The 144179-nt window shown below is 36.1% G+C and overlaps 1 protein-coding gene across 1 annotated transcript; it reads left to right on the top strand.

Annotated features, from left to right (window-relative positions):
• Positions 1-60886: 60886 nt before the first annotated feature.
• VEGFC (vascular endothelial growth factor C) lies at positions 60887-123664 on the top strand (the record flags this gene model as incomplete). Its single annotated transcript, XM_079534510.1, is given in 9 exon segments — positions 60887-60976; positions 60978-61188; positions 61191-61540; positions 106142-106355; positions 107403-107593; positions 117541-117692; positions 121292-121401; positions 121678-122008; positions 123550-123664. Coding segments are annotated over 9 exon segments (1764 nt in total).
• Between the last annotated feature and the right edge of the window lie 20515 nt (positions 123665-144179).

Here is a 144179-nt window from a genome sequence, read left to right as displayed (position 1 = left end):
ACTTTCTGGATGTAGTAACTAAGACAAATATTTCTCATCTCATGGCTGTTTAGTAGGTGATGGAAAAATGTAGTTGCCTTTTTCTTCTCTAAATGTGGGCTCTCTAGCAAGATAATTTCCATTTTGATTCATTGTGGCTTTCTCTAGTAAAGAGATTTTTCCCTAAAGTATCTTGGTACATAAAGGAAAATGAAAAAGAAGAAATTAAATTACATCTTTTACCACAGAGTACAATAGTATATTGTACATAAAATACTTTGTAATTTGGTTTGTGTGCATTTATTTTTAACAAAGTAAAGGCTATGTTTTTCAACAATGCTAGGTCACCATGGAGAAAAGAAACTTTAGGAAATAATTTCAATATTGTGTTTTCCATCAAAACACAATGATGATAAAAATATATTTTTTCTAAAAATAATTCTAGATTAAATGTCAGTTTTTCCAATTTATTGCTATCTCTTTTCTATAAAGATCATAGTTTCAAAACATGAAAAGTTTCTGTCCTGGGTCAAAATTTCTGCTTAGACAAGGGGCATCTCCAGGCCTGATGTCTACATCAGATACCAAAGAGGACTTGCCAAAGTGATGTAACTAGTATCGCCTTCGGAATAAAAATCGAGACTTGTATTACAGACTCTTAGGTCTCTTAGTGTATCAATTACTTGTGGGGTTACCACTCTCCCTTCTTCTAATAGCATCTCCCATGGTCCAAATAGACTACAGCAATTTGGTCCCACTTGCACTTCCCAAGGCCACTTTACCTTGTGGATTACTGGCTCTAGGTTCTCATGGGAAGGGAGCAAAAGATTATTTACTGTCCCAACTTGGGGTTCCCTCACTTAGGATTCAAATTAAAGGAAATAATAATTTATTTATTACAAACCCAAGTGGTTTGTAATAGACAGGACACTGGGTTGGTCATTTCTGGGTCTTTCATTTAAGTCTCTCATGATCTCATGCAGTCTCTATAACACCTGTTCCTGTTAGATTATAGGGCAGATGAAACTGCCTTCAAAGTTGTTTTCTTCATAAAATGCACTCACAAAAGGTGTTCCTTGATTGCTTTCAATGATCTGAGGAGTACCATATGTCACCATCAGTTTGGTGAGTGCTTTGATGATATAGAATTGATTTCCCTGTGGTACTGGATAGGCCTGCATTAGTTTGCTTGCTGTATTGATCATATTGATATTGATCAAGGCATACATGGCCCCTTCAGACTAAGGGAGGGGACCTATGCAATTGACCTGCCATCTCTGTAGGGGGTTGTGTCCTCATTTGAGGTGGACCTAACAAAGCCCACAGTGGATTGTTGTAAAGTATGAACATTTTGGCTCTGTTGTCAACCATAGCCATGACTCACAGTATATTTTTCATGGACTAGTATATTTTAAGTTCCTCATATGGCCTCTTGTCCCCCAAGGAGATTCTGGGTCTCAGAGGACTTTTGTCCTCCTTTCATGCCATTAATGTAGCTAGGCCTAGATCCTGTTCCACAGAATATCTATTAGTAGCCAACTGTGCTGCCTGAGATAGTGGCTTTGGAATGTTGGGCTCAAGAACATTATCCTAATTCCATGGTTGAGCATTTCCATTATTCTTATACCCTCCTTTCTCATTGGTAAGGGCTTAGAATGTTGATTGTTAATAAATTGTTGCCATAAATTTAGTAAAATGTGATTTGGTTATTTATCAGTTTTGTTATATTGGACCCTTGTTTTTATTAGGTCATTCCATAGATATCCTCACTGGCCCTGACTGTGAAGCCCTTTGGATTGGTTTGCAAGGGTGAATTTCTCTAGATTCTACAAAGCATGGATTTTGGCCAGATCTTAAGCATTCTGTTTCTCCTAAGTCAGCTACTATTTGTGCTGACTGTTGGATTATTGCATCTGCAGCCACCAAAGGGATGAAAATAGCTACTAGAACAAAACTGCTTCTGACAAGTTCTTCATGATTGCAGGGGTGGGAATGGGGTTAGGGTGTCTTTGGACACATGGGAAGCACAGTTAAATTGTTTGCACCTGTGCTCCCTGGACCAGCCATACCCCTTTACTATGAGCTCAATCATCAGTTCAGATTGAGACTTAGCAGATCTCCTATGTGGTTTAACAGAGATACCCTTAATTTCCCCTAGATCTGTCTAGAAGTTCTATCTGTAGAGCATCACCTATTTCTTGATTGTTCTTTAGCATTTCAAACTTTTTAGTCATTTCCTTGGATGATTGTCCAGGAAGTTTCTATTCTTAATATGTGCTCTAACAATCAGTTAGCACAGTATGAGCACCTACGTTCTACCATAATTTTCAATTCACTTAATTATCTTATTACAGACTTTCAATACTAAATAGAAATGTTCAGTTTGGCCTTGAACCTGCTTGCTTACTATCTGCAATTTTTTTTTCATATGATGTAAAAAATCATAAAGGACAAAAATTGATCAGGATTTTTAGTGATTAGGCAGTTAGGTCTTACTGTGTAAGCACAATTCAGTCTGTGAATTCAATGAATTCCAAGCACAATATGACTGTAAATAATAATCAGAAAGGATATATCTTTTTCTGGCATTCTTGTCAAGGACACCATTTAATTTCTTCCTTATTGTATCTTTAATTCCAACAACCAAATAATAATCTAGGAATAATTATAGATAGTATTTAGCACTGTTAAAGAACAGATCACTCATGTTTGCCAATGGGAAGTTAGAAAAGTAATATATATGTGAACAGTTCCATATAAAATATATCAAAAAATAAACTGTTGTCATGACAATCTTTTTTCCATTGTGACAGGAAGGAAATATGGGGATGAGAAACATATGCAATAAGAAATGCAAAACTTAAAGAAGGCACAAGAGAAATTTAAGAATACTATGAGCAGTATACCCTGCTCAGCTAATCAAATGAATTGCCAGATTAGTCTTTCTTTCTGTCTTGGTCCTTTAATGAAATCTCATGGGTTTTGAGAGAAAACTTTTTTGTAAAATTGTTTCCTATACAGCTTGAAACAAAAAAAAGGGTGAATAAAAGCTTCAGACATGAAGAACAAATGAAGCGAGGTTCCATTTTACAAATTTCAGCCAATATCAATCTTGCCAACTCCTTCCCTTCAGTCTTGAAAAACAACATTTTGTATTTATTCATGATGTTCATACTAAGTCATAGTGTTAGCACACATCTGTTGTAGAAGTGAGACACATTGAGACATTTCTATCTTCTTGATAGAGTTTTGGATGATATTTGTGTACACAAAAATTGAGAAATCTATGTTTTTATGCTTTTCCAGTTTCAGCGTTTCACTTCAATTAACTTCCACATATACCTCAGAAGTTCAAAATCACTTATATTGTTCCAGTGCACTTGCTAGTAAATCAGACCACACAAGCCAAATTTATTCTATAAATTCTATAAATATTATATAAATTTATTACATAAATAAGTACAATCACCTCCCCTACAAAGACAGGCTGAGGGAGCTGGGCTTGTTCAGCCTGGATAAAAGAAGGCTGCAGGGTGACCTCATTGCAGCCTTTCAGTACCTAAATAGAGCCTACAATCAGGACCGGAGTCAACTGTTAGAAAGGGTAGATAACAGAAGGACAAGGAGAAATGGTTTTAAGTTGAGGGAGGGAAGATTCAGGTTGGATGTCAGGGGGAAGTTCTTTACAGAGAGAATGGTGAGTTGCTGGAACAGGCTGCCCAGAGAGGTTGTGGATGCTCCGTCCCTACAGGTGTTCAAGGCCAGATTGGATGGGGCCCTGGGCAACCTGGTGTAGTATTAAATAGGGAGGTTGGTGGCCCTGCATGTGGCGGGGGGGTTGGAAATTCATGATCCTTGAGGTCCCTTCCAACCCGGGCCATTCTGTGATTCTGCGAAGCAGTTTGGGATAAACAGCTTGGTAGCTGTTATGAGTAGGCACAAGTTCATCTTGTTATTTTTCAGGTGGTTTTCCAAAGGTTAAAGTACACATATGTACATATATATCTCTTTTACATTTCCTGACTTGTTTGGTGAGGGATGCCTAGAAGGAACTGCAGTGCTATTATTATTAAAATGATAAAAAAAAATTGCAAACTGTTGACCTCCTCTGCTTGATTTTTTCTCACTGTCAAAAAGCTCAAGAGAAATGCCAGAAACCAAGAATTCCTAATCCTGTGCTCAATTATTGCAAAGTGTAATGGCAGTGCTGGAACATGAATAAGACAGAAATAGAAGTTATATAAACAACACAGCTGACCTCTTTTTTTATCAGAGTTTACTAGTACAAATACTGTGCCTGAGAAGAGAACAGATAAAGTCAAAATGTGACCAAAATAAAACTGCCATGAATTAATGGTTCAGTTAGAAGATACCTGGAGATAGATGTATAGCTGGGTTTTCACCGAGCTGATTTTCTCAAAAGTACTTTAGTGATAATGTGCACCACTTTAGGCACTTAACTGCCCGTTTAGGCAACACTGATATCTTTAGCTGCCACCTCTCTCCAGAGGCAGGTTTATTCTATAGGTATTTTAGTTTCTGCCTATGACTTTGTGTTCATCGGCATAAGTTTAGATTCCAGACCACCATTAGTTGATGTCTTACCTGAAGCTCAGTCCCAAAGGAAGACTCTCAGCCTAAGCACCTTCTTTCTCAGTTGAATCAATTTCATAGGTATGCTGGGACCACAAATATGAAGATAGATTAAAATAAAATTGCTCCAGTTATTGGTCATTTATAATTTTAACCACATTCTAAGACCAGTGCATTAGTATGTCTGACAGTAAGAATTTCTGCAGAATAAGTGACTTCAGATAATATTCCTATGGTCATGACAGGTAAAATATGGATTTGGAACTACATCCTAAGGCGTTTTAAACTGACCTTTAAGCCACTGAGCTATTTGTTCTACAAGAGCTGTATGTTTCTGCTTATTCCTTCTGTCTTGGATTCTGCCTGTGCCCTTACAGATACAAATGAGGAAAGCTGGAATTTATTATCTTGCTCCAAGAAAAAAAAGTGTATATGTTTGGGATTGCATCCCATCTCCAGGCCAGTTTAAGAGACTACCTATTCAGATAGTTTTGGTGATCCTTCTTAATGCATTTACTACTGTGAAATGCTACAGCTATTGATTTCACTAGGTGACAATATCTGCATCAAAATCAGTGAACAAGTATAAAATAATTTAACATGGAAATATTGTTTGGTTTGTTATTCTGAAAATCAGATATCTTCCATCAAAGGTGGGAATAGGAATGGGGGATTGTGGAATATGGTCAATCACCTTGAACACAATCAGGAATTGAAATTATAATTACCTGCAGTGTATTTTGATGGACGCCTCTCCTGATAGAAAAGATTGAGAAGATAATGTCTGTGTTTTCAAAAACAATTTAATGCTTTCAAATTATATTGTTTAAAATAGAATGGAAGTTATCTGAGTCTTTACTATTGTTGTCTTACCCTTGTCTATAAGGACAGTCACAACTTGGCTAGAATCTCAATACCAAAATAACTAATCTTTTTTAGACTCCAGTTTCCCAAAGTGAATAATGTCAACTTTAATAAATTATATGTCCATTTTTCCTTTAATTATCTCAGTGCTTTTAACATCTCACTACAATGCCACTCCCTGCCACTCACCCATTCTACATTTCAACTTACCTGTTTTTGAGTGGGAACCTTTTTTTCTTTTTTTTCTTTTTTCTTTTTAGTAAAATCTTATTACCTCTCTGTCCAGTGTATTCTACACTGGAGCCTTCATCCACAAATAAATATTTTGGTCTTAGTCTTGTAATAAATAGCCATGGAATCCATCCATAGTGCTGCCAGGCTTAGCCTCCAATGTAATAGTATTGCCTTAAATACTGAAGAATAATTTCATTAAACACATTCTGGAACTGTTCTAAACAAGAATTTCAGATGTTATCATGAACTGAAAGGAAAAAAAAAAAACACTCATACAAGTGGGTAGCATCTGATACCAGCATTTGCCAAGTGTATAACATAGTTAGAATCCACCAAAAGTCCAGCTACATGGTTCACTCTATATATGAGTTTCCTTTCATCTAATTATTTTCTTGTTTAATCCACCCTCCTTTCTTCAGGAAAAAAAAGCAAAATAAAATAAAATACTTCTAAAATAGCTTCTTAAAACAGGTTTCACAGAGAATTGCTGTTTGTAGTCCTAGTTTTGGAGTTTACCAGTAATCACTGGAGATAAAGTGGTGTGAAATGTTTTTCTGTTCAGAAAAGAATTAGAAAAGCTCCTAAATCTGTAGGGGAAGATCCTGCAACATTGGCTGAACTATTGAAAAAGTCTGGCTTTGTATGTATGACCCAGAGAGAAAGCAAAAAATTAAAAAAGAATATAATTCTGAGTAAATAATTTATGTGCTTCATATTTCTACCACTGACATTCATGCCATTTCTGCTATTGTTCCATCCTAATAACGTGCTTAATATCTCCTAGCACTGACTGAGGTTTAGTATGTCTGCATTTCCCAGCTGATAACTGAATTCCATACTGGTGTACTGGTAAGAGTCAGATATGGATGTGACAGGAAATTATTTAGTTGTCTTTGAAAATATCTTATTTTAGAAACAACTGATGCTTTGGAAGTAGTATGGAAACAATGTAGACTATAGCAAAGGATTTGTCTTGTCTAAAATCACTAAATATTTAGATACTTAGACATGCTAAGTAGAGGAATGTTTAAGACAGCACTAACTAGTTAAAATCATTTGCTCCTGCATGTGTTCCAAGAAGTGAAATGGAAATGCCATCCTCTAAAGGTGAATACAAAAACACTCATTTGTGTTGTATGAAGAAGCAGGGAAACTGTGAAAACTGCGAAGTGCCACGTGTTGCTATTTATATTTTAAAGAAATGGTTGAATTGTAAAAAATATTTTCCTTTTTTTTGGGGGGGGCTTTGCTTATATTTTCCTTTTTAAAGATATAAAAAAAATCTTGTTTTGTACATTAATATTGATACGATTTCAGCACAACTCGTAATTTCTTAGTGTGTAGGATACAAGTATTCTTCCAACACATTTCAAATATTACATTATTTCAGAGAACCCTGACATAATATTTTAGTATTATAGTAATGATTCAGTGATACCTGCTGGAGATAATGGTAATCTCATATTCTGGCCATTTTTTATTGCCTATGCACAAACAGTGAGGAGATTGGCTAATCTGGCTTGCTCTATTCCAGATTCAGGTACCTTTGGTAAAGGAATTATTTTCCATTTTTACCTCTATTTTGTATAAATTGATTATTTTCCATTTACCATACAAATTGATTATCACAATAATGGGAACACTCACACACTGTTGTTGTCTGATGTTTCCTAAGTTTTAGATCTGCCTTCTACACAAGAGAAAAACAGTAAATTAAACAAAATACCTAAAAATAAATATGTAGATATCAAATTCTCCAGGCAGAGAATTTTAGATCAAAACTTTACATTAGATTAACAGCTCTTTACAGTGTTTTTTATGCACAAATTCTCTCAGTTAGTATTTGTAGAAGCAAAGTGGCTACTGTAAAATGCTGCTGAAGGCTACATATTGCAGAAGTTTGTTTGAAATTCAAAGCAGGAAATTAAATAAAAAACAAATCTTTGAAACATGCCAAGTACTTGCACAACAAGTTTTATTTGTTAAATTTAAACTGCAAGCCCTAAAGAATCAGGTCTTTTAAAGTAAAGAAATTGAAAATGATAAAAAGAAACCAAAATTTAATAAGATACAAGTTCCAAATCTAATCATAATTTGTTCATTTCCTCCACTGGTAGTATAGATTGTTCTGTGAGAAATGTTCCAAGATCAAATGCTTTGTTTAGATTATTCCTGGTCTTTTCTATTAAAGATTTTGTTAGAAAACAGCACAACAAAATATTAGACCAAACATCTGATAAATGTAAAATTAAAGTATCTTCTGAATTGTAAATACGTTTTTCTAATCCAGCTTCTCCACCACAAAATGAAATGTATGAAATACAAAAAAGATTATTTTATGTTTAAAGAAATTATCCAGTGTTTTAATAAAAACTTTGAAGGATTGCTTTTTTAAAATCTGGAAACCAAATCTATTCCATTAATGGCATAAGTTTTGTGACTTTGCTAAAACTTGATATCATGATTATGATAAAGTAGATTTTGAGCAAAGTGACAGAAATTCCATCCTTAAGATATTTAAGCCAGGTCAGTAGAAGTCTTGGTTAATTTATTCTGTCTATCACATAATTTTTGTGACACCCTGCTCAGAGGTGAGGTTGGGTTTTTTTTTCTCTCTATGAAAAGCGAGGGCTTCTATCTGGGAGCTAGCTATTTTTCTAAATGAGATGCTGTTATGAAATATATAGTCTGTTAACACTGTATTTCACACTTAGATTTGGATTTCTGTGCAGTTAGTTGGGAGTACGTCTGCCTCGTTTCTCTCTCTTCCCCCTACCATCTCACTGTCTTGTAAAGCATTTCAGTGTTGGATAAGCCTAACTCTGCCTAACAGTTAACATACAGATAATCCCTCTGCATTGGATCATTTAATCAATTGTCTAAAAATCACATCTAGCTATATTCTTTTGCTATAGAATGGTTTCACTTCACTTTAGAAAACTACTATCCAAAAGCTCGACTTTTGTACACTCCTCTGAAAACTGGAGAACTTGCAGCAATGTGCATCCAGGAAAACCTCCATACTTACAGAACAAATAAGGGTAGTTGAAAACAAAACATATGTATATGTATGCATATAAATATGTGTGTGCATCCGAGTATGTGCGCATATAAGGCATGCAAGTTAATTTACTATCTGGAGAGTCAGGTTGCCTTTTCCTTTTCTTTACTGGTTTTCTGCAAGCAAAACACAAAAAATGCTTTAAGTAGGTGAATATTAGCTGTATATGGGCCATTAAATTCTATTATGTGCACACATGTGCTATGTATTTTAAACTCAAAGTATATATAGGTTACTGTAATGACATATAGGTATATATTTCTAGGTAATTGGTCTATATTCTGGAGTTTGTGTATGATCAAACAGAACAGATGCTCATCATATCTTGCCCACAGAGGAGAACAAAATCTGGTATAATAATTTTAATTAGCACAAAATATGTTGTGATACCTCATTATTGTAGCTTCTATTAATACCAATTAGGGCACATGTGCAGAAGGATACTCTAACCCATTTCCTGAGAAAACAACAATGTAAACAACCAGAAATTCATACAGCTTTGGGAGAAAAAGCAAATGCCAACTTCCCATTGAATGCTTGGTGTGAACTTCCAGAAGCAATGTCACTAGGGCTTCTAAAATTAGCTTTCAAAACATCTCAGAAACATCTCTGATATACTCTAAACTTTAGAATTTCCAATGATGGATTCCAAATCTAGAATTAGACTCTTATTCTATATCTGGTACAAACATAAATTAAAAAATGACTTGACCGGGCTGCCAGATGAAGAAAATCTTAGGCTTCAGTACAGAGAGATATATGTTTACTCACATCCATTATTTCATGTTCAAGACTGTCAAGTCTCATTGGACAACTCTTGAAACTCCTTTAAAACTCTTAAAATTCTTCCCAAAAATAGGTTTTCATTTTTATTTTGTACAGAAGTATTTAAATAGGAAACTTCTGATAAATGAATTAAAACAATTGTGACTATAATTGAAGAGATAATAAATATTCCTGTTCACTCATTGAAATAAAAGAAAAGTTGTCTTAGAAACAATGACACCATTATAAATTAATTGCTGTATAATCAATGAATGCACAGATGTTATAATTATGAAATAAACAAGAGAGTTTGGCTAAGCAGGTTGTTACACCAAAAAAAGGGTAGATAGAGGGCTTACCTGTGTCCTGAGCTCACTGTAAAACTCCAAAAGAGCTCTGCCTAAACAGCAGATCGCATATTGTGCAAAAAAAAACTAAAATGGATTGTGTATGCACTCCTTTTTTAACAGACACCTTGAGCTAACAGAATTACTCTAATTTTCACTTAAAGAAAATCCTACTTCCTAGACAGTTTTCTTAGGTGGAAAGCGTCTAGTTATTTGTTTAGGGAAAGCTGGTTCCTCAGATCATTTTGCCATATCCATTTTCTTTATCGCTCATAAGGAAACAAGCTGCCAAATTTTATAAATAAACTTGTTGATTATTTCTAGATTCTGAGTGAATGCTGTATGGGAACTGCTGAATCACAGCCTGAACCTCTGATTGATCACCTGAGGCAAGCAATGAGTCAGCCAGGGGAGCACAGGTGATGGCAATTCAGCTGTGCTGATGGAAGGGGTGGAGCCTGGCTCCACCTCTCCTAGACCTATTTAAGAGCTGATGACTAGTAGGGAAGCCTCTTTTTCTGGAGATCCCTCCTTTGGAGTTTTACAGTATGCCCAGGGCAAGGGTAAGCACTCTGTGTTCTCTTTTTTGGTGTAATAACCTGCTTAGCCATGCTCTCTGGTATGTTTCTTAATTATTGCATCAGCATATTCATTGATTACAGATATGTCAAATCTAATGCATTCAGTCATTAAAATGTTTCATGGGGAAAAAAAAAACACGTAAGAAATACTAGAAGTAATTAAAGAATGCGCTAGTTTTCAGTATATGTGAAAAATACCCTGCCTATGGAGGTTGATGTTTTCAGGAACAAATGATTAAAAAATGTTAGTCTTCAATAATGACAACACTTGGCCAAGGCATTTTTCTGCATATGAAATCTATTTTGCAAATTTGTTTTGGAAGCCTTACTTTCAGACGTGTTTTATTTTATATGTATTTACATGTCACGTCAAGGATGAATTGAATAACCATTTGTAAATACCTTAAGGGAGTGATTAATTTTTTTTTTTTTTTTTTTTTAATACAGATTAAGATTTCCAAACAGGCCTGTGGCTAGTCATATGGGACGTTTATCATATAACTATCTTAAGCTCATGGATTTGGCACACCAATAGTCATGGTCTCAAGTATGCCCATTTCTCTTTCAGGAACATAATAATTTTGATAAATTTTGTCTAGATCCAAAGTCTCATAGTTTATCCACCGTTATCAACAAAATAACTCAGTTGGCTTAACTGTCTGTATATCATGTTGTTAAGTTAAAACTTGCATTACAGGATTAAAAACAAATTTACCCTATGAAACATTTTATTTGATCTGTTCATCAACATATATGCCCTGAAATAATAGGAGATGCTTGACTTTCTTCAAGAAATTTTTATTTGTTGGAGAGTGCAGAAAGAGAGATACCTTGAGAAAGAATGAAATACTGTGAATTCCTTCTGACTTGACACATCTGGATTTGAGGCAGAAACAAACATCATTTGGGACTCCTCCCACAGAATATTTGTGTTGAGATGCAGAAGAAAAGACATAACTATCATGACTGATGTTATACCAAGCCAGTTAATGTTTACAAGAAATAATGATTCCTTTTTATAATAGGAAAAGGTCATATTTATAACTGTGAAATTTAAGGGAATTATTTTCAGGGACTTCCTTATCAGCAAGTAATAATTTAGATTTTGCTCTCCCCCTTTTTACTTGTGACTTCATCTAGTAAAATTCGGATTGAGTGTCAAGTTTGACCTACATAGCTGTTTTATTTTTTTAAGTTGTTGAAATTTTGGCCACCCACTCATAAACAACAAGAAAAATGAAGAGAGTACTTATGTAGATAAAAAAAAAAAAAACCTGAAAGTTTTGTAAATCACCCAATATTAGTCTGTATCTTAAATCTTGGTAGTCCAGAAGCCTTTCTCAGTCAGACAAGTTGTTTTCTTGCTATCAAGATAAATTTAAAAATTCTTCTAAGAATGTTCTCCAGTCATTATCTAAAAAGCACAGACTGTAATGAAATTCAGAGGACCAAGAAATTGCATGTCATCAAATTGCTGAAGATACTAAACATCTGTGTTAGTTATGCAACATTTATCACAGAGCAGTCTCCCAGTACAAAAAAGAAACTGGTCAGATTCAGGAGAATGTTCTTACTTCATAGCAATATCTTCAGTAAAAAAATAATGGTCCCTTGAACTGTGAGATAGTGGTGCATCTGATACAAAATCACATTAGATTATATCAGGACATTCTTTAAATCAGCTTTACATAGACACAGAATCAATTATCAGGTATGTTCTGAGAAGTATGAATTGATGGATTCTTTTTGAGTTATTGTCTACAAGAAAAAGTGCCTGTAATGACTTACAGCCCCCTATAACAATTTCCAGGTTTCACTTGGTGCCAAACAAAGCATATGAGGGTAGTTATCTTTCCATGATCTCCCCCTCAAATGATGAAAAAAAAAAAATCCATAAACTAATATGGTTATTGTATGCATTTAAGTTTTATCGCTTGAAATGAGCCAGCAGTGTGCTCTTGCAGCCTGGGAGGCCAAGAGATACAGCCAGCAGAAAGAGGGAGGTGATTGTCCCCCTCTACCCTGCCCTTGTGAGGCCCTATCTGGAGTAGTGCATTCAAGTCTGGGGTCCCCAGTACAGAAAGATTGCAGAGCTGCTGGAGTGGATTCAGAGTAGGGCTATGAGGATGAGCTATGAAGATGACTGTGGTTGGCTGGAGCATCACTTCTGTGAAGAAAGTTTGAGAGAGTTGAGCCGGTTTAGAGTGCAGTACAGAAGACTCTGAGGAGATCTCATTACTGCCTTCTAGTACTTGAAATAAAAAAGTGCTTATGAGCAGGAGAGAGGCTGACTCTTTACACAGTGATAAGGCAAGGTGAAATGGCTTTAACCTGAAAGATGAGAGATTTGGTTTAGATGTTACGAGGAGATTCTTTTCCCAGAGGGGAGTGATGCACTGGCACAGGCTGCTCACAGATGCTGTGAATGATCCATCCTTGGAGGTGCTCAAGGCCTGACCACCAGGTTGGATGGGACCCTGGGCAGCCTGAGGTAGTGTGGAGCAGTTCCGCCCACTGAAGGGGGTTGGAGCCAGATGATCTCTATGGTACATCCCAATGTAAATGATTCAGTGATTCCATGATGATTCTATGATTATAAGTGATCATCTTTTTGAAATGGTCATTATGGAATGCTTTCTGAATGCTCTTAAGAAAAAGGTAGTTGTTAAGTGCTAAAAGAATGAAACCTTCCTTTAACTTTGCATATCAGAAGAATATTTCATGTAGGATTTATTTTTTAACAATGGAAAAATGACACAAAATTTTTAAAGCTTATCTCTTTCAGTAAGATGCAGAGATATAGCTAAGTACATTGTCAAGGAAGGAATTATGTGCTTGGATAAGATTTGGGTACCTAAGCAATTCTGAAGATTTGGATATTCTTCTGTGCAAATTATGGAAAGTTTTTACATTAAAAGATTAAAATTCCATGCCATTTTAAGTTAAATGGTTCTACGTGCTGCTTTTGGGGCCTTGGTAAAATATTATAATAATTTTGGGCACTATCAGTCTGGCAACTATGGCAAGGCTTAAATAAAATTAGTACATATCTTTTGGAAATAAATTTAGATTTTTTTCCTTCATTCCTCCATCTCTTTTTACAGCTTATTAGTACACTGCATTCCTGATGTTCATTGAGCTGAAGCAAACTTTAGTGCTAGATCTTATGCATCTTTCCACAACTACAGAATGTTTTCTTTTCACATGATGAAGAAATCTGTACTTACATATTTGTCAAAGGCCGCTCTGTTTTCCATCACTACATTGGTCTAGCTGACTGTTCCGTTTTTACGTGTGGAGCGCTCACTGCTCTTAGTGCCTGTTTTTGTTTTATCAGAAATCACAGTCCCCACAGAATAGGAAGATATTTATTCACATTACTTCTGTTTTTAAGTAGGAACATGAAGTTCAGATATGTTTGAAAAAAAGTCAGGGCTGCTGTTATTAGAATGAGTTCAAACATCTTGAAGCACTGTCATGAAACATTGTACTCATGGTTATAGGATAAGGGCAGCAGCTCAGATAGAATCTATATTACAAGTAATCTCAAAAACAAAACTGAAGAAATACTGAAAAGCATTTTAAAGCCCATTTCTCCATGCTCAGTTGTTATTCATGAAAGTGTAGTGGCCTTGTAGCAAAGACACAGCAAAAGCACAACTGATTTGTATGACAGCCTTATCACTACATGTATTAAAGAGTTGAAGGAAAATGTATCTCTGAGATTTTACAGTCATTTCTATTCGTTTTGGCCTGTTTTTACAGAGCTGTGTATAACAGTGTTGCTAATGGAGTTGTATTTCCTTTAAAGGCTAAGATCCTACCAGTAGACAATGTTTCTCTTACAGAAAAACATTCAAGAACTGCAGACTAAATTGTCTCACGTTCCTAGGAACAAGAGAGCATGCAGTATCAGTGCAAGGCTTGAATTACAAACAAATTGATCATGTTTCAAATACTAAAATACATTAATGATGTCTCAATTGGCCATTCCTAGGGAAACCAAACAACTGTAGAAGATTGCCCTAATCCTTCAACCAACACAGACTATTTTGGCTTCTCATTCTAAAATGTTGTCTGAGTTCTTGAATAATTGTATTAAATGTTTCTCTTCGTATTTGGTAGGGAATTGTTCTGAACGTGTACAACTCTCACATTTCATTAATTTATATTGCAGTGTGCTGAAGACAGGCAACTGCTCTAATGGTTTGCTGATTTAGGGTGCTCATCCTATATCACAATCATAATGTTTGATTAAAAAAAAAAAAATAATAGTGTTGAGACAGGTTTTCTAAGCAGCTGAGCCAACCAGCTGGTGTTTGCTTATCTAATGTTGTGACATGACAACACACCACATGGACTGCTCTCCTGTGGGTGTGGAATGCTATGGTACAATGCTATGGCATTGCGTTGCCAGTTCTTCAAGTATCATCAGGTCACCTCCTCTTGGCAGAAAATGGTTGCTTTTTCTTAGGTCGAAGAGTAAAAGTATGTACGTATTTGGAAAAAAAATTACAAAATTGTATTTACTTTTATAAGTACTACTATTTATATCAGCAAGCAAATTCATGCAGGCATTTCTTTGAGATAATTAGTTGAAAACCATGACTAAGATAATTTTAGCAGCAACTAGAAAGTCTTACTAATGACTCAAAAGGTCTGAGATATTGATACCATGAGCATGAGATTAATTTCACCATGTTCCAAGATTATTGTACAAGAAAGACTATCGCTTGCATTCTTCACAGCTCTACCACAAAAATTTAACCCTGCTAGCAGCTGCACAATTGCTGGTCACCAGTACACTCAAATATTCCCTTCTGTATAGTAACTGTTGAATATTCTTACTGATTAAATACATTATTTGTAATTTGTCAGCATTTCTCATTATTTTTATTAATTGACTTCTGTCAAGTGAACAAAACAATGAGCTACAACAAAAATATTCAAAATATTATTTAAAACTGTGGTAGTGATTAGTCACCACTGTGGCTGGTCAGTGATTGGTTTTGTCTTGAAGTTGCTGGAATCCAAGTTATACTCTGCTGCCAAACACAAATTGTTTGAGCTTCCATGCAGCTTGAAGTATTGCACTCAGTCCATCAGTAACACACAGAGCTAGGATGAGATCCACAAAAGTACAAGTATTGCATCTCTTTCTGTCAAAATACTCCATTATTCTTAAATGAAGGAAAGCATCAAAGGATTGAAAATCCCTAAGATTTCATGCATCTGGGTTTTTGGGTTAGAGACTCTAGTTGTTGAAGCAATTTTCAGTGTTACACATAGTAACATTGTTATATGTATTCTAGCTTTTGTCAGGACATTACCATCTGAATATTAGATACTGAGGGCAAAAAAGGAGTCACATTAACAATTGTTGTGCCTGGAAATTTGCTAATAATAAAATATTAACAATTTCTTTCATCTCTAAAGTGCTTTGAGAGATGGTTATTACAGCTCCAGAATTGTTTATTTTCCACAACAAAGCTACACTAAAAGCAGAGGATGTAAACTTATTATGACAGGCTGTATTAAATAAGTGGAAGTGATATTTTTATTAACTACTTACTTTTTATTAACTTACTACTGAAAATGTAGTAGATCTACATGAGACTTTGAGAGTGATCATAATGTGTTACAGTCCCTACAGGGATGAAGAGCTGATTCTTAGTGTATTGCAAATATATGTTGCTACATTTACTTGTTGAATCTTTTCTGTATCAAATGCAAAGACTTTTTCACAGTACGATTTGCTTTCCGTTACACTTAAATTTTCTCAGAACCCAGTGTCAGACATCTGTGGATGAGATCTGAAATTGGTTACAAATATGTAGGATATTAATTGACTGTTTTTGAAAGATACTGCATGATCTGTCTAATAAGTCTTTGGAAGGTTACATTTGAGCTGCAAATTTGTTTTCTGTTGACACAGAACTCTGGCCAGTAGAGGTCATACTGAGTCAATGGGATTTCATCCTCTCATATTTCTCATGGTTTCTTCAAATGCAGCTTCAACTGAAATACAAAATAATGCCTCCAATAAATAAGTCCTACAGTTATAACAATCATAGAATCATTACGGTTGGAAAAGATCTCTAAGATTATCTAGTCCAATTGTCCACCAGCCTCCAGTATTGCCCAGTAATCCGTGTTTCTTAGTGCCGCATCTATGTTTATTGAACACCTCCAGCAATGATGATTCTTCCACCTCCCAGAGCAGCCCATTACCGTGTCTGATCACCCTTACAGAGAAGTTTTTCCTAGAAGTTTCCACCTTCTCTAGTGCAAGTTGAGTTCATTGCCTCAAGTCATAGCACTATTAGCTGGGAGAAGAGGCTAACACCCACCTCACCACAGCCTCCCTTCAAGAAATTGCATTGAGAGATAAGGTCTATCCTGGGCCTCCTTTTCTTCAGACTGAGTTCTCCCAGTTCCCTCAGCCACTCCTCATAAGAATGTAGCTGGTTCTCACTGTGCTTGCTAGAACACAGATAAGGAGATAAACTACCCCTCAAATTTCTGAAAAATTATGTGTATATATACACACTTATATTTTTAAGTAATGTTTACTGAATGTAAGGATACCTGTTTGATTTCATGCATTTGCTGTTGGCTAGTAGTTCATAAATTTTTTTGCTCTCTATGCTTGGTCATCACAGCAGAGCTACAGCCTGTCCAAAATATTTCTCAGATTTTGATCAATATAAGATACATGCAGATCAAAAATTGTTGTCTTTGGTTGTGGTTTATTCTTATACTGATTGGTTGGAGCCCATGCCAGTATCAAGGTGTATTTCTGATAAAGGAATATTCATTTTCTTTCATTTATTTACCCCATGAAACCCTATGCACCATTCATGATTTATTTAAATAAACCTAGAATAAAGCTTATTCAAGGAAACTTAATTTAGGAACTATTCATTTTGATAGGTTTGGACGAATCTTTATCACATCCATCCATACTACTAATATATTCTGTATACTGTATAATTTATATATTATATGTCATATTTATCATATATGATAAGTATATACCACATACGATCTATGATTCATTGGATATGCAGTATCAATGATTAACATAAAATTTCTTAATCACTGATTTTTCTATATTCCTACTACATAGATACATGCAGATTTGCTTGAATGCAAATGGCTTTCATTGAGTGCTATGATTTTTACAGAAGCTTTATGGGGATAAACTTGTACAGCAAACAATTTCCTATTCTTTATGGAAAGCAATCAGAAATAGTCTAGAATGTTATATAATACTTAGTGGTATTAACTCATAATCTGATATTTTTCATTCTATATGACTTACCGCATAATTGCATGAAAATATATTATATATAAAATACTAACTTAGATTTAAAGGAAATAAGTCTGTAGTTAGATAAGAAACAATTAATTCAACAAACAATAGCCCAGTAAAGGTTTTGTTTTTTTTCTCATGCTTGGTGTAGAGGCAAAAATATTCTGAAACATGTAAATTATTTTTGGCAAAGCCTGAATTCATCTTGGATCATGCGGCTGGTTACTTTCTTGTTTCACTGTTCAGCATTAGCTGCAGAATATATTGAATATAAAGGATAACATAGTGGACTACAAACTCTATTGCTTATTTTTATCCCTGCTAGAGACGAGAGCATTTGAGAGCTCTTGGAATGTATGGGGTTTAAACTTGTTAGTCATTTTTGAGCTGTGTTGGTTTTTGTGGTATTCTGGAACGTTTTAGGATGGAATAAACAGGAGTCTTCTTGTTTTTCACTTCTAGTATAGTGTAGAAGCACAGCACTACCTAAATAAAACTTAAGAGCTTAGTATAAAAATTAGCAATTTCACAGTCAAATGACACAAACATTGGGGAATAGTAAGAAAAGGAAAGGATACTGAATGTAGAGAACAACTTCAAGAAGCCTGTTTATGTATTATGGAAATGTTTTGGGTTTTACTCTACGCAGTTGTCATTAACAGTCTTCTAGCTTAAGCAGCAATTGAAGTGTTTATTACTCAGGATAGTAACATTCTAATTATAGAAACTATATATAATTCTACAGATTGCATTATCTGCATGCATTGCAGACTTACTCAATGTGGACCTGCAAAATATTTCTAAAATGAAAATAAGTAACAGAGGTGAGTTCTAACTTTTGAGAAAATATTTCTCTTTAAACAGTCTTTAGGATTTCCTCCTTGAAAAATAGGCTTGTACTCATAGCCTGAAACAAATGCTTGGATGGATTTCTATAATTCTGCTAACCACACTTGACAGGACTTTTTCTTTTTGCTAGAAGAAATGATGAGTGATTTGAGAGCAATCTGTAAATTGATTTTTAAAATGTCCCAGAATATCCTTTGACCTATCACAGCTTTTAGTATCATTAGTTGGTAATGGTTCTAAAGCAATCAGGTACAAAGAGGGCAAAAAGACAGTCTTCTCCAGCACTTCTTGTAGACTACGCAGCTGTGAAGACATTCTATTGAAAATTACTGGTAATATGGGAGAGAAATATAAAAATTCTTGCTTTGGTTAGCAAGAGTTAGTGGTGTTTGCTTACTGGACAAGGCAATTAACTCAGAATATATTTTCACTGTGGTCTAAAACCAGCGATGCTTTTATTCTGTTAAAAGTGCCTAGTGGTCAGCTGTCTTTTAAAGTAAAAAAAAAAAAAAAAATTCCCAACAGTTATCACAGTGGGTTTTAAGATAATGCCTCTTAGACTTCTATTATTTCAACTACCACTGTGTATTGACTTAGAAAACGGAGACTTTTAGCGGTCATCTGAGCTGTCCAAACATTTAACTGATCAAAAATTCAGTTGCTTTCTTACTTTCATGGGTTGTTTTAGTTGTATTTATGTAGCACTAACAGATGAGCATCTATGAAAATTCTGTATGCTCTGTATTTGGAAAACTGGCCATCTTTGAAATAGGAAGAAAAATGACAAATTATAGAGCATACACAACAGTAAATGAGCGACAAAATGTTTATTAATTTCTGGTCATAGCTTCTTGCCTAAATAGCAAGATGCAACCTTTAGAAGTCACTGGATGTTGACAAATTTTATGCATATGCTCAATGTTTGGTTTATAAAGATTTAAAAATGTTATTTCAGTTAAAAGCTACTTGCTGGTAAGTAATAGTGTAATAGTTGCTTTATGTAATAGTGGTAATATTTGAGGTAGCATAATGATGAAGTTTAAGCGTTAACATAATGTGAGAAACTGTGTTGTTTATTTCCAGATGTACTGTATACAATTTATAGGAAATATTTTTCCTTTGAAACAGAACTTCTCCAGCAGCTGCTCTGAAATAAACAATATGAGGGAAAAAATTCATAAGCCGAGTAGAAACCAGTGTTCATAAGTACAAATTAACATAAGTTAATGTGACAATTATTAAATTAGAAGGTAAAACATTACTTTGCAGAACCACAACCACAGTGACTCATGTCTGTTGTAGCTCCTCATTAGGAATGTTGGCCTTGTGGTTATGGCAGAGAGCTGTGACTTGGCAGATACACATTCAGCCTCTGGTTCCACTAGTTTTCCTGTGCAATATTTAGAAAGAAACTTAAGGCCAGATTAAAAATAACAAACAAGCTTGGTGATACAGTTCTGAGCAGCTCTGTGCTTGAGTCTCACTTCATTCCCTCACCACAATTCCTATGTTGTGCAGAGGAAATAACAACACTTGGAGCAGAGTGCTACTTTCTCGTGGCCTAACATAAACCTGAAAAGGGGAATGTGGTTTAAATCAAACTGTTGTCCTTTTCTTAGGCACTTTTCTCAGCATTGCAGGGATGTGCCTTCTCCCATTCAAGTTTCACCGCCTAAATCCTTCTCTTCAGATAGCTGTCTGTATCCTTTCTTTCCAAACCTGTCTGCAATAGGTGATAATGATGTCCTCTCATTTCTGCTTTTATACAGAATCTTACTGGTTAAAGCACAGTCCTAAGATAAGACTCATCCAGATTCAATGCATTATTTACACTGGGAAAACTGAAACTGTTTTTTGTTTTTTGACTCTTAATTCCTGTCCAGATGACCAGCCTATAAGTCATGAAGAGAAAACTACAGTTTCAATCCTACCTATTTAAACTGTTCTGTTTCTGAAAAACAATGGATTTATTAAACCAGAGAAATGTCACAAAAATAAGCAGGCCTTGCAGCCTTGTGGTAAAGATCTTCCGCTAAGGGCAACAAGGTAATAACATTTAGCTGTAACTTAGTACTGTTGTTTTTAGAATTGTTTCTTTCCCCATTTCCACTAAGCTGACCATTCTTGGTTGGTTTGATCATGGAAAAAGTTAGCACAGAGGCTACAGCAGTGCACAATGCAAGATAACAATGGTTTCGTCATGGACTTACATTTCTCAATCACAAGTACCCATACAGAATACAGTGGGAAGAACAGGTGGAAACCAGATTTGGAGTAGAAAATAAACCAATTCATCAATCTTGCTGTGTACAAACTCTTTACGCTCTAGTGGCAATGCTTTGTAATTTAGTTTAGGGTTTCTTACGTTTATGCTACAAAAAGTATGGTATGTTCATCAGTGAGGAGCTTAAGGAAAAAGAGAATGAATGTTTTTCTAGTAGCTGTCTTAGGATAAAATGAAAAGAGCTTCATCAGTTGGTGACTCTTTAAGTAGAACTTTTTTCTGCAAAATTGTGAGTTTTTAAATATTTCTTAAAAGGCTTGCAAAATATCTAGTCACAGTTCATGCTGTCTTTAGAATTACGCAGTGTTTAGACTGCTGTATTTTTTTCCTCTCTCAGCAACAAGTATTGTCAAATGAATGGTCATTTGCTTTATGCTGACAACTAATAATCTCCAGGTGAGCACAGCTTTACTTCTGGGAGCAGCAGACTAATCTGACAGATAAAACATTGTGATCGATAATAGCACTGAATTTGTCTTAAATGCATGTGCTGAAAAGATGTTGGCAACTATTGATAGGAATTCTACACATTACTAGTTTTCTTGCTGTACAGATAATTCAGGCTGCTCCTACCACATTCAGGATGTTGCAAGCATAAAGCTTATTATGTGAAGGAGGGGGAAAGGTCATTTTTATTCCTGTGTTCCTTCCATCTGGCTATGAAAGTGGGAGTGCCACAAAGATGTGTTTTCTCCTACTACAAGAAAACAATGCCAGGCTTAGATATTCAAGAGATTTTCTCCAGGCGAATGCTGATTCCAACTATTCCATGGTTTATAAGACTGTGGTAAATGATAAAGACCTTATTTCTCCTTAAAAATCGACTAGTTTTTATATGCTTACTTTTTATATTTTGTACCTCTAGAATTATATGTACTACAAAAATCTAAAAAACCCTCTTCATCTAAAGTCCCTGAAAAATAACATTGTTTTTCGGTGACTCTTCATGGCATTTATCATCTTTACAAGCAGTTGTTATATATTGCATTTGAAAATTGAACACCAAATTTTTCTTGTAAAGCTTGAAGGTTAATGACGTTAGTCTGCCCCTTGACTATAGGAAGCTGTCGATCTAATTTAAACTGACAGATGTGCTTTTACAGCTGGGGCAGTAAGGAGATCTTCAAGTTTTTGTCTTCTGGGAGAAACTTGTGGGTAAAATAGCAAAAAATGTCATTAAGTCTTCTAGAAGAGATTGATCAAAGTTTGGAATGTGTCCTACCCTGAGAAGCCCCAGTAATTCACAGAAGTCTCTCCAAAATGACTCTATTTATTGGCTCAATACTCAAAAGTGTGTCCTCTTTGGTATAGTTATTGCAGAGCTTTATGAAGAATCTCATATATAATTTTATTCAAACATTTGCTAAGGTCTCTAGTATGTTAGACAAATTCATTGAATAATTCCCTTTTTACAGACAGCTTTTCTAAACTTTTTTTTTGTTTATAAAGCAATTAAATAGAAAACAAAACTTTCATTTATGTAATTTTATTTAATAAGCAATTTAATAATTTATTTAATAAGAAATATGTAGGTTTTGAGGGATGGAATTTGAAATGTCCCAAATTATCAGAATGTATTTTTCCATAGAAGCCTATTTACATAAAAGAACAAAACTAGTGATTTCTGAAATGAGTTCCTAATTGGCATTTCATCTAAGAATGCTGAGGCAAATCCTACTACATAATGGTTTACATATTGTCAGGTGTGGAATCTTTTTAATCTGCTTTTAAGAAGCAATTTTGTGTATGGAAGAAATTGTGAAGTATCTTCTGTATTACACCGTGTAATGTTCTTGGTAACCCAGGAAACCTCTTTTAGCTCTGTAATATCCTAATTAAGTACAAAAACTGGCTTTAGAATCATTCACATCACAAAGGCTGAAGTGTTGCGGATTTTTATCTTCAAAGAAATCTTCAGAAATACCGAAATTTTGCGTAATTAAGATTGTTCTAAGAGAATCAATAATTACTCTCTCTATATATACATATATATGGATTTGAGAGTCATTTCCTCATTCTTTGTATAAGGAGAGGAAAGTGGTGCAAAAAAGTGCTACTGTTGATCTCTAAGGGCTAGCACTGAATTCCCCTGAGATAATACACAGATAGCATCTAAAAGTTTGTTTGGAATAGGACTGCACTGAGGTCAGTGTTCAAGACAACAAACTGTCTGCTGCATTCTCTGACCCTGAAAGGTTAGAATTTAGGAATTTCCTGGAGAGATTCTGTTTGGTCTAACATTTTTATGAAAGTATCAAGGGGATAGTTAAGAGCAATAGTAAGGTTATTTTCCCCAGAGTCGTAAAACTCTTTTATCTAGCCAAAAATACTTTCAGGGAGGTGCCTGTTAGGGCTGTGTGAATGCAGAGGAGAAATCAGAAAAAGGAAACTCATTCTTCTGCAGGAGTCTAATAACACAACAAAGAGTTGTTTTGCTTTAAATGGTTTTATGTGTAGCGCTTTTTTATGACTGTTCCTTATAAAACAAGTTTCTTTTAGAGTATACTAATTTTGTACCTAATTTCATATACAAATCTCTTTTAAAAATGATAGAAAACAGACATTTTTACGTTGATGGAATGAATTTGCTACTGATGTGTCCTGACAAAACAGCTGGACACAGCTGACTGGAATCTTAAAGATACAACTGTATTCATGATAACTAAGAGGAAGTCACAGAGAACTTAGCTGTATTATAATTGTATTTGTTCATTTTTTTCCCCATGATTTGTGTCATATTTAGATTCCAAACATGAACTGCTCATTATGTATTATGAGATAAAACCTTCCTAATGAAGTAGGGAAATTAATATAACTTTGTAATTCAGTCCTTAAGGCTGATAATACTGCACCAGAAAAACCGTGCCTTTCTCAAGCATCAAAAATGATAAACTTCAGCCAAACTTACCATGTGTTTTTCATCTGTGTTTAGTTTGGGGTGTTAGCAATCATTGTTTGGTACATCTTCACACACAGTATCAGTGCAAAAGCTGACAAGCCAAGGAAGGCAAGATCTCTGAAATAGGACCATGCTGGTGTCAAATATCAACATGGTGCACAAAAATCAATACTATGACTGCTGGTATAGACCTGTATAGTCAGTGTACTTGAAGTCAGAGTTCTGTATGGTTACATTGTGAATGATATGGTGGTAAATGTACCACCAGCACAGATTTTCAAAGAGCTTAAGATACTTCAGTGGGCATGTTTGTCAGGATCATTCTAAAATAATGATGTAGGTATTCAAGCTGTATCTGTACGTTTACTATGTGCAACTGCTAGTCAGTAGTCATCTAGTATCTTCCATTTCCACTTTGTAATCCATTCACTGAGGCAGTAACAGTTTGAATTAATATCCACATACAGCACTCATGTCTTGATTTACTTCTTTTTTTGAGTACATAGTCCACAAGGTCTGTTAAAGTTTCATCCAAGTATCTCTATTCTAACTGACTATAATATTTCCTTGTTATCCTCATTTAGTCAATCCATTTCCACCCCTTTTTGACATGTTCCACATTTTCCTTAGGGCCCCACTGAAGGCTGTTCCTATGATAAATTTCTTCATTTCTTCCCCATCCTTATCTTTCATATTAGTTCTCTTTTTTTTTTTTTTTTTTTTTTTTTTTTCCCGTCCCTTCTGAGTCCTACAGATACAACTCTTAAAAGTAAGAGGGAGCATCCTCCATATACCCATTTAGAGCAACAGTGTTACATTTCATATAAGTTTACTGTTATTAGCATTTGCTTCTATGGTTGTTGCAGCTGGTTTTTGTTTGTTTAGCCTGTTTTGGTGGGTTTTTGTTGTTGTGTTTTGTTTCTGTTGTTTGGTTTGTGGGTAGTTTTGTTGTTTTGTCTGGTTTTTGTAAGTGTTTATTTTCAATAAAAACTTTCCCTGGTAAAGAAGGATCTATATTTTTGAGCTATCTATAACAAGATCTTTAATAATGAGACTGTCTGATTTTTGTTTTGTCAAGCAAAACATTATATCCTGCATCTCACAGTCATGCGAAGGATACATGAAATTGCATTTTAAATATCAGAAATAATGTTCTTGCAGACAGATCTGATTTTGATTATCATAACTAAACCAAGAACAAATACTGTGTCCACCATGATTCTTTTCATTCCCTATCACCGGAGGATGACCATATCAAGCATATCAGAATGATACAATCCAAAAGAGTCAGTTCTGTTTGAATCAAAGTTCTAAGTAATTTGTTATATAAAAAGAACCACTGAGCTTGAGCAGTAAGCTTTGTTTTGTTTTTAGTATTCTTATCCATTCCCAAGGAAAATCACACACTCATATCCAATCTCATTACAAAATAGAAACATTTTTTTAATGTTAGTATAATAAGCACTGGTGAGGCCTCACCTTGAGTACTGTATTCAATTTTGGGCGCTTCAATACAGAAAGGACATTGAGGTGCTGGAGCGGGTCCAAAGAAGGGCAACAAGGCTTGTGCAGGGCTTGGAGAATATGCCCTACAATGAGAGACTGAAGGAATGGTGGCTGTTTAGTATGGGGAAGAGGAGACTGAGGAGAGACCTTATTGCTCTTTTCCAATGTCTGAAAGGTGCTTGCAATGAGAGTGGGGTTGGTCTTTTCTCACTGGTGACAGGACAAGGAGAAATGGTTTTAAATAGTTTTAAGTTGAGGGAGGGAAGATTTAGGATGGATGTCAGGGGGAAGTTACTTACAGAGAGAGTGGTGAGGTGCTGGAACAGACTGCCTAGAGAGGTTGTGGATGCCCTGTCCCTATAGGTGTTCAAGACCAGATTGGATGGGGCCTGGGCAGCCTGGTCTAGTATTAAATGGGGAAGTTGGTGACCCTGCCTGTGGCAGGGGGGTTGGAAATTCATGATCCTTGAGGTCCCTTCCAACCCAGGCCATTCTGTGATTCTATCAGTATGGACTATGTCACAGAAAGAGTTGTTAAGCGCTGGAATAGGCTCCTCAGGAAGGTGGTTGAGTCACCATCCCTGGATGTGTTTAGAAACTTTGAATGTGGTGCTCAGGGACGTGATTTAGCAGGGGGTTGTTAGCATTAGGGTATAGTTAGGCTGTGGTTGGACTCAATGATCTTTAAGGTCTTTTTCAACCTTTGCAGCTTTCTACTGATCAGTCATGATGTCCCTATGTAGATGTTAACAATGTTTATTTACTATCACAAGCTAATAATAAAATTAGGCACTTTGTGCAGTTCAGATCTTAATATAAAATACATTAAGGTTTGGGTACATTGGAGTATGTATTTTCACTCAACTGTTAGATTACTTGGTAAGATAAACTTATCCTCATGCAAAAGCAGCAGCGAAAGTAGAATCAGCAGTTATTCTGGCAAGGAGTTCCCTTGGTTTGACAGGGATCCAAGGACATGTGAAAGTAAGATTTGACTCTAGATTTCGAGAGTAAAAGAATAATCACTTTGTTTCATAAAATCTTCAAAAAATTACAAGTACTTTGAAATATCATCCTCCAGCAGATTTTTTATGTTATTTTTTTTTTATCTGTTAGTACTTTTATACTTATATCTGTTAGTACAGCCACTTTTATTTTTTTTATTGCTGTTCTTTAGAGAAGTTTTAGGTAAAGATCTTTGTCTAGTTTGCAAGGGAAAAAAAAAAGTTTCTTTAAATGTTCACTTGTATGTTTTGAGAAGAGGAAGATGAGGGCAAAGGCAGATAAGGGCAACCCTTAGACTAGTAACTGTCTGTGAGGCTTATAAGAGCTTGATAACTAAGGAAGTTTCATGAATGTTGTTCTCCTAATCTCTTTTGAGAAATATATTTCTACAGTTCCTTCTGAGAAATAGATGAGGTGTTACCATCTGGTAGCAACTACTAGGCCAATTAAATGACACATTTTATGTCCCTGTCAGTAAGAATGAAGATAATTGCTACTTGTGTACTAAGCCAGTTTTTTAAAGAAAAAAATCATGACCTATTAGAGTTCCCAGATGAATTAATTTATAAATATACAAGTGCAAATTGAGAAAAAAAAATCAAAATTCCTTGTTTCTTATCATGTTGCTCTTATGTCTGGAATGAAGATTATATTGTATTGCAAACTCAATAGTAACTGAACAGTAACACCCGTCTGCTGCACTTCAGATGTCGTAGTTCTTGAAACAGGTTTTTAAAGATACCTTTCATAACAGAAGACATAACAGCCAACTTGAAAATTCCAAGTTTTCCTAATGACCTTGCCCTTGAATAGCTACTTTTATCCTCAGAGGGCCCCAGTGGCTCTTGAGCTTAATTGCAGCAAAGTGGTTTAGAACAGGATGTAAAAAATCCTTTGCCAATTGAAACTTTGTGGTAGAAAGAGCAGCTAAGTGTTATGATTTCGTAACTACACCGGTTTCAACAGTTCTGTGAGGAGTTATGTAGGGAATATGTGGAATGGAAAGGGAGACCTTTTTCCTAAAATAAGCTGGAACATGTATGTGTGCTAGTCATACTTGATAATACATGTCTTTTACTGAGGTCCTGTCATTGAAATTGCCTAGCTAACTTTTTTTCTTTTTAGTACAGAATAATAATAACCTGATAAATTAATCAGCCTCAAAGATGTAAACAAAAAAAAAAAAAGGTGGTTGTAAAAAAAAAAAAAAAAAAGGTCTTGCTAAAATTGTGCTGTAACAATGAATCTGGAGTGAAAATGGGAGTCTTTCTTGACACCGTATGTCCAATTGGAATGAGGTATAGGTTTTTCAATTACAATGTAACATGCACATCTACATTTGATCTGAAATAAAAGTTCCATTTTGAACTGAAATTTAACCTCAAGCAAAGCACACGCGCATGAAAGATCTCTGCTCTTTTGAGTCTGCTTAACAGCCATTTAAAGGGCCACAAAGCTTAGTTTCTAAATGCATTATACTCTATCTTCAGATTCTCAACTAGTGCATTGGCACCAGGTACTTGGGGCAAACCACTCTAATTTTAGAGAGAGGTATCATTAGAGCTACTAAATATGAGAGGAGTATTCAAGTACTATGATCAGGAATACAAATAAACTTCATATCCTCTTTTCAACCCCCCTTCTCTCAATCTCCATGGCAGTGTTTACATATTCCTGCTGGGATGCACGATGGGATACACTGCAGTCCAAATCAGATGCATGTTCAGGAACTCTACTGGCTCTCATTCGAATCACGAGTCTGTGGAAAGTAAGAACTAGGTCATCAAAAAAAAAAAAAAAAAAAAAAAGCTCAATTTTCCTGGATTTCCTTTCTTACTCTGTGACTGTAATAATTCAGTTTCCCAGTTCCTAGGATCTTTACTGAGTCCTCCAATGGAGAGAGAGAGAAAAAAAAAAAAAAAAAAGTTAAGAGTCACTTTAACATAGATGTGGATATGCTGCAGAATTGCTGTTTTTTATACATTGTTACTCTTTTACCTAATACAGTATTTATATACAGTGAGTATCACTTCTCTTACAAGAGATTAAAAAGCAACAACGCCATCCCTGCAATTCAGCTCCTATCCTGAAAGATATTTTTCTGTATCCTACTTGTTTCCTGAACCTCCCAGAGGCTGACTTATTACCACTTACAATTTGCACTGCATGGGTCAGAAAGAGCTTTTAAAACACATCTATAGAGAAAGCTGTGGGCTTTGTTAAATAGTTATTTATGAGAAATTTGAGGTAGTTTTTGTCAAGTTTATTTGTGTTCAGTGGATATATAAGCAGAAGACAATAAATTAGAACCTTTGTTGGAGGAGAAGCTTACATTTCCTATTTTATATTTTATATATTTTATCTCATCAGAGAATCACAGAATTATAGGGCTTGGAAGGGATCTCTGGAGATCATCTAGTATGTACCTTGTATGTATAACAAGACAAAAATCAACTAGATAGTTAACAGATAAAGTAATAGTTGTTTTTGTGTTAATTATTCTACTAAGTAGTGCTCTTATACTTTACAATATACAACAAGAGGGGAGAAGGGCTTTGTTTCCCAACACTCTTGCTCCCAAGAAACACAACCGTGCAGTCTGCATCTTCATCTCCTTCGAGTACTGGTTGTTAAGTGAAAGTTATGATGTGCTGCCTGGTTTCACTGTTCCCACCAATATGGCATGACTTTGAAAACTCTGGAATGAAAGGCGACATGAATAAAACGTCTGACATTCCAGAGCAGGGGGTATACTCAAGAAGAGGAGGGAGGGATGGGGAGAGTAGAACTAAGGCTTTGTCTTCCAAAGCATAACAGCATGGTTATAATAGTGGAAACACATACCCTTTTAAAACTGACTTGATTGGAAGAAAATTGCTTTTAGCTGGCTACTGAAATCCCTAAGCACATGCTGGTTTGTTTAATGGGAACCAATTGTGAAAGAATTTATGGAATGTACAGGGGGATCCTGTCTGAAAATGTATACAAGGAAGGCATACCAGCTGCAGATATTCCCTTCATCCTCACTGACGTTAGCAGTTTAAGATTTAGCCAAGCACAAAACACCCATGACCTTCTAAACTACACAGTCCCAAAAGAAAGCAGAGTCAAGCTCCTCAGTTAGCCAAGTCTTATTAATAACTGTACCACGGAGGACCAAAACTAAATCTGCAACACTACTGAGACCTGTGAAACAGTTGAAGAATAAAAATTAAAAACAAACAACAAATATGCTTTTCTTCATCCTCGCTTGTAAGGATCTGCATGCTGAGAACTCAGCATACTTGGCTGCTACTGGTTTTCCTGCTACTGATTTTTTGGCTTCATGAGTCATACAACAGTGCTTCTACCTGATTTCTGCTTGTCTGTGTGGGAAAAAAAATTAAAAATCTGTATTTTATAGAAATACCTATTTGTAATATGAATCTGAATACTTCCTGGCATAAATACTGGATAATCCCTCTTATACTCTCCATCAGAAACTTGGAGGAGAAAAATGTTGCACCGTTACAATTCCAGTTCTAAAGGCTGGGTCTAAAGATATATTCATTACAGGAAATTTGCCTGCTTACAATATTTATTTTATTTTTATTTTTTCTTCAAAGTGAGAGTAGAATCATTTAAAATATGCATACATATGCATACATTAAATTACCATCTCCCCCCCCCCCCCCCCCCTCCTTTTTAAAGCCTTTTTGTTGTCATTATAGTTTTCTGTGATCTTTTTCTGTGATCCAGATTACATGACTAACGACTAACTCTCCAAATAAGTGCATCAATGTGGTTTTGGGGAAAGGTGAAAATAGCAAGAATGAGATGCTGGAGGCAAACTGGCTGTGGAATTTCCTAAGACAAACCGCTAATTTGCAGCTCTAAAACCTACTCTAGAGACATCAGCATGGGACCTATTGTTTCAACTTCCTTTGTTATTTTCTCAAATTCATTGAATGTCAACAAAAGAGATTCAGAAAAATCCCCATAGCACCTTTTGGTCTTTTACCTTTGACAGCCAAAGCACTGTCTAGGAGAAGAGGATTCTTACAGGGGCTGATGTCCTTGATGAAATAGCCCGTGGAGCATCTCCCATGTCAAAATGATTTTTTAATATTCAAGTTATTCTGCTACTTCAGTTACAAATTCATAAAGTAGTCTAGGATAAATGGAATTGTAATTGGCAATGGAATGAAGAAAAATGTCCACCTCAACCCTGAATTAGGATTTCTAGGCAAAGACAGGCTTATCACAACAAAAAACTTATGTCCTTTTAATCATATGATTAAAATTGATTTTATGATACATAAGGGTCTACAGGGCTTATACTAAATATCCATCTTCACAATAAGATAAGATTTTCTCTTGAGAACAAGACAAGTACTTGTCCAGATGGCTCTTGTGAGTCCTCAGCAGGCTTTTTCTTCTTCTTTTTTTTTTTTTTTTTTTTTTTTTTTTTCTACTTCCATAGGGAAAATAAAAGAAAGGATGATGATTAATGTTGCCTGCATTTTTTGGCAATATTAAAAAATATGTTTAGCCCCTGAGTCCATAATTCTTAATAATATTCTTATAAATATGCTTAGTTAATGATGTGCATAATATTATAAAACTTATGAATGCATTTGGAAAGTTCAAGCAGTGCCCAAGGCACATTAAAATAAGCACAGGGGATCACTTTAACAAGAGCAAGTACTCCTAATAAAAATGCAGTGTTAATATGCAATAACAAAACTCTTTTCTCATCAGCTTTTCCAAATGTGTTTTTCATTGATTGAAACCCGAAGTCATAAATTACTTATATTTCTGTTTATTATTTCTCTATCTTTTAAAGCCATTACTCCCTTTTATTAGCTTGAGTGTTTAAGTGCTTTACAGCTCCATAGCATGTTAAAATTGTGTTTCATATAGAGACTGTGAAGAAAAAAAATCTGTCATGCCATGAGTTTTTCTATCATCTCTTCTGCAGTCTGTCATGTTCTATTTCGGTCATTTCCAGTACAAACGATTCTTCGTGATCCTAGTCATTATCATCAGTCTCCTGCTTATGGCTGATTATGTGTTGTTCAATTTTATTGACTCTAATGCCAGACAGTCATTCTGTGTCAATCTAGCAACATCTTCTTTTACACATTTACTGTAAGAAAAAGTATGAATACTCTTCAATATGTTGCAAATAACAGCTATTTGTTGTGCTTGGCTTATTGGAAAGGAATGAAACACAGTCTTTCTATAGACACTGCATGAGAAATGGTTACAGATGATCCTCCAGTCACGTGGTTAGTTCAATCCAAAGTTTTTTGTCATGTGTGGGTGCATGACATTTGTCTATCTCAGAGAACATAAAATAATGTATGCTAAGAATATACCATGTTAATAGTTTGGTTTTATGGCTGGTGTTCACTGAGTAGCAGTTTTCACTGGGTCTTTCACAGCGATCTTTTTGCCCATCTTTCTTTTTTCTCTTGAAAGATTAAGTATCTTATATCACCTATAATGCAGGTAGAACTGCACTGTGTTATTCTAATTACCTTGCACTTATAAGTGATCCATATCTGCTGTTCTCACTTGTTTCGAAATGTAGCATTCTTTTATTATTTATTGCTATTATTTGTGCAAGTTCTAGTATGAACTTCTTGTAAGTCATTACGTAGGACTTCATGTCACATTATATCAATTTGTAAGTACCTAGACATAAGACTTTTTTGGAGTGATTCACTATGTATGGTGCAATATGGAACCAATCTTGAAGAAAATTCTCTACATGAAACAATGGAAGAATAAAAAGCTGAAACTTTTAGGGAATATGTAGAATATACAGAAATATTTACTTAGTGAGAACTGTCTTTGAGTATTGCTTTTCTCTTTTTCATCCTAAACAATCACAGTTTTTGCAGTTTGTCTTTTCTAGTCATGTTTCCAAGATATCTGATAGACTCCTGCTGCATACAGAATGCTGTGTTATGTAAATCACTGAAAGGTCTATGCTATTGCTATAATGCTAACGAACAAAAGATAGAGAAAAAAGATATTTTAACAGTAAATTTCTATAGAGAAATTGATTTATTTGGTACCCAAAGTGACAGCTTGAGATTTTTGCCATACAAAGATACCTGAAAACTGTGGTTGAAAGAAATCACAGAGCCTTTAAGACTGGAAATAATTTGGAGTACATTGCTGAGTTTTTATAGTTAAATACTTCCCATATTTCCACAGATCTCTAAGAATATTGGTACAGTTATCTTCATATAATGATTTGGCTGATTACTTTCCAGATTAACACATTTGAGGTCATCAGACAACGTAATCTCCTGTGCCCATTATAGCACCAAATAGGCAATGATAATTAAACTGAAAAAGAATTTGGCCCCTAGAATTGTTGCTTCTTGATATAAATCTTGGTCAGCTTGCTCAGGTTTCTCACATGTGTAAACAGCTGGCTCCAGTTGCTTGGATGTTTGATGCATCTGTCTCTCTTTCCTTGACTTAGTCACACTTCGAGACATATGGCGATGTAATTAAAAAGCATTGCCATCCGTGATTTGTATATGAGGGGTGAAGGTAGAGCAGACCTCGTTTATGGGTGTCATTCTGATTTATTTTGGACAGTTGACTGATGCCTATAATTGGATATTTAAATACATAAATCTTCATAAAACTTCAAGACAGTGAAGAATGCAGCATCTTTATAAGTGCACATGTACACTTACCACATCTGCATACCTTCAGGTACAAGCGTCTCTAAAGGAAACTCACCATAAATAATATGTCAGAGATCACTGGCAAATTGAATTTTCTTCATTCTCTTTTTCTCTTTGGGTAAAAGCTATAATGTATGATTTGAACTGAATTTGACAATCCCTTTGTGAAAGCTCCACAGGTGCATAAGATAAATGTAAGAAGTCATTTCGTCTTTTTGCCACTAGAATCTTTTTCTGTGAATTTCTGAGAGGGTTGTTTGTTGTTTTTGTTTCCAGCAGGAAACACCTTTTGGAGCTCCTTTACTATCAAAAGAAAGAAGGTGAATATGGCAAATATGGAAGGTAAGATTTACCAAGTATATCAGGAAGTGATTTCAACTTGTAACTGTTTTTAAGGAGAAAAAAAAAAAGCTGAAAAGGCTAAAAAATTAAGGAAAGTATAAAAACAACGACTGCAAGTTAGTTAGTCAGTTATATCCATGCTTTTTATTTTGAGCGTATCATGCTGACCAGTTAATAATTGGAATGAGAAAAAACATGAGAAAATGCATCCTTTATCTTCTGACATTTTCAAATTAAATTTCACAGAATCACAGAATCAATGGCATTGGCAAATTTCAATGCCTTCTGAATATACGCTTAATTTAAACAGGAGCTACAAGGCTTACTGCAAGACTGATGAAATACAGAGCTGCAGTACTCCCTTAAGTGATTTAACTAAATGATCAGATGACTTTTTTTTTCTGCTTTTAAGTTGCACATTTGTTTGGATTATTTTGCTAATCAGACAAATATCAGTCTAAACATGCTTACTAAACCTCTTGTGGTGTATGAGATGAAGATAAGTTGAAATCATAGTAACTACATATTCTTGGAAGAAAGAAATACCTGCTATTAGAAAATACTGCTACAATTTCTCCTTTTGGGATCGTCTTCTTCCTCCCCAATAAGGTAGAATAATTTATTTCTGGTTAATGGGCATGGAAGTTGCAATTTTTCCTTAAAAAAAAAAAAAAAAAAAAAAAAGATTGATCAGAACAAGTTTAAAAGTTGAAAATCTGGTCATAAACTTTTGTCATGTTGTATCTAGTCTATCTGAATGTCTACACTTAAGTCAGTCTGACAAACTGGCATTATGACTCTCTGACCGACTTACGTAAGTCTGTACTACCAGTCTGATATAATATTTAAACGTGTACAATAATGCAAGTGTGAGAGGCCATGGGTGATCAGTAACCTTGAGCAATTACTTCCTACATATGAATTCAAGACTTGCACAAATTGAGCTCTTTACTCCTTGTCTGCAAACAAGTTCTCTTTGTCCTTGTGTCTACGTTGTATATTAGGTTTACTTTTTTTCACTTTCAAGGCATTTCTAATGTGAAAAAATCTCAAAACAGTGGAAAAAAAAAACAACAAAACTAAGTTCTTGTCACTGTGGCTTCCCTCTTCCTTGTAAGATGCTTTAATTAGTGAAAGGAAATGCAGAAATGCTCTGATTTACCACATACATGGCGAATGTCATCATATGCAGTGAGCTAACTGTCCATTATTCAACAGTGTGTAACTGGAAGTGGGAGAATAATGCATAATGCCGTATAGAAACATTGCAAAATACTTTGGTTTTATTTCATCTTTATAAGCTGACAGTCAAACCTGTCAAAGCATGCCTGAAAGTGAACACTGAAGTGTCATTGTAGGACAGCTGTGTTCAGCAATAGCTGAATCCAGGCCAGCAAAGCTCCTAGGTATGAGTGCAATTCTAAGCTTGAGAACATACCCAGTAAAGCAAATAAAGCCAGAAACTAGATAAACTTATGTACATGCTTAAATAACTTCTGGAGTAAAACTCAGCACAGCAATTCTGGCTGAGAGGTATAGTTGCCATTATTATGTATGAAACGCATTCAGGAGAGGCTCTCACACATAGCTTGAGAAGCACACAATATACAGACTGTGATTTTACTAAGTGCAGCAAATCCAGTGCTGCTAAAGAAATTGCTACTAAGAATGAAATTGGCAACTGAAAATTAGTTCAGCTCAGCAAAGTAAATGCTTTATTCAGGTGCAGAGGATATGAAGACTGTAAGTAAGATAATACATATTCAGGGTTGTTTTTTTGGCCTTACAAAACTGCCTGTGCAATATGAAAAATAAATCCCCCAGGGAAACCACAGAAACATTCATGTGAGGTGTTTAATCTTAGCAGAAACGTGATGCCACGTGGTCTCAATAAACAAATGGTCTGGCCTCTGACTCTTACCAGTTTTTGAGGCACCTCTGGTGAAAATGACTGTCCCTATACATATGTAAATATTCTACACGATTTTCTTTCCTTGTTTGTCTAATGGGCCCATATCAGAGCTGTAACATCCTTCAGGTGCTTGAAATAAGCAACATAAGCACTTCAGGATTTATTGTGAAACAAGCAAACAAACAAAACATACAAAAGGTGTAAACCTTGTCAAATGTAGAGGGTAATATCTTTATCCTCCTTTCCCTCGCTGTTTTTACAGTTATTTCCACTAGAAAATTCTCTGCTTTCACTTAGCAACATAGAAAGTTTTTCCACTCCTCAATATCTGTAAGGACAGCACCTTTATTCTCCTGAAGAAGGTATCTATAGTGATCCCTACTAGTCAGTTTTCAATGGTCATTAGACTTATTTTACCCCAGTAGGATTCAAAGAACCAGCCACCCCAATCTGAACTCCTGTACCAGTCAATCATAGTTGATCCTGAGCAGCTGGGAGAGAAAGATTCAGGTGTTGGCATTTCTAATTCCTGAGTACTGATGGAGTACTTCTGCCCAGCTGCGGAGCAGCCAGTATGTTTCCACCCACAGGCAGTGTTATTAGGAGTTTTTCAGGTGGCCCTCACAGTTTTGTTGCTGTATCGACTAACAGAACAATTTCTTCTACAGAAATTTAGGTAGGTAAGTAACAGAATTTTTTTAATTCCTTGCTATCTAAATCTGTGTAAGAGTTAATGAATATTCATTTAAAGTTAAATTGCAGGGCTATTTTCCTGGAGAAAAGCTGATGTTTTCACTCTAGCAGGATAGTAGGATAAGTTGATTTGTACTTCTGGGGCTGGAAGGAAAGCCTACTTTAGCAGAGTTTTCTGTCAGTATATTTAGTTAGAATTTTGTTTCTGTCTTATTTTAAAGCCATGACTGCACAATGCAGAAGATTATGAGTAAAGTAAAGAAATGTTTCTAAATTTTAGTATCTGTTTTACCTTAAATATTATCTCTGTATTGGTACTGTTATTTCATTCTAGTGTTGAGAAAAGAGCAACTTAACATGAATTAATGTTTTCAGTATCCTATGGTGCTAAAAGTGGTGCATATCTGGGTCATTTCTCAGTGAAAATGATGCAAGAAAATATGGATTCAACTTTAGAAAAAAAAAGTCTGATGTAGTCAATGCATGAAGAGCGAATTTTACTTTATCAGTTTTAGACTTTCCCAAAAGCTTCTAAGTGAACTGACTGCGAGAGTAATATTAACTACTGTGATAAACAGATTTTGATATTACTTCTGATGTCAAAACTTCTACTGCGTGTTGGAAAGGAGTGTAGAAAAGTTTAAAAGGAATTAGTCTGTGGGTTGTTAAGGGAGAGTATGTGTGTTTGAGTACTTAGGATCTGATTTTATTTTATTATAGATGAAAATGTTATGTTAGAAAAAGTGTGTCTGAAGATGTGTGGGAGTTTAATGAATCTCTGTGTTCTTATCAAAGTACTTTGTGTGCTTTCTAAAGTGGGGGAAGTACATAAAGTAGAATGGAGGAAAAAATAAGGTGCTGAACAGTAAATGTGCTTATATGAAAAAGGAAACATAATGAAGCATGTCTGAAGGGATAATGTTTCTGTAATGTGAAACTAGATCAATAGGAGTAAAAGTATTAAGTATGTCCTGAAAGCTTGCAAGTAAAACTGATACAGATCTGTTGATGTTGAGACTAATATACCAATTCACATATTGCCCTACAGTTTTTTTTTCTTTGCTGCACCACTGAAGTCAGTTGAGCTTATTACCTTGCTCTGTATAATCATGTTTCAGCAAAACAGCTGTTTCTGAAAGCACTTCACCTCAGTGAATGTCTTTGTATTTTCTTAGGTTGAACACTGCACAACTAAATAATTTTCTCATAGAATTTCTGTGAAAGGTGATTTTTTTTTTTTTTTTTTTTCATAGAAAGAATTATGGTTTTACAAATGGAAAACAGTATATATTAGGAGCTATCTGGGGCCTTGTAAAGCAATTTTTACCTTTCCCTTCAATACCTTCTTAACTGGTGAGTGAATTCCTGGATTTAGGTGGTAAAGAGAATGAGAAACAGATATTTCAGGAGCTCTGAAAAGAATGCATAAAATGTGCTTGTTTGGTAATCAATTTTTTTCACTACTTTTTTTTTTTGTCCTTCATAGCGATCAGTTAAATACCTGTAAATTTCTGTGTAAAAGGTACACTGAAAATACTAGTGCTTTTCTTTGTTGCGCTTTTCTTTCTCATGTCTCTTGAAATGGCAGATTTGAATCTTGTTAACAAATACCACTTTGTTTAGGCAGGTAATTATTTTTGGTTACTGAGAATATAGTACAGTGGAAGAGATCAAGAGAACCGAAATGCAATTCCTAATTTTGTGAAGCTTAGTGCTTGTTTTTTTCTCTTTAAATTGACTGGATGGGATGCCTCTGTGTAAATAAAATTTTGGCTAAAGATCATTAAGCAGGGATATATATATATATATATATGTGTGTGTGTATATGGAACACCTAGGAAGAGTTTTTCTTCTAAAATATTTTGTGTGGTATTCTCTATTTAGATTCTTATTTTGGTTCAAGACCTTTGAAATTAGACATTTTTAGCTGCTCTAATATCTTCCCCCTTATTGATTTACTCAAGTCATCATACTTCTCAGGAATTATGCTGAAACAGTTGGTCTTAATGTACTTGTTTTCAGTAAGTCTGAAATATAATGTGGCTAGTAGATACATGGATGAAATCAGTTACTCTTACAAATTTTAAACATTTTATGTATGAACTGAAGGAATCTAGGGATGATTAAGCTTATTATAATAGCATACTGTAATGCTAGGCAGAGATGAATAGGATAATGCTATATTCTTCATGCTAGAGAATAAATAGGCTCTGCAACAACAATGAAAAATGTGTTATTCCCATTAGAACTTGATAGGACTCTTCTTCTGTATTAAAGAACAACAAGATGAGTTTTGGAAATATGGCTTGCAGTCAAAAACTGTTGGCATTTAATTTCCTTGTGATTTAATTCAAAATAATTCTTGATTAACTTTTTCCTTTTGTGATAACTTTGAAATATTCTGTTAATTTTTTGTGTTGTTTTTAGAATCCTTGTGATTTTGTTTTGGCACTTTATTTTTAAAAGCAGGTATTTTTAAAGGTTAAGGCATTAAGTCTTTATTCATTCTTAATTAAACTTTGTTTATTTTATCTATGAGATTTTCTTTTTTAGTTATTTCAGGTAATATGGTTATATTGATTAACCTCAGACTTCTTACAGATTTTGTCTCACAGGTGCAGTTAGTCTGAGTGCTAACTCAATACACCTGTCACTTCTCACCAAAGTTTGCCTCGCAATGTTCTCCTCCTCTTAACCCTCTTTTTGCTGAACAGTTCTGATTTAATCTATGTTTCCGCACAGGTCAGTGAAACAAAAAGAGCTTAATTTGGGGTGGTGGGAAGTACTTCCTCTTCTAGATTTTAACTGCTAGGAAATGCTATAATTATATTGGAATAATCTGTTTCAAAGTCAGCATGAACTTGTTTTGAACTTAACAAAATTAAGTTAACGCTCAGAAAAGATAAGAGCTCTATAAAGCTTAAAATATTGTTCAAGCTTCGTATTTTTCTGTCTTAGGCTCCTATTAAGATCATGTATTTTTTCAAATTGGCACCTTATACTATTTTGAAAGTATTCATTTTTTGGATTAAAAAAATATAATACCATTTGAACAGCTATTAAGTTCCATATTTGCAAATAAGGACATGCTTGCATATACTGCTTAATTTTTAAGTAAGAGCCATAAAATCTTAAAGATGAAAAGGTTTCATGTAATTTCAGAGGGCATGTTTAGCTACCAAAAAGCCTGGGGTGAAATGCAAGATTATTTTATTTAAAAAAAAACAAAAAACAAACAAAAAACAAACAAAACAAAACAAAACAAAAAAAAAAAACAAAAAAACCCCAAGAAACTATTTCAGTGCCAAAACGTAGAGAAGTCTTTACAATTTAGTTAGAAATATAGAAAGAACATGAAGTTACAAGTTGATTGGTTATCTGGATTTCCTTAACTTTCCTATTTCCTAAGGGAAGATAGCAATAAAACTATAGGACAATATTTTAATAGATTAATTAGGTAGCAGAATACTAACCAAATTTCTGTATTGAAAATAACTGAAAATTACCTAATTTTTTTGTGATAATTTAGATTTAGAAGAACTTTTGTAAGTAAGATGTACCATATTGTTACTAAATTCCATTGCCTGGCTCTTGGATTAGCTCTTTTTCTGTTATAGATGACTTGATTTTTAACACAGAGCATAGGGGAAAAAACATTTATTCTCAAGTTTAGGACAAGAAAAAGCCAGTCTTCAATGCATATGTTTCCTAAACATCTGTTAATATTATTGTAATACTAAAATAGGACATTCTTCTCAAAATATCAGTGCTAAGCTTTGGATAAGAAAGTTACAATGAGTAAAAACCCAAGGATCTGACTTTGTATTAGCTACCCAAAGAGTAAGCATTGTCGCTATTACCTTGAAAAAATACACAATTTGTCTTCCACTCCTGTAGAGAGTTCCCTATTCACTAGTCTTATTGTTCTCAGTTCAATAAACCCTTAAAAATGCCTCTGTTTCAGGATGCATGCCATGGCAAAAGAGTTCAAAGTATAGTCTGAACTCAGTAACTGTTACTCTTCCTGATGGGGAAGAATTAATGTTGTGACTTTTGCATTTGGGGTAAAGACTACAACTCTGCATCTATTGATGTGCTCAGTATGGCTGGAGTATACTTTGATACTTCTTTTCTTTTAGATTTCTAAGAGCCTAAAATGTGTATTGAATGTGAAACCAGCAGAAAGAAATATGGTGAAGTTAGGCATTAAATGATGGAGAAGGAAATAATTAAAATGACTATTCCTTTCTACTGGTGACAGTGGGAGCTTTCTCTTTTCTCCTAATATGCAAGTTACCTACTGAATTCATAGGACTAAGATGCTTCAGAACACAGTGGCAATATGATTTGGAACATACCAACAAGAGCTGCTATTCTAATTTGCATTTATTTCCAGTTTTGTATAAGGTTGTATTATTTAATGGCCACGTAGTACTTTACTGCTTTATGCTCCCCTGAATTCAGCTACAACAGAAATCACTGTACTAAGTTAGAGACTGTGAGCTGATGGCTTCCTTTTCCTCTCCTGAGTAACTTTGCTAATTAAAAATAAATAAATTTGAATCAAAAGTTTATAGTAACTCTCAACACTGAAGTTACTAAAACAAAAAATTTAGCACCACCATCTACAATTCTAAAACTAAATCATGATGACATTGCTCAGACCTTATTTAAAAGGCTTAAGTAGACTTCCTGGGGTGGCTCATTTCCATCCAAATCAAATCTATCGCAAATGTAACCCCACTCTATTTGTACTGCCTGGTGGGACGCTTGGGGTTTCTGTTGTTTATGAAGTATTGCAGTGTAAGTAATTTGCCTGCGTAAGAGATCTATAGCTCGAAGGTCAAAGGTCTTGATAGTCTGTGACCCAGAGACAAGCAGTGTTTAGCCTTTTTGTGTACATATAGCTCGGCCACTTTAAAACCTTTTGAATGTGCCTGTGCTGTGCCCCTGCAGCTTGACGTGAACATTCTCCCAACGCTAATTGTTTTAAAAATTCCATTGCCAATAGTGTCTTGCAGGGGCTGTTTGGCCTCCCAAAATGTGAATGAAAAACACGTTCACAATCAAGCTCTCGGAAATGAATAATACACTTGCCTAATAATTTGTTGCTAATTGATAACTGGGTTGCTATCTCAGGCAGGAGCCAAAGCTGTTCTTTCAGAGGAAGTGTTTGTATTTGCAGTTTTAATAATAAGTTTTAATAATGCAATTTTAGTATGCCTTACTGTTTTTCTTGTAATCCGTAAAATCTCAGCTCATCTTAATTCATTATATGTGAGTAGATTACACGTTACCCAATTAAAAAACAAAACAAAACAAAAAAAACCAACCAAACAAACAAACAAAAAAAACCCCAAGCTTGATTAAATTCGCGTCTCTCTCAGATTCAAGAAAGGATTTTGCCAAAAGATCTGGAATTTATCACTGCAGCTGTTGGATGAAGCAGCAAGGGAAAATAATCCAAAAATATGCTAAAAATCTGAACACAAACAAGGATTTTTAGTGTGGATTCCTATCCAGTCTTGAGTGTGATTTGAACAACATTTTAACTATTTTTATGTAATTTATGCTGACCACTGCAAGACGGTCTCACAAGATTCTTGACAATGAGATTTCTATATATACTTATATGTTTCTTGCCTTAGATTCTGTGTTCTCATAATGTTTTGTTTTGTTAGAGTGTTACTATTCTAAGGACCCTATTTAAAAAAATAATGTATGTATGTATAATACATATCTCTCATAGATCCACAGTAGATAAAATAGCTCTGAAGAAGTTCAAGAAAATCTACAAAGGAATCCAGTTTGTAGATTAATTCAATACCTACTGAACATGGCTGGGGGGGGAAGAACACCAGAGCAGTTAATGCTGTGAAACTAGTAAATGGTGGGTTAGTATGGAGGTAAAAGCCCTTGTGCAACACCTAGTTTGTAAGGAAAAGCCCTTCATGATGTTACCTCAAGAGCTTCTCTTACACAGCTCTGATCTTTCTCCATGTACAATTGTGACATCATGTGCATGATGTACAGTATATTGTTCCAGTTGTGTATTTATTTAGCTGCTTTTGAGTATAGTCAATAAAATCATTTGACTATTTTTTTTTATGGGCCAGATCTCTTTCTGATTTTCTTCCTTCTTAGACAATTCACATGCCTTTTTTTTTTTTTTAATCTCTTTGAGCAACTTTTTATAAGGTAGTGAGGACTAAAAAAGATCATATTATGACTATCAAAACCTTAATATTTTCTTCACAAATGTTGAAGAAGGGCTAGGAGGGAGGGGAAAAAATAATCACTTAAATAGTATTGTAAATAATCAGCAGTAGTCATGTAAGTCAATAGTTGTATTTAATTGCTATACTTCATTGTATATAATTTATTGGTGCTTTGATTTTTAATTTTGCTCCACTTATCACAAGTAAATTTCAGAAAATCTATTTTATTTTTATTTATTTTCATGAATTTTGTTCTGCTAAATGTTTCCTCATGTTAATTGAAGTCCTGCTATTAAACAAGCTTGTATGTAAATAAACAGCATTTCCAAGGAATGGGGTTGAACATTCATAGTGTGTTAAAAGGCTTCCATTGCCTTTTGCAGATTATTTTCTTTTGTTCCAGTGATATTGGTAATTTGCCATTGATACAGAAAAATGCTGCAAATTGGAATGTAATGTGCTCTTCTAAGTGCAGCTTATTGCAACATGCTTTAGCAATAGGTGCAGCTGTACTCTTACATGGAAAATGTAAAGACTAAGTCACTTCAGATAACTAATTTAATTGTATTTCTAGGACGGATGTGGCATGCCTGTGTTTACTGATTGACACAAATTTGTTGCAGTTGACCACATTTTATCTCCTTTATACATGCCTCTCAGCCCTTTGCAGATTAGATTCAACTATTAATTTCTCTTAAAGGGATGGGCATTTTTCAGGTCAGAATGTTCACTTTTACCATACTGTTTAGTTTCACAGAAAGCTGAACAGCTTGTTGGTCATGTGGTCTGCTTTTGTCCTTGGTAGATACCCATAATTGTAAAGCTATTTGTCATTTCAAGATTCTAAAAGTGACCCTAGTTTTTAAGGCTCATGTAACAAACACTTGTGCCTCTTGGGAGTAGTTCTACTAGCCTATTACTGACTTTGGCTTACTATACCAAGGTTACTGAACATTTAGTCCTTTTGATGTACTACACATGTGATATATGAGAGAATGAGTGGGTGCTGCTTGGAAATATACTCTGTTCATCTATAATATAAACAAGCCATTCTTACTAGTCCCTAGGTAACTAGTTTCTGGCTCAGTGTTTAATCTGCAGTCTCCTGGAAAGACTGTGTTTTGGATATGTTTTTATCTAGAGTTTGTTGAAAATATAAAGATTTACTATACAGGATTCCAGAATATATAACCTAAGTTAAATGTTCTGATAACTCTTTTATGTACAAAAGAACTTAAAGATCAGAATGACTCATTGCTTGAGTTAGGCAGCAGAAGTCTACAAAATCTTCTTTGCCTCTTAGAGATTCCATCCAGTAAACTGAAGCTTGGTAACTCACGAGCTAACAGCACTGTACTTTGTTGTTTTTCCTGACTGTTTTCTCCCTAATTCTGTTACCATTGATGTTTTGGTTTTTTTTTTTTTTTTAATTTACTAATGATTTATGTACAGCATATGATAGTAATTTGATAAGATAGTAAGTTCAGTCTTAGAACTGGGAAACTGAAAACTGGAGGAGGAGTTTGTGCTCCATCAATTGTTTTTTCAGGCTCTTAAAATGTATTTGTACTGCATTTACAACTTCTTGCTCTGATACCGCAACTTTCTAGCCATCCTATCTTGTCTCCAGACCATAAATTATCTCTCAGGGAAATGAAGTGTTTCACATTGCACTTTCTTCTCCATCTGTGTTGTCAAACAATTAGGAGAAACAGATCCCTTGTTCATTATCTTCTTCATGAGCGAAAAGAGGACCTCCAGCATGATATGTTAGGACTTCCCTTTTATGAATACTTTACAATTTCTGAAATGTCTTGTTCAGTGAATTCCTGCTAGATAGTGACTGGAGTATTCCAATCCTGTGCTATTGCACATAGAGTTATTACAGATGACTTCAGCTGTGCTTGTAGTGCTTTCTTTTGTTCTGTTCAGACTGTTTGCAAGCCAGGTGACTATTCAGTAAATAAAAGCATTCTTTTTACTTATAGGGTGAAGCATGATGGTTGCTTTGCTCTTCTAGAGTTACTGAAAAGTATTTCGCTAGTCCTGGGCTTTATCTGTACTGTAATTTCCTATCCTGATCCAGAAAAGAGAACACACTATCTAGTCAGATTCTATTCTGAATATAAACTGACAATGTTTCTTAACTTTTATCAGGACTAAATATCTCCTTTCTCTGCACTCTCTCCTCTCTCGAGCACAAACCTTCAGCCTTCACTCCTAGTCCTTGTGCACTGCATCTTCCTTACTGTCTTCAGATGCAGAAGAGAAAAATCATCATTATCTATGTATCCACTTTTTCTTATGCTCTAACATTTCTTCCTTAATAAATACTAGCTTGCAGTTCATATGTCGGGCAGAAGTCATTTCATTCAAAAGCAGGGAAAGACTTATGCGTCTAGAAGAGCTAAAATCATTTTCTCTTTGTTTTCTACATATTTGTCATGCAATGTAAAGAGAGTTCCCAGTGTTTCCTGGTATGGTTATCCATATACGCTCTCCTGCAGGTTATAAATTTTGCTTCTTAGCAGCTTGACACAGAGGGGTTAGTCCTCTGAGGCCTGGATTTAGGGCAAAAAATAATCTCCCTTGTCAGTTTGGTTCATGAGCTTATTCATCATGAAAGCAAAACTCAGCAACCTTAGATACTCTAGTTACTCCCTCTCTTACAGTATTTGAGTCTTTTCTCCAGTAACAACAACAAAATAGAACAAACTAGCAAGAAAACCCCATACATACAACTTTCTAGCAAATCCATTTAATAATCAAAAGCTCATCAGCAATCATGTCTCTGACACCTGTGCTCCTTTGTAACAACACAGCTGAAAAAGTATGGGTGGAATGCAATACAATATACAATAATCTCAGCCTAGGGATTTCACTGTGAGATGAGTTTTTGAAGAACCCTATTACTCAAAGATTTTCAGTCTGAAAACTCTGGCAGCTGTTGATTACTGTATAAATGTTAAATGTTACAGCGAATGAAATAGGCTTCATGAATTTCAGCCAGCATCACAGATATTGTTGCCATCTTACATACAGTTCAAGCTGTAGCTTAAAAAATTCTGGACTTTTACCATGACTGTTACTCAGATGTTCAACACTCTCCATGCTTTCTCTGCTTTCCTTTTTAACTGCTGTAGCTATTAGTAAACTCTCCTTCCAGTCTAGTTCTTGGGGAATTCACATGTATTCTGCAATGAATCGTGTATCTTTTTCAGATCTTACAATATAAGAGGGAGGACTAGAAAAGTCTCTGTATCATCAAAGAGGACAGAGGTTGTCTTGCTTTCATGCTACAATAGAAAGTACCATGCAAGTCCAACTTGAAAGATATAAATGAAAGCAGACATAAAATCTTCCTGTTTAAAGCTGAAAACAGTTCTGTTTTTTTTTTTTTTAAGTCACTTGAAGACTTTCATATTGAAGAGTGAAAAAATTGTTTCTGTGTTTAAGAAAAAGAGAAAACAAAACAAATGTTGCAAAAGGTAATTCTTTTTTTTTTTTTTCTGATCCTCCAAGAAATTAAGAAGAAATGTTAGAGGAAACTTTGCATAATTTATAGCGTTGTGTGTTCAGAAATATTGGTAGCTTAAGTGATATGATAGCAAAAAGATGATAGGATCTCTTGACTGTTCTTTTTTTTTATTCTTCTTTCATAAAATTCAATTCTAGTATTATCTTCAGAAATTTTCTTGTTAGGTAGAGCCTCAAAGGTACAACAAATAATAATCAGAAGTAAGGCATGTCAGAAATGGGGCTCATTGCCTACTGGTTTTTTGCTACTCCTGAGCAAATTAATTTGATAATTCAAGCCATTACAGATACTTTTCTGTCATTTTATCTATGTTTGCATATATGTTCCACAACGAGCTGCTGAAAAGGAGAAGCAGAAATGTAACGAGCACAGGAAACTATAACTGGCAGTTTGGTGGTAATTAATATAGCTAGAGCTCTTATCTGAAGCTTACACAGCTTGTAAGATAAACGTAATTAAAAGCATACCTAACTGAGTCCATATTACACACAAGTTGAAGCACTGTGGGCTTAATAGTGTGTTTTTACTGTTTTATAGCCCCTAATGTGAAAGTACTCTGCAAAAAAGAGTGCTATTAAATTTAGCGTGTTCATACTTATAATTTTGAAAGGAGAACAATATGCCTTTCAAGCCTTTCTCACAAGTTATTCTCTCAGCTATGAGTGCAAGGCAATCTGATTAAAAATACAGATAGCACTAATATTTTATTTTCTTAGGAAGCTTTCCCTAGGAGGTGGGTGAAAATCCTGTGTTCCCAGGTCTGAATCTGATCAGACTAGCGCAACAACTTCATATAAGAAATTATGTTGTGTCTTGTAACCTAGAGTCTGACTTCAAGAGTGCCCTTACCTGACTGGAAGACCTGTAGTAATAGCTTGTATTGGTGAGCACCATGTTCTCCAGTTAAAAGTAAATGCCTTATGTTCTGTAGTACTTACCTTGGTTTTCAGGGTCTTAGTGGTATATTCATGCTAGATTAACTGTTCTTATTCCTGAACTTCCATTGCTTTGTGGCTTCTTTTTGTTTGTTTTGAGTTTACTAAAGCCAAATGCCTGAAATAAGGGCAAGACTGGGCTTGCAGCAAGACTGAAGATGTATCCTACATCTTACACAGTCATTTAATTTTTTCCTTCTCTTTAACAACTCCTAAAGGCCAAGACAAGAGTCTTAAAGTGATCTCTTGTACTACAATAAATTCATACCAAAAACTACAAATCTTTGGAGAGTTGACAGTCACAAACAGCTTCTTACCATAAATCTAACGGAATAATTTATCTTACAAATACATATTGATGTCTATGAATAGAGTTTTCCAGAAACGACTGCCAGTTGAACGACTTTGACAGATGTCACCGTTAGTTGCTGGTCAGGCGAGGCTTCCATGTATTTTCTGATTATTATGTTACCTTCAGCCTTGCAAAAAGATGAATGTGCTAGTGCAAATGAAAGTTTTTGCCTTGGGTCTTGCAGGCGTTTACTGTAAGTTGCTGTCATTACTTAGCAAAAGACTTTTAGTCTAGTGGGGTAGCTTGGGGAAAAAAGAGATGGCAACAGTAGCTCCTGTTCTGAACTGACCAGCAAGTGTTTTGATAGACCTTCCACGTTTTATAATGCAGTTTTGAATCTTTCTCTTATCAGTAGATTCGAAATGAATGTGTCATGTTTTATTTATGAACTGTGAGCTGCTTAGGAAATAAAGATTTCAGGAAAAATGAATTGTTGCTCTATGAGAGTGCCATCCTGACAATATTAAAATTACAATATAGGAAATATGTTTTTTATTTTTTGTTGGTTGCTATTTTTTTTTTTCCATTGTATGGCTCTTAAAATATTGGCTGAAAATTAATTTCTAGAAAATCAAGTATAGCATCTGTAACCTTCTAGTGACACATAGAGTTAAAGCAGGCTGAGTATGGTAAATAATCAGCAATACAGCTACAAAACAATGCAATTTTCACTCTGTGATTTTTCATCCTTATTCTACTTCCAAATGTCCACAGTGGTAGGGAGGGGGGGGAGGGGAAGGAGGGTTTGGAGGGAAAAAAAAAAAAAAAAAAAAAAAGCAACCCCACCAAACAATAATTTCAATTTTGCTCAAATCTCTGCATGCTATCAAGTTTTAACTCCATATTTAGGTAAAATTTCCTTGTCCAACAGTATGTGGCTGCATGTGATCTTGAGTTCTGCAAAGGTTTTGGTTGCTGCAGATTTGTTTTCACAGAGAATGACAGAAACTAGAAGAATTGCGGAATAATTGTCACAGGGAGTCTGTGCTCTCATGTAAAATTAGTTCCTGCTCTGTGCCACCAGTAGTTGAGTATAATGTCTTTCACAGTCGTGGAATCTCTCTTCACCAGTGACCCCTGAAAAAGAGACATTGTTTAGTGTTCACTAAAGAGAAACTTTTCTCTGGGAACAGGAACATGAAAGGTACCATTTCCTCCAAAGAATCCTGCAATGAAAGAAATTGCAGAGATGCTGTTCAGTCCCCTGTTGTGTTATACAGAACATTTGGAGTTGTTGTTCAAGATTAATACAGGATGTATGAAGAGTGGCAGCATGTAATGTACAGACAATCATCTGTGATTTAGACAAAATACTATGTGAGTCAAGGTTGCTTAATTTGAAGTTTAATTTTCTTAAATATGTTTTAATGCAGATTTTTCAAGTGCTTGTGAATTGTACTTTGTGGTAGGTGTTCTTTGGCCTTAACGTGGCTCTTTTTGTTGGTTTTGCACCCGTGTACGTATAATACGCATGAAGTGATGAGTACCTTTCACTGCATTTGAAGTAAAGTGACTTGTCCTAAATAAATTTTGGAGATCTACAGGGTTCCTGGCTGGGGACTCTCAGAACTCTAAGCCAGCTGGGTATATGAAAGAGTTTTATAAATTCAGTTTATAAAGGAGAAGGTGAATGGGGATTGATTTTGATGCCCCTACCACCACATGAATGAGAGGCATGAAATGAAACCACTGGTGTCCAGAACAAATGACAGAAGATAGTTTACATCTCATTAAGCTGCTGCACAGTGTTGCAGATAAAAGAAAATTTACATGATCTCAAAGAGTGGCAGTTAAAATTCCTGGAACAGGAAAAAGAAACTTTTTTAAAGTAATATACTTTATTTATAGTAATATATACTTTAAAGAAAGTATACTATTTTTTAAAAGTAATATACCTATATATTTTATATACATCAGTTCTGTTCAAAGTGTCTTTAAGCTGCATCTTGCTTCTGTCTAGAAAAGTATTACAGAGAATTATAGATACATGATTGCCTGCATCTTTCCAAAGGAACTTAGGGGTCATTGGTCACTGTTAGAGTCAAGACAGCAGGCTGGACAGAATTTCTCCACTCTAATTAGTTTTTTTGTTTGTTTTTTTTTTTTTTTCCTGTGTACAAACTGCATCTCTTTCAGAGATATTTGGAGATGCCCAACTGGAAAATGTAAAATAGTAAAAACACTTGGTGTACCTATGTCAGAATTTACCTCTGGAAAAAGCTTTTCTGAAAATGAAATGTTACTTTGAGGTCACAGCTTTCTTAAAAAGAGTTAACTGTTTTTTGCTTCTCAGCCATTTTTGGTTCAAACAGTTGTGGCATTGTTTTGTTTGGGGAATGGGGATAGGTGGTGGACAGGGAGTACTGCAAGATATTGTGTATGCTGGTAATAATTAAGTTAGGCTAGTAAAGGTAGGGATAAGATGTGAGTGATTGTTGAGTGGTATGAGTGATACAAGGATGCTGAAGTATTTCTCATTTAAATTCTGAAGGCGTTATTAGCTATGGAGGCAGTTTTGTGTTAATTTGCTCAGCTAGTTTCTCAAGGACAAATATATTGCATCAAATGTACTTTTGTGTTTTTAAAGAAGTGCTTAAATTCTTTGAGATCCTGACTGAATTCTTCACGAACAGCTTATGTAATTAATAATTATCCTGTTGAATAACAATATATTTTATATTATGTTTAAATGAAAAACAATTCTAGTAGTGTCCGTTACATATGTGTAGCAAACACAAATTCATTTCAGAGAGTTTAAGAATTGACATAAAATATTTCTCAGTTGTGGGATTACATCTTCTTGACTGTATCATGCACTTGATATTTTTTTCTGATCAAATATATTTCATTTAAATGATATAGTGCACTCAGTTGTAACTTCAAGCACTGTCTTAAAAACTCATAAACCTTATATTTGTGGACTATTCATTATGCCTGAAAATAAATCTTTCTTTCTTAGTGTCTTTGTCATGTAAGAATGCTTACCTTCTGATAGAAATAAGAGGTGATTTTTGAGTGAGGTTGGAAAGCAGGGCAAGATTACATAAGAGCTTGCATTTCAGATAAAAGCTGCACTTTATGTGATACCACAGAAAAGAAACTTGGTAGTATGTGGTGTTGGTTTAAGTTCCTGTTCTGAGGTTACTTGCTGCAGGTTCCTGGTAGTCATCTGTAACTGTACTGCTTAAGCTTTTGCAGAGGCTGCTACAGTTTCCTTGCTTGTGATGAAGTCAATGGCTTGTAAATGTTGCTACATCACCTTTATACATCTGTAATGATATGAAGCTTCAAGAAATTTAATAATTCCTCTTTGAAAAGAAAAAAATCTTAATGTAGTAAGTTCTGGGTGTCTGGGACAAAACTCATGGCTTTAGAAGCACTTTCATATATTATATACCTGTTTATCACTAGTCCCTCTTCTTTAGTGTTGCAAGATAAAACAGAGCACTAAGCTACACATATATCTGGGGAGGAGGAGTTTCATTGCTTTTCTCTTCAGTGACAAAGTATAAATATTTCCAGAGGCACAGAACTGTGTATGACATTGTTTTCCCTGCTCCCTCAGTCACAATAGAGTCAGGGCTGAGGATGAGGGTCCTGTTTTGCTGGAGGAAATCAACAAGTGTAGTGCTGTCCTCGCTTTCTGAATGCATGCATCTGTTCATTATCACTGTGGAGAAAAAAAAAAAGTAATATCTTTTAAGAGCGCTGTTTGTCAGAATGGCATTACCTGCCTAGATTCTTTCTTTTTTCTATTCAAAATAAACAGTATTTTTTTAAGCCAAGAAAGAAAGTACTGTTGTAATGATAAAATAAAATTACGGTAGACCTATTCTTGTCCATAAATCACATTTTCATTCCTATAGAATGAAAAAAACAGAGTTGCTTCTGAGCATGTGAAGATGGCGAAAGAACGTTTCCCTTCATTTCAATACAGGACTTGATGGAAAATCAGGGGTTGTATTTGCTAGAAATTAATCTTTGTTGCTGTCAGTTTTGCCCTGCCAAGTCCAAGGCATTTGAAGATCTATGGGTTTCTTTATGTAGCTATGTAGCTTTCTGCCTAAAAAGAAAACACTAGGAATGACATTATCTCAGTGAGGATCATAGAAAACTGTTATTTGTTGTTATTATTAATTATTAGGTAAATGAAATTTTAATAGCAATAATATTGGAAAATTTTTCAAGCACAAAAGAAGCAGTTTTCTAGCTAAGCATCAGATGTTAAGGGGGAAATAATATGTTTAATTCATATTTATCAGTTATGTTATGAATTTACAAATACTGTGCAAGACGTTTTTTCTTTTTTTCTCTCCTGCCCTTTAGGTAGCCTGTCTTGAACGTTTCAATAACTGTCAGTTACTGAAACGTAGGAGTATATGTTTCATTTATTCGGTGTTATGTATTCTGGTAGCGTATGTATGACTAAGCAGCATGATGTCTTTCATGTCCAAAATGCTTTCCAAAAAGCAGTGAAACTATTTATGCCAGTGTTAAACATAAGCTGAAAACTCATAGGCCTTAACAGATATAATAAAGGCTTGTGTTGTTTGCTGGTGTTGCAGGATGATAAGTCTATGAGAATAACAAGCTTAAAAATTCTGACATGCAAGCACAAGCAAGTAATTTCATAAAATATAAGTATACACTTGTATTAGTGCCGTTTCTCACTTTCTGTAGATTCTTTGTGGACAACTCTTTAATGTTGGAAAACAATAATTGGGACAGTGGTGTATTCAGTGCTATTGTGCCTCTTGTATTAAAACCAAATGTCAAAAACAACAGCAAACAAACAAAAATCAAACAACAACAAAACACAGAAAACAATTTTGAATAAGATATTCTATTTAAGATGTATTTGGACAAGCCAGGGGTAAGTCTGCCTGGGAAAATGAGATTTAAGTGTCTAGAAAATGAGATTAGCCTTTTCCATTTGATCTTTAGTGATATCACATTGAACTGAGATGTTTCAGAGCTGACAGCTCCTGGTGAAATCACTTTTTCTTCATTTTACTGAACTGGAGAGCAGAGGCCACAGGCCCTGCTGCCCTTTTATTGTCTCCTGGCTCTCTGGAGTCATTTTGCATGCAAGAACTGCTGCGTGCATTGAGAAGCTAAGGGCCTCACTAATAGTATGTGACACTGCAATAGTGTGCAATAGCTTTCTAGCCAGTCATACAGAAAGATTAGGTGGACTCATATCTCTGTGATTATGGATATGTTACTTCACACAGCTTTTTGTGTCTTTCAAGAATTCATAATGAATGCCATAATGTAGTTATAGTCCATGACCTAGAATAATTCTCTTACATATAGCAAAAAAAGATAAGTAACAATAATCTCTTCCTCCTTCTAATAAACATTAACATAAATAAGCCTCAGTAGTGGATGTAAAAAGCAGGTTATGTACTTCTTATTGCATTAATTGTGTAATGATTGCGACCACATACATGGTATAGTGTAAAGGGAAAGTAGAATTTTATTGTTTGTCAGACCAACTAAATTCAGGAGAACAAAATGTCTTCAGCAGAATTATTGTCTGTTCATAATTTTGTAACAAAATTACCAAAAGGTAGCCTGTAAAGTGTAGTGAAGCCTTGCATGTATAAATCTCTCACATGAAAGTTGTATCTCAGTTGGCTCTCCTTCTGTTCTGCTATTAATTCGGTTGAGTAGTTTGCATTTATTGCATAAGGAGCAGCATAGATAAATGTTGAATTTATTTCATCTACAAGTAGATGTGCTGTTTGCAGTAGGAACTTCCTTTCAAACCTTTCTAAAAATCATGAGATCTATTATACCTTTCATTCTTTGTGAGGCAGGGGCTTAGCTTTTTTTTAAAAAAAAAAAAAAAAAAAAAAGGGGGGGGGGAGGGGAAGATGAACAAGAAATAAATCTAAAATGAAAGCATGAACTCAGTTGAGAAACATTCCTATTTGGTCAAACATATAATTTTGCTGCTTCTTGGTAGTTGAATTACCGATTTAGAGACTGATTTCATAATTAAATTTGTGTGACTTATGTTCTTGGACATCTTCTTAAATCATGGGGGCTCTCAAGGGCAGGATACAGATTCTCAGTGTGAGGCTTTTCTTCACTGTTAGGTATCTCAAAGTTAGATGCATATTCTAAATTACATGCAAACACCTGCTATCACTAACTAATGTATTCTATTGCATGTCCTAAGACTAGTGGCGAAGAAAGGGAGAAAGAGTTCCCCTTTAGCAAGGGTCCATGGTTCTTCATGAGATACAGTGTAACACCAAATATTTGGCTGTAGTCTAGAACCTTAATTCTGAGATGATAGCAGGGAGGTGGAATCCTGCTCCCTGTGCTTTATGGTATGTATATGGTATATAACCTGGTATGGTTAGTTTTGTTGAATATATGCCCGCACATGACTATTGCTGAGAACAGTTGTAATTCTCCTTTTGGATTTTATGTTCTTTGGACCCACATGAGTTAGTGAATGCTGGCATGGTGTAAGAGGAGTATGGAATAAGGCAATGGTGCCCTGAAGGCATCCTGTCATTTGCATGAATTTTGGTATTTCTTTGTATTGTACAGTCCAACTGCTGAACTGAAGAAAAGTTCAAGCAAGCCAAACTTTTCTAATCCTTGCAGATATGTAAAAAATAGTCTGCAATTATTACTTTTTAAATTATTTTGTAGTGAAAGAAAGCAGTTTAATGTGAAATGTCTATTTGACATTTGTTTCATCAGAATCAAATAATTTAGCTTTTCTGTGGGGTGAAGGGGTGATTGAGGAAAGAGTTTGCTTGTAAGGTCAAGTGTTCAAGCCAACCTGAAAGAATGAGTAGTGTCATAATTACTCCCGTTGCTGTGCAAATGTGAAGCTGATTGAAATGAGTTGTAATTATAAACTTCAATAGTGTATACTTAATTTAAGCTTTTGAAAACTGTGAGCTACGTCGTAACTGTTCTTGAACTAGTCTGAGAATAGGACAAACTCGAGAAATCTTTTCTTTCCTGTTGTCACTCAGAATTATTATTTAATGAGGCATCAACTACAGAGTTAAACTAAGAAAAATTTCACATGAGAAATATGACAAAACAAACCAACTACCACCTAAAGTAAACCACCTTAAGCTGTTGCACTGTAATGTCTTGTTCTGAGTGGGATTAGCAGAAGGCACACTTTTCCTCTGCATTTTTAAAGATCAAATAAATTTTTCAAGACCTTCCAAGAATATGAACAGACTTGCTGTTAATATCACTAGATGAATACATCTCTTTCCCATTTGAACAAGGGAATTTTATTTTTTTTCTGATAGTACTTGGATAAAAGCAAGAAAAGGAAAAAAATCAGTTTTTAAAAATTGTACATGATTTGAAAGAAGCCTATTACAATTCAAAAGGATACAATTACAATTAAGAATTGCTCCTAATTCCCACTGTCTGCTTTTGAATATTTTAGTGTGAAAACTCTGGGCTACAGGTATTACACTATCAGGTGAACAACACTCATTTCAGATCTGTGGGAACAAGCATGCCTTCAAACTATTTCAACCTCTATATTATGTTACCATCTAGAATAATGAGGAACCAAAGATCTGCCAGAAAACACCAACTTTAATTACAAGATATCAGAGATTTACTAGAAGAAACCTAAGAGCAAGAGGTTTGTGGTATGGCCCACTGTGCAATCCCTTGTCGGCATAAAAACATGTTTAAAACTATAACGTAGCCCAGATCTTTTCTCTGTCAGCTGCTTCCATAGTAGCCAGCAGCAGCACATAGGAAGGGCCCAGGCTCCCCAGCAGCCTCACCTCATTCATAACCCTACAGCTGAGGCAGCCCAGAACCCACCAGCACTGCATCCCCTGTCCATGCAGTGCTTCAGCCATGCTGTCCTGAGGGAACAGGAAATATGTGGATGTGTAAATAGGACTTTTCTCTGTCCTCCTTAGATGTAGCTACTTGCAGCTTGCTAAATTATACAAATGAGTGAGAATACAACTATGACTAACCTGCTGGTGGGACTGTTAAGTAGGAAAAGCAAAACTGGGTTCCAAACCAATAATGAAAAGCTGGCTATTTCTGATCACACAAAATTAAAATAAATAAATTACTTAACATACTAGTTTGTGCTCTTGTCCAGATGTTTTGTATAGAAGGCTAGGTTCATGTTTCTTTTTTGTTTTGTTGGTGAATGTATCTTTTCTTTTTACCTCCTCTGAGTTGCTTGGTTGCCCTGGGAAGGTGCCATCACTACACAGTGTCAAAGGAGCTGGGATTGGTTTTATTTTTGAATACATCTGGGCTTATATTCATTATAAATGGAGAAGATTAGATTGATTTGCACAGCTGGAACCTGCTACTGAAAGTGGTCTGTTGCTCTATCCTTTGCACTCCAGAGTTTTACCCTGAGATGGATTAGTTGAAGTCACCCTGTGGAGTGTAACTGTAGGACTGTGATGGGATAGGAATTTTTGAAATAGATTAGGCCCAGCATGCTACCTGCTTTTTAAATCAGTAATAGCTGCTTAAATTCAAGTACAAAGAGATAAGCAAGCAGAAGGATGAGGGATATGCTGTACTGAAGGCTTCTTTTCTCAGGATGAGCTGGGTCCATGTAGCATGCATCAGCTGCCTAATGTAGCCTGAAGTACTCAGTGTCAACAGGAGACTGACTAAGGTAAAGATATGAGTAGGTCATGCTGAAAGGAAGGAACTGTTAAGAACTGGTTTCTATATCCCTCGCTAAATAAATTCATTAAGAATAAGGGGGAAAGTTAGCACAGCTTTCACTGTGTCACAGGAAAGAAATTTCCTGGCTAGACAGTGAAGGAAGGAATTGCTTGTGGCCTCTGATGCAATGTACATCTCAATACACCTTTGGTCCATAATTCTTTGTCACTGCATGTTTGGTGTCCTTATTTCTTCATTTATTTTAGCGGATTTTGAAAAATTAAATGCTTGGCAATTGAATTTTGAATTCTCACAGATGGCAGCTCTTTATCGTTCTGATTTTGTGCCCAGAATATATCCTTAGGAACAATAACACACTTCATTCAGCACAAAGCACAGCTTTTGAAAGAAACATGTTACATTTTTTATTAAGCAATTCTTTTAGCAGAGAAGAAAACCTCCATAGAATCCAATGTACAGGTGGTGTCAGTTCAACTATTTGTGACTTCCTCATCAAAAAATGGTGCATGTGTCTATTTCTTCTTAAGATTGAATGATAAAATCTGGTTTCAACTGTAATGACAATAGCACTCCTTATTCAATTCATTGTAGATGATAACAAGTATTTTATAGATGGGATTTCTGTGTACTTGCCTCCAACCTTATATGTTGGACTAACTACTGCTGCAATATTGATGTGTAAAAATAAGTGTTTTTGTTATGACTAAGTGTGTGTGGTCTGAACATGAGATGGAAAGACAAGAACAAATTCACTTTGTGGTTTGGACCTCAATCAATGAAGAATTGATTCAGTTTCCCTCAAAATATAAGAAATGCCATGCCCTGTTGGCTCAGACTAACTGTCTACACTATCTAGTTTTGTTTCCTGTAGTTGCAGTTGGCAATGTTGTTTAGGGAGAGCATGCAAGACTGTTTGTTTCTGCTGCCCACTTCCCTCATACTCTTCCAACGTCTGCATCCATTGAATTAGAGTTGCAACATTTTACTCCTTTATTTCTACCATTTTATTTTATTTACACATTTATTCAGTACACATTTTTTTTTATCCTGATCTGATTAGATTTGTAGATGTGTAGCAGCCGTGCTGTTAAGTGCTAATACAATTTGTTGACCCTAAATTTATATAGTGACATTACTTCAATTATACACAAATTAGTTTATGCAAAGCTATCAGTGAAGAGGTTACAGTCGGTCATTTTACTGCTACAGCCAGAGATTCTAACTTGGAACAACATTACTACATGGAGAGATTAACTAGTTTACAGGAAGCTAATATTCTCTGCGTGCCTGTTCATGTGTATAAGGACTCACACAATAGAAGGTAAAATATGGTAAAGAGAAACATTTCATTCAGCTGTCTTACATTAAAATCTGTGTGAGAGCTCTCTCTATTCCAAATTTTTTCCAACATTAAAGATACGTAATTTGGTTTAGGGAATTCAAGCACTTCCCTTAAGATACTGCCTTGCGCTGCCCGTTTTTTTGCATCATATCAGCCTCTTCCTATGACAAAATTTGCCAGGATTTTATGCTCTTGCAGTTATCCAGAAGCATAAAGGAATTCTAATGTGAAATGCCCATCATATTAATTTTAAATGTTTAGAAAGAGGATCCCTGAGGACAAAGAAATCCCAATAATCCTGTAATCCTGGATATCAACCAGTGTCAAAGGCTGAAGATGAAGGATTCCTGTTTCGTCAGTTAATTTTCGAGAGAGATGAACACGTATATCAAAAGGAAGAGAGAAATTTCCAAATAATAATAAAAAGTTCTGGAAATAATAAAATCCAGAAACACAAAAACACTTGGCCAACTGCCGCAGAAAATGGCTTTGCAGATGTGACATCTCTCATTGATTTTGAAGCTATTCATCTTGTCAGTATTTTTAGGTTAAAGCTACATTGAAGAGTTCCTAGCTGGAAGTTTTGTAAAGAACAGTTTCCTATGGTTTATGGTATATGGTAAGAATGCCTGATTAAAGTCATGAAAAGATCTCAGTTTCTTTTGGTGATCTTCAGGCCCCTTCTCTTTTAAATCCTTTTCTAGGTTCATATAAGGAAATACCAACTGAATGCTTGCACAAAACCAAGCTGTCTTTCCATCGGCTGGTTAGGAATTAGGAAAGTTATTTTGAAGGACATTGCTGAAACTGTAGAACTTCTAAACATTTCCGGTCAATCCGATATGTTTTGTACAAAGAAGAAGATTTGAGGAGAGAAGTGGACTACAGCATGGAATCCACTGCATTGTTCTTTCTCAGTAGCCAAATGTTCTCTTCTATAGGCCGGTTATTTAAAATTGATAAGAAAAAAACCACAGGATTTAAAGGTTCATTTGGCTCAAAGTTCATTAGTGATCGCTGTTCTGGTAGTTTGATACTGAACCTGAAATTCTTTCTTCTACATATATATATCAGGCTTATTAGCAGTATTTTTACAATGGACTTTGATATTTAAGGTATTGATCAATAAACATCTTTTCCTTCCATGCTTTTAAGTACTGGAGGAAGAAAGGGAGAGTCAGTGCTACAAGGGAGTTTAGGACTAAGTGTACAACAGTACTTAATTCCTTGGAGTGGCTACAGAATTGCAATTCCTGAGTGTTTTGAGATGCTGCATTTGGGAAAAAACTATTCTATATTTGATATTTACACTAAAATTATATTCCACTGACACCAGTAAAGATATGTGCACTGAAATAAAAGCAAACCAAAATGTCTGTCATTTTAACTCTTGGACACTGTTTAAGAGGAGAGTGCAAGAGAGATTGATTTGAATCAAACACAAATATTTAAATGACATCCTGAAAGGAAAACGTTTAACAGATTATTATTCAGTCCTGAGACATCTTAAATAAGCAGACTTCACAGTACACAAATAAACCAAATTACAAGAGCATGCTACTGATTTTTATTGCTGCTGTTGATGCTTTCCTGTTCCCGGTGCTCAGCTCATGTTTCTTCCAGTGGTTCCTCTCTCACTTCTTACGTTGCTGTGAAGTGGAGATAGAAAGAAAGCAGGTATTGACATATATCCACTGAATACATCATGTGAGTCTCGGCGCTGTAGAGGAACATGCTTCACAGATTGACTTTATGTTAGCTTCATCCTCAGAATGAAGTATGTGTATTTAATGCAACTTTAAAACAAGTCCAGGAAAATTAATCAGAAGAAATTTTACATCTGACATCAAATACTTCATTTCTTTTCCAATAGTATCTATTATTGCTGTTAAAACATAACCATTCAAGGCCTGGAATTGTACTTCTACACCATTAGGGACATCTCTTTAGTTTTTCGTGTTTATAGGGTCGATTCACTGCTAGGAGTATGAAGTGCTGCTTAGAACTTGTTATCTACAAATTGTCCTGTAAGCCTTGCATGGATATTTTCATGTAAGGAAAAGATATTAAATCTCCATAATGCAGTGGCTTCTGCTTAATTTGAAGACAAGAGGAAGAATATTAATCACAAGGTGATGATGGGGGGGAAAAAAGATTATAAACCAGAAAACTGTTAAATTTTCCCATCTTTAATGGGACTGAAAGAAATACAGTCTGAATTGATGGAAATCTTTAAAAGCAGTGGAATAGTCATTTGTAAACCTGAAGATGGTTGAAATCTATGATGCTTCTTATTTTAAAACCCTTATGCTTAGGCTGTGATTTGAGGCACTGTGATGCCTAATTTAAAGTGTCATCACCAGACACTCATAACTAGATTTACAGTGTAACTTGTGGAAATGCTCTCTCATGTAGAAGTATTTAATGCTACTTAGGATTTCTATGAATCAAGGGGAAAAGGGAGAGAGTGTTAGTGAGGTGGAAAGTAGACAGTGAAGCCAGCTGATGCTGTGAAAGTACAGCATGAACAGTTTTGTTTTGGGATTTACTGTCAAAGAGATGCTCCTTGAATGACAGACTGTCTCTGAAATAAAACTGCCTGATTTTGTCATTTTCTACACCAATCTGTAATGCTTGAACTCAAGCCAGCAATGCTGCATTTCTGTGTAAAGGGGCTTAGCATCCTGCAGCATGCTCTTTGGCTTTAATCTTTGCTTTGATCTGCAGCGCTGCAAGGGTCCATTGAAGAACAATAGTTTTCATAATGTATTTATGCTATTTTATATCATCGTAGCTGTTCTGCTTAACTTCTAGCCTGGTCCTCTTTTCATTGCTTCGCTGTGTTGTGAAGGTGTTTAAAAAATTGTCGGTGCTTCAGTAACTTTGGAGTAACCATGAAAGCAGCTTTAAACATTCCCATTGCAAATGGAATGGTTACTTCTTCCTTGCGACGGAATAATCGCTGTGTGTAGCAGGAAGATGAAGTGCCATCTTGAAATTGATAAGGAGTAGCACAGACAGCACAGAAGGCGCCTACATGCCTGCTAGGGACCTCTGGTTGTGTAACCCCTGGGGCGCTGCTCCTGAGCGATCACAGAATGGGACTCCGAGGAGCAGGAGCAATGTAATGTGAGCAGCCTGCCAGCAGCCAACCCGAGCAGCCAGGGCTCTGCCCACACAGCGCGTTCCCATACAGTATGGTACTAAACAATGTTTAAAGGCGATGCAGAATGATTTCAAAAGCTTTTCAAACGCTTACATGTTTCACTAACGCTGTCACGTCACTGCTAGTACAAGGAACGCTTCCGTTTGCTTAGCTGAGCCTTGTGCGGGCTGCTCTGTGTTACTTCATTAGCAATGTGCAATTTGTTGTGGTTTAACTTTTTTTCTTGTGAGCATTACTTTCAATCACAGTCTCAGTGGGGCACAGTATCTGTGCTGTTTATTCTGGGCTCTGAACGGGATGGAACTTCTGCCAGCTCCAAGCTGTCAGAGATTAGGAGGAGTGTGCTTTTTGGGGTACTATGTCTTAATCTGACAAAATGTTCCACTGCTCTGCTGTCTCAGAGGGGCCACCACTACTCAACAAGGAGCTGATTAGGGTTAAAGAAATCTTGCATCATTCCAAAGGGACTTCAGATAGCATTTTAACCAACTTCATCCGGCCGTTTCACAGCCGATTTCCTAGCTGATTGACTGCAGCTCTCTGAGATCTTTGATTTTCCCCTCGAGGTCCCGGTCCCACTTCTTCGCTTGGGCATGGACGAGCCGGGCTCCGCTTGAACGCCGGCGTCTCGCTCTGAACAGCCGGCGGCAGGCGGCAGCAGCAGGAGAGAGAAGGAGGAGGAGGAGGAGGAAGGGTGGCTCCTCCCGCCGCTCGGAGCCGCAGGCAGAGGGCGCTTTCGCCATGCGCGGCCCCCGCGCCCGCCGCCGCGCAGCCCCAGGCGCCGCGCAGCCCCCGGCCGAGCGCTCCGCGCCGCGCAGCCGCCGGGCCGGGCGGGCCCCGCGGGAGGGCGCCGGCTGCGAGCGGCCGCTGGGTCCCGCTTCCCTCCTTCCTCTCCCTCCTCCTCCTTCTGTCTGCGCTTTCCACCGCTCCCAAGCGAGCGCAGCCTCGGATGTCCGGTTTCCTGGTGGGTTTTTTACCTGGCAAAGTCCGGATAACTTCGGTGAGAATTTGCAAAGAGGCTGGGAAAGCTGGGAGCTCCCCTGCAGCCGTCTGGGAGCTGCTGCTGCCGCCGCATCTTCTCCATCCCGCGGATTTTACTGCCTTGGATATTGCGAGGGGAGGGAGGGGGGTGAGGACAGCGAAAGAAGAGGGGGGGGGGGGGGGGAGAAAAGGAAAAGAAGGAGCCTCGGAATTGTGCCCGCATTCCTGCGGCTGCCCCGCGGCCCCGCTCCGCCCTGCCATCTCCGCACAATGCACTTGCTGGAGATGCTCTCCCTGGGCTGCTGCCTCGCTGCTGGCGCCGTGCTCCTGGGACCCCGGCAGCCGCCCGTCGCCGCCGCCTACGAGTCCGGGCACGGCTACTATGAGGAGGAGCCCGGTGTCGGGGAGCCCAAGGTAAGCTGCTCCGGGCGTCCGGCTCTGCTCCTCCTTGGAAATGCTGCTGGGGAAATAGAGTTGGGATAGGAGACCTTAAGAGTGGGGATTTATTTAAGGGGAAAAAATAAAATAAAAATAATCTCGGGTTAAAGGGTTGATGGGGAAAAGAAAATCCCCAGATTTCCCAAGAAATGCGGAGCACCTGACTGGCAGCTCCACTGCTGCCCCTTTGCCTGGGGTGCAGCCGTGCCTGCCCCCAACCGTGCCCGGCGGTCCCCACGTAGGGCAGAGCTGGGCCCGGGGTGCAGCGAGGTGTGAGGAGCCGGATAAAGGGCCGGAGAATGAAGTAATGAGGGGCACGGGGTGGGACGGTGACAACAGAAGCCCAGCCTTGCCGTTTGTTGAAAAGTCGCTTGGAGTTACGGACACTTTGGATGACATACTGCTGTGTGACAGTTAGAGGAGATGTGACACCTTGGGCTGACAACGTGACACTTTGGGCTGAAATTTCTGTCCGAGCACACGGTTAAGGTTCTGCTCACATCCTTATTTTGCAGCCACAGATGCCCACGAGTCTGTGCTAACTTCTATTTGCATAGGAAGTTTTGTACCTTAGCACTGGAGTACCTTTCAGCAAGTGCTGTGGTTTTGCTGTTCCTGCTACATCTGATGCATAAAAACGATGCGCAGCATGTGGAGCATAAGCATGTGACATTGTTAGGTACACCTTTGATGTCTGAGCTCCATAGCAGCCCTTACCCTCGGCTCATTGTTTTGGAGATTTTCGACATGCTTTCTGAGGGCGATCATGGCCCAGCTCATTCATTATTCGCTTGGGAAGTGGAGTGTGCGGATTAAAAGCTAAGCTGATATTCTGATTGCTTTTTTTCTAGGTTAGCAGCACTATTTTTTTCTCTGGTTGGAGAAATAAATTGAATGTACCAGTGCTATTTGTTTTACTGAACTGAAATAAGGGAGATTGTACTGAAGCTACGTGGGAAGTTGTGATAGCGTATGTTAGCTGTACGTCTGTTTCTGATATCCAGACTGCTACAGACCATAAACTGCTCTCAGAACTTGTGCATTTCAAGTACCGTTGTGCATTGGAGAAGGTTACTGAGTCTCTCTCCAAATGTTTTAATTACAGTCGAATGCTTACATTGTAATGTTCTAAATGTTAGTGTGCTATCAGTGATCCTATTGCTTAAATGTTTATCCAGCACTCTTCAAAGCGAAGTGTTTAAAAATAGGAACACAGAATCAAGCCAGTGGTCCTCTTATCAAACTATTTATAAGAAAGGCAAAACTTACAAAAAGGTAAAAAAAAATGCTTCAACACTCTACAGTCCACGACTATCATCCAGTTATTTAGAGAGTGAAGCCCGTGTTTGAGTTGCCAATCCCCAGAAGAGCTTGTGCTAAAAAGGTGGAAAGCATGAAAGCTGGCCATGGAGTGTATTTACAGGGCAGAGGCAGAACAGCTGATTGTGGACAAATTCTCCTAAATGATGCTGTGTGGGAATCTATGCATGCACTGTAGATGATCACTGTGTTTCTTGAAGGAAGCCCAGAGACTTTTGGAGCTGCTGCTGTAGGGCACCATGTAGAAGTGCAAGTGTTCCCTAGAAAGAAGGGGGCTGTGAGCAAGTTGAAGAAGGAAAGGTCAAGAGACAAGGCAAGGAGTATGACAGTGTGTATTGAGCCATTGCATTAACAGGAAAATGTTTTTACGCCTGACTAATGGAGAGCAGTGAAGAATGAGAGACTGCATCCCAGAAGACTTTGTCACATTGGAAGTCTTCAGCTGTGGGTTTGTTGCCTTTGCTGGAACTGTTTGAGGGAGTGAATATTATGCATATTTGTTCCTGCAATGAGAGAACATGGGATGGCTGTCTGAAGTGATTAGATAGGATTAAATAAGTAAACTGTAAGTAATTGTTTCAAGGAAAATGTGATTATATTGTCAGTAAAAAGTCAGTAGCTTGAACTTTCTGAACTTGAATGAAAAATGTTTGTGGCTGCTGTGGTTCCTGTTTTTACTTTCCATCCATAGTACTGCATAGAATCACAGAATCACTTAGGTTGGAAAGACCAGTAAGATCATCCAATCCAACCATCAACCCATGCCTGTGATTGCATGGTAGTACAGAAGTGCAGGTCATACAGCATCTTGGGCCAACTCTTGGCACAACATCTTTATTCCTCTTTACTTCTATTTAAAGAAATTCAGCTGTAGGAACGTTTTTGTAGAGTATGGTTGATGCTAAGGATACTCCAACATAAGAGGCAGAAACATCTAGGGAGGAAATAGAGTGTTGTGTTTTTATGCAGGTGTGTAAGTGTTACATGTTAATGTCCTGGAGATGTGCACCCTGGAAGTGTTACAGATAGATGTGAAGAACTTATTATTTATAGCTCTTGCAGGGGCATGCTGTGCTGCAACTGGGCACTGATAAGCATGTACAACAGTACCTTCCCCACCCTTCCCCTGCCTTCTTTTTTCATCTCTCAGCCAAAGGGTAAAGTTCATTATTTGATGAGATTACAGGGCTCAGATTAATACTCCTGAGATGATCAGTCTGAGCGGTGGGACGGGAACGCATCATAACCATAAATCATTTCTTTTGGATTTCCTGCACATGTGGGATTTCCCCCAGCACACAGAAGCCTGCACAGCCAGCACCACTGCCTGGCACATGGACATGTCCTCAGTGCCTTGTGCTCATGTAAACTTTAGGAACTGAGAACATGCGACGAGTACTCACTATCTACCCAGGAAGTCAATATGTTCTCAATAATAATACCTTATTGTTTGCTGAAAGCTTCAAAAAGAGCTGGAGGGGCTACGTGGGCGTTCTGGGTATGAACTTAAATTATTGGAATGGAAGCTTGACATTGGCATGTACCTAGAGTGAATTAATGGGATTATGGTAACAATAGCAGGAATAGGTTATTATGGTAACAATAGTGGTAGCAGTAATGCGGTAACAATAGTGGGAAAGAAGACAGTGACACGGCTAGGAGGGCTGCAGTCACACCTTCTTTTGCTTTGCACTCAAACCTTTGGGATTATGTGACCAAAGGCGATATTGATCAGCTGTTCCATGTGAGTTTGTAAATACAGAAGAATTCCTAGTTTTGCATTAGAATGAGAATAGCAAATGGAAGTTTGAACGTATGAATGTTCTAAGGTTCATCCCTGAAATTTGTGATTGAACCTCTCTGTGCAGACGGCAATCCAGAACAGCCTTTGTAATTTGCTTTTCTGAAATGAAAATAGGTGTGCTTATGTGATCTGTTTATCTTAGTGAGCTCTGTCTGTCTTGGATGCTGTCTCGGCTGAGACATATCTTTATCACCGTCATTTTATGGTAAACCTGACCAAATCATGAAGTGCTGCTAGTTGATGGCTAATGGAATTCAAATGCTGTTAGTGTGAGAGTGGAAGGAAAAGCAGTTTGATAGTTCCTCAGATTTCTTCCTTTCTTTCTATCCTGGTGGTGGAATCTCAAACCTACAGTACCTAAGGTCACCTCTGCGTTTATGGAGCATGTGCCTCAATGCTGCATGTGCTGCTAAGAGATGAAGGCAAGCTTTACACTCTGCTGGAGCACTGCTACTTTTCATAAACCTCATGCCTGATGACCAAGCAGTGCAAAAACGAGGAGGCAGGGAGAATGTTATCTTTTTTCCCTTTTGTCTCCTGTGACTTTCTTTTTTAGAAATGTGGCCACTCTCTTTTCAGATGTTCATGCAAAGATGTTGTGTTTTTTAGAGACATGGTTTGTATCAAAATTAGCTAGGTGAAATTGAGTAATATAATCGAATTGACTATGAAGACTGACAAAATCTTCTGCAAGTGAAACTGTTAAGCCTTTGCCTATCCTTCTGTGTGAGAAGAGTGCAATGCTAAGCTCTAAGAGCTTGTGGCACTTTTTCTAGTTCTTGGTGTAAGTATGTACATTCCTGGGTTTCTTGAGTAAGCACGCTTATGTGTCTGTGATGGTTTTCACAAGATTGCTGCTGACAAATAAGTGCATTTTTGGAGGCTCTAAAAAGCTCTGGGTATTATTTTAAGTAACTGTAGTATTTGGAGGATTACAGAAACATCCCTTCAAAAATATTATTCTTAAGCTCATTTAGGTTCAATGTGTGTTAAGCTTTTACATGTTATTTCAGGGTGTGTGTACTCACTTATTTTAGAAGAAATAAACCCAGACTAGCTTGTTTTGCTGTTGTAGCTGAAGTGGAGGTAACAATCATCTCCCATAGATAGTCTGCATCCAGAATAGGTAGTCTGTCTAGAACCTCATGCTCAGCTGCTGCTTTTTTGAATGTGGTTAGTGATTCATTAAAACAAAATGCTCGGAACAAAGGAAATCCATGTGAAGTCAGACTGGTATCAACTTTAATATCCTTGTTTAATATAAAAAATGTGCTACAGCTGTTTGTAGAATGAATTATAAGAAATGCCAAGTAAGGTTGTTATTTGAAAGATGCAGGCTCTTTCCAAGTTGTGTAAGAATTTAAGGTCTTCAATTTTGTTTGATGACTAGGATAGCTGTAATTGATTTCATTATTATAAGCGTTCAGTACCTGTTATTTGCTGCTGAGGGGGCTGGGGAGGATGATTTCCACCTTAATTTTTTTTTTTTAATTTAAGTGATATATAGTAGCAAATTCCCCTTCATGCATATATATGCAGCAATTACTGTCTTTTATGCAGATATATAAATTGCAGCAGATTTTTAACTTAAAACATTGATAGCTTAGAGAGATCCCAGGGTGTTGTTTGTTGAATTCTTATTATGTAGGAATTCGTCAGCTTCTTTTCCTAATATGAAAGGTTTTGTGTTAATGTCACCAACAGGTTTTCTGGTGCCATGATACATAGATCACTCTGAAAGTAGTGCCTCCTATTTATTTCCATGTAAACTAGTATTTGATAGAGCAAACTTTCATATCAAAATGCTCTTCTGTAACATGGTCACCACAATTAACTATACATTTTCACAAGGGAGGAACTCGAGCCTGTGTGCCACTCTTGAAAAATGTGCACCAGCAGAGATGACCCACTATTTCACAATTTCAAGAGAAAGGCTGTCTTTTTCTCTGGCCTGACTCTGAAAGTTCCCAGCTTTCAGCTTAGTCAGCAACATGGTGTAGCAGTCAGAGTTGGTAGGTTGTCTGGGTTTCAGGGAATACAGAAGGACCACCCCTTTTCCATCTCAAAAGGCAGTGCACATCACTTTATTCACTGAAAGCTGTGTCTTGTACTTTTTCTTTGATGAGAAATTGATGTGTTGCCACTTCATAGACTGTTGTTTTGACTCCAGCTCCGTAGTCTTAACACAAGATTTTGTCACTGGTAATGGTTCAATCCAGGAAACTGTCACCTTCAGCCCTATATTGGTTCAACAGATCCTGACAAACTTGCATATGCCGTTCTTTTTGTTCCTGTGTGAGTATTCATGGGACCCACCTGGTGCAAATTTTGTAGTATCTCAACATTGCCACCATTGTTTCCAGTACATTGAAGCTGATATTCAGTTCCTTACACAGTTCCCTGGTCATAATCCTCTGTCCTGTGTGTACCAGCTGATCAGGATGCTCTTCATTTTGTACTGTGACAGCTGTGCATGGCCGTCCAGAACGTGGCTTATCTTTCACACCACTGTCACCACTGCTGAAATGCACTACCCACTGCCTAACTCTGCTCTCATGTACTGTTTGGTCTCCATAAGCATTCAGCAAGTTTCAGCGAATGTCAGTGGGTGCCATTTTTTTTTCTGTGTGGAAGAATTCAGTTCCCCAGTTTTGTTTCTTATGTGATTCCGTGTCAGATACTGTTCTGTCAGACTGCTCCTCTGCTGCCATCTGCGTCATGGCAACAAGTAATGGGATATTGGTGGGAAGGCTCATCCTTTACTGCCATACCAAAAGCATCCACCTCTGACTTAGTGGGCCAGTATCATAAAAGGGCATTACTTTCAGATCAGCCCTCATAGTGATGCATTGTGGTATTTTTCCCCCCCTTTTGTTGCTTTTCAGACTTCAGTTAGGAAATAGCTAAACCACAAGTCATTTGCTGTTCTACTTTTGTATTGCAGTAATGGTGATGTCAGTCTCTCTAGTTTCTTAGTCATTTGTCCTTTTATTTTGAAATTTCTTATTGTGTCTAATGTGGCTGTAACTCCTGACAAGTATGTGGAGACTGCAATTGCCAATGGCGTGAGTGTTTTGGTAAGATGCTCCAGTAAGCAAAGTAACCAGGAGGAATGAAGCTCATTAAATAGGAAGACAAAAAGTACAGGAAAAACATCTAATGGCAGCTGGAAAAAAATAATAATAGTAGTTGGTAGATTTCAATTAGACTGTAATTCTCCCAAGTATGTATGACTTCTCTTTTTGTCGTCTTGCTACGAAATATGTTGTCTTCCTGGAAAAAGGTATTGATGCATTATCTCCTCTGAATGTAATTGTGCATACATTGTTTGGGGTGAATTCAAGGAAAAATTATTGATTCTGAAAGTAACCTGAGTTACCTGATACTGCTGTCACCCTGAATCCCATTGGGGATTTTGTGCAGCCTGTTCCTCCTAGAGGAGAGCAAGGCTTTTTGTTCTGGATGAGGGAAAATATTGACAAAAAACTGGAGAAGCCTTAGAAGACACCAGAGGGCTATACTGGGGAGCAGGGCACAGGGTGTTTGTGTTTGACTCATAGATGTTGCAGTCTCTGTTATCCTGCCTGCTTATGTCTATGTAGTGAAATACAGGCAAAGACAGCGTCTTATTCTTGAAATTGTTGTCCGGAGCAAAGTGCTTTACACTGTAAAATGGTTTCATTTTTTTTCAGCTTTCTTTGTTCAAGAACTGTGCTCAGTTCCCAGAGAGATTACTTCTTTTAATAGCTGTAGCGCTTCGCAACTTTCTCAGTTCTTTTCCAAATGAGATCTGTAGCACTCCACATGCATGTGCAAGAAAATTTCCAGCACTTGAAAAGATACTCAGAAACAGTAGAAGTCCTGCTAAAAATCATTCAGAAGGCGCAAAATTAGTGTCTAGTTGTTCTTCAACTTTATTTAACTGCGGAATTGAGGACACCTTCTTGCATTTGTGGTGGGCTACCACAACTGCCCTGTATGTGCTTGTTGCATCCCAACAGCCTAAAGGAAAACTGGCCAAGTGGAACTTCATGCATTGTTAGCTGCTGTCTACTCATTTTGTGATTTTTTTTTTTTTTTTTAAATTTTTATTTTTTCCCCCCCATGGGTGTATTGTTTTGTTTTTCTAACTGGCCAGGAGAGATGCAGCTGGTAGTAACCACTATAGTTTGCTGCAAAAATATTTACAATAGAGAAACAAAGAAATTGTAGAGGTTCAGGTATCACTTGCAGATAAAATGTTGATTTGCCAGAGCAGTAATATTCTAATAAAAGTAAGAGCCATTTCCTTCTTTCTGTATAAGTGGCTTAACCTTCATTACCTCGAAGTATCCATATACACAGCCACGTGGGGAAAAGCTGATGGTGGCTGTGTGAGATGTGCTGTCAGCAGATGTTGAGATCTATGTTTCTGCTCCCTGCTTGGAGTCCTGTTTTTGCAGGATTCCTGCTGATGAAGCAGCTGAATACAGCTTCCTTTTATGGCCCCTCCTGGAACTCAAAGCAAGCCCAAGTGGACAACACTACAAAACTGTTCTTGTGCCCAAGGAGCCTTTAGCACCAAGACTTTAAATATATATATATATATGTGTGTGTGTGTGTGTCAGTATTTCTTGGCAAATCTTGCACGTGGAGCCCCACAAAGGCTCCAAGAAAAACCTTGACTTGTCATTCTTCTTGACAGACATCTGCTAGGTATTGAGAACTGTGACAGTGTAATAGCTTCTGCAATTTGGTGATGGGGGATACCATGCAAGTAGGATTCATTGGAAGTCAGAGCATTGTATTTTGTATCTCAGTGATAGTTTGTTATCTGGTGTAATACTTAGGGTAGAAATCTGCAAGTTTCCAGTTTCTCTGTTTTTCAGAGAGCATAATTCCAACTATTTCTTGTTAGAAATAACACAGAAAAGGCAAATTATGTAACATCCATCATTCTGGTTGTGTTCTATATATTTGTTTCTGGCAGCAGATACACTTGATACACTGCCTTTCAGTGCAATAGTGCCTAGACTGTTCATAGAGACTGCATGTATCCCTTCATGGAATTCCTACTGAGGGTTAGGTTGATGGTATAATTAACTAAGGAAACTAAGCAATGAAATAGAGGTAGTGCCTTAATGACGTTTGTCCTTTGCCTAGGGACAGATGTTTCCAAATGAAAGCAGAGCCCTGCGACTTCCTCTTCACCCCACCCACTCCCAGCAGATCTTGCATAACAGGCAGAGTACTGCTGTGGTACAAACGTGACCATTTACTTCATGTTTCATTTTAATCATGTATGTCAAGGCACTCCTGTTAACATTTCAACGTTCCTTTGTCATGAGGAGTTGATTTTTATGTTTTTATGTTTTTATTTTTATTTTTTTAATCCTCTGTATCTTTAATATTGGAACATTCTGTGATTTGGAAGAAGTGATACAATCTTGCTAATAATCAGCAGGCCTTTACTGTTGAATCAGAGCAGGTTCAGTGAAGATGGAGAAGTGCTTTTTCCAGGAAGGAAGATAATGATGGACAATGATTATCTTTCCATTTGGGCATGTTTCTGGTTGGCTACGATGAGCAAGAAAAGGAGTTCTGAGAACTTCTTTCTCTAAATAGCTGTGGAGAGACTGATGAGACAGTAAAAGCACACTGAACTGTGATCTTGTAGCAGGAAATAAGCTGGGGAACAGGGGAAGGATTTTCAGAGGCTGGGACCACATTCTTCAAAGGAGAAGAGAAATAGCTGCTTTATTTCATGAAGCAGAACTAAAGAGTTAGGCAAACTCTAAACTTGAACAGTCATGGTTAATCTGGATTAACAGCATAAAAAAGCTCTTTGTAGTAATGAAACTCTGAATATTTTAGCATAGCAGTTTCAGGAAATTAATGAAATTTTCAAATCCTCATCTCTTATGACACATGGATGATCTGTGTTTTTCTCTTGAACTTTTAAGTAGATGCTTTACTCCAAGAATAGTCAGCCTGTGGTAATTATTCTAAGTATTGAAGTAACATAAGACTAATATAAGGCTGCACCTAGTCAGACAAAATGCCTAATTAGACCTTCAGGCCTTTTCAGCAGTATTCAGTGTGAGCAACCTCACTGCATATCCACTACTTTGTGTGTACAATGATGCCCACTGATGTGACAGGATGATGTGGAGAGTGATGTTGCTGTTGGAGACCTCTTCCACAGCATGTGACAAGGAGCAGTTTGTCCCCCAGTTTGTTCCAGGTGGAGGCTATCGTTTAGCCAAAGGCATATCTCTTCTTGCAGGAAGACAGACCCAGTGAATCCTGATTCCCAGAGGTTTCATTCTTGTTTCCCCTGTGAGTTGCTTGTTGCACAGAACCCAGCTGATTTTTACCAAGCCATTCCATGGCAATAACTCAGCAGGTTCATACCCCTCTTGCATTCTTTCTTCTCCTTTGTGTTCCACAAATTTCAGGAGGATTCCTGAAGCTGAGTGTGTGTTTGTGTGTGTGTGTGTGTTCCTGCTATGTGGTCAGCTGGAGCTGGAAAATCTGTCAGCAGGCAGTGGCAGGGGAAGTGGGGGAGATGTTTGCATGGTCCCAGGTTCATCATGTTGTTTTTAGTGAGAGAGTAACCATGGCAACATGCACCTGGCTACAGCCACTCTTCTGGCTCTTCCAGTACCTCTTAGTTGGGATTTTTGGCTGGACTTTTTCTTTCCTTTTTATTTATGCCCTTACCATTCAAGGCCCTGCCAAATTACAGGACCTACTTGACAACCTCCTTCTGAGCATAAGAAATGGAAAGTGTCACTACATGCTTACAGGCTGTTGGCAGCAGGGCAGCTTGTAGGCTTCCTCGTCTTCAGTGATGTTGGAGGGGATGCTTTTGTTTTAAAATGTTTCAGTTGACTTTTCTCCTGTGTATTGTCAAGGTGCTTATTGAGCCCATGGAAGCTTTTAATATCAGCAGCTCTTTCTATTAAGAAAACTTTTTCTACTAAGCTTTATGTAGGTGTTCTATTTGCCTGTGTATTTAAAATAAGCAATAACAAAACTGAAAAAACTGTTCCTTTTATTTGCCTTGAGCTTGATGCCTGTTAGTTATGTATGAATCTTCCTTCATCCTTATTCTGGCCAATGCAGGGAACAATTCTGTTCATACTAATTGTGATTTTATTGAGTTTCCCTCTCAGTTGCTCTTTTTGAGGTACACAAATCCTTTTACATATAACCTGTTTCTGGTAATGAAGCTGTTCCTCACCTTTGGTCATCTGACTTCATAACTTTCCAGGTTCTCTTTAAGACTGTGTAACAAGGAGAAGGGAGAGCCAGGAGTGCTCACAGTTTTCCGGATGCGGGACATCACGTTCGGATTAATTCCACTTACTTCACAAGTCTCTTGTTTGGAGAATTTTTTGTAGCATTTCCAACACAAGCATGATTAAAGTGCCTCTTTAAAAGATCTGCCGTATTTATATTGGAGAATTGGGTGAGGAAGGCATTTCATAGTTATTTACTTCCTCAGAGTTCTCATAAAAGCTGTTCTTAGAGGCCTGCTTCAAGATGATGCATGGTTATTTAATCTATGCATTCATTATGCTCTGAAAGTGTTTTTCTGCCTGCCACATGTGCACAGTGAGAGTTAGTGGGACTAGCTATCTCACGAGTTATAAACCATGGTCTGTATGTTTAATGTCTCTAAGTACTTTCTTTTCTGCTGGTTTTTTTTTTTGTTGTTGTTGTTTTTAAATAAAGAAATGAGATGTATTATTCTCAGAGTAGTCGGATATATGCCAGCAATCTTGCACAGGCTGTTTACACCTGTTAACAATAAGAGGTTACTGTCAGGCAAGATTTGTGAAACTTGGTTATGTGTACTAACTCGGTGCATCTGACTAAGCAAATTTATCATGAAACTACTCACACTTGCAAATTTTTAGATGCCTGCCAGGCCTAGCCTAAAGCCTAAGAGTACAGGAAATGCCCTATGGGGGCAGACTTAAGTCTGTCTAGAAAAGTGTTTTGCCTCTGACAGTTTCAGCAGTGTGGTATTTAGGGAGAATGTCTGGACTTAGTTGCTCTCTGCAGGTCTCATGCCCTCTGACCATTCCCAGTTGTCAGACTCAGGGTATTAGAGGATGCCTTTGTGCACCTTCACTGTCCATTTGTCCGTGGATGTGTCTAGATCCATACCAAAGACATCACAACTGGTCAGTAGATTTTTGAGTTATTTTATGACTCTGTCAGGAGCATTTTTTATTTTGATTACTTGCAGTATTTGAAATAACAATTTCTGCAGTTAATGTTCTCTACTCTTTTGTTCCTTGGAATCCTGCGTGTTACACTGACACAAAAGTTATTTTAGAAATTAGCAAGTAAAATTTACTTTTTGTTTTAGAATAATTGCCTTGATTTTATTCTTTTTTCTCCTCCATGGATAATGTGTACAATGAATTCCTCAAAATCCATTACTGTCTTTGTCATACAGCCAATTACTTTATTGTTTTATGGGTTGAAGTGCAGTGTTGAGAGACTTAAAGCAAAGGCAAAGTTTTGCTAAGCCATGGAATTAATTGGTTATCATGAAATTTGCACTGATAGCTGAGAAGCGATCTTAAAAGAAAGGAGGAATTAATAAGCACTGGTTTTAGTAATCATTATGGTGACTGAATTTCATGCAAGGTTACTGTTATCCACTGCTTACTACTTATTTGCTAATGTCTATATATAAAATCAGAATTATTTTGCAATCTGTGTCTTGATACTCAGAAATGACAGTGCTTTACCTGGGACTGGAATATTGATTTCAAATTCTTTGAAGAGATTGAAAGAAAAACAAACAAAACAACCCTACAGCCTATCTGGCTTTACTCAGTTTTGGTTTTAACACAGAAATTTCTACCATCCATTCTGGGGCAAATTCTTATGCCAAACTGTGGCAGAACTGTACCTGGGGAATGACAATTTATGTTTTATTTATTTTGTTCTGATATCTTTTTTTGTTGTTATTGAAATTTTGCTCTTCTGAGAAAAATAACTTCTTAGTCAGCAGAAAAATTACTTGTTGTATTTCTTAAATTTTCGTATACAAGAAATTACAATATAAGAAATAAAAGATGATGGAAAAACTTTATGGAGGAGTAATTAGTGCCATGTTATCTACTATTGACTTTACGTTTTATACTTTTTTCTTATATGCATATAAAGTTCAGTGATATTCCAGTGAAGAACTGATGATATCAGACCACACTGTGAATTTAACTAGCCAGTTGTGCCTGCTGCAGAAGGTGGTGCAGGATCAACTCTTAAGCTCCAACTCAGTTTTTTTTTGTGATTAGTTAGTGCTGAGGGTATGTTCTGTGTAGTGAGAGAGAGATCTGGTTAATAGCATTTGTAAGCAGCTTAATTACTGTAACGGTATTAATGCAGCTCCTGAACAGCTGAAGTTATGCTGATGGTTTGTACAGCAGTTCCCCTGGTCAATTGTTATTTGTGTTAATGTTGAGTAGAAGCAGTTACTCAAATGCATTCTGTGGAAGTACTATAACTGAAATGAATGTGATCTGTATTAAACTAAGGAAGGGCATATAAGGAAGTATTGCTTACCTTCTGCTTTGAAAATTGTCTGTCAATGATGTGAGTTCAGTGTCTGAAAGCCTTTTTCTTGCTACAGTGAAGATTTACAAATCCCTGTTTTCCTGTGATTCCATCTAAATAATGTGCTGCTCTATGGCCAAGTAGTATCTATTATTAAGTAATAGTAGTACTGATGGACACTGTATCTTAAAATGTAGTATGTGAAAATGGATACTGGTTTGCTATTCGAATTAAATCAAGCATTCAGAAGTTACAAAATGCTAGAATTAAAATTCCTTTTTTTTTTTTTTTTTTTTTTTTGTTATTAATTTTTTGGTTGTATTAATACACTTTGGAGGTATGTAATTTCCAGCAACGTTAAAGAGACTACCAAAAATGCTTACAGTTATATCATCCACATCTGCAGTGGGCATGGACATTGTGTCCAGCAGGTGTGATAGGTGCTCTGCCCTTCCCCTGATGCCATCTCTGCTGCCCTCCATGGTCCCACATGGTTCTGTCTTCTATCTTTCATGCTCTGCCTGGTCTTGCCTGGCAGAGTGGGGCTTAGGGTTAGGAGGTGTTAACATGGCCTTGCTGCTTCTGTGTTCCTTGCTGCCGCGTATTTGGGAGCTGTGAATCCATAACAAAACTGATCCAGCTAGTGGACAGATCATACAATGACTTGTGTTGGAAGGGGAGGCCTTAAAGATTACAACCTCACTGCTGTGGGCACAATTGCCAACCAGCAACTAGCTCAGGTTGACCAGGGCCCCATCCACCCCGGCCTTGAGAACCTCCAGGGATGGGGCAGCTTCTTTGGAAAGTGGAAAGATGGAAGCCCACGTGTTAAGAACTTTTATGTCGTCCTCCTTTCCCCCTCCCCCCCCCAGGACACCTGTTTCTTTCTCTTCCCTACCACTCCAGGTCATACTTGCCTATCAGTTTAAGGTGCTACACATCTACAGTAAACAGGCTGTGTGGTTTTTTAGGACAGTTCCTAGTGGAAGAAAATCGAACTTCACGTTAAAGTCTGTCAAAATCTTTGAATGAACAATAAGAAGTAATGTCTTATACGTGGAAAAACGGGATGTGTTCCAGGTGAAGTTGAACAGCTTAAGCTGTTATTTAGTGCTGCTAGCTGAAGAAGCATTCCTGTTGCCCACCTACTTGTTGTCCTTTCTGGAAAGCCAGTTTAGGTGTGTTGTGACACTTCTACAACCTGCTTTACCTCTTTGTTTCATGTGTGCACACAGGGCACAAGGGCTTGGGATGCTGGAACAGGAAGCTGAAAGCAGGTAGAGCAGGGCATTTCTCATGGCTAACCCAGGACATTTCATTGTTCAACAATAACTTCAAAACAACATTGTTCAACAATAACTTCAAATCATGGCAGTATGGCTAGCTCTGCTGCAGGGGCCTTTTTTTTTTTTTTTTTTTTTTTTTTTTCCCACTTTGCAATCTGCTATGAAACAAAAGAAATAGCATGAGAGTACAAAAGATCTTGAATAAGGCAGTAATCCTTTGGAAGGAGCTCGGAATCACTGGCTGTATTTATCACACTTTATCTGCGTTGAAGTTAGGTGACTGATTTGTGCTGTCTGCACTTCTTCATAATAAGAAGGCAGAAACAGGCACGTATTGAGGAATATGGGAAACTACTTCAGCCACTGTTTCAAGTTCTTTTTTTCTTCTATTTTCAAGTTTCAGAAGTTATCACTTTGAATTGGGCTTACAGATTTAGGGGGCCTTAAATAGTCACATGCATGTGAGTGCCTGTATCTCATGTAACCAGAGCAAGTCCTTTCAACTGCATTCCATCTTCTCCAGGTTAGTTGCTGTGCTGATATTTTGCTTGCCATTTAAATTATGTTGGTTGATGCTGAGTTATTAATAACAAGTGGCTGAAGGAGAGGATGATAGGGGTAAAGAAAAGCAGCAGCAGAACAGGGAGGAGGAAGGAGAAGGGAAAAATCCATGTACTTATTACCACAGCCCCAGCAGTAAGTAAGGTTAATAGGAACACTATATATGATATGCTGTGCTGAGAATCTAAAGTACATTTAAAAAAATTAACCTTGCCTGAGATCAATACATCTGATACCCAACACCAACTGTGGTCTTTATTCCTGTTCAGTGCTAATATGGTGATATTTAAGGGGAGAGATAATTTTAGCATGGAATTTTCTGAGGTCATGTACTTTTATTTTAATGTATTGTTCAGTATCCGGATGCTGTTGCTTAATTTAGACCTAGCTGTAGAATATAATGATGCCTTTCCCACCCTATATGTATAGACACACATAAATATGCACATACACACAAACTGTGTGAATCTGTATATACGGATAAACGTGTGAATGCATATATATATACACAACCCCTTTTAAATATGTATTGTTTTCAGTGTATCTGATGTGTTCTTAAAACTGTCAGCTAACAATTCTGCTATAGCTGAAGTAAAATGAGTCTTATCTTTTTCTCATGGGAAAATCTCTTCTAATTTTATAGTTTGGTTTCCAGTTGGGCAGTTAAAATTAGAAGAATCATAGGGAAAAATAATTTAAAGTTTTGTTTTGTTTTTAAATATATGCCTATTGTTAAAACTAGCTGCCAATTTTTATACAATGCCCGAAACTTTGTTGTCAACTCTGGTAAATGTGGAGGGAGAGGCTAATAGCAGATGGAGAAGTTTTTTAGGAGTTCATAATTATGTTACAGTATTTATAAGAATATCATACCTACATACGTTTTAAGACTAGAGGATATTTGCTTCCTTTTTCATTAATATTTTATAAGGGTCAAGTTTTAGTCTGTATACTCTTATGTTAATGGTTTATTGAAATCTACTGCAATGGAACACTGTTGTGTTAGTTGCTTGACTTGCACTCAAATCACACTGTCTACTTTATCTGGTGTGAATGGCTAGTAGACTGAGTTGAGCTAACTTCTGATCTTCTCACTTAAATATTGTCTTACTACTTTGAGGTATAAAAGTTAATAAAGGTATACATGAGGCAGACATGATCGATTTAATAATCTTTTTATTTATCTGATACCTTCAAATAGTTTTTGAGGTCTTTATTCCCTCATCTGCACTGATGGAAGTTAATGAATTATTATAGATTTTCATAGTTCCCTTCATAATTAATTGTGGTGTTTCATATGTGTACCCTTAAATACACTCAGAGATCTTTGTGGAAGTGCCAGTGAACCAATTGCCTGCACTCTACTGCTGTAGATGTTTTCTCTTTCACTCCTGTTCCTACTCATCTGACACCATCTTTGTTTTTCCCTAATTAATATTTTCTTTCTGAGTGGAGAAATGAGACTTGTCAACATTGTCACAATAACTCATTTCTGTGAATTCATCTGAATCAAAAGTGATTCACAGTGACCTTGTTTGTTTCTCATATTTTCTCCAAAGTGAATTGTAACTGAATGGGTCTTCCTGCTTTAGATCAGAGAAAAAGATGTTTTTAGTAGGCCACAAATAAGGAAATAAGAAAACAGTTGATTTGTACTTGAAATGTAGTTCTCCACCCTAGCTAGCACTTCAAGAGGTTGTTCTATAGAAAATATGACCAGTGAGAGACACAGAATACAACTTCCTGTATTTCCCACTTGTGGTATGATTTATTTATTTTTGTCTTTGTTGTTGTTGTTACTTTAATGATAAGAGGCTGTCCAACTTTGTTAGAGAGGAAGTTGGAGTGAGTCAACTAAAACCTGTACTTTAATCAAATGGAGTACTCTAATTTTTCAGCTTGGTAATGCTGACCCTGTCAGGCCTCCTGGTTATGACTGGTAATTAACATTAGCAAAAACAAAATATTAGATGATAAAGTGTCTTTCTTGAAAGCTTGAGAACTTTATCTTAATAGTTCAACTGCTGTACCATGATAGTTTGGAGTTAGTAATAAATTGCAATAGCATTTTATGTGGCCTATAAAATGTCAACCTATAAAGATAGGGGGAGCGAAAAGCAAACATCCGTTGCAAAAGTACTTCCTATGTTAATTATCTGCTATATCTTATACAAACAGTTTCCATTCCATTTCTAGTGTAAGACCAAGGTGAATGGAGTGTTAGTTTGAGAAGGTTGTTTTATTTTCATCCTGCTATAGTAAACTACTGGCAGTCCCAAACACGAGGAAAACAAAACAACAACAAAAGCCACCCAAAACCATATGGGTCAGACAGAGCAAAATAGGGACTTCAAATAAAACTGTGATATAGGTTGGATGGGTTTTGCCTTCATGTGCATAAGAGTTGAGTATGCTTGATACGTAGATGACTATGTTTTGATAAGTAATGCTAGAAGAAAGATTTAAGAGCCTCAGGAAATATGTCTGTGTGTGATCCTTCATTAGACTGTTGCATCTGGCAAAGTGTCATAAGAACCTAATGTAAAAAGGGAAGCAGTAAGCAGCAGCAGGGAAGTACCCTCCTCTCCTTATATGGATGTCTGCAGATGAACCTACACTGACAAATTGGGATGAGGGAGAGACAAGCATAACAATAAAAGGGGAAAAAGGAAAATAACTTTTAGTGAGTCTTAAAGAAAAACAGGTCAAAAGGTGACTGATAAAAACATATAGATGTATTTAGAAAAGAGAAGATAGTAAAAAATATATAACAGTAAATTAAAACCTGAAGTCAGTAACAGTAGCTTTATTTATTTATTTATTTATTGAGCTATGAGGAGTGACTAAATGATGAAATAAACTGACATGGGAAATGCTGACTTTAGCATCTCTTCTGATTTTGTCAAATCTATGTGCTCTCAGATAAATGGCTTAAAGATTACAAGGTGCTAGATTCTGCATGCTATGATGTATAAATGGAAATGGCCATAGCACAAAAGTGTTTGGAGCAGGTGATCTATTTCTGTGGCACCTGACTCTTCAAGCAGCGTAACTTCCTTGTACACAGACACATATATCAAGACGTCCCAAACTGCAAGTACAAATGAAACAAGAAAATCTAGGTTAGTTTTTCATTTAACTTGATTGTAAATGCTGGGAACTTGAAGGACTGTATTTAGAGAGACTGTATTAAGAGATCTTTATCCTTTTTTTTTCCCCCCTCCATCAGGCAGCAGTTTAGGCCTGAAGCAGAGAGACTCTAGCTAGTCAAATTTGTTACTCAGTTATACAATCATCCCCCAAGGTTTTCCAAATCCCTGTCTTCTGCAGCACTCCAGGGCAATGTGCTTTGGTTGCACAATGGATTTGTCTTGTCAGAGAGGAGGAACTCACTTTTCTTTGTTTTCAACTTGCTGTTTGGCTGTTTCTTTAGATTTCAGTCAGTTCTTGTTTTGTGAGAGATAGCGTATATAATTGTATTTTTCCTATTTGGCATTTTGCAGCTCTCAGAAAAGGTTTGGCACTGTGGACATTTCTTGTTTTTATGCCTTCTTGAGACTTCTTTGCATTTTAAGATGGGATGATTCAATTTTTGCATGATGTGAGACAATGTGATAATTATTTGAGATATAATTGTACATGGCCAAAATGTAATTATTTCCTGTCAAATCAACAGATAACAGAAGTCTCTTTTATTTGCATGATGTAACCAAGCATGCCTTTCTCCTGAGACACTCATCAATGAGTAACGTGCAGGTGTACATCTCCATTGGAAGGGATATATATTTCATCACGTGGATATGTGTTTCATCACAAAACTGGAGATTGTGTGCTGCCTCTTACCTGTCCTTACATGTCCTCTTACAAGCAAAGATGTTTCTTTTGTGTGAGTGAACGTTTGGCTATCATATGTAAGTAAATATATAAGTAAAAGAGCAGCCATCACCATGACATGCCTCCTTCTAGTTGAGCAAAGAGAGAACTATGATCTTTACATTAGCAATCTAAAAGGAAGAGCAATTAATGCAGCCCCACCTTGCTCATATTCATATCTTCAAGTATTTGAAAAAGCAGCCAGGACGGAGTAAGCTCTAGCTGTATGCTGAAGGAATTATTCTACAGGTTCAAATCCAGTCAGTAATTTGGGCACCTCAGTCCAACTGACTTCACTGATTTTGGAAGGAGTATTACATTTTTGAGAGCTTTTTGTCATTTTTATGTTTTTTAATAGGAGTATATGGGAAAGCTTGAATTGTGCTTGCATCCAAAAGTTGTAAGTAAAACAGTAAAGGTTGTGTTGGAAGATGAAAGTAAAATTTAGCAATATTATTAAAAAAAAACAACAAAACAACATAAATTATTCTTTCACACAGCATTTTTAGGCAACTAAGGTAACTTGTTTCATAATTCAGTATGAATGCACCACCTTTCTGAAACAGAGCATGCCAAACAAGCTGGGATACAATTTATGCATCAAAATAGATGAATTGTTCTAATTTGTTGAAGGGTTTAATAGGTGTAAACTAAAATAAAGTTTATAAGATTGTTTCGGCTAATGTTTTGTTAGGGATATATCTCAAAAAATTGTGTTAAGCCAGTAGTCTGCACTAACGTGGAAGCATAACTTGATCCCCATGATGTTATAATCTACAGATGTACATGCAGATCCGTGTGTAGGAAGGAACATAATCTGTTGATAATATCCCTGCTGGTACAGATCTGAAGACTTTACTCTTGATTATATTTTTGAGTAGAAGATGAAGGATCTCGTCAGTAATAAGAATGGGGAAAAACGCTAATAAGCTGCTAATGGCCAGTCCTGGAATACTGGATTCCCATTTTTTAGTTAAACTATTCAAATAAATTTATTTGAATTATTTTTTATATATATATGGGTTTTTTTGGTTTTTTTTTTTGGTTGTTGTTTGGGTTTTTTTTTTTGTTGTTTGTTTGTTTGTTTTTTAATATATTTTTATGCTGCTTTGAAATTGCAGGCCAGAATAGCAGTGACATGGGTGTTCTGCTATGAGCATTTTTGATCTTCCTTTTATTCCCTTACTAAGAGGTTCTGCTTGGAAAACTGGTAGCACTTGCTGTGAAACGCTTCTGCCCAAGAAAGTGCTCCTTGTAGCCAGACAGTCCCCTTCCCATCCCATAAATGCAGCTGAAGTGTGATACATGGAGGCGAGACCAAGTCAGACTAATTCCCGCTGTAGCTGTTTCAGGCATGCTGCTCTCCCATTCTCCCTCCTCAAAAGAACAAGGGGGGAGAATACAATAAAGAAGGTCTTGTGAGTTGAAATATGGACAGGGACGTCACTTCTCAATTGCTGTCACAGGCAAAAGAGACTTGGCATAAGGGAGATTTAATCCTCACTGCTTTATGAATAAAGCCAGTCAAGCTGTTTGTAGCTCTCACCCCTCTCATTGCACTGAATATGTTTGTTTGTTTATTCTGATTTTCTCTGTGGTTTGTTCTATCACATCTTTAAATATGTTATCACATTCAAATGGAGGAATGTAGGTGACATCCTGAGATCTGGTGTGCTGAAATTCACAAGAGCCATGTAACTCTATCATACAACATCTAATACAGTCTCTTGTTTAATCTTAGGGTTTTTTGAAGCTAATTTTAGTTAATATATTTTGTCAGATGTTTGTTGACATGATATTTATTGTTGCTTAGCTATTCCAAAATCAAACCAGTAATATGGAGGAGTTTAAAAATGAGTGTGCATGCCAAGCAAATGTCCGAACAGGTGATATGGATCACACGTTTTAGTTGACTCAGATTTGTTTTCTTACTGTCAAATCTTTCCTTCTGCCTTACTCAAACCTTACCAAGGTATGTTTTTATCAATGAATAGAAAGGAAATTACCTGTTGATAGCTATTGCAGTATGCATCATGAAAGGAGAAGAGTTTGAATATGTAAATGCTATCCTGGCAAATCTTAAAAGAGTTTTACTGTTGTAGATTTCTACTTGCAGCAAATGAAATTGGTCTTTGGAGCTTCAAGTTTTCATTTACTTGAATCCTAATGCTAGCTAATTTTTAAGGTGGAACTGTTTCAGAGAGCATTCAAAAGTATGTGGTTAAGAGTTTTTTGTTGTTCTTCCATTTCTATGCAAGGACTTTAAAGTGAACTTGAATTATAATAAAAGTGGGGTAATTTTGTTTGTTTGTTTATTCTTTTTAAAATTGATTTAAAACAGCAAAATACTTGAGCGGTTATTTTAGAACAGTTGTGATACTGATTTTTATTATAGAGAAAAATTCCTTCCAAAAAAACAAATACTGCAGGTTTGTGTTACGTAATTATTACGAAAGATAATCACTGTAAGTTCAAGTTGTCGTACAAATCAAATAGGCTGATGTGATTGCAGTGGTTCTCCAGATTAAAGCCATAATGTGACAGTGACTGTGTTTTGATACTTAATTAATACTGTTATCAGTTTTAGAACTTCAAAATGCTTCTGCTGCTAAGAAAATCATAGCACTAAAAATGTATCTATCATTTAAATAATGCAGTGTTTCCTTCCTGACTCTTTTCAATTCTGGTTGCTTCTGGTGTTACAATTTAAACTGATATTGTAGTTAAATATTCAAGTACTTTAAAACATTATTTGGAAAGTGAAATAAAACTGTGGTGTCCTAATTGTTCATTTTTAAAAATCCTTATCTGTCTCATGTTACTCGAGGTTCATTTGTTTTTGCTCAAGTTTTTTCCTCACTGTGATGATGTGCAGGAAAGATAAATAGTGGACGCACACATAAACTTGACCAATTATCACTACATTATGGGCTTATTTAAACAAAGAAGGTCTATGGCAAAGGCTGTTCTAAGTGCTCCTGCAAACTCCCTGGAGGAGGTAAGTGTGGGTTAGCCTGTATGAATGAATGATTGCACGTGGCAGTGAAGCTGAATGAGTTTAGGACCTGCCCTTAAGTTCTTTCCTCTTCTTACATCTTCCACTTGAGAATATTTTCTGCATAACCCACATGCTGAAGGCTTTTGAAGTTGTGAAGTCAGTACTTACCATTGTTCTTACCCGTTTCTGAAGTGTAGACTCAGGCAATCTTTCTATGTTTACTTCGTGTTCCTCCAGAACTGGAAGAAATTTTGCTCTTGACTGCAGTGAGGTTTGGACCAAGATTAGATTGCTTATATGTGTAGCAATCTCTTTTTCATTAAAAGCTTGTATCTTAATTAGAAGCTTTACTTGTGCAAGAGTGTTGCAAACTTCTGCTCTGTTTAGCATCCCATGGGAGTTTCTTAGTTTTATTTTTAAGAGAAGGGGGATTTGGTCTCTGTTTTCCTGTGCCCTACACTACTTGATAGTAAGGTACGACTTTTTATTACTTTTAATTACATTGTGTTACTTTATATGGCAGTTTACTTATGATTTCATGAAGCTAACAAAATTCCTTATTTTTCACTATTTCATTATAAGGTTACTGTATTATCACAAAGCATTTTATGAAATAAAAGAGCAGTGTGATTTTAGAAAACGATGTCATAACATTTTTATTCAAACTAGAACTGTTTAGTAAGGAATCTTCTATCTAAATGCGAAACTTTTGACTTCAGAAAGATCCTCAATGTTATGTGTGCCGGCTCTATGTACATCACTTCACCACACTTCTGTCTGTTGTGAATATAACATTTTAAAACTAAATTTTACTTTTTCTTCTAAAGAACTTCAGATTCTTGTAATGAGTCAGTAAATCAAGCAGGTATATGTGTGTTTGTTTCACACTGTGTCTGTGTAATGTAGTTTGGAATAAAGGGTCGGTTTGTGGCAAGCCACAAATACAATTTTTTAAATAGACCCAGCACAGAAATGGGTGGCTTATGTTTGAATTCATGAATGGAAATAGTAGCCAGACAGTGATAGAAGCATGTGTTACTGGCTGAAAGATTACATTTCACTGCCGTGACTCCTTTGCGATTTATTTAACCCCAAATATGTTTCTGCTTGTTCTCGTATTCACTTTTATATATACCTCTGCATGTTGTGTTATGTGGTTGGTGAGGATTTTGTAGCCTGAGAGGCATCATAAATTCTATGGGCATCAAAAATAAATAGGATCCTTACATTTTAAATTGTATTTACATTCCCTGTGAGAGTGATGCTGCTTCTAAAACAGCATTTAAAATTGTTTCATTAGTCATAAGAAGATCTGTTTACCTTTTATTTCTTCTCCTACCCTCAGCCTCTTAAAGTACCAGGTGCAGTCTGTTAGACAGAGTCTTGATTTTGGAACAGATGCTTAAATGATAGTTGTTAGGTCATTTTTTAACTGTAATGAAAAATAATAGTTTAGAAGAGCTTCATATACTTTCAGAAAGAGATTTTGTTGTCTGGTTTTGTCTAACCATATATCTACTGAAAAATCAATCTATTGGATTATTCCATGTGTATTCTGTAAGCAGTTCTACTTTTCTTCTAGTATATATATTGTATATATGTATTCACACACTTAAGAACTTTTTTATGGAATTAAACTCCACTGTTAGGACTAAGTATCTTGTAGCTACCCATATAAAGCTGTCTACACCAATTTTGAAGCAGTATCTGGTCCACTAAATCTGGCTGAGGCCTGTGAAAGAAAGAAATTGTGGATTAACACACCCTTATTTTGTTATATGTACTTGGAATGTTAGCATGTAGCAATTTTTATGATATGTTGGTATATTTCAATTAGAGAAAATATTTCAATTAGGGGGAAATGCTTCTGCATCTGCTTCTGTTTCTTGTATCCTTAACCAGTGCAACATGTTGGAGAAAGGGCCTGTTTCTTTATCAGTCTCTTTAACTGGATTTCTATTGCATTGGCACCTCACAAAATCGTGTGTAGGAGTAGGATTGTGAAGAAAACAAACAGAAAAACACAGCAGCATATACAAGTGTTTTGTGTGCAACTATCACAGTTTTTAGCTACAAACTTTCATTACTGTAAGGAGATGGGCATTTACAGAGTATCTATAGTAAGTCTAGCAGCAAAAGCTACCTGAATGTGGTCGCTGCATCTGCATACTGAAATGGTGCAGTACTGGGAGGAGAGTATCAGGAGCCATGAGTTGGAGTTATTGGTTGCAAGGAGGAAGCGTGGCTCTTCCCCACATGAAAATCTTGGACTGCTGCTTATTACCATGATGAGATTTTATCCTAAGTGATCTGATTCCTCATGCTGCATCTGTAATCAGTGTGAATCACTTCCCTGTTGCAAAAGGTGCTGTGTTGTTGTTTTTGTCAGATTTGAATGTATCTTAGGGAAAACTAGAGAAAGGCATTTGATTTTTAAAGCATCCAGGTTAACACATTGGAGAACACTTAGTGCTTTTCCAATTCCAAATGAAGGTCTTTGTGTTAATCACATCATATGCAATTGCATGATTGCAATTGACTTTCTTTTGGTCAAAAAAGAGACTGAAAAATGTGTCTTCTGGTTTATCTGACAATAAGCTTCTCTCCATCAAGTAGATAATCAGCTTTCTTTTGAAGATTAATGGACTTTTCAATCAAATGCTGGATTTCCTCCTTCACTTTTTGGACTAAGTTTTCCCATATAGTTCAACTCAAATTTCAAAACAAGTTTTCTCTCTGTCAGAAAGATGTTGTAAGTACATAACAGAAACTGGCTGGAAAATCTCTTCTGTTTCATTCTTTCCTCAGTGGATGTAAAAATTGTTCTGGGAAACAGTTTGTGTATTTTTTTCATCAGATCTTGAGAATATGTGTCCTTCCCACTGGAACAGGTTGCTCAAGGAGGTTGTCGATGCCCCATCCCTGGAGGTGTTCAAGGTGAGGCTGGATGTGGCTCTGGGCAGCCTGGTCTCGTGGTTGGTGACCCTGCCTGTGGCAGGGGGGTTGAAACTAGATAATCGTTGCGGCCCTTTTCAACCCAGGCCATTCTGTGATTCTATGATTCCCATCTTACTGTTGCATCCTGAGCACCACACCTTTATTCTTTGCATTCTTGTCATTATTCAGTTACAATAGTCTGTTCATAAACAGCACGTGCTTCTGTAGATATGCACAGGTGGTATCTATTGTAATTGCAGTGTGGACCAAAATCAGTCAGACTTATTAATGGTCCTTTTTACCAGTTACGTAAGAATATTCTGTTCAGAATGCAATCACTGTGGTGGAAAAAAAAAAATATCTAAATTTTGTAAAATAAAATAGGCAAATTTTTCTGCCTCGTAAATCATGTCAACTGATTAGAAGAAAGAGAGATGGATTTAGAGTGTTATTCCTTTACATAAGCTAACAATCTGGTCTAGGAAAAGCAGCTTTATATTTGTAGGGACAGAAGGTAGATTTATCATAGTTTGTGTTGTTAGTGATTGATGTAGTACATAGACATAACAAGTGCCAGCTGTTCTTCCCTATTAATCAGAAACAATGATATTTCCTTTTATTTCAGTTTGAACTGTGTGACTTGGTTGAATTCCTTTTTGAATTCAAAGGACTTTTTATTTACAGTTACAAGTTAAGGCTTTATCTACACTAACAAATTAGAAACATAGTATTACAGTGAAACCAGAAAGCAACATCAAAAATATCTGCTTATTTCAAGGGGTTGCTATGCTTCAAGAACTATGTCAATGGCGTTTTTCCATTTTTGCCCGTATTTCATAAATATGTATTTCTGTCATTCTCCATTAAAGTTGATCTGATTGTGGCTGCCCGCATCACTTGGTATTCTAGCTATGTATGGAAGCATCATGCTTTGTGTTGTTAACCGGAATGAAACAGATTTTACTGTCTTATTCCTTTTGATCTCCACTTTCAAAGTTCGTGCTTTGTCAGCAGCTGTTCAAGAAGTGATTTACATATTTAGCGTGAAAAAATCCAGATGTTTGACATAGTAACATATAAATCCAGTGATCTACATGCTGCAAGTAGCTGTGTGAAAATCATGATTGATCTGTTTTCTTTAGGCTTAAGATTTCACTTCCATACTGTTTCTTTCAATTTTTCTGCTACTAATGGCTGTGTAGATAAATAGAGTGTGTGGTATAATAGGTTAAAAAAAAAAAATCACATATTTGCATTGTGTGAAAGGTTGTGGAGTACATAAAATAAAAGCGAGTAAAGTTGAATTGAATTGAAGCACTTGTTCAGTATGCATAGTCATGTAATGCAACAAGCACGTTCTTGCTGCTTGTTAATAAATTCAATAAATGAGAGTTATCAACAGCTGGTATCAGATTTTATAGTTATCCAAATGAACAACTGGTGCATGGAGACCTTTGATAATTTATTTTAATTTTACTTTTAGTGGCTACTTAGAGTTCTCTGGCAGGTTTAGCTAATACAAATTCCGTATGCTAACATTCTTGTAGATAATGCGTGTCTTGCACTATTGCTTGACCTTCAGGTTACATGGATTTTTGTCTTTTCATTTCAAAACACACCTCTGCTTGCAAAAGAAGACAGGGCCGCTCTGTTCATCTCTCTGACAAATGGCACCAGTTCTCTTAAAACATCTTGCTCAGTTCAGATGGCATTTCTAGGCCCATATTCTGCTAGCTTGTATATGCTCTATATAATGCAAATTTTACTGAATTTTCAACTTCAGACTGGGATAGGTTACAGATGGAACAGGATATACCATGCTTACTTTTTGTTTACATCTGAATTGTGTGGGTTTTTTTCCTATTAGCATATATGAAAAAAGTCTGATTTTTCTATTGTGTGGCTTTCTCTTGTCCTGATTTTTAGACGAAAGTTAACTAGGGTTTTTTTCTATTTATGAAAACTCATGAAACGTTTCCTCTTAATGTACTTTATTCTTTCATTTTAATCCATTTAGTCATTTAAAAGACTATTAGAAGTCATGAGACAGAGGTGATACTGCTTACAATTGTAACTGAACCTTTATTATTTCAGGAGTTGCGCTTTTCAGAAATATGTTTCTCTAATTTGACCCTCAGTAACCCTTGAGAGACATAAGCACATGTTACAAACTAATTAAATGAATTGCTTTACTGGAACTTGTTAGGCATTTTCTGTTTATACATTAATGTAATATAAATATAGCTTAGGCAACAAAAGCCCTTGGGACAAATTTATGTCCTGAGTAACCCTGTTCTAATGACCTCAACAAAATTACTCAAAGTCAAGACAGAATTTAAATTGGAAGGCCAGATCTTCACCCGCTGTAAGTAGTCAAACTTCACTAAAATCACTGTAGCTGTAGTCACAACAGCTGTGAAGACAGTATCGTGCCTTCAACTCTATTTTGATTGGATTTCTTGGTCTGCAAGCACTTCTAGTAATGGGGAAAATTATATTAGCAATTAAACGGTCTTGCTTAAGTGTATGTAAATATGGAACTGTTTGTTTCTGCTTCCCAACAGCTTTGTTTCAAAAGTAAATTTTTAAAATAGCTCGTCTGTATTCAGTCCTACAAATATGTGTAGTGCTTTTAGTGCTTTTCTTTAGCCTTGGAGATTATCTTCTTGGTTGAATTGGAAAAAAAAAATGTGCTTAGTGTTAAGTCTGGTGAAACTGGTTTCACCATTGGAAACTTGAATTTTGTTTATAAGTAGCAATAAGCAATCTGTAATTTTCCCAATATTATTGCAGTAGCCCATCAGTGGAAGCTATCAGACAAACATTTTTCAAGTCAGTAGTCACTATTAATATTGATTTTTTTTTTTTCGGCACATTGAGATGTATAACTGTTTCTCCTCTCAGAGATTCCCTAGCTGTAGCTACAGGGGAATATATCTGAGCTTTGAAACGTGGTAGAGTAAGTGCTGCAACCCATTTTATGCATCTCAAAGAGTTCAAAAAGATTCCTTTTCTGTGTAACACTGCAGTTACACAGTCACCTTCTCTGAGACATTCTCCTTGTAACGTGGTTTTACGCTGGCTTTTCAACAAACATTTCAGCTTAAAGGGACAGCTCTGGTCTCTTCTGAATACTTCATGTTCTGGTCCAGGGATCATCCCATGCAAAGCAATGAAGTTGAGCAGTTCAGCTCTGCAATTTGTAGAAGTACCTAGGGTGACTTCTAAAAGAGGTAGCTGGAGTACCAGTGCAGGATGGCTGTATTTATATATTGCATTGAGTGAACAGTTAAATATTTCCAGCTTACCATGACAGTCCTTAAAATCACTGTGTGAGAATAGACTTAGGCTATGTTTAGTTTTTTGTCTAGAAGACTTTGCTTCTATGGCCTGCATATTTAATACTAATTGAAAACTCTAATGTGCATAGACTTCTATAGTTTTTTCATCTATATTTCAGTTTGAGCTCTACTGCTCAAATTGCAGTGTTTCTAAAAGGCAGTAATGCTAATTTGAAAGTGCGTTATCTGCCAGGTAAAGCACTACTGTGTCAGTTTGTCTATACTCTTCTTAAATTAATGTTTTCTTACTGGAATGGTGAGCAATTGAAACAGATTAGAGAGGGAAAATAAAAAATGTTGGGAGAAAAGATTCCAGAATTTGGATGACAGACAGAAAAGTATTGTCAGCAGACTGTCAAATCTGAGGAAAAACTCTGAAACAAAACATAAATCTGGCTTATAGACTGTCAGGGAATAATTGCTTGCACAGAGATGGACGTGGCTGAGGAATCAAACAGGAGGAGGCAGGGTTTGGTTTCTTTAGAAGTGGGTGGGATCTTTGGAGGCATTGTGGTTTTGCTAGTGGCAAATCATGCTTGACTAATCTGATCACCATCTATAATTAAATTAATTGCTCTGTGGTTGAGGTTAGTAGATATCACCTACCTTGACTTCAGCAAGGTTTTTGATGCTGTGTCCCACAGCATTCTTCTATTCAAGTTAGGATGCTGTGGTCTCCATGGGTGAAAAAATAGGTGAGAAAGTTTGTTGGAACACTGAGTTCCACAGGGTAGCTTGAAGGTTCATACTCTGTGGGCCATTTGCAAGTGTCTTTTGTCAGGGGCCTTTCCCAGGTTTTATTGATGAAGGTACAAAACCTTAATAACAGAAGAGTGCATTTTCATAAAGCTTGTAAATAGCACCAGATTAGAGAGGAAGAGGTGGCGTAACTGACATTTTTTATGGAGAGCTGACAGTCAGGGAGGCTTAGGAAGACTGGAGAAATGGACTGAAAGGAATCCAATTAAATTCACTGAAGACAGATGTCTTTAACCTGAGAAGGAAGAATTCCCTGCAGTGATAGTGTCAGGGTTGGCTGACTGGCTGGGGAACAGCTATGTAGAAAAGGACTTGGACTTCCACCCTGGATGATTCTATGATTCTAAGAGGAATAGGCAGTGACCATTGCTGGTTGCCATCAAACAGCAAAACAAATGAAAGGAGGATTTGAAAAAAAAAAACAACCTGCTTTCAAATGTTCTTCAGTTCAGACATTTTTTGCTAGACTCAAATAAATGGTTAGTGAAGTATGCTGTAGGTTTATTACATACAAATACACCACACTATTACAGCTTGAATGCGGTGTTAACAGTATTCTATGAAAACTAATATTTGGTAATGGTGGAGGGTGTAGGACATACAAAGAGAAATAAATGCATTCCTATTTTCGGAAACCATAAAAATTAATTCCCCGTATTCCAGTGGGGAATGTGCAGATGTCAGAAATATAGAAAATAATAACAATTAAAACATCAGCACTTTGAATGTTGCTATTAAACTGAATTATTGTTCTCCAGTCTGTTTTTTTTATTTGGGCTTGATGAGGAAATACGTTCTACTGACATTAATACTTTCAGTATGGATATAGGTGTTCTAGTCTCCCTAATCATATCTAATGGGTATGAATTCAGGTGGTAAAATACTGTTCTTGACTCAGTATTGAAAGAAAGAAGATGAAATTCCAAAGAAATGAAATTTTAAATTGAGTATTCAGGAGAAGAGCGGAGAGGCGTAGACAGTAAGATTTTTTTTTTTTTATAGAAGTCCCGTGACACAAACTCAAAAATAGCACAAGAGACAGAATGTGAGACACATCTGTGCTGTATCATTGCTTTAAAAATGAAATGCAATCCATTGCTGACTTTTTTTTATTTGTTAACTAATTATAATTTTAAAGTGGTATAATGGTAGAGTTCATCTGTCTTTCAAGATAAAGCCAGTCCATCCCGGAGTAACATTGTCTAGCGGTTAGCACTCTCAGTTTGTTTTTAACATCTGTCATTCAAATACATATGACTTCATAAAGTTAGTAACTTGCATTATATTCTCAATGTCGATACTTTATGAACAAATGCATATAAGGAGAAATGTATTCCTGTCATAGACTTCAACAAATCTTGTTATTTAAAAGATTCAGTGATTTTTTTAAAAATCAAATTTTAAAAACATAGCAGGTATTGATATTCAGTTCAACTATTAAGGTGTTGGCATGTTCTGTTGCTTGGAATTTCTTCTGGGGTATCAGTAGGCATTAAGTGCTCTTTTGTGTTTAAAGTAAATAACTGATAAAATATGTTGACAAGCGTGAGCTTTTCAAACATGAAAAGCGCAGGTGCAAATGTCAGCTTTTTTACTCTGTTTTGGAACGTAATGCAACCTAATGCACAAGTCAACCCGATTAAATTGTATTCTGATCATTCACACAGTGGTATCAGACAGTAGGAAATCTTGAGCAGTGCCTTTTTTCTGGTTTTCTGTTGCTTGCAGCTAACTGGTGACTTTTATAACTAAAAGAATATACTTTATTCAGTACGTCACTACTTAATGCTGCTCATTCTCGTGCATCCAATTCTTCATCTTTCATCTACTTCTTAAAAATTCTTGTTCAAATAAAATTATACTGAAATGTATGTGTGCTAGACGATGAAAAATAGCTAGAGTTACATTTCTAACCACAAGAATGTAGGGAGAAATGGATTTGATGGATGGACCACTTGCTAGATAAGGAATTGGCTGATGGTTGTGCTCAGAGAGTTGCAGTCAATGGCTCGATGTCCAAGTAGAGACCAGCAGCGAGTTGCATTTCTTCTTGAAAATCCATTTTGGAGCCCATTTAATCTGCTAACATTGATTATTTTATTTTTTTCTCTATGTTTATATCAAAGTGTACAGGTATAACAGAAGAGTAGATACCTCTGAGACCATTACTTTGGTATACGCAGTAGGGACTTGAGGTAGGACAGGGGATGTGAGGTAGTTCGGAGTTGTGAGACAGGTAACTAATATTTTCCTACTATAAGTACTTGGCTTTCCATCTGGGAAACATTGCCTGTATTATCTTTGGTGTTTTGCTTGAGATGCTTGCAGTAGCAGAATCTTTGATGTGTAAAGTCTGTCACCATTAATGATTTTCTGCATAATCCAGTGAAAGCTTTCAAATATTGCTGGTTTGGGAGTTTGAGGTAGATATATTTTCACTCAGGCTGTGCCTCAGGGAGGAGGATACTGTGTAAAAATCCACCATATCATAGAATCGCAAGGTTGGAAACAACCTGCAAGATCATCTAGTCCAAATATCCTAGAAATTTATCTGGGAAGTACAACAAGAAACATGCTGGAAAACTGATCTAGATCAATAAAATTATTATAGAGCTACAGCACCCTGAAGGTGCTTGGTTTCAGCCTACATGGGGAGTTAACGTGCTGTAAATCATATGCATTTACTCTTAAATTCTTTGATTTGTTCCCACTTTCTTGGAAGTCTTTGTTCCAGGCCTTATTTTGTGAAGCATTATGAATTAATCACAATTTATAAAATGGTCTCCTTGCATGTATCTCTCTTGTACGGTATTTCTAGGACATCTCTGTGGACTGTATTTAGAAGCAGCAGTGGTCTCCAGACTACTTGGGTGTGGGTCAGTTCTTGTCAATAATGCTGGAACTTAATACTGCTTGGACCACACGCATTTGGCCTAGCAGTTTATACAAGTCCTTTGGTCCTTGTGTAACATCTCTGAAGTGCAATTAATTTTGTTGTTGTTGCTTTAGGAGATACTTAAGAAATATTTTTTTGTCATTTTGAGGTGTCTATCACTGGAAAGGTGTTTGCACAGTGCAGTGTTGCAAAGTTCCACTGTGTGCTTTGGGAGGTGGCAGGAAGGGCTCTCTGAGTGATAAGGCAGATGGGATGTGCTGGAGCCCAACTCATGGCATTTTGTGTTTGTGCTATTTGAAGTAGGCCCTTGAGTGAACTCTCTCATCAGCTGTGTCTGGGTTTCCTCATGCATTTGGTTCGGATGAGGGAGAGACCAACAGGCCTGAGCTGACAACACAGAAACACCCTTGCCTTTGAGTAGTACAGCTGGCCTGATTAAAAAATGATAGCATGCACTTTGTCTAGATTGTAGTGTTTGCTTAATGATGGAAAAATGCTTTATGCTCATATGTTGTGGGGTAAACTAAGGAAGGACTGCAGGCGACCTGATGTAAACATCTAAAGAAAAAAAAAATGGAATTGGGAATCATACAAACATGCTGTGACAGGCAAAAATGTTTAGAGAAGTCAAGAAAATCTATTATGGGCATTGGTCAGTTCATCTGAAAATCAGCAGACTGCTTTAATAAGGAGCTGAAGTGCAAGCAGGACTTTTAGAAAAAGACTTGTGCGTAGGAAAAATGTTCTCTGTGTCCAAACAGGATGACTACTGATAGTTCTGTCAACAGTTTTTCAAAGCAATTAGCATGTTTGAAATGAAAAATATGGCAGCAAAGAAATAAACGTTAGCCGCCAGATAGGTAGTTTAAAAAAAATATCCAATAATGTTGACTGTGAAATAGGAAAAGAAAGTCAAGTATAACAGAAAGAAACTGAGTTTCAAGGCTTTTGGAGAGGCAAATACTTCTAAAGTCTCAATATGATATTTAGAGCTAGTAAAACTGGCTATTGTGACCAAAGGAACTGAAACATGCTACACATAGTGATGTATAGATGCAATACTTTAAACAAGCTAGGAGGCCAAATCCTGTAATCCTCACTAAACAAAAATCCCATTGAAGTCAGTAGAAGATTTGGGTGAACAAGGAATGTGTAACTGGGCAATTAGAGACAAACTTGCAGCCTGACCTTGACTGGGCCTTTGTGCCTGTGATTAGCTGTACCCACAGCATCTGGGCACATTTCTTTAAAGACATAGTCAATTTTAATGAAATCACCAAAAGATACAACAATGCTGCAGTTAAGTTTCTAATTAATCCAAATTACAAATTTGAATAATTACAGAGACACGAATGAAGGCCACATTTGTGAAATCTGAGTCTTGTGGAAAATCAGAATTCTACATTCTTTCTTTATTTCCTGCTCAGAAAGCAGGAATTTTATAGATACTCGTCTAGTTTTGTCCCTAATAATATAGGGTGATAGTTAAGTGCCTTTCCAGAAACTGAAGACAGCAAAAAAGATTGTGTTGCATGTCAGAAATGATCTCCAAGTAAATTAATAAAAGCATATAGCAGTATCTGCCATGCATGTTAATAAATCTATATTAATAATTGTACTCATTACTATTCTTAAACTATTTCATTACAAAACAAAACTTTCTTAAAGTTCATTCATCTATGTTTTGTTTTTTCTTCTTTTGCTATCATAATAAAAAGTAAAATTGAAAATAAAACAATTTTGTTGGAAAAAAAATTTTACTCAGCATACTAGAACATCATGCTCACTGCCAGTTTACTCTAGTTGGATGTGTGCTCCTTCTGTCTGAACCTAATTTGTTTGAAAAGAGCTGCAGTCTCAAAGCATTGGGGAAATTGGAGTTCTCAATTCAAAAAAATGCTAGAAATGTGTGCAGGCACAAACTTTTTAATGATTTCATCTTGTAAATAGTAACCTCAGTAACTACAATGGGCTCTTGATGTCAACATGTACGTATTCAAAATTCCAGTTTCTGTGACTGTGATCCTGCAAAGACTTGTGTGCGCATCATGGTGTGTGCAATAAACTGCTAGGAAAAAAAGTCAAATCCTACTACATCAGCTTTGTACACACATAACTCTATCGTGGTTTTTATATGCAAATTGTTAAAAATAATCTCTGCAGATTGGCTTTAGGAAGGGGTATCGTATGCTTGAAATAGCTCTTCCTTAAGGGCTTCTGATCATACTACGAAATATGAAATTTATCTTCTGCATAAAGTCTTCTGCTTTGACACTTTCTTCTACTAAAATCTCAAAATAAATTAAAAAAAAAAATGGAAACATATATTTTGAGAAAACTGGGAAGTGTGATAAGATCTGTTTTATTCAAAAAGTTCAGAGCCCTTTGATTTAATTTATTCCTTTTGTATTAGAATATAAAACTGTAATTAGAGGCCATCTGTACTTCCAAGTGCATCTTATACCTCAGAATGAATACTTTTGCTTCTGAACAAAACCTTGGGGATGATCAGAGCCTGAGATGAGGAGTTAGCATGCACTATCCTTCATTACTCATCTTTTTCCCAGCGGTATCCCCATTTTTCCTTGATACCTGGATTTATGCATTTCCAGTTTTTCAGTGCAAGACTATGTGATCAAGTGATTAAAAAATGCACTGATCCAAAGCAGGTTTAGTCCACATAATAATGTGGGTTTTTTTTTTTTTGTTTTTTTTTTTTTTTTTTTTTTTTTCCCCCCCCAAGAAATTATTGGAAGCTTAATGTGAGAAAAATATTTTAACTTAAGGGTAAGAGATTTAGCATGTGCTTAGCTTAATTTTAAACATCTTCCTTATATCTTTCTACAGGCATGAAATAACTAGAAACAGTGTTCGCCTTTTTTTTTTTTTTTTCTGCTCTCTGTATGCCTTCTTTTAATATATATAATCCCTATAAATCTGTCCCCTTTTTCATTAGTTTCTAGGCCTGGATAAGAATGCAGGCAACTCAGCAAGATATCATAGGGTAAATTTCAGCTAATGGTACTGTCATGGATTCTAGGGTGCCATATTTTAATTTTTATCAAAGAGAACATATATTCTTGCAATGCAGCGGATTTTTCATGGCATGCTTTGTAGATCAGTTTTTGCAAAAACTTCATTCTGTAATCAAGACTTCTTTGAGAAGTCTTCTGTGTTCAGTACTGGATTATGCTGTGTCCTGTCAGTATAAATTAAAGTCTTGTTTTAATAGTGCTGATGTTCTCTGCCTTTTCTTTCTTTTTTTTTTTTAAGTAACATTACAGTACAATACACTATTCAGAATAATTTAAGCCAAAAATAATGGGCAACATAACTTTGTCCTGATTCAGTTGCTTGAAAGAGAATTGTGACCATGTCTCAGACTAGTTCTTGGATTTGCCTTTCTTAAGGATTCTTTTGCCTTTTCCCATCCATCGTGCTTTACTGACAAATCTCTTAATACCTGTCAGGTTTTACATGGTACAGTAAGCTTTCTCTTCCAGTGATGCACAAGACTTGCTTCTCTTTTTGCAATCAAAAGCCCCTGTTGTTTTTCATTTTACTGCCGTCTTGTACAGAAGGATGGGACAGTGTCACAGAACTATTGGTCTTTTATACTGTAGTTTGCAATGAAGTTAGCCTGTCAGAGACAGCAGAGGTGTGCGTTGCCATCTTACTTACCCCTTCTGTAACGATGCGTGCTTGGGCTGACTGCAGTCTGTGAAGCATTAGTCTGATATAGGCTAGGAGGAATAAAATGGTCTTCTTCCATGCCAAACTATTCCCTAGTTTTTAAATATTGAAGTGTTGAAGTGCTGTATTTACATGTGTTTAAATATTTGCTCTTAATGGAACAATATGGCCTTGTGTGGACTAAAGAGTTTTGTTTGTGTCTTCTGTTTTTAAACTGCTTTCAATGTAATGTTGCACTTAAAAGCTTGAGAATAAATCTTCTTCTCTTTGTACTGTTCTAATCCCTTTGGAATTTTGGGATTAAGATTGGATAGTGCTTTTCTCTGTTATCTGGCTATTTTTTCCTGCACTATCAAAGCATATAAAAAACCCCAGACATATTATAGGCTCAGTATCTAAACAAGTGCTTTTGTTTTTGTATAATTTCTCTGTAACAGATGTCAGATGGTAATCCAAGTAATGTTTCACACAGAATTTAGGATGAAACAAATTTCAAACCAGATTATCAGAATGGGCACAAGTGTGCAGTGGATAGCAAGTCCTTTTTATTCTGTGCCTACTGCAGGCTAACGAAATACAGATGACCTCTTTGTTTTGCCTTTATTTAGCAAAGAAACTTTACATAAAATATTTGAGTAAGACTTTGTCAACAACAAAAAAAAGCTTCTTGTGGCATTTTTTGTATGAATGAAACCTCAAAATTTTATGACTTAGTTACCAAAGAGTTAGCTTTGTGATTTGTCAGTCTTGCGTGTTATTTTGAGTTACTAAATAGACTTTTTAAAAGTCTTGTGTACATGCTAAATAAAAGGATCAGATAGTAACGTAATTATAGCAGAATGTGCTTAGAAACTCAAAATTTAATAGAATGCACAGGTTTATTAGGATCTTTGTTTCTTTAATCATTTGTGCGAAGCCCGTCTATAATAATTTAAACAGAGGTTTTGCAACAGGAATTGTTGTATTGTAACTTGCTCATTATTCTTTAGTATTTTTGTTGAGTTTTGAGTTGCCTATTCTGTTTAGAACAGGCATATTTGTTGAAATAGGCAATGTTACAAAGTAGGTGGTCTTCTAATTAATATTTCTTTACAGATCTGTAAACAGTAAAAGGCTTGTTTAACAACACAGAAATCATGTCCTGTTAGATTAAGACATTTGTTTAGGAATAAAGTTCAGCTTTTTCTTTGAAATTCAATTGATCTTGTTTCATGGTCTGTGAAATTATTTATTTTAAGAACTGCTTTAAAAGTATAATTAATTCAAGAAATTTTTGTGACACGTGGCTAAATATTTAGACCATGGATTAATTATGTTTGCACAGAGCTTTAAATAGTGATTTAAAATCTTGGTGAAAGGGAAAGTTACTTTGCTGTGAGAGAAATTATGCAACGATGATAAGAGGTGATGTGTCCTATAATCCTTCTGTCCTATAAAAAGGCACATTGTTAAAAATTCAAGAATAAACAGGAGAATTGAATTTTTAAAACTGAATACTGTCATCATGATGAGAATGTCCCGTATGTGTTCAGCATAACTCAGAAACATTCTTAAGAACATGCGATTTTTTATTCCAGCTGCTAGTAAACCTTTTTGCATGCCAAAATGATCTGTGGAATAGATAGTATTACCTAACAATCCATAGCCACTGCCTTTTTTGACGCCCAACACTTGCTGTGTGGCCAGAACTCTGACTTCATACTAGCTTATTTGGGTCTAGGCTATCTTCGTGTGGTGAATGGCTGGAATGGGCCAGCTCGGATTAAAATGGAAGTTTTTTCCTTTACCTTTCAAGCTAGTCCATCTCTGGTTGTGTTTCAAGGCTTTTTAATTCCCACTGCCAGTGTTAACATCTGCTGAAGTGATGACAGATAATTGCAGTGCTACAATGCTACTAGTTTTCTTCAGAAGCCTTCTCTCTGTTTGTTTGCTTTTACTGACAAAGTTAATGGCAGTTGATTTTAAAAAAAAAAAAAAAAAAAAAATCATGCCAATGAAAGTTCAGTAAAGACTGAAAATAAACAATCTCTTACAAAGTCATGATAGTTTATTCTTGTATTGATTTTAATGAGATATGTCTGACTGTTGGAAAGAATAGGCTGAAACCTCATCAAAAAAGGCCATAGACATTCAGGGTCTGGCTATGGTGCTTCCAACATCTTTCTCTAAGTTACTTTCTGTCAGAGTCAGGAGTGGTGTTTAACATCTTTTCCTTACTAATTTCTACGTGCACAAGTTTGTATGTTAAAAATAAAATTCTAGATCTGGTGGGTTTCTGTCACAGCACTGTGGCATTGCCATCTCTAATTGTATCAGATACCATGTCACCTACAGCACTGTCCCAAAAACTTGGGAAAATCGGCCACCTTAGAAGCTTTTAAAGAAACCATCCAGCAGAGCAGGAAGTTGATCAACAAAGGGAGAGGTGGTTTCTGGCTGTTTCCCGAGGAAATTAGAGTCAGATCAAAAAAAAGGGCATTTTCATAAATAATTCCCTTTACACGAGAGTTCTGGCATTTTAGTTGGGTATGTTCAGATCTGTTCAGGAATGCAAGTGCTTGAGGCATAAGCATAAGTCAGAAAGTGTGTTTCAGAATCCCAGTAACACCAAAATGTTGACTGAATGCCTTTGTATAAATGTACAATCTTTGACTACTTGTAGGCAATTTCTAAAAATAGCTAAATAAATGCTGATTCACATAAAAATTGGATTTCTGATTTATGGGAAATTGTACACAAAAAACTTTAGTGGTTGTACTCCTAAACAGAAGAGTAATATCAAACAAGTAATAATCAAAAAGTAGATTATTGGCATGATTCTCTAGTAGTTTATCCTCACAAAAATGCTCTGGACCAAAGAAAATGTGTGATTTGTAGGACAGAAGTGAAATTCTGTAGTCTTAATTTGTCCTAATAGCTTAATAAATTTTTTGTCCCTAGCTTAAGAAATTTTTAGCTTAATAATTCTGTCTTTCAAATCTTTTCACAAAGTATTTCTCCTTTCCCACACACTTTGCACATTTTTGTTTTCTTTGCCTCGTGTTGCTCTTGACATTTAAAATGGCAGAGTGAATAAAGGCCACTTAAAATATAATGTAATTCAGACAATTTTGTCTGTTTTCTAATTACTGTTTTTTTAAATACTTCCATTCTTATTTGTTGTGCTTGTTTAATGTGTTTAGTCAGCTCTTTTGTAGCAGGTATAGATTCCCATCTCTTTGCTGTTCTTATAGTGCTCTGATTTAGTTCAAATTAACTTCACTGGTTTTACTACATTTGTTCTGTATTATTTTATTATTTAATACAGTCAGTGTTACTATTTTATTTCAGCAAAACATTGTTTTGTAACTTTATGTGGTAGAAACATTGAAGTTTGCAATAATGGACAGTCATTCAAAATCAAGGCTATTCTGGCATGGCTTAAGGGAAACATCACTCCCATATTCAAGAAGGGGAGAAAGGAAGACTCAAGGAAGTACAGGCCAAGGAGCCTCATGTCTGGGAAGATCATGGAGTAGATCCTATTGGAAAATATTTTAAGGCACATGTGAGATGAGGCGTTGATCTGAGACAGCTGGCTTCATTAAGGCACATCATGCCTGATCAATCTGGTAGCCTTCTGTGATGGAGTGACAACATCAGTCAACAAAGGGAGAGAAACTGATGTCACCTACCTGGACTTGTGTGAGACCTTTGTCATAGTCCCCCACCACATCCTCCTCTGTAAATTAGAGGGGTATGGATTTGAAAGCTGGACTGCTTGGTGGGTAAGGAATTTGGATGTTTGCAGCCAGAGGGTTGTTATCAGTGGTGGAGACCAGTGACAAAAGGTGTCCCCTGGGGTCCATCTTAGGGCCAGTGCTCTTCAAATTTTCATCAGTGACAGAGACAGCAGGATTGAGTGTACACTCAGTAAGTTTGCTGATAGCATCAAGTTGAGTGGGGTAGCTGACACAGTAGAAGGTAGAGATGCTATCCAGAGGGACCCGGATGTGCTCAAATTGTAGGCAAATGTGAATCTAATGAGGTTTAATGAGGCCAAGTGCATGGTGTTACAGTTGGGCTGAAGCAATCCCAGATGTGAGTACAGACTGGGAGAAGAACACCTTGAGAGCAGCCCTGTGGAGGAGGGCCTGGGGGATCCCCAAGGGTAAAAAGTTGGAGCCAGCAGTGTGCTTTTCTGGCCCATAAGCCCAATTATATCCTGGGCTGCATCAAAAGAGAGGTGGCCAGCAGAGAGACGGAGGTGATTGTATGCCTCTCTACTCTGCCCTTGTGAGGCCCCACCTGGAGGACAGTGTCCTTGCCTGGGGCCCCCAGTACAGGAAGGATGTAAAGATGTTGAAGTGGGTCCAAAGGAGGGCCTCAAAGATGATCAGAGGGCTGGACTACCTCTGCTATGAAGAAACATTTATGGAGTTGGGCTTGTTTAGCTTGGAGAAGGGATGGCTCTGGGGAGACATCGTTGTGGCCATCCAGTATTTGAAGAGAGCTTAACAAGTAGGAGGAAGATGAATTTTTTTTTTTTTTTTTTTTTTTTAATTTTTACATGATCTGATAGAGATACGACCAGGGGAATGGCTTTAAACTGAAAGAGGGTGAGTTTAGTTTAGATGTTAAGAATTTTTTCTTTTTACTCAGAGAGGGTGGTGAGGTACTGGAACAGGCTACCCAGAGGAGCTGTGGATGCCCAATCCCTGTAGACATTCAAGGCCAGGTGGAGTGGAATCTGAGCAGCCAGATTGAGTGGGTGGCAATCCTGCCCATGGCAGTGGGATTGGAACTGCATGAACTTTAAGGTTCCTTCCAACCTGAGCCATTATATGATGGTTGTGGGGAGAAAAAAAAAAAAGAAAAAAAAAAAGTTGATTTCAATTTTGAAGTCTGGATAATATATTTTCTCTAATTATGATATTTTCTCTTTTTACTGATAAGAACTCGTAAAAACAATGCTGAAATACATGAAAATAACAATGAAGTAGTATGCAAATAAAATGTTTATATGCACTTTTGCAATATTTCCATCTGTTTGAGAGGTTTGTTTCAACATTCTAATTTAACTGCTTGATTTTTAATGCATTTCAGTCAGCCAGTAAATACAGAATATATACATATTAGAGTGGAGGGGTTTATAGACAGAATTTTCTTATTAAAGTTTGTCAACAAAATCCTTGAAAATAAAATGAGCTGACAACTATAACTGGAGCAGATGTGTAAAGTACCATTATAGCACATTGCACCATCGATTACGTGTCATGCGTTCTGCCAGATATTAAGTGTTCTGACCTTTGTTATTAGTAATAGAGGCAGACACTGGGTATGTGAGAGACAGTCAGTGTAATGCATGGAAAATCTACTGGAGATGTGATTTTGTTAATGGTTGTGGAGCCTACTTTATCTCCTCTCTCTTCCTGAGCTATAAGTTTATGGAAAACTGGACATTCCATGTAGTGAAAAAACACATTGTGAAGTGCATGCTTTGTTAGAATAATATGTTCTCAAATAATTTATAATGGAAGATCTTATCAGCAAGCTTTACTGCATTTATGCATGTATTTCCCATTTTCCTCTGATCCTTAGTAATAATGTGGAAGAAGTGGAATGAAGCAAGACTTGTCTTTACTGTGTTCCCCATTAACTGTATTTTTAAATTGTTCTTTTATGCAGTCTTTTCTGTCATCATGTAGAGACTGTGTAGTCAAAAGTTTGGCTAAATCCTAGCTTCGGGTATTTTTAAGCAACCTCTCAGGACAAAAAATTGGTCATAGGAAAAAAAAAACAACAAAAAAAACAACAATAAAAACAGTATAAAGGTCAACTAAAGGACAGCGATAGGCAGTTACAAGTTCAGTGGTCATACTTGGCAAGGAATGGAAAAAGAGTAGGGGAAAGGAGAAAGGAAAGAAGAAGGGAAGGGGATAGGGACTAACAACCTCTCAACTGACTTGCAAAGAGCAAAAGAAATAAAAAGCATAGGACAGAGAAAACTCCTACCTCAGGAGACACTGGTTTTAAGCTTCCTTCTCAGTGTTGGACATAGAACACAGAATGTCTTTCCAGTAAAACATCTAAGCAATTAGTCCAAGACTTAATGTGGAGTGTACTAAAAGTAATTCATGTGAAAATCAGTGGGTTGTTGTCATGTGGCTTGAAAACATGATTGGTCCTAAAAGTATTAAACTTCACTTGTGAATGACATGTTACTTTCAGACAACAGAGAATTATTTAGTATCCTTTTTTTATTATTAATTTGAGATTACATTTGGGAATAACAAGCTTGGTGGCAGTAACTGTGATCTCAAATGAGGTTACGAAAAAAAAGAAAGAGCTCCTCTGTAGCGCATTTTTTATCTTGTTACTTTCTCTTTGTCTTGTCATAAATTATAAGTAGGTGTTGAATTCTGGAATTCCATTGCATTTCTAGGTTTGAAATAATTTTTAAAGCGTGTCCTAAACTAAAAGCCAATTCACATTTTAAGAAAGAGGAAGTAATTTGGGACAGAAAGTAGGGACAGAGTCAGCAAATTTTGTGAAATTAGACAAAATTTGGACAAAATAGGAAATGTTGCCAGACAACTGTTATGTTTACGGAAGCAGTTGCATTTGATTCTTAAAACTTATAAACTCCTTTTAACAGTTCTAAATGATCTAGTGTTTTTACTATATGTAATATTTTTCTAACCAACCAAAATTTAAGATTTACTTTGGTGTTCATGGCAACTATAAATTTTGACTGTAGTGCAAAAATCAAGTCATACTACAAGCTGTGTACAGTTATGATCTTCTAAGCAATTTGACACAGATTAATTTGCCTCAATTCAAAAATGCTTGCCTTTTGTAGTCTTACAGTGAATATAGCAAGAAGAGATCATAGAGCTGGGATACTCTATGTATGTGTATGTGTGTATATTTGTGCATATATTTCTTTTTGAAAAATACATGTGTCTGTATATACATATGTGCACGCACACGTGTGTTTTATATATATATATATATATGTATATATATATATATACACACACACACAGAGTTGACTTCCTCACCAGAGAGGGATTTCATAAGTAAAATTATTTCAATCATATATAATCTTGCTTCAACATACAATGGCTTCAACCAAGTCATTCTGAACTTATTTTTCTACTGATCTAGGCCTGTAATTCGGATAACTAAAACAGCAGTAGCCAACATTTTGTCTACAGATGACTTAACAGTTTTTAGGAAGTGATTGGAAGGTGTTAGGTACCAGTTCCCTTTCCTATTCTATGCCAGCCCTCCATCTGCTGGGTATAGCTATTAGATGCTAGATGAGCAAACAGTCTCCCTCTCTGCACCCTTTATGTAATGGACTGGCATCCAGCTTTGTGACTGGATATACAAGGAGCCTCCCAGCTGTGACCTCCTGTGTGACATATTCCCATTACTTGTCATTTCCTACATTGTTTCATCAGTGTACTTCCACTCAAGGGCTCTTAGGAAACAGCCTGGCAGGAATGAGGCTACTCACACCATTCTCTTTTCACATCTTGAGGGAGCTGGTAGCAGGCAGACGTTGGCTGAAGTAGTTGTTTGTTCAGCAGGGAGGTTTGTCTGTGACCCACTTGTTGAGAACCTAGGAGAGCAAGGAGTGATGGAATGGTGTTTTGGAGTGGTAACTTGTTGAAAACAGTGCTCAAGATCGTGCTTACTGCATGTCTTGGATCAGAGATGACTCCGGAGAGGTCAAGGAAAGGAATCAAGTCCTGAATGAGGCTGAGAGCTTGACTGAAAATCTCTAAGGACAAAGTGGTTTCTCATGACATTGTGGGTAGGCTTGAGTGAAAAGTAGGCTTGAATGAAAATTTCTTTTCTAACCCACAACACTTGGACCTGTAAAATGAGTTTGGAATCTGCATTTTCTCTTGTGTCCGTACTTATGAGAATGAGTTCTCTGAGTCTGTCTTACCAAAGTATTTCTCCTGGATTTGGCACTTGGAAAGGAAGCGTGTGCTGTCCTGAACCATTTTTCACTCTTCTTGATGTTTGTGAGACAAGGAACAGTTTTAGTTTGGATGGGCTAGTTCAGAACTAGTTACTTTATTTGATGCATTTATTTGATAACTTATGAAAGCTAATTGGGTGCTTAACCACTGAAAAACTGACAGAATTATTGAATTAATTTTTTATTTTCTTAATAGTGAACTGTGATAAAGAATAAACTTGAAATTCTCTAGTTTCTGGTCTTGCATGTACATGTTATTTAAGCTGTGTTTCTTGTGTCAACAAAGCAATCTTTTTCTAGTATATACATAAGGTCAGTTAACAGCTGGACTTTTATAGAGTGCACCTCTATATTTCATGTCTCATACTGCCATCTAAGGGCCACAAAGGCTGAGAAGGTGACTAAAGTTCCTTTAACATTTTCTGCTTACTGCTCTTCTTTTTGGGAAGTCAACAATTCACGAGTGAAAGGATGGGCAAGGAATCATAGCAATCACAGCAGACTCTTGGTGCTAAGTATTGTTTCAACTGAGGGCACAGATGAATCTTCTAGGAATCTGGAGTAAATGAAAAACTAGAATGTAAATCTGAGTTGTAGTCTTTTAGGAAAATGTTATTGCAATGAGTCTGTGTAAAAGTGAGTAAATAAGAAAATGAAATTCATTGGATTTTAGATTTCTCTTCAATTAACTTGCTTGTACAATCATAGAATGGTTTGGCTTGGAAGAGACCCTAAGGACCATGTAGTTCCAACCATTCTGCCAAGGGCAGGGACATCTTGCACTAGATGGATCAGGTTGCTCAAAGCCCGATCCAACTGACATTCAACACCTCTAGCAATGTGGCATCCACAACTTTTCTAAGCAATCTGTTCCAGTGCCTCATCACTCTCAGTGTGAAGAATTTCTTCCTGATGTCTAGCCTAAACCTACCGTCTTTTAGTTTAAAGCCATTGTACCTTGTCCTTAGTCCTGAAGAATTTCAGCTGAAACTCTTAACGGTGCAGGAGTGTGCTGTTCAGAATCTCAAAGGTACCAAAGTCCTTGATTCATAATAATGTAACGATTAGTACTTATAATGAGAAATTATTCACCATGGTTATACTTAAAATGATACAAAATCAGATAAACTATTTTTTTCCTAACTTTGCTTTCATCCTTTTTGTATTTGAGTGTTTCCATTTTTCGAGACTTTTGGAAAATTGTCAAAAAAAATTGATGTTAAATATTAAATAGCATGAGTTTAAGCATTCAAAATTTTATCAGGAAAGCTTTTGTTTCCAGGAAAAAAGAATGCTGCTTTTTGTTTGTTTTTAATCTGAAAACTGTACTTCTATAGGCTTAATTCCACAGCATCTTTCTCACCCAGATTTTTTAAACTACAGGTATGATAAGGTTTCAGTATTTGCTGATAGGGTGCTGTGTTGACATCGACAGACTGAAGTAGCTGTTGTAATGAGGACCCCTTTGAGCAAAACTCTATTTTACAATATATGAGTTGTCTTTCAGGCTAGTTTCCAGCAAACCTTGTGTAATAGAGAAAGTAATTAATCTTGCATGTTACTTTGACAGGCTCATGCAAGCAAAGACCTGGAAGAGCAGTTGCGATCTGTGTCCAGTGTGGATGAACTCATGACAGTACTTTACCCAGAATACTGGAAAATGTTCAAATGTCAGTTGAGGAAAGGAGGTTGGCAACACAACAGGGAACACTCCAGCTCTGACACAAGATCAGATGATTCATTGAAATTTGCTGCAGCACATTATAATGCAGAGATCCTGAAAAGTAAGTGCAAGATATAAAATAGGTTGTAATATGCAATAAATTAAAATCCAAAGGCATGTCAGTTATGTCAGCAATATGCTAAAGATAATCATCATCAATAAACCACCCTCAAACACAATTCTTTTCCACAGAAGTAGTTTTGGTACTTTATTCCCAGGAAGGTATAGATTGCTTTATCAGCTCAGTAAACATATTTGTCTTTAGGTATTAGAAATCCTAATTTGTAGAGACTGTGAAGATTTTTGGAAAAAGCAAAGGGAGCATTAACAGTTCAATTCAGTGAAATGATTTTGTTCACTTTCTGTAAAATCATGGCTGATAACATTTTCTTCTCTGACACGTTATCAGTTAGGAGATGAAATAATTCATTTGTAATAAATACTTCTATAGCCCCTTGACATTTCACATGGCCTGATTAAAAATATAATTCGCTCACAATTGAGAGGAGAAGGGAACACAGGATTTATAGCAATCATTTTTTACTTGATATTGGAAATCATGGACCTTTGCAGAGCCTGTTTTCTGTGAATTACCTACCAACAACTGGCTCCATGAGAGAATAAAGGGACTGTACAACTGCAGTTCTCATGCCTATTTAGCATAAGGTTATATTTGGCAAAGGCTGTATATGAAATGTTTGCCTAAATTTGCACTGATAATCTGAGCATAAATATGGCCTTTCAGCTTAACTCATGTTAATTTATAGAGACGTGCAATGCTTCCCTAGAGTTCAAGGTAGAACTCACCTGAAGCAAAAAAGAAAGGACAAGTATCAGCTTCAGCTGTGGTTTCTGTGTATCTGCCCAACTTTGTTAGGTTCCCTCTAAGCATCACTGTGACTTTGCATCTTCTCCATGGCACATTCCTGTGAAGAAGAAATTAGCTCAAAGTTAAAGCTGAACAACATGCATTTCATCCACTAAAGGATGAGACACTTGCAACACATTCTGATTCTAAGCATGAAATGCCTCCTATTGATTTACTGTAAGAGAGAATTGTTTTTAAACAGCTGCTTTATAACATACAAAATTCCCTATAACTTGGCAGGTATTGATACTGAATGGAGAAAAACTCAGTGCATGCCACGTGAAGTGTGTGTGGATGTGGGGAAAGAGTTTGGAGCAACTACAAACACCTTCTTTAAACCCCCGTGTGTATCCATCTACAGATGTGGAGGTTGCTGCAATAGTGAAGGACTCCAGTGTATGAATATCAGCACAAATTACATCAGCAAGACAGTAAGTTCTCATTCTTACTATAGTCCACATGCACCTTGCAAATCCATTTATGATCATGCATATTTACATCTCTCTTATTGCCACTATGAGAAAAGTGAATAAATAAATGCCAGAATACCTAGGAAAAAACAGCTGGAAAAACTACTGGCTGAAAAAAAAAAAAAAAAAAAAAAAAAAAAAAAAAAACAACTTTAACATTCTCTTTCCCCAAATATACTTTGCTTAAAAATAAATACAATTATTATGTCCAGTTCTCATTTATGAGATTATCCATGAAAGTTAATTCTGTCCTTTTTTTCATTCTTTTTCTTTCTCTTGTTTTGCATTTACTATTTGCCTGCTGTGTGAGGCATGTAATATCTGGAAAACTAGCCTGCAGTTTTGTTAGTGAAAAGTGTATTAGGACATGTGCAGACAGGATTCACGTTGCAGAAAGAGCCTTTTTAGAGCCAAACTTTGCTATATATTATGAGATATTAGTGTAATCTAGCTTTCTGTTGTGTTTTCATGTAACTTCGTTGGACTAGATCAGGACTAGTGAGCAGGTAGGAATGTGGGAATTATGCCTTGAACTTCTGTTAAAGGAAAGATGTCATCTTAAGTCATGTAAAAATAATCACAATGTTTGTGAGGGTATTTTGCTCTTGTTACAATATTCACTAGGGTTTTGTGGTGGTGGTTGAGAGTTTTTTCTTCTTCTATCTGTTTGTTTGTTTGTTTGTTTTTGTTTTTGTTTTTTTTAAGAAAGCTCATTTACTGTAAATCTTGCTTCATTTTCCAACCAGATACTTAAAGTTGAATATCGTAGTATATGTTTATAAAACATATATACAACTGCATAGTCAACTACTAGGTTGGAAATGTCATGTCCCTGTCATGAAAGTTCTCAGTGCTCTGAACCTTCTTGAAAGGGGAATTAAAAAAAGAAAATTACAGGAAAAAATATTATTCATTTTAAATAAATCTTCTGTATTCACTTCTCACCAAACCTGAAATTTGAAAATTTTTAAATCCCAAGTGAGCTAGGGCTAAAGAGCCACATAGCACAGGGATAATGCAACTCCAAATTGCTTGAGCAGGAAAAGTTACAACAGTGATAACTTTCAGCTCTGTAGTTATTTCCCCTAATGATGTCCTAATTCTAGTTGCTTGAAAGATGCAAATATATTTTTTTCACGTTAAGAACGAACAAATATGACCCTCTATTGTTATTCAGTTTATATAAAGTTTAGCTTACTGCAAGAAAGGATGATCTAGTTAGAGAAAGTTGTTACATTTAGCAAAGGTTTTCTGGTTTTGGAGTACAGTGTAAGTTTTGGGTAAATAATCCTTTTCTGTTCATCTTTCTTTTCATATCTTTTGAGTGAAGTCATTAGTCGTTTCGTTGCCTAGAGTAAAATGTTTAGACTAGTACTGAGTTTCTTTTTTTAAGTTCTTGATGTCATTGATGATACAGGAGTAATTAAAGTATTGAAAGCTGTGTAAAGGAAAATGTTACAGGACTTATTAGAAGAAAGAGGCAATGGTATTTTTTTTCTTGCCTATCCTGCAAAATAATAATAATCTCTTGCGTTTTATATCTTCTGTTTCCCGGTTCTGTCTGGTTTTTGACAGAATGAATTTAAAAAACAAAAAAACAAAAAAACCCAACAGCCTTATAAGGAGAGCTATAGCTATCTCTCTTTACCTGGTGTCATCTCAAATTCATTGAAGTTATATGACCACAGACACTGGGTACTATGTCAGATGGGCATTAGGAAGAAAAAAGTACTGGATTCAAGGCTCTTCTATGGAATTCAAGTGCCCTGCACACTTATTTTCACTACTATTTCCTTCTGTTTCCTGAATGAAAGGAGAACAAATGCTTAGTAACCAGTTGTTTTCTGTTTATTCATAAGTAATCATTTTTTGTACCCTTAGTTTTGGTGTGTAAATTCCTGAAGACAAGCCTCACACTGATCACCCTGCTGAAAAATGATTTAATGTGAAGCAAACTTTTCAGCTGGACGTCTTACTGTGAAGGCAAACCATAGCATTGGTTCCAGACATTAAAATCTAAATAAAGTTAATATCAGCTTTGATCAGAATTAGTCGTAAAGAAAAGAGCTCATTACAGAAAATACTTTTATGGAGAGCAAATGGTTGATTGGCAGGAAAATGGACTAGATCAGATGTTCCCAGATTGGCTTGTGAAACAGTGTGGTAGTCCAGAGAGAGGTCAACAGTTCTTTAGATCTGGCAGTAGTTCTAATGTTTCTCCTTTCTAGCTACTTAGCTTTCTTAGGAGAAAAAATAGAAAAATATTCAGCTTTGTTTTAATACAGATTGTTTCAACAAAATCTGTGGGTTTTTTAGTTGCTAAGGAGGGTTTATACAATCTTGGCTGGGTTTTGAAACGATTTCTTAAATAAGATGTGGTACAAGATCTATGACAACATTTGAGGATCACCCTAGTCAAATTTGAAAAATGAAGTAGATCTTTTTCTTCTCCTTTATCCATGACACTGCAATAGCACAGGTTAGCAGAGGTTTGTTGTATGTCTTGGCTTGTCTAATAAAGGTCTGTGGGGAAGGTGATTGGATGAGTCATTTTGGGGTTTTGATTGTTTTTTTTTCTAAATTGTTATCGATAAAATATTCATTCTCTTTTTACATGGCAAGTAATTCAACAATTACAGAGACTGGAACTACCTGGTGCAAATGCAGCCTATCCCTCAGCTGTACTTTTAGTATGCCCCACCTATAAGTTCTTTATTTGTGGAATGAAGGGAAGCAATGAGCAGATGTCAAAAAGCCATCTCATTCCATTCTTCTTGGCTGGCAGAATGGAAGTTTTTTGGCTTCTTACAGATCATGTCATGTAAAGGTCCTAAATCGTCTTTTTTCATGTTTAGAGTAATAGTTCCACAAGGGAAAACATCTTTCCAAAGAGTTTGAAATGAGATTTAGAGGAGCTTTTCTCACAGGAAACAAGCTAGCAGCTTGAAATTGTTTGCCATATTTGAAATGTACATTGCGTTCCTTTGTACAACTTGGAGATGTATGTAACACAAGAATTTTCACTTGTTTTGAACTTTACCATTTATGTCTTTTCCCATGCATTTTTCTATGTTAGACTAATGATCGTAATGATAGAGTAACTACTATTAATAGTGGAAGATGGATTGATATCAGTCTCTAATTTTCTCTGTTAAAATTTCTTGAAAAAAAAAATCTAAACTGATTCAAATACAAGAAGGTAGAATAAGGGGTGATAGCATATTAACAAATATGAAATACAAGATTTTAGATAAGCTACCTGATATCAGACATAATGTTTGAAATACAGTTGTTGGTATTTTTTTTTCTCAAAGAAGATAGTAAAATATATAATGATAATACAAGATTTTTCACATAACCTATTTTCATTCTTTTCAGTGTAGTAATGTTTAGTGTTTTTAAATTAAACAGCCCTATATCCTTAGCTTGAAAATCTCTTTAGACACATTGCGCTTTCTTAGGCAGGCTATGTTTGGCTGGCCTTACTGATGCTTTAGGAAATGCAAAGATCACAAGTAATGGAAACTGAATCAATCAATTTAAGGGAAATCTGCCAAAACAAACTGCAGCCCATCAGAAAACATAATGTAGTTAATGTAAATCTGGGAAAAAAGTAGTACCTCTCCTACAGAGAAAGGCTGGGGTAGCTGGGGGTGTTCAGCCTGGAGAAGAGAAGGCTCTGGGGAGACTTGACTGAAGTTTTCCACTACTTGAAAGGAGCTTACAAACAGGAGGGAGAATGACTTCTTATATAGTCTGATAGTGATAGGACCAAGGGGAATGGCTTTAAATTAAAGAGGGGAAATTTAGGTTGGATGTGGAGGAAATTTTTTACTTGGTGCGTGGTAAGGCACAGGAACAGGACACCCACAGAAGCTATAAGAGCCCCATCCCTGGAGATGTTAATTTACAGCCAGGTTGGATGGTGCCCTGGGCAGCCTGAGCTGATGGGTGGCAGCCCTGTCCACGGCAGGGGGGTTGGGATTGGGTGGGCTTTAAGGTCCATTCCAATTCTGTAATCTAGACTGATAAACTTCTCTCATCTTAATATGAAAAGTTTTGTTATTTTATATTTCATAAATTACTGATAAATTTATGTGTGCTGATACAACTGCGCGTATGATGATAACAATGAATAAATCAATTTAGCTACTGAAGCAATGAAATATACTTTGTATAGAAATCAAGAACTATTTTTCTTCCGGAAAGTATGGCATGAGCTCCTATTAATCTGAAGGGAGTTGTCAATGCAGTGAATCAAAAATACATGTCTTACTAAGAATTGGCGACCATTACCATATGTGAATTTTTCTTTGGCTGGAATGCTGATAGGTTTTTTGATCAAGAGTAGGAGAGTCCTCTCCACTGCTGGATTTAATTTTTTTTACAGTTCAAATCACTCTGAGTTCTAGTTTGCCCCATCCTTGTTTCTGTAACTCCAGCTCTGTAAATGAATGAAGGAAGAATTCCACCAGTATGGGAGCTGGAAGCAGCCAGCCACATGGCAGTATATGTGGGACACAGTTCTAGCCAGGAAGATCTTGCAAGGGTAGCTGAAGGAGCACCCTTCAGGTTGGCAAGGAGACTGTTGCACTTGGCATCACAGTAATTGCAGATTGTGGAGTGCTAAAGGTCAAGATGGCTTGGATGGAACAAGTCAGAGCTATCTTTGCCTTGTATCCTCTGGCTGTTTCTCACCTAAGAAGTACAGCATAGAGCATATGTTCCTCTGTTTCTGAGGATTTAAAAACTAATTTACATATAAAAGAATTAAAGTTTAGGGAAAAAATGGGTTTTAATAGCATTCATGCTTCTAGAAGGGATCTAATTATTCTCTTACCTCTGTGTTAGTCTGAAAAGTAGTGTAATTGCATACCTCTTTGTACCAAGAGACAGAAAATACCAGCAAGAGAAGCTGACATTGAGATCTGTAGGACATGCTGCCTTTTAGTTTAGGCTGGTGCAGTGGCATGAAGGTTAAGTATTAATTAAGCCAAAAATACACCTGATTACAGGCTGTGTTTGAGAAATTACAGGTCTCCTCAACTCCTCTGAACAACAACAAAATCAGACTTTTCAAGCCTTTTAAAGTACAAATTGTGTTTGTATTTCAGTGCTGTGCCTTGCAAACAGTATGTGTTTTAATATTATACATATTCTAAAATTGAGATATGAGTTGAAGATGGATAGGTATCTTTTCCTGACATTGAAGGATTTATGAAATATATTGGATAGTGAAATATCTACTTGATTTTTTTTATTTTTTTATTTTTTTGCTAAAAATCACTACTATGGAGAATAAAAAGTGATTAAGTGCCCAGATATTTATAAAAATATCTATGGACTATAACAATAGACCCTAAAGTCTGTAGTCCAAATATATGAAGAAAAATGAACCTTTCTTCATTTCTGAAAACAAGCATTTCAGTTTTGGCTAGGTTGAAAGATTTATGGTGGGATAAATATATTCAAAGTATTACCTGTAGATTTGTGATGTGTATACTTATTTATGATAGAGGTTTTCATTTTCTCTTTCTGTTCCTCTTCATTTTTTTTGTTGTCCTCAGAAAAAATTGGACAGAAAATTACTCTTCTTTGTTTTAAAATGTCAAGATTTCTCAATCTGAGCTATTGAGTTTTTTGGTTCAAGAAGCTGTAAATACAGTAATCTTTAGTAATTTCTATGTGTAACTGTGGTGGTTGTTTTCCATTTGTTTTCTGACCTTAATGCAGTGTTGGTAGCACACAGGTACAGAACAGTGTGTGCAAGATCAGTCTATTAGGATCATTTCATATACTTTAATTTGCTGTCTCATATACTATAATTATTATTTTTCTCAAAACTGTGAGCAATAAAAGCTCTTCACTTTGAAATAACCTGACCTAATACCTACTACTATTAGATCTCTTGTTCTTTTGGAGATAGAATCTTACTCTTTGCAGTCTTTCATCCTGAATGTCTGTCTTTATTAAATGGTTCACTAAGAATAGACCTGGTGGAAATGTCTTTCACCTTATTGCATGTAGCATGAATTAGTCCAATTTTTTTATTTGAAGCTGAGAAGGAGGGGAAGATATAGGCCTTTGAGCATACAGGTAAAATCAGTCCTTTACTGAATGGGGGCATCAGACCAAAACACTGGAGAACTACTCTCCAGGAGCAGCTACCCATAGGGACAGTAGACAACCAGCGATAGTGTCAGGAAAGAAGGCAGGCTAAACTGGCTTCGTACACAGATGTTATGGTGCCTTTCTCAAAGTTCTTTCTAGATCTTGATATTTGGTGGTTAGATGTTACCAAGTATGTCCTGTAGTGATAAAAGATTTTGAAATCACTGTTCTGAAGAATAGCAAGGAATAAATTAGGGATGCTGACAAAACCAGAAAGCATCACAGGAGGTCAGATAACCTAACCTGAAATGATTTCTTGAGATGGTGATTCAAATCCAACTTATGTATATTCACTTTCACTTAAACAGCTTCATTGGATTTAGAGATGCTGCTAGCACAGCTCAGACAAGAACATTGGTTATTTTTCAGTATGAATGCGATTTCAAAATACCAAAGATTATTTAAGCAGAATTATATATATATACACACATATATATGTATATAACACATATATATATATATATATATGTATATAACACATTTTCTATAACAGTCTGCTTTTCAACGATGTTTTTCTTGTGAAATCCCTTCTTGATATTTATCTTTCCTGTTAGATATAGAAAACATGTCTCCTTTATTCAGTATGCATCAGAATATAGTCTCCTAGTAGTATATGCAGACACGCTAGAAAGAAAAGGAAGAACAAGTCAACACATCCAATTCCTTTTTTTTACTTCTGTCATTTCCATTGAGGAAGAACAGATCTGGTTCTATTGTTTTCAGAAATGCTGGCCTATGTATCATCTTCAGCAGTTTCTAGAAATGAGGACCGGAGTGACACAAGAAGTATAATAATATAATCTCTAAGATAAATAGTTGTCTTTGTTTTATTGACTCTGTTTATAAACCGTAGCTTCTAGAGGGTGTTGTAAAACACATTGCTTTTAACAGAATTTAGAATAAATTGAAAGTGACCAGTGAGAATAAGGAATCCAGTTTACATTTCTGTTACTTAGCGAGGTTTTTTTGTGGTGTACCAATGAATGGTAATACTTGTTAGCAACATTCATCTCTAAAGTGATACCTTTGTCATTTTAAGTGGGTGGATAAATGCAGATGAAACAGTGATAAACATGAATTCACATCTTCAGCTCATACTCTGGAAGTGTTCGAATTTTTAGTGAAATTTATGTTAGCATATTCCTGAAGGCCAACAAGTGCTTAGGGATTGTAACCGGCATCCTACACAGCCCACTCCAGTAGTCTGGAATCTGTTAGATTTTGCAGTATGGCAAAGTGACGCGCTCCAAGAACAGAGGAAGAACAAAGCATGCCCTTTTATTTCAAATAGCTGTAGATTGTTTCATGCAAATAACCGTGCTTCTTTTCAGCTGTTTTTATTAGTTCTCTCTGTAATGGGCTTTTACTTCTGTTTTGGAGTAGCAAATTCATAATGTTATGAGAGCAGAGAGAGATGCATATTCATTGTCCCGCACTTTAGTTCATATGAAGAAGAATGTTTTTTACAAGGGACTTTATGACACATGACAGTGCAGAAACATAGAATGGCTTAGGTTGCAGGAGATCTCAAAGATCGCCTAGTTTGAACTCCCTGCCATGGCCAGGGTTGCCACCTACTATACCAGGCTACCTAGGATCCCATCCAATCTGGCCTTGAATATGCCTCCAGAGATATTCATCCACAGAGTCTCCAGACAACATGTCACACTGCCCTCACCACCCTCTGAGTAAAAAATTTCTTCCTAACTTCTAACCTGAATCTCCCCTCTCTTATATTAAATCCATCCCCCCTCATTCTATCATTATCAGACTGTATAAAACGTCTGTCCCTCAAGTTCTATTGAAGTACTGGAAGGCCACAGTGATGTCTCTCTGGAGCCTTGTCTTTTCCAAGCTAAACAAGCCCAAAAAGTAAAGGATCCAATATTTGTTTGTAAGCCAAATATGAGTATAATAATAACAAAAAGTCAGTAGAAAGTCCATTTACTGAATTCTGTTGAACTTAATAAAAGCCCTGGAGGCTTGTCCAAATAAATATCGTTATCACAGAGGGAAAAATGGATTTGCCATTCATTTTATTAGTACCAAACTTTAAACTAAACTAATTGATTTACGCCTGTACTCATTAATGATCCAGGATCAAAATTTTAAGAACGGTATTTTGCAATTGCAGCAGGAATCCAAATGTTAATATTCTTTGAAATGTCTCTCTGAAAAGAGGAATTCTTTCCATGTTAACTCCATAGAAGGGTTGTTTTTCTCTATTGGCACAGTGATTATGTGAGAAACTTTTTTTTTATTTGGTTTTCCCTTCTACAGAACCAAATACAGATTAATTTTCATTTTGAGATGTTACTGGAAAAAAATTTTTAAACTAACATAATGGATGTAGTAGTTCTTGCATTAAAAGCTAATTGTAATGTATTTTATGTATGTATTGTATATCAGTTATATGTAATATGTAATATCAATTGTATGTATTTTGCATTGTAATTCTCTGTAACAGAGTATAATGCAAATATTTCTACCAACTCAGTTATTTTATGATGGCACTCCCACTTTTAAACTTTTAAAAAATTCAGTTACTAAATACTGCCAGAATTCATTTCGTTAAATAGATATTTGTCATAGTAGACAACGCTTTACAAAGTTTAGGTTTAAGCTGTATAATTTAGAATGGCAATAATATGATATTTATATGAGCTGTACAAGCACACTCATACCTTGCGGGTACTTGATGAGTACACACCACACTGCTGCACCTGCATGCCTGTCAGCACCCAGGCTCACTTGTGTAATTCTGTGCAAGATTTTGTGTTTGAGATATCTTGTAGATGTGCTTTGCTTTTTGAATCATTTAAAATTATAGTTTTTTTGGTTTTTTTTTTTTTCAGTTACTTTAGCATGCAGTATGTCTGCCATACTATAAAAGTTATGGATTATAAACAAGGCTTTGACCTAAAAGTATGTCCTAACTTTTCAGTAGAGTATTGAGATGTTAGTCTTGAAGTGAAATCTCTTCAAGTTTTTCTGCTTTTTTTAGCAAGATACCATTGAAGTAATCTTTGTTCACTTGTTAAACTACATTTCCCACTAAAGTTGGCATTTTATTAATTAGCATAGATGAATATTTAAAAACTGATTATTTCTTTATGTTCTGGTAAAATATTCAATATACGTTCCATTAGATGACCATGTAATTTACATTTATATCAATACCAGAAAGAAAAACTATACTTTATGATGTATGTCAACATTTCTTCATGCAAAAATGTTTTGTCTAAATCCAACATAGTGCTGTTATAAACAAGCTCTGTAAATTTTGCAACGATTTATTATTATGCAACATATGTATTATTATAACCAATTGCAGTTTTTCCCTTTTAAAAATTATTCTTGTTTTCCAACTTTCCAATGCATATTCCAAGTACTATGTTTTGAATATTAAGAAGACTGGCAATTTGAAGTTATTTCCTCTAGAAGAATGAGTTCTTCATGCATTTTTCTTAACACCTTTGGTAACTTTGAATTGAATGCAGTATTATGCAAACAGGCATGTAATAGGAGTTAACATTGAAAATATTAAATTTTATTATTTTATGTAATAATGATTTATCAGTTCAATTAAATATTTCACTGAATTATATTAGAGAAGAAAAAGCAGAGGTTAAGTTCCCAATGGCTGTTTCTGTATATATATGTCTGTATTATCTTCAGTTGTACTGTTACTAGACTATAAACAAGTTCTTTTATTCTCTTTGCTTTCCCTTCTGTAGTTATTTGAGATTACAGTGCCTCTCTCTCATGGCCCCAAACCCGTAACTGTCAGTTTTGCCAATCACACGTCCTGCCGATGCATGTCTAAGTTGGATGTTTACAGACAAGTTCATTCTATCATAAGACGTTCCTTGCCAGCAACACAAACCCAGTAAGTATGAGACTTGTCTTTCCTTTCATGTTATGAGAAAGCCTATGTGATTAAATATAAAATATTGCTGGAAGCTTTCACAGTTAGGATGGGTAAACCTGTGTGTATCAGTAGTAGCAAAACACATTTTGCAAAGGAGCTGATATTGTTTTACAACAAAAGACCGTTACTAAAGTAATTAGCTCAGTACCTTTCTGACCAATGTGCCAACTAGGGGTAGATCAGTAGAAAGTGAAAAGTAATGAGTTGGTTTCTCAATGGAAACAGCTAAAGTGAAATTAAAGTGTTAAAATAACAAAAATCACTTGTAATAGTTACATTAAAGGAAAACTATCCAAAAACAGTTATTTTTACAGATAAGGAGTTTGACATTTCTCCCTCAAACTGTATTTATTTTCCTTTTAAAATAAAACAGAAACAGCCAAAAAGTCCTACGCTTTTTAAAAGAAAAATCCTGCCAGAAGTGAGAACAGATCAGAGTGGGAAGAGGAAGTAAAGTGTTAATGAGTAGTCCATTGAACTGACAGATAGCTTTGTTCAGTTAGTCCATAGGCTTGGTGATTTTGATAGGATTATTTCAGCACTAGAAGCACTCATTTCTATCATTTTAGAGGACTGAGTGTTTGATTTCATGACATATAAATATTATGTAGATGATGTGTAGATAACAGTGTAATGGGTCTTTATAGAAGATCAATGAATAAAAGCTAACCTGGAATTAATTGTATGCATTTTTAGTAAGGTGACAGTTTAAAACACCCATAGAAACAAACTAGGTTGTCTTCTTTGGGTGTTTTCATTCACTTTAAGTTGGGATGTTCTCTGATGTGTTCAAGCTAAGCACGGATTATATTCTGTTTGAATTCAAATTGTTGAACTGGTTCATCAAAATTTGGATCATGAACAGTGGATTAGAAGAGCATTAGGGAGTAAATCTAGTGTTGGTTTAATTAATTGGATAATACACAGATTTTAAAAACTCAAAACCTAAGAGTCAATAATAAAGTCAAATTACGCTGACTGTTGGCCGCTTCTCAGTGCTTCTATGCTAAGAGCAGCTGCAATTATCATGGTAAGGCTTTATTCTAGCCAGAAAACAACTACCTGTTAAAGGGAAGCATGGAGATGCCAGACTTCTGACTGTTCTATAATGCTAGATTAAACAAAGTCTGTATAGGTTTTATTCTTAAGCACTGTTTTTACTTTTATTTCCAGGATCTCAAAGCAATTAAGATGCTTTTGTTTGTTTTTAATATGTTCTTTTTAAAAGAAGTCATAGCATTTAAACTAAAAGCAATTGATTGTGTTGCTGATGGGTGTCTGAATGCTTTTTGGAATCCCACTGCGTATTTTAGTGGAGGTTTTAGCCTCACGTATAGCACTCATGTTACAGGGGCAGGTCTGTATGTGCTCTTTTTAAGAGAGATGTGTTGATCTCATGAATTATTGAAAAGAAAATCCTGAGAATATAAACTTTTGTTTTTAGGGTTGTAATGCTTAGGATTTAGTAGTCTGGACTGTGTCACAATCCACATTAGGAAGAAGAGAAAAATTACCTGTAAGACTGAATATAACTTGTTGACCTTTTTTTATGAAGTATATTTTCTGCACAACTTGATCATTTAAATTAAGGCCCATGGCTTTACCTGTTCTCCTACTTTATTCTATTTATTTCCTTTTAATAAGTAAGTGGTAGCTACTTCTACATACTTGTACAGCTGAGGCATGTCAGTTCACGCTAACTAGTGTTTCAGAATACCTTCTGGATTAATGACTTCTTATGCTGTATCCTTCTCTGCTTATGTAAAATTTCATTGAGATTTGCAGCTCAGAAAATTGATGCTTTGTTTTAGAAATTTTATAGGCAGTAGGGGCTAGAAGTAAAGACCAGGCGCTGCTCTCCTGCTTCAATACATGTCATAGAGATCCAATTCTCTCTTTTTCCATGGTAGTGTAAGTAAAGTAGGTGCTTAGAAAGTTGATCTATATTGTAGGTGCTACATATTTCTCTCATGTATCAGGTAATGGCTTAGCATACTATTTTATGTTGAAAATGTGAAAAGTAGTATTGAAATTTCTTTGAAAGTTTTTTGTCTGATTTTTTTTTTAAGCCCTCTTGAACTTTCCTAAAATAAGTCATTTTAATGTTTCAGTCATTTTCTGTAGTATCTTTCTTTCCTAGCAGCCAGAGAAGAACTTGTAAACAAGCAGTTTCATCCCTTTTGCTGTCGATCTCCAATTCTGATGTTCAACTTCTTGGCTTTCATATCACATTGCCTTAGTGTAGTTCATCTGTGCGTAGTGTTTTCTCACACTGTCACTCTGGATGCCTTCTTTAGTAAGTTTTAAACGTGTGGTATGACCAAGCTGCTCCAGGTGCAAGTTGTTTTTGTATTCCGCTTTTAAACAAAATAGCATTATAGGCCTGTAAATTCTCTGTGCCATTTCCCAAGCTGAAACAGGAGACAGGCAAAAGGACATTGTGTGCCAAGCAAGGGAGCAAGGATGATCTCATCAGTGGAGTGAAATCAGGAAGCACGAGCTTGATAAAGCATGAGGTGGTGCAGGGTGATGTTAAACTACAGGAAAAGAGCTGTTTAATGTGGTGAAGGGGAGTGGTATCCTTGAATGATAATCATGGAAGAATGTCTTAGCACCTGCATTTTTCAGTGAGTGAGTAATGGTGCTTCTCTCATGGAAAGGAGAAAGTGCCTAAAATGGATTATGTGTGTGTTGGTTTAACAGATGAGAATTTTAGAAGTACTACAGAAATAATGAATAGATTACAGAGCCTGGATGCATGAAATTAGGCATGACTCATTAGAAGTTGTAATGGTAACTGTAGTGATGAAGAAATTATAAGCAAGGAAGATCAGAAAATACTTATTCACATATTCTTTGTGTGGTGAACTTACCCATGGAGCGTCATATCCTTTAACAGCTGCTGTTAGGACTTTTTAACTGTACTCTAGCAAATACAGAAAACTATATGTTAAATGGTTTATTTTCTCTCATGTCTTAAGTGACTTCATTAGTGCTGAAGTCCAAATCTTTAGAGTCGAGAAAGAGGTCCAAGATTTGAGCGGCTGATAAGGAATAATCAGTTAATGACAACTTTTGTGTAAAGAAAGGATGTTAATAATTGGATTTTGGATTGGATACGTTTTGAAGATTTGAGTTTGGTTTACAACAGTAAGTCAGAAATTACTGTCACTTATCTTATGCCTGTTTGTCAGAGAACATTTTTGTACCACCAAAAGTAATGTAGAAAATTTTGTCTGGTACCACCTATGTGGTATCTCATGTACAGATATCTTTATACTGATCCATTGATACATAAGGTTTACGTTGAAGGGTTAGAAAGCATTCACAGTGGTTTTTGTAAGCCAGAGCTAAAACTTGAAAGGTGAGATGATATCTTCAGCAAATGGTTGAACATTTCTGCACGGGGGCAGGACCTTGACTAGTTACTGATGTGATAGGAGCTGAAAGTAAGATTATGAAAGCTTTTTGTAATGGAGGGAAACAAATGGAAACAGCGCTCAAAATCAATTTTTTGTTATTATGGCAATAAACCAGCAGTGTATTTCATTCAATAGGTGCCACGTGGCAAACAGGACCTGTCCAAAAAATCATGTCTGGAATAATCAAATTTGCAGATGCTTGGCACAGCAAGATTTTGGTTTCTCTACTCACCTTGGAGATTCTGGTAAGTAATTTTGCTTAGAGGATTAATTGTAGTTCCATATTTTGATTTGCCTAAAGAAGAAATTATAAGAATTGATTTAAGAGGTTGATTATTTTTCTTTATTTCTAGCATTAAACACCATTGCTTCTCTTTTGATTTATATTTGTTCCTGAAATGCCTCAAAGTATGAATTGGATGTTGTTTTTTTCCATGTAAAAATACAAGAGGAGGAGTACAAAATCAGAATCAAACAAAACAAAATTCTGATAATTGTGCAACTTTTCTGTGCTTTTCCAGACACATCTGAAGGATTCCATATTTGTGGGCCCAACAAAGAGCTGGATGAAGAAACCTGTCAATGCGTCTGCAAAGGAGGTGTGCGACCCTCAAGCTGTGGCCCTCACAAAGAATTAGACAGGGCATCATGTCAATGCATGTGCAAAAACAAACTGCTCCCCGCTTCCTGTGGGCCCAACAAAGAATTTGATGAAGAAAAGTGCCAATGTGTATGTAAAAAGACCTGTCCCAAACATCAGCCACTAAATCCTGCAAAATGCATCTGCGAATGTATAGAATCTCCCAATAAATGTTTCTTAAAAGGAAAAAGATTTCATCACCAGACGTGCAGGTAAAAATTCAGTTTTTTAGCTTTTTTAATCTATCTAAAGTATAAAATTTGTGATTACATTGTTAGCTGTTTTATTGAATCGTTTTGTAGCCATAAATTGCAAGCCTCTCTTAATTCCATCTTTAGCTTCCATATCTTTCATTGACCCAAAAATAAGCTGTTAAACTGATCCCAGGTGTACATGTATTACTTACATAGACTGAAGCAGCATGAAGTAATGTTACTCTCTTAGTTACAAAGACCACACTTGTGAAATAATCCAGGATTATTAGCACTGAAAACAGTGAACAAGATATGAATAGTTAATAAATGCCATATTTGCAGCTTCCTCATTCCTTGTTGCTTTCTTCATATCTCATTGGTTGAACTAACCAGTTTGAAGTAACTTAACTGTAATCCGGACCTGGTATCATAAACAAATTATTGCAAAGTGGTATCCAAATCAAGCTTGCAGCGTGTTAACTTACCTGTAGGAATAACAAGATTAGCCTCAAGCCTGAAAAAAAATTGCCTGGGGAAAAAAGGGATTCTGAAATGGTCTTAGAGTATACTGTAGTGGTTTCGAACCGAAGCTAGCAATAGATCATAACGTCTGTCTTTCACAAACAGGCACCTATTTAAATACAGGTTTCAAGTATAACTGTTGAAATTTGAAACTTATACTTTTCTCATTTGAGTCACTGCCAGTGTCTGGACAAAAAAAAAAAAACAACACACCAGACTTGTACTTTGTCTCCATTATACACTAGAAAGTATTTAGCATTGTTATTGTAAGGTTACTTTAGGTCACATTCTCATTGTAATAGAATAAAAGAATGAAAAAAGGGAAAGGAAGAGGAGTTCAGGGACAACCACAGATAACTATCTTTGTATAAGTTCTATTCTTCAGTCAAGGAGAAATTGTCCCCCTTTTTAGGTATGTATGCTTTAATGCTTGTTGTCATTGAACTTATTTGAATCTAAAAGAGGCTTTTCTGTTTTTTTTTTTTTGAAGTTTGTCTTAAGCATGTAGTCACTGATCTTACTTCAGAATGCACATAGATGTAATATTAAGTACAGATGTAGCGCTACTGAAATCAGAGAGTAACTGAAGGAGTTTACTACCTGAAGGAAGTATGTTCTCATTTTCAAGATCATAGTTATGATGTGACATAAACATACATACCATAAACAGGGTAATGCAGGCCCACTGCATTAGTAAAGAAGTAAGAAACAGTTCTGGGTAGGAAAACAGCAGACTCAACTATCAACCAAGTCTGGATTTCCACCTCAAGCTTGACAGGATAGAGAATGGTAAGCTGATTGCAAACCAATTTAAAAGCAGAAAAATATTACTCTATCTTCAAAATTAGAGGGGAAAAAACCAAGGTTTGAATGGAGCTACAACCAGGCAATACTTCAAAAATATTCCTGAGAATCTCTCGAAATAAACCTGCTTATCTACAATAATATAGCATTGTGTTTTGTGAAGAATAGACCAGCTAAAAGTGGTTGCAAGAATATGATAGCTGCATATTAATGCCCACTCTTTATTTTTTCAGTTGTTACAGACCGCCATGTACAGTCCGAACGAAACGCTGTGATGCTGGATTTTATTTCAGCGAAGAAGTGTGCCGCTGCGTACCCACATATTGGAAAAGACCACTTATGAATTAGTGAAGAAAGCTACTTGCTATTTTGGTGTACATTTTTTCCATTAGAACAAAAGAACAACAGAAACTTTGCAAATACTTGGAATTTAATGTTCACCAGAGACCCTGTGGGGCTTTCACAGACAAATACATTGTGCTTTTCTCAAGATGTGGAAAGCAAATGTAGAAAATAACTGGGGTTCATGTTTTATAAAGAACTCAGTAAGGACTTATTTTCTGCCAATGACCAAACAGCCTAGGTTCTACTTCTTGTGATTTTTTTTAAAGAGATAATGACTATATAATTTATTTCCACTAAAACCATTGTGCAGCATTTGTTTATAGCAGTAACAATTGTTAAAGCTCACTGTGATCAATATTTTTATATCATGCAAAGTATGTTTAAAATAAAATGGAAATTGTATTATATAATGATGAGAACGTTTGATCCATCTGCCTATGGAAGGGAACTACAATTCGTCTACATTACCAGAGCTCGAAAAAAGGAGAGAAAGATATTAAGAGAAAGCACTTGTATAAGAAAAAAAATTCAGATGTTTCCTTGGAGCTATTGTATATAGCATTTGAAATACAATGAGTTAATATTTCATAATCCAGTGATACTTCCATCTTTGGAATAAAATCAGCAAAGCAAATACAGTTAGTAACTAATGAAAACATTGCAGATCTTGCACGTACCTTGTGCAACCATAAGGTCTGCAGCAACTAGTTGTGTTCCAAAATGTACATTCTTTAATTTCTTGTTGTCCTGGTTTTATCAGTATTCCATATCATGACATCATGCAGCAAGCTGTTTGGTGCCGGAGCGCTGCGATTCCCGGGTCCTGTGCTCCTATCAGTCTCAACTATTCTCACGTGAGTTCTGGCTTTCTGAGAGGAGGATAACTGAGAAGAGACAGACTACGCTTCCCAGACGACAGTTTTCCAGTACTCACGTGATTTCCAGTTCTGGGTGATGGGGCAGAGCACTCTTCCCTTCCAGGAGGCCAGCTGTGAGTATCTGCTTATAAAGACTTAGACTCTGTCTGTCTGTCTCTGTAATAGTGTTGAACATTGCTCTGTAGACATGAGCCAGGCCCCAAATAATTTGTTTCTCCTTAGATTTGCTGAGGCTGCAACCATGCTGTCTTAAAGCTGCCTAAAATTTCAGGGTTCTGTATGTGTCCAGGAGTGAAACTTTAACACACCAGGGCTGCCCATTTCTCTAAGGTCTCTCCGAAGTCCATCCACACTCCCTGCCATTCAGTGTTCTCTGGATTTGGGGGAGGCTTTCTCCAGATACTGTAAATACAAATACCGAGTAAAATGATGTGGAATGATTCAGGGAGTTTTACAGCATGATTATTGACCAAAAATTTCAAAAATGTGTAAAGGAGTTGAAGGAGAAAGTGGAAGCTTGGTTAAAAGTCACACGTTCTATAAAATAATTATTAACGCCCACTGGGGCATAACCTCCAATGTTAAAATCATACCATATTGTATATAGACTCCAGATATATGTTTCCACCAAGTGATTATAATTTTTTATACACGCTAACAGCCATAAAGAGCAAAGTGACAAACTTAAAAAAGACCCAGAACATTCTAAGTACCAAAACCTGAAACATGATAGAATGTAATCCCTTAGCAAGTTGTATTAAAAGGGATAAAATCAGTCTCTTTTTTTATTTTAAGCTACTAAGAGCAAATTGGCATGGTGTCAGAAATAATAAAGAATAATATAAAATAAATATAAAATAATAATCTATTGAAAGTTATTACTACGAAAGTTAAAATGCCATCATCCTTTCTATGTTAGTATATATAGTAAAGGCTGTATACTACTAAAATAATTCAGAATGCCTTGATGTAGTTTTATTCTATCATAGAGTCAGTCAGATATCCTGGTCAAAAGTCTGTGTGTAAAAAAAAATAATTTGAAGGAACACATTTTATACTATGCCGGGGACATGAAAGGGTTTCCACCAGTCCAGTATGGATCAACATCTTGTCTGCCTAAAAAGTTGTCAGGACTTCTCTTTGTTAAAGTGAGTGCAAAATCAAGCATCTACAACTCAGGGAAAAAGGTAAGACTTTTAACTTGTATGGTAATAGCAGTGCATATAGAAAATCCACTCAAAATTAAAATGTTTCAGAAATTGGAAGGGATTTGTTAAATTACACCAAATTTATTGTGCATAGAAATCAAGCAAAGCAAGATTTTTGTAGTAGTGGGAAGATCTACTAAGATATATTTAGATGTCATTATTTTCAAGTGCTGGTTCTAAGCAGCAGCTCTTCTCTTTTTTTAATAAGATGGTAAATAGTACTTCCAGTTATTTCCTACAATGTTGAGGTTTACTTTTCTGGATAATTGCACGCTCAGATAACACAGCTCTTTAAACTGTTTTAAATAAAAGACCACCTATTTATTATTTAAACAGCATAAAGTTTAGGCATACAAATACCGAGGCATATCTTTATTACTGTATCGCCTCAGCAATCAAATGCAGGTTGAACTCCAACTGACAACTTTATGATAATACAACCAGACTCAACTTCCCTTCAGTTAGATTATTAGTCATGCAAATCAGCAGTGATTAAATTGACAATGAGAGCCTAATAGCAAGAGACCAATAGCCAAAACTTCATCCAGTATTACTAAAGATCAAAAAATCTACTTCTATGTCTCAGCAGCTTAAAAAAAAACCAAGAGAATACCCTAAGAAATCAATTCAAAAGCAATTGTTATGAAGATTTAAGTGAAAAAACTGTAGGTGAAGCTCCTGGAGTAAGCTTCCTAAATTCTACTAACGTCCAATATAGAAGAGAAGAAAGAATCAAAATCTGAAACCAGGAACAAAAGCCAAGTAATCCAATATCTAACAAGTTAGATAATACACACTTGTGGTTCAAAAGGAGGAGAACACAAGCAACAACAGAGCAAAACCGCATTCCAGCAAGTATGTAGATTATAAAAACTGAATATTTTAATACTGTAAAAAAAAAAAAAAAAAAAAAAAAAAAAAAAAGGCAAAACAAACCAACAAATGACCACCAAACAGAGCAATGCTCACTTTAAGTAATTTGAAATGCATTCACTAAAACAAAAGAGCTAATAAAAATCATTCTATTGCAGCAAATATTTGGATTTCTGCTGAAGACAATATTCTAAAGCTGCTCTCCAAAGTGAAAGTTACTTTCTTGAATGCATTTTTAAAAAATTTATAACCCGGAGGACTTTTGAACATTAATGGTGTAAATCACTAAGAAAAACTAAGATATAAAGAAAGCAAAGACTTGGCTTTTGAAATATGTTACAAATCAGATTTATGTTTGAGCAGTGGACTGGCCAGGAATTCTTAAAGATATACAGATAAGCAGAATAAGACACGAATGCAATTGCTGGCATTTTTGGGTAATCATGCTCTCCTTCTTTACATCAAACATATAGAAAAGCTGATAGATTTACAGCATTTCCAGCTTGAGGTATTATTTCATTTTAATCTTGCAATTTTCAGCTTCAATTTAGTTCTTAATTACCTACTCATCAAATATATTTAAAAAATAGTAGATGTACCCTAAAAATACCTAGAAATATGGGTGATAATCATATATACAATTTATTTTGCACTAACTCTGCAATAAAAACATTATACTGCCATTTTTGTAAAGCAAACAAACAAACGAAACCAACTACCATCTTGAAAAAAAATACAGGGAATAGAAAAAAAGACTGCAGTCAATCATGCTTAATAGTAAGCAGGTTAATGCTTACACTGCATCAGGAATTTACAGCAGTTCCTTTATTCTTTCAATTATCGTAACTGTATAGAGACCATAAAAAGCAGCACCTCTCTACCTTGATTAACAGAAGGGCATACAATTTACAATATGAACATTGTTAGTGCCCTGCCATGTTTGTTTAATTCACGTTAAACATGGTGATGTTAAATTAATTCTTTTAGATCCACTTACATGACCAGTATGAAATCTTGTATGCCTATTGGAGTCATTTTGAAAGGCTTAGCATTAGTATTGCTTTGAATATTTTCATTTTTCAGTCTTCAAATCCCAATGATAACTCCAGATGCCTTTGAATTTTAATGAATTTTAACATCATTCTCTGTAATTTCCTAGCATGATACGTAGCTATCACATCTGTGCCAGAAGCTAGAAATGGACTCATAGAATCATTGAAGTTGGAAAAGACCTCTAAGATTGCCTAGTCCAACCATCCAGACACCACCAAAATTACCCACTAAACCACATCCCTCAGTAAAACCATCTACACATTTCTTGAAAAACCTCCAGGAATGGTGAATCCACCAGCTCCCTGGCAGCCTGTTCCAATGCATTACCACACTCTTGGAGAATTTTTTCCTAATATCCAACCTGAACATCCCCTGGTGATGCTTGAGGCTATTACTTCACATCTTATCTCTGTTACCTGATGAGAAGAGACCGGCTCCCAGTTCAACATAACCTTCTTTCAGATGGTAGTAGTAGAAGAGGGCAGTGTCTCCCTGTGAGCCTCCTCTTCTGCAGACTGAATAATCCCAGTTCCCTCAGCTGCTCCTCAGAAGACGTGTGTTCCAAACAATGTTTCACAGTTTCGTTGCCCTTCTCTGGACATGCCCCAGGGCCTCAATGGCTTTCCTGTAGTGAGGGACCCAAAACTGAACACCATACTTGAGGTGAGAATATGCAATCAAAAGTAAGCTCACAAACATATTTAATATAATATAGTATGTATAAATATATATAAATATATTATAAATATAAATATTCTATTAATCAGACTAAAAAAAATTTTTAACTTATTTGGAGGTATAGAACATTGATTGTGCTCAAATAGTTTCAAGGCAGACAAATCAGTTTTCAACTTTTGTAATTTAGTCAATATTGTATAGTCGTAATTTATAACATCAGAGGATTACTACTTAATTGAAAAAAAAGAAAGTGATATCTGATAATGTATTCCATAGATTATTTCCGTTCACTTTTCCAATTTCAGATAAAACTTGAAAACAAAAAATACAGGACAACCTTCTGACAGTGATGAAGGAAACTAGGTATTTAATTACTTTTTTTCTTATGTAATAAATCTGAACAAAGGTCTAAGAAAATTAGGCCAGTTTAATACAGGCTGAACACTCCAGACTACTCTAGAGTCATTAAATAGCTCTAGATAGATGAAAACATTACATAGCATTGTATCTAGACTCATCTATATTTTCACATACAAATATTGTAATGGAATCTGAACAGTAACAAGCACCAAATTCACAATAGCACAGTTTCTAACATTTAAATAACTTATCATTATAAAAATGTACATTTCATCTATAGTCCGCAACTATGAAGCAGGAAAGCTTAAGGTCAGGAATGCGGTGCATCACAAAAAAAAAAAAAAAAAAAAAAAAAAAATCACATTACAGAAAAAAAAAATATCTTCAAACACAATACTTTGCTGTTTTACATGAACATTGCCATTTGTTGGCAAACTTGTCTGGAAATCTCTGCTTGTATGGTAATTGTATATTACAATTTATTCTCTATTCTACTAAGCAAAACACCGTCATGAAGGTTACATTGTGTAGCTTCAGACATTTTTCCTGGTAAGGGGTCTGAAGCTGTTCATTATAGATACTGACCTTTCATCCCCATTTCAGCAAACTGTATCCATTCTTTACATTTGTATCAGGCAATTGTGGTCATTGAACTCTTCCCCTTTGCCCCCTTTCTCAACTTAAATTACTTCTCTTAGATTTCTGGACCATATCTCAGTCTCCCCATAAGAAAGGCTAAAAGGGAAGTTCTATTATTAACCTATCACAGTTAACTCTATCTCCTCCAAATTGCCTTTTATGTCTTATCTCCCACTGAAAACATAATTGTTTTCCTGTATATTGCTATTAAGACCCCTTTCAGATAATCATCCAAACAAAGGGATTTAAATGTTTCTGAATGTCTAGTGATACTTTTAGCTATACATACATGAAAGTAGTGTTAACAAGAAGTCTAAAAGTGAATGAATTGAAGCTTCACCTTCAAAGGCTATAAATGCCATCTAAGAGGGAAATAATAATAAAAGTGATTACACAGTTGAGACCTTCCTAAAGCAAGCTTGCAAATAAGAACAACACAGACAGAAAATGCTAGCAAATTATATTCAAAACATAAAAGCAGATTTTCATCATAAATTTACAATACCTCTGTACAAAATACAACTTATAGTTCTGCTGTAAGCCTTCTTCAGTCTAACACTGCACTCATACAGTCCTCAGTGATGACCAACACAGCAGCTTGGAACTACACTTAGCCTTGTAATTGGGTTGGTAGTCACCTCTCATACACATTGCATGGAAACAAGTCAGGGCTCAGGAGCAAGTAAGGTGACTTTAAGATCATACCTCCAAAAAACTTGAGATCTATGCTGTGTTGAGATCAAATAGAAAGGGAAAAAAAAAAAATAAATAAAAATCTAAAAGAAAATAATAAAATCTACTGACCTCTGAGAAGATCATCAAGAAGAATTTAGCCAAAAACAAGTCAAAACCATTACATCTGCAGGAGGCAGCTTGCTGCTGACATCACTGATTCTTTCCTCTGATTTAAATGTTATTATTCATTTTAATGGCATGACTGTGATCAGTCTTCACAGTAGCAAGGCCTGGTAAATGTCATCAAGCACTCCTATTCTTTACAAGTTGTTCCAGCAGCACTAAGTGTTCAAGGAGGGGAGAACTACATGCAATCATTGTGTCCATAATTGACTACAAGAAGTTTACCTTCAGTGCCCAACTCCTGATACAATCCCAGCTGGCTTCAGGAAGTTGCCCCCATCCAAAACTGAATTCACATCACGGTCCAGTTTTTGAGGAAGAGGGAATGGCTGCATCTGAAAAACAACAGGGAGGACCGTGAGGAAAAATAATGCACTACAGCCCCAGAATAGTCATTAAGAAAATACTTTCCTCTTCCTACAAGAGTGTGATAATCAGTAACTCAAAAAGCCTTTTCAAAAAAAAAAAAAAAACCAAAAAAAAACAAAACAACAACAAAAAAAGTAAACCAACAACAAAACAAAGAAAACAAACAAAAAATAACACAGCTTTCCTTCTACTTTGTGTAAATCAACGAATTCAATGAACATCACACAGAAGTAGATCTCAGATTAATGGGAAATGCTTCATAGGCAGAATTTAGGTACCAACATCCAAGTCAAACAAACAGATACTTAAGTTAAGAGTGCTCTCTAAAAAGTAATTCCTGTATTTCATATTCATACTTACTGTGTAAATAGAGTAATAGGAACATGATAACTCCTTTTAAAGTGTACAGCTAAACTATTTTTCTTCTATTTTGGCTAGTACCTGTAAATTCCTGAAGGCGTTCATTTAGATAAGGAATGTATTTTGTCGCAGACTTACAGGGGTTGGAAGGAACCTCTGGAGATCATCAAGTTCAAGCCCCCAGCAAGTTCCCCATGTTTATAGATGAAAGTATGGCATAATTATACATGTATATAATATAAACAAAATGCAAATACATGCACATATGTATCCACGTTTATATGTGAGTAAGCAAGGTCAACGTATATCAGAGATTTGAGTTTCAAAACAAAATGAAAATTGGGGAAAAACTATTGTTTTGAACTGCTTATTTTATTAGACAATTTATGTTTATGGATGAGCAAAGATACTAGATCTTTGAGATTATCCATTACCACAGCAATTCTCAAAAATTGAGTGTCTCCATTTTCCCATAATGCACCATCTCCTCCCAGTAAATATTATGGAGGAATTCCAAGGTGTGTTTATTATACTACTGTATAATCTGTAAGAGATCTCTACGTATGTTTAGTTTTTCTAAAAAAGTACACATTATGCAGTACTTCTGAAATGTAATTCCATGTCAAATATTAAGTCTCTTTGAGTTTCTCTATCCTTTTACCTGCTGCATTTAATCTCACAGACAATCCTTGAATAGCGATTAAAGTCCCACTCTTGGGTTTTCAGTCATTGGCTGTATCATTATATGCTCACACCTCAGCGAGTGCTGTGTCATGCAATCTGATTACATCTTCCCTAGTAATATGCTGACATTGGAAGAATCATAGAATGGCTTGGGTTGGAACTGTGCTTAGTTTCCTCTCATAGTAGAGACATACAGTCTCAACATTTTACTCAATGATTCAGAATTTTAGATACTTACATTGCAAAACTGATACCTAGCATCTCCGTAATTACCTTCTTTAATAAGCAGATATGAAAATATCAACCTTCATGCAATTGTACATACATCATCTCCTACTTTGATTACTGAAGTACAGAGATCAAACTAAGTTCTGTTTTCTCAGTAATGATTTTCTAAGTTCATACAAATTGATGGGGGAAAAAAAAGCTCTGCTGAACGTACATTTTCTTATTTCACTTTAAGTCTACATTTTACATTTTAGTTACAACCAAAGCTATGCTGTAGGGTGTAAAATTATCATGAAAATGGTTGAACTGTCTTGATTATAAAGGGAACAGATGCATTAGCAAGTTAAGTTACTTCAGTGCTTCTCAGCAAATAGCAGCCTATAAAAATATTTCTGAGCTCATTTATTCCCCAAGTATAAACTTGTACAGCAGTTGTTTATAGTGAATATATAATTCCAGCTATGTCTTTCTACACAGAGTAGTAAAACTGATGAATGAAAACAGGAAACATGATTGCTTTGGATCAAAGCCATTGAGGTTTTTTTCTCTGGTAGGAAAATTATATGATGTTAGGCTCATTAGTTCATTAGCACAACATCTGCACAGTAGTCAGGTATCCACCTATTCCCAAATGAATGACTGTAGCAACAGCTTCTTTTTTTTTTTTTTTTTTTAAAAACATTTAAGCAGTGGAAACCTGTATCTGAATTTTTCAAACACAACACTAATGCATGAGTCACATACCCATCACCATGTTTCTCAAAATGCTGAGAGAAGGCACAGCCTTCACAGTAAAAGCAGTAGGAGACAACTGCTCTTTGAGTGCCTCCAGGCAACAGGTCCCAGTATGCATCACGTCCATAGAGTAGGCCCTGCCTCAAGCAGCCCATGCCACCACCAGTCACTTGGCCATGCCAGTATCAGTCACTTGTACTATGAGTATGAGAGCTTCCCCTAAAATCCAAGGCTCCCAAGAGACACATATGTACCATTCAACACTAGCTGATACCAATTAAAAATTTAATTTATACTTACTTGAATTTGAACAGATGTTAGACTTCATTATTCCTTTTAACAGAAGTCACAGCACCTGGCAAAGAAAGTAGAGCACTCATTCTCCGCAAGTAGAATGACCACTTGTATACTAAGCAATAATAATTATCCTATTAAGACTAAAAAAAAATAGTGTTAAACATTGTGTGTCTCACACATAAAAACACTGCAGTTTTTTTCTTTATTATTGTTAAAAAAAATAAAATGCACATTTAATGCTTACTGTTGGGTCATTTGAAACCATTTCCAGTTGTATTTTTAATAGCTTCCCTAGGAATTATGATTACACACCATTCACAATTATAAAACATTTAATGCATTTAATACTTTAAATAGTTTCACCCTCTATTTGGAATAGAGTTTTATTTAAAATGGTATATTGGATAAACTATCTGGCCAACAGAGACAGATAATGAGCAATAACAACACAGTGAAATTCAAATTTCTTTCAGCATTTTTTTAGTTTAGAAAATCTCTCATCCCTGGAGGTATTTAAGAGACTTAGGGATACAGCACTAAGGTGCATAGTTTAGTGTTAGGACTTGGTAGAGCAGGTTGATGCTTGGACTTCATAATCCTGGATTTCTTTTCCAAACCATATGATCCAGGTTAACTGGTCACTACTGAGACATATTTTCCCTTCAAAGTTTTTCCATTGGAAATCGACTTTTTTTTCCAAACATTTTGCATGACAAAGAAATTAGACCAAGCTAATAACCAGAAGTACCCAAGAAAGAAGGAAATATGAAAACCCAGATACTAGAAACACTTTTGAGCAATCTAGTATAATTGATTTTATTCATCATGTTTTATTAAATAAGAATGAATATTTCATTACTGACTTGTTAAGCATATATATATATACATACACACACACACACTAATACTGTTCATTAATTAGTAGAATATAAGAAGATGATTTCTGTGACTGAATATAGGTATTTCTTTCCATTATAGACTACAAGTATATCTGGTACATCAGTCAGGGCTGGGAGATATAAATGCAAGGCATAGAAAGATCATGATATACTTGGACATCTGAAATGCCAGCAGACGTATTTACTTTCTCAGTTAACCATTATAATGCTTTGGTTTCTTTCCTTATTCCTGTTTGAGATATTTAATTATTCAGTTAGGTTTTTAGCTAATTCAGACTTAAGAATAAAATTTTACTATTTTTTAACCTAAGATGCATTACTGCATGACATGTAGTACTGTCTATCTCTGTAATACCTGCTAACCTTCTGCTAACTAGTCTAAATCAGCACTAGTATTTTCATGCATATACATAAGGACACTCCTTGTAAGAAGTTCTTATTCCAGTTACACTGTTTCTTAAAAATTTTCAGTTACAACCTCTCCTCTGACTCACTCTAACCTCATGAACTAGGAACATTTTGAGTCAATTCCATCATTGTTCGTATCTCCTGCTACACCTGAGAAGGCATTTGATCTCATACAATATGAAGCTGTTGCTATTGTTCTAAAAATGGCCTCTAATGCATTTTCTGTGTGAACCATTTCTGAAAATTATGATGGTTGAATTTGTGGTCAAGTCAGTCATTCTGAGAAAGATCATAAAATCCCAAGAGACATGCAAAGAACAATCAATCCCTACACCAGGAAGCAAAAAGGAAGTGCCAACCCACTGGAAATTTATTTATTACACGTTTGAAGTCTGCTGAAATAACAAAAAGTTGGACTTAACTGTCAAATGGGGCATATACAAAAGCAATGGGATTAAATCTTATTTTCAGACAGGGAATGGTATTCATGTAGGTATTAAAAATTGATATATTTTTTTTTTTTTTCAAATCTCTCCTATAGAAGTTAAAAAAAGAAAAAGCAAATGTGATCATATGAATTACATTAGGCATCAGTGAGAAACTTTCCTTGAACTATATCCTTGCAGGAAATTGGCTAAATGTAGCCCCTTGGCGCCAAGGAGGTCATGAGCTCTGCGTCAGTGCTAATTCATTTTTTGTGACCATGTTGTGTTGGGAAATCCTGATTCCCAGCGCTGATGTGTAAAACAAGACATTAAACTCTCTTGGGTTATACACCTGATATGCCTAACGTGAATGCAATTTAATTTCCCTAAACCTGTAAGGAGTGTATGAATATAGAACATATTTTGTATATCAGTAGGAATTTTATTTTCTAAAGTTCTGGATACTTTTTTTCCCTGAATGCATCCCTGAATACAGAAATCACAGCATTCAGCATAGACTTTTTAGCATGTCAAACTTTAGGCTATGTTTCCACCATGTTTAATAAAATCAGGGATAATTTTGGAGAGTTTCACTTAAGAGAGAAAAAATAAAAATCTTTTCATCTACTGTGCAATTACCATAGACATATAGATACAAACTAGAATTCAAGGCATTGTGATTTAGGATGGATTTTCAAAGCCTTGTTGAAACTGCCTGGAAGGTCTCACCAGTTCTAACACCTGCTCCACCCATCAGTTATTGCTGTCTGTCCAGAGCTGTCCTGAACTAATTTCTTCTATAAAAGGAATGAAGAAAAGCATGCCACAAGACACCACTGAAGTCATGAGAGTCAATGTGTCTGTGAGGCACTGCAGATGAAGGGCTCTGCAGAGTCATACCTGAAATGGCTTAATGGACATAATCCTGTATATGCAGTCATCCACAGAGCAGCCTCCAGAACTGCCTTTTGCAGAATTTAGAAGAAGGTTGACTTAATCAGCAGAGCAGAGAGGTTTAATAAGTTAAGTGCTCTTCCTGTTACTGAAATGGCTTGATAAAAAGTTAGTAGGCAACAGAGGAGCTCTTAAGACTAGGACGTATGTGAATCATCATCAGGAGGGAGCACCAGTACATTAAAAAACTCAATGTATTTACTAGATATATTACTTGAGAGGGATAAAGTACATAAATGTACCTACCATGGCAACAGATACAACTTGATATTAGGGAAGAAGTTGACTGATAATTGCATACAGGAATTGATTTCCATTTCTCTCCTTTGTGCTTCCATATTGGCAAGAAGGGTAACTGCCTCAGGATTGTGTCACTGTTGGAACAGATTGAACAGTGCAACTCCTGCAGCCCAGAGCTTTCACTACAGCCAGTGCACTGTTTGTTTTTGTGGGTTTTTTTCCCCTTTTTCCTTTTTATTTTATTATTATTACTTTTTTAAGTGGAAACCAACCCAACCTCTTCTACTGAAAACTTGACAGCAATTATGGAATTTATGCAAACAACTTCCTACCCAAGTATAGCACCAGTGGAGTTGCAAGTTCTCTTTACACTTTGTTCTTGGTCTATACTCATTCCCCATTTTCTTTGGTCTCTTCCTGCTCTGTCACTACATGTTAAAGGAAAATTTTTACCACATCCCACTGACAGTGGTTTTATTTATCTGTTCTTCAAATAATCCACATAAAAATAACACACATTATGGAGGTCTGAATTCCAAAGAGAAATTAGATTTAGAACAGATTTTAAAATAATGACTATGGTGTCAGTACAAATGCCTTTTAGAAAGGAAAGAGGCTAAATTATTACCCAGTGGTGGCTTTTAGTTATCAAGATGACACAGGACTTTTGTGGGAAAAGCTAAAGAGCCAATCAACTGTGCTGGACTGAACACACTTTAAACATACATGAGCAAAGAAAGCATCTGAACTTACAGTTATGTGCTCTGGTCATTTTAAAATCCATATATTTCCTATTTAGTACTTAAGAGCAAGTAATTTCATAGGTACTTGCAGCATAGACAAGTGATTGATTTTCAGAGCTGACAGTATCCAATACAGAATCACAGAATCACAGTTCAAATTGCCCCAGGCAAAGCAAAGAAAAAACATTTAATAAAAAAAAAAAAGTAAACAGTAGGCATCTCACTCCTTAGTTAAACGTTAAGAAAGATTTTGTTGGCCAGGCCCCTACACTCATTTCTCTGAACAGTCTGTGAATAGTAGCTACTGTCTCTTTAGGAAAAAAAAAAAAAAAATCTAATAAAATTTGTCTTCAGTTGCTTGTGAAAAAGAAATTGTGGTTCAAAGCTCTTGGCTTTTCTCCACAATGCCACTTGAAATAGGTGAATTGTGCCTTTGGAAAGCAGATTTTCTCCAAGGTCACTGGAGAGCAAGAGTTTCTCACTGTAGTCAGGGCATTAACTTCCATTAATAACCGGTGTTTATAATGCATTCATAATGTAGCCTTTAATCCCTCTCCAAACCTTATAATTAATTCCTTCTTTAAAAATGGTAGAACTGCACAATCCTATATTTTGAGGGCTGGAGATCTGTTTCCTGCCTTGTGAGCAATAACATATATAGACAGGTTGTGACAGTAGGTAAGCAGGCAACCATTTACTATTATTTTCCACAAAATCACAGACTACTATGGGTTGGAAGGGACCACTGGAGATAGATCATCAGTCCAACCCTCCTCTGCTATACCCAACAGTAGGTTACACAGGAAAACATCCAGATGGGTCTTGAATGTCTCCAGAGAAGGAGAATCCACAACCTCTCTGGGCATTTATTCCAACGCTCTGTCATCCTCACTGCAGTTTTTCCCTACATTTGCATGAAAATTCCTATGTACCAGCTTGTACCTACTGCCCCTAGTTCTGTCACCAGGAACCATTCTATCACAAGAAGTTCATTCAGGAAGGGTTTTGTTTATGACCAGCTAGCATCACCACTTACATATATTTGCACAGAATACATCTTATAATGAGAGACAAGGCAAGAATTTATGTGGCACCCTGCATACGGGAAGAGAAGGTCCCTGGAGGAAAATTTCATGCAGGTGTAAGGCACCAACCCTCAGAATTCAAGTGATCAGGCAGAGAGAACCTACAGAGTCCACAGAAACTATGCACTCCATGCCAGCACAAAACAAGCCATAAAATATTGCACTGCTCCACAGCAAGTGTTGAACATTTAATACAAAGCACAATCCACAACGACTATGGAACATAGAAGTTATACATCAAAAGCTTGAACAACATTTAGTTAGGGGAATTAGAAAATAACTATATGCATGATCAGAATTAGAAATTATCTTAAAGGTTAAGTTAGTTCAGAAAGATATATAATTTATAAACTTAAATTGTAGCTTACTCTTTCAACTTCTTCCTTATTAAATGAGAATATTTGTTAAAATAATGTTAAGTAAACTTATTTATTTTCTTAATGCTTGCTAGCAGATCTGAAATGTAAAAAGTTTTGAAAGGACTTACCCCCTTTCCACCAAGGATCCATTTGGAACACTTCACATTCTGAGCTTTGTTTTGATCAATAAGAAAGTGATTTCTATTATTGCAGATTTATAATGACTAAGTATCAAGTTTTGCAGACTTTTTTGCTCCACCATTTAAAACTAAACCAAAATACTGCTCTTGTTTTGGGACCAATGCAAATCCTTATTTATCTAAATCATCTTTTTGTTTGTTTGTATTTCCATACAAAGTCTGTTTCAGATCAACTTCTGGCAATTCTAACCTTTTCCTATTTCATCTGACCTACAAGATATGCCTCTCTTTCATGCTGTCTTACAGAGGGGAGATTTGGGCAGAGAGGAGACAGCAAAGGGGAGAAATTTTTCTTAGGTCACCAGTCACCCAGATAAGCCTGGAGACCTTCCCTAACAGGGAATGCTTGAGGATCTATTTATTTATTCGTTTATGCTGACTTCAAAAGGCACTGAATTCTACACTGGGAAAAAAAGAAATAATATTTTCTACACGTATTTTCATTGTTTGTTTTAGTATCTGGAAATATTAATACTAAAATACAGCTCTTCACAAATTCAGATGATATTTTGATCCCCCAGGCTTAGTCAAATATTTACTCTCTTTTAAGTAGTATAAATAATTTGAAACCCAAGCAGAATGTCTCTTTCCAAGTTGATTAGTTTACTCAAGGTCTGACACACACGTGTGTAGTAGGTCAGACAAAACGCACATTAGGTGTTGTCCCACATCCCAAGGATGTTATTTGATGTGTCAACAGTACAGTTGTTATTAGTCCCCTGAGTTGCACTAATTTTGACATCTGTTAAACTCATTTTCTTACATTTTAACTGCTCTAAGAAGGTCATCATGAGGGGACAAATCCTCCTTCACTTCATAACGGAGGAAAGTTTTACACAGGCTTTTTAAAACACGATGAAAGCAAAGCAATCAGTGTGAGTTTTTCTTTCCATTCAAGGCAAGGCAAACTGCCCAAAACTGTGATCTTTGTCCTTCTGCTGTTCCAGCCTCTCAGTATTTAGAAGATGTCTACCTAAGTGCAGATCTTTAAAATTATGTATTCTGACATTTCCTAAACCGTAGGGATAAGCCAAAGAACAATTGCTTCACTGACAGTTTTCTGAAGTCAACTACGGCATGAAATCACTACCATAACTCTTTAAAAAGACCACCTCTGAAGAAACATCTTACCCTTAGAATTTAATTTATATTTAAGTTTATTTAATTTATTTTAAAAGGAAGATTGGAATTGGGAAGACACACATCCTTCTGGAGAAACCACCGTTTTTTTCAGGTTAAGCAACAAGTAGTGAATAATCAAATTAAAAATTAATGAAATTAAGCATCCAAACTACCATCATAATCAAACTATGAGTACTTGATATTCATCGCTTTCATGTAAATGGTTCTTTCAAATGAATATCCAGAAGCAAGCCTGAAAGCAAATTTCACAGGCCAGAATCTGAAGGTCTTGCGTATGCCATTTAGAGACATACCCTCTCCTCCAATTTTCATACCATGAAGCTATTCAAGATAACACTCATGCCAACTATTCCAATAATTCTAATTATAACCAGTGTCCACCTGAAATACACATGGAAAGTTTTCACTACTGAGACTCCTTCTTCCAGTCTCTTAGAAGTCAGCAAAACCATTGTCTCCTCATCTGATCCCCACTGCAGTTACTTTTTTCCTCTTTATTATAAGACAAATTATATTTATTGTATAGTTGGCTACACTAGCATTGTGCTTACAACAAGACACTCTATAAACCTTCAATACTGAGGTTCTCTAAGAATTTATTTAGCCTCCCCTTCAGAAGTCCCACTACTCTCATCAAATTGGCCAAAAAGAAGAACTCCCCATTTATTTGCAGATTCACTAGAACGCTGCCATGACATCAAGACAGTGTTAGTAAAAAGCAATACGGAGAAATTATTAACAGGTTATACAGACCTGTGCCAACTGCAAAATGGAGTTAACATGGGCAGATACCCACTGTCCCTCTCTTGTTCTGTCCAGGCATATTTCTCACCCCACAGCTGACTTCCATTGAAATGAAGCCTCAAGGAAAATATTTGATTTTGTCTTTACTCTTAATATGACTTATAGGAGAATGAATTATAATTGCCCTCATCGCTTTTAAGATTTCATTAAGAAATAATTCTGCATGCTCCCCTGGAAAATACTGTTGTTCTTAATTCACATCTTTTATCTAAGGTTGCACAACAGAACTACTTTACAGAACATTCGCTTACAAACACCCTCAGCGCCACCATAAAAGTCATATCCTGAGATATTGTCATCTTGTTACAGAACTGAAGACAGAGTCAAAAATGACTTAGTGGCTATTTTAAAAGGCTTTTCTTTAACAGCACCCTTAAAGGCATTTCCTGGTATTGTCTTTCGAAAGCTATATCAACTGTTCATTGTTCACCAGGGCTTAACTGACAGCATCATATTTCAGCGCACCCAAATTTGAGTGCTGCCTTCCATTTTTAGTGATACTTAGGCTTCAAAATGTTAACATATATAGTTTTAAAAACTGGAATTTCAACTTTTAAATCTCTTTGAAATTGTTTCTGTGGAGCACTACAGAGTAAAAAAATCATAAATCCATCTTGAAGAACACACGACCTGTTTCCAAGGATCAGCAACCTCGCACAGTATTTTAGCAAATTTACTTCGTTTCTCCCAGTTCCATGCTACATCTTCATGCACATGTATTTTTCCTCCACAAATACCTCCTCCAGCATCTATTTAGCTAGAAAAGCATCTTTACAAATGTCAGGTAATGCATTCATGCTTTTTAACTATTAAACTCTATTTCAATTTCAATGCATGCATTTGAGGATCATGTTTGCTTTAAAAATTTCATGAGGGATATCAAGTTACTCACAACAATGGGAGCATGACTTAAAAATTACACAGTAGGCTACTTGGACTTCTGTGGACTGCAAGCTTAGTTTTAATTTACTTTCTCTTATCACAAAGTTAGTGTAAGCAAGAAATACATCGCCGTTAATATAATCAAAATCTCTCAGGATATGCATACACAACCGGAATACTTTTCAGTGACTTGGACTGAAATAATTTTCTTAATTACTAGGCATTAAATAAATGCACAAAACTCTCACAGTGCACAATAGTCAAAATAATTTGAAAATCTGTCCATACCTCTTATGTTTTTCATTCCTAAGATGTTACAGATATTTTCTCCTCTTTTCCTGTACCCTTTTTTTCCCCTGCTTCGAGGAACATATACCTACTAGTTTATGATAACAGTATTACATCTCTCAGAAAGTAATTCAGCCATTTTCTGCAGAAAGCCCAAGAGTAGTTATGTATTTCTTCTTTCAATACCCAGTTTTTCTGCTGCTTAGTTCTAGAGAACACTAGCTTACTATCTAATTATGGAATTATTCCATATCCATTCATATCATTCATAGTACTTCTCTCTGCCTACAAGCATCACCTTAACGTATGTATACTATCATGTTCTAGATGCATAGCTTGATCCGTAATATAACCTCTGTTTGCTTTGTCACAAATTGTCTTTTTTAAAAAGACAGAGAATTCTCTCATTAGCAGGACTTTTTTTCTTTTAACAACCTGTTCTTAAAAAAACTTCACTACATTCATCACACTTAAGGATATTTATTAGATATCTATTAGATAGATATCTAGGGATATCTATCTACTCTTCAATAGTTCCACATGATACATTTTCTTGTTCCTTTTGTTTTGTTGTTCTTATTTGCTTGTTTAGATTTATGTCTTGATTATTATTATTTTGCTATGTATAAGGAACCCATTCTACTTCAATTAGCAATCAGCACTTACAAAACATTGTATGTAATATGGTAGACCATGTGTTGTGCAGACTAAAAACACAGCAGGAAAAAAAATGAAAAAAGAGATAGTGGTAGAAAGTTTCTCCAAGTGCCCTCAAGATAACCTACAGTACATGCAAAAATGTTAAGAACCACCCACACTTAATTCTTGACAAAAATGCAATTAGATTAGAAGGAAATATTCAAATAAGCAGTGAGAGAGATCCTGCAAGCTAGGCATTCTATTTATCTGCCCTTAACACTGACATGTTTCTGTCTTGCTTTTTTGTCCTTACTGCAACTTGAACCCAACTGATTTCTGTATTAACTGTAGACAAGAAAAAAATCCAAGAAAAAATAAATTTCCCTGCAAAAAATGTATAAGACATTGTACCAGGAGAAATCAGCTTCAGTATCAACCAACAGAGCTGTAAATTGTTTACACAAGAAAAAAAAAAAAGAACGTACTATTAAATGAAGAACAGTTTTTGAGGAAAAAGAAAGTGTAGTATCAGATAGTTATGATCATGCATCTAACTGGTTTAAGACAGAATCTACTCTGGTGGGTTCTTACAATGGGTAAAAATTGTGCAAGAGAAGTGTGTCGCTCTTTACTTATCCTTGGGATCCAAAAATGAGGAATGCACTAAGTCTATCTGTACAGAAGAGAATTCCTCAAGCAGCAGATCCCACAGATGTCTCAATCTTTCTTCTGAAATATGCCCTGAATTCAAGTCCCAAGTGAAGCTTAGGCACACAAACTCACACTGTTCCTCCTTTTCATGGGAGTCTAAGAAATCAGTTGGAAATAGTGCGCACAACCTTGCTGAAAGCAGATTACTACTAAATAAACCTTTGGAGCCAATTTGTAAACAGCCAGAAACATGCAGCCAGTTTTCTGTAAACAGCTGAGTCATGCACAGGCGGAGGACAGCAGTCTTCTGCAGGAGGTTTTGGTTGATATTTAACAGAGTTACCTTTTAAACCAGCCAGTACTCACAGGTATTATCATTGCAATTTGATTGCATAAACCAAAAAACACTTCAAAAAATTAGCCACAGCCTGTGCTGATCTAGTGACACAAAGACTGATGGGACAGAATAAATCAGAGGGAAAGTCAGCCATTCTCCTAAAATATGACAGGTCGATTTATACCCAAGTTCATCCTCAGCCCTCATGGAAAAAAATTATTTCACCTTGAGTTTACTCAGAGCAACAGACTTAAGTGCAAATGCCTTGCTTGTTTGCTTCTTTCTGCTTTACACAAGCCCTCCATTAACATACTTCAAGAAGGAATTAAACTGATCATGCGAATGACTTCCCTGACCTCCAAGAGCTTGAAAGATTTGAAACTCGTATTTACTCAAAGAAAGAGAACATATTTTATCCAAAGTAATTCTTCTTATTTTGTTGGGGTTTCTAACTTTTTAAAAATTTTACTCATTTTTTTTATTACAAAGTGAATGCATCATATCACACCCACAGGAATTCTGTTTAACCAACTCAGTCTTTTAATCTTACCTCTTCAACTGTACCTTAAATATAAACTAAATTACTGTAAAACAGTGCCACAAAAATAAACACTTAACGAATTGTTCACAATTCAGGTTCAGACTGCTCCTGCAAATTGCTTGGTGTAGCTTTTCTATCTCCTGAGAACTTTTAGCTTGAACAGCAATATAAAAATGAAAATTGTTGACAAAATGAATACATTTATATGTTTTCTATACATTTTTTTTTCCCTTGCAGAGAAAAATTACCTACTATCTGCTCTTCTCTGTTTTGCTGATATAAACCAAAGGTGACACTGCAGGATTCGATACTCTGAGATTTTGAATGTTCATTTTCAGGCTTTACAAAAAATATCCCAGAGCCTATTTCACTATTTTTATTTTATAGTAACCATGACTATTATTTGTAGCATAACCTAAGACAATACAAAGCTTAAAATAGTCCTCCTAACTCTCCCCTTTTTTAAAGAATGAAAAAAGAATTGTCTTCCAAAAACTTAAAGACTACTAAAGAAAATGGAAGATATCTAAACAGAAAAGCTTAAGCATAACACAATCCTATTACTAGTGCAAATTTCTTAGAAACTTCAGTCAAGTGTGAACCTAAAAGGAGGAGGTAAGTACTTTCAAATACCTCCAAGCAAGAGGGTAAGACTGGTTAACGTATTTAGGGCACCTTGATATCTGTGATTAACATGCAA

Source organism: Tetrao urogallus (assembly GCF_951394365.1).
Source record: "Tetrao urogallus genome assembly, chromosome: 4".
Classification (NCBI taxonomy): Eukaryota; Metazoa; Chordata; class Aves; order Galliformes; family Phasianidae; genus Tetrao; species Tetrao urogallus.
This window is presented reverse-complemented; position numbering and strand designations above follow the sequence as displayed.